At 43.1% G+C, this 139668-nt stretch overlaps 4 protein-coding genes and 1 long non-coding RNA gene across 7 annotated transcripts; 4 read left to right on the forward strand and 1 right to left on the reverse strand.

Moving 5' to 3' along the window:
- Positions 1-26894: 26894 nt before the first annotated feature.
- On the forward strand, positions 26895-76599 carry LOC124128384. The gene is made up of 12 exons (XM_048382736.1): positions 26895-27040; positions 49937-51745; positions 51981-52061; positions 52925-53451; positions 54501-54537; positions 57459-57524; positions 57875-58264; positions 62125-62255; positions 66596-66814; positions 71817-71939; positions 73357-73504; positions 74112-76599. Exons 2-12 carry the CDS (start codon positions 51517-51519, stop codon positions 74501-74503), a joined length of 2343 nt encoding a protein of 780 aa, XP_048238693.1. The 5' UTR covers positions 26895-27040; positions 49937-51516; the 3' UTR covers positions 74504-76599.
- On the forward strand, positions 63627-66073 carry LOC125372498. Of its 3 annotated transcripts, XR_007218166.1 has the most exons (5): positions 64005-64279; positions 64370-64843; positions 65062-65183; positions 65755-65812; positions 65908-66073. It is a non-coding gene; the product is annotated as an uncharacterized LOC125372498 (long non-coding RNA). The 3 variants fall into 3 exon arrangements; XR_007218167.1 differs by lacking the exons at positions 65755-65812; positions 65908-66073 and adding an exon at positions 63627-63965 and having other exon boundaries at positions 64062-64279; positions 65062-65304; XR_007218165.1 differs by lacking the exons at positions 65755-65812; positions 65908-66073 and having other exon boundaries at positions 65062-65306.
- A 25590-nt stretch (positions 76600-102189) lies between the features above and the next one.
- Positions 102190-112762, forward strand: LOC125372525 (sex-determining protein fem-1-like). Its single transcript, XM_048382853.1, has 3 exons — positions 102190-102340; positions 109858-109923; positions 112236-112762. The coding sequence occupies exons 2-3, from the start codon at positions 109899-109901 to the stop codon at positions 112691-112693; spliced, it is 483 nt and encodes a 160-aa protein (XP_048238810.1). The 5' UTR covers positions 102190-102340; positions 109858-109898; the 3' UTR covers positions 112694-112762.
- Positions 112763-130177: 17415 nt separating this feature from the next.
- LOC125372506 (ATP-dependent DNA helicase Q-like 3) lies at positions 130178-131260 on the forward strand. Its single transcript, XM_048382753.1, has 2 exons — positions 130178-130371; positions 130534-131260. Exons 1-2 carry the CDS (start codon positions 130178-130180, stop codon positions 131258-131260), a joined length of 921 nt encoding a protein of 306 aa, XP_048238710.1.
- Positions 131261-131262: 2 nt separating this feature from the next.
- Positions 131263-132764, reverse strand: LOC125372507. Its single transcript, XM_048382754.1, has one exon. It carries the CDS (start codon positions 132694-132696, stop codon positions 131263-131265), a length of 1434 nt encoding a protein of 477 aa, XP_048238711.1. The 5' UTR covers positions 132697-132764.
- Positions 132765-139668: the final 6904 nt, after the last annotated feature.

The raw sequence follows: 139668 nt of genomic DNA on the forward strand, positions 1-139668 counted from the left end.
AATGTTCCCTCTCGGGTTCGTCCTTAGGGAACACATGGGGAACACAGGGAGGAATGATCAGGAGCTGATGGGGCCTTGGCGTCCACATATCCTGTACAACCCGAACTCTGCAGAAGATGAGACGCACGTGTCACACTAAAATCATATATCTGATCTAACTGCTCATAAGGACACAGGCAATAATCTACCACACAGACACCCTTTCCTGGCACACCGGTGTAATCAATATTCTTACATGCACGACCAACAACAACACAAAAGTTCGTGTTTATCAGAAAGTCTGATACAAGATGTCCGTAATTATTTCTAGACTCATCAACAATGTTTTCTGTAGGTAAAAGGTCAACGCCTTCGAGTGACCTAATAGATCACCCATTCTTCTGCTAACATCACCATACATATACCTAATGTGACGGTCTCAGGGGTAGGCTTGGGGGAGTTAACCTCAATCCCCCCAACACTCACAGTTAATGAAATTAATTTCACCAATATCTACCAACAAGTGACTTAAGTCAATAAAAAATTATATTTATTGAATTAATAGTAATTAGATATATATTACAACGAACAATAATTATTACACTAGAATAAATTACAACTTGGCCAAACTTAAAGAAATAAACATACCCGAAATCGAAGCGTCGTACAATCTACGTCCACTCTCATGCAAAACAAATCATCAACTGAAAACAACTGTCACTGTTGATGAGTGACGTCATCAACGAACTCATTCGAAACAAGGTACAATAAATATAGCAAAGCACAAAGCAATAAAAGCCTAATTGAACTAAGTCTCTAAAGCGAATAAGTAAAACAAATATTTAGATGATAATAAATACTGAAGATACTGAATAACCTAAATTATACGAGATACGAAACTAAAAGTCAACTCATGCTGTGACGTAAAATGGCGGCTTGCTACAAACCGGGAAATGGAACACAGCAAAGAAGATACATTCTACAGAAAACTGAGCGGTAAATAAAGGTAAGAACTGAGCGATAAATGAGGTAAATACACAAGGAAAATGTACTTATCAATCAACTGAAATGTCACGGAACTGTCAAATCATAAAGAATTCGTACACAGAACGAAATTGAAGAAGACCATACCCAACGATAAATATTTACAATAACATACACAATAGTTATGAAATATATTACACCTGATGATATAATACAATTACATATTAAATAGGAAAGCTATGTTCGTGTCATTGACAAAATATGAATTTACAATTATTTATGGATTCAGATAGGCCACTTCACCTAATATCATACAAATGTTATTTTCCTGCGTGTGATAACAGATTGGTATTAATATCAACAGCGTCAATGTCTCTAGAGGAATATTCTTGTGGTAAATAACACACACACACACACAAAAACAAGTGTCATTCTGCTGATGCATTAATTTCAACAACGCGCACACAATTACTTCATACTCAATATCTACAATACCATACACAGACACATTGTATTCGTTTAAAATACTATTATCACATGCAGTATACAGTATTTCAAGAGATATATACAGTATACCACATGCGGTAATATACAATGTACCGCGAGCAGTGTGCGCTGGGCAGTAGCGCACATTTCCTCCCCCTCTCCCTCAAGCAAACCCCTCGTGGGGGAGTGACCAGGTCACAGGTCAGGCGTGCACTGGACAGCTGTTTCACTGGGGGCTAGTGAGGGATGCGGGAGGCCGGCCATACATACTCTTGGAGTTGTGGGACTGCAACTTCATGCTGTTGTCTTATAAGGCCAAGAGTAAGATCACCAAGACGACCACTGCACGTGAGGCCTGTGGGTTGTGGACGAGATACTACATAGCATAGCTGTATTACCTTATAAAGAATAGTAATGAATGTTAGAAAGAGATATATCCATCAAGACCGGCGCGAGCTGGGAGTCGAGATGTGGGAGCTGAACACGAAACAGCTCCCATGCACAATAAAACGTTGTGGACCCGCAGACGGTGTTATGTTGTATATTGAAGAAGTATCCCCTAGAACAACATACATTTTCTACGGCGGATATATTGGTGGAGCTTCGATCCTCGGTACCTCAAACCCAAAGCACCAAGATAAAGAAGGTAGTCAACACGAAGTGAATTTCTATTATTCGTCTGGGGTCCACAACATCATCTACAACATCAGCCACAACGTCGTTCACAACATCATCCACACCTTCATCCACAGCACCATCCACAACAGCAACAACGACTGCCACAACAACAGCAATAACAACAGTCAGCATTCTGGTTCATGTGGTTGTCTACTCTCAAACTATTTCATTAAGCTTGATATCGGCTCATCATTATTGTCTTCATCGTTATCCCTACTCGGAGACCTTGTCACCACCCCTCCACCGTTAGCTGGGACCGGCAATTTCTGGGAAGACCAGTAAAAGAAGAATCTGAAGGTTATTTCAGCCATCGCACCCGCCCTCTACCACTAGGAAGGTAAAAGTCAGCGAAGCGTTACACAGTCCTTGATAAATATCATCAACTACAAGATCAGTGCCTGAACCAGAGAAGTCTCAGCTTTCTTCATTCTACTGTGTGTCTGCAGTGTGTATATTGTTTGTCTGCAGTATCCTCTCTCAAGAAACATTTCTCAAGAACGTAGTGACATTTGTTTTCTGAAACGAACATTTTATTATTTATTTCTTGGAACAATTCATCTATTTCATTCATTGGAACATTTATTGGTAAGAACTATTTTTTATTCCCATTTTTATATAAAACAAAAATATATAACGCCATGAATGTACTTTGCGATCCATGGGGCATTCCATACAGCCCATTAGCATATGAAACTCACTCGCGTCACTCTTCCTCTTCAAGTTCGCCTCTTCAACACGAAGCGCCCCCACCCAAATCTACATTCTATACCAACTGCCCAAACGTCATGTCTATGTTGCACTTTCTTTTGTTGTTATGTTTATGGACTTTTGTCACAGTATTCATACACAGTTAGACACCCGCGTACTCCACTCCCGCATATACAGAATATATTAACCTGTTAATGGCTTTTATATTAATCAGAAGTTTAAGTTAATAACCTACATATTATATGTTTACGTACATCAGCTTTTTATCCTCAGACGTTTAGATACTAGATAACGGTTTAATTCTATGCAGTCTAAGTCCCTCACATGATTTTTCGGATAAGATATACAATATTTGATTTCTCTCTAGTGTGTATGGATATATGAGAACGAATGCAAGCTGATAGGAATGTTACGACTGGCCGTATGTCAGATTTCTTTGTCCTGTATATGTAGTACAGTTATTGATATTTGTATTGATTATTGTTTGTGATCTGGACATGTTCGTCCACTTCTATTATGATGTGTATTGATGACAAGAGGTTTATTGTATTTATTATGCTGTAGTTGAAATATGCTGCGTGTGAGGAGGGAAGGGAAAGAGCTAAGCAGAGTGAGGGAGAGAAAGAATAAAAGGATGTGCGTGAGCCAGAGAGATACATATATTTTAATCAAATTTCAAACAAACTCTTCGTAATGCTTCACTGATGATCTCATTAAAATACCACCAGTAATTCAAAGTCTACTGTTTATACCAAATACACAACTGTGCATTCGTCGCCACACAAACCAAAGACATAACATATCGAACACCTCAATTTACCTACAAACAAAATCGGATGATAGATGAAACATTGTCAACATATTTGTTTGTTAAGTTGTACAAATTGTGTTTACAGGTATGTTTATATGTGAAGGTTATAGTTTTATATACAATCATGAATTATTTACAACAATGCAACAAACATTTATCTGCCACCTATCATTGGATGTGAAATTTGATATACTATAAAAATTAACTTGTAGTTCGGTCATCAACTGTATATGTAATATCTATATTTATGTATGACATGCTTGGGGGTGAAAGGTGTGCGCAGTTTTGTGTCTCGTATAGGTGTCAACTGTGTACAAACAGGTACAGGAAAACCCTCAGACAAAAGAGCCATCACGCCATTGTCTGGGGACCTGGCGAGACACCGGGTGTTATATTGAAGAAATGATAATATAGTGATGGAGAGAAGGAGAGGAGTAGTAGTGTAGTGATGGGGTGAAGGAGAGGTGTCAACTGTGTATAAACAGGTACAGGACAACTCGCAGACAAAAGAGCCATCACGCCATTGTCTGGGGCCCTGGAGAGACACCAGGTGTCATGTCGCTATGCGGCAGGGTGGCTGATGGATTCCACCGTCTATCTGTCCCTTGATCACGGACAGACACACAGGCGTGTTCGATACCCATGGGAGGGGGATAGAGCAATCATCCTCTCTCCTGCAAGTCCCGGTACTAGTAGAAGGGCCAGCCATACCGGAGGGGAAATTGTAAACAAGATAAGTGCCATGGTAAATGTTGATGTTTTGTGATATAATTGTACGTAACTAACATGGATGCGCAGAAGAAAGGAGAGTGATTGCTAATGTCAAATTTTACGTTATATGCATTAATTTGAAAGCATAATGTGTATGCTGAACGTGGGTCAGTGAACGCAAGAGTGAACGACTGATGTGTGTAAAGTAAAAGATAAGGAGGAAATATGATAGTTTGTTTATACACGATGATGACTGATAGGCTAATTTGGCTTATTATCTGATCATATTATGTCATATACAGGTATTAATCTAGCCATAAGAAACATGAACATGGAACAAACAATAGATTCCCCACCGTAGTGTTGGTGGTATTTTTCTCATTACTGATGCCTACTGTTATAAACCAGCATAAGCAGATCATTGTTCGTATGTTTATATGATTGGTTGTATATCATGACTGTACATATGTATGTGAATGTGTTAGTAGATTGTATTGTACGATTATTAAGACAAAAAGTGGTCCACAGCAAAACATTGTACATCCCACCAAATCTAATTCTAAATTCATGTCCATCTATAATATTTATTGTTTATCTATAATATTTATTGTTTACCTATAATATTTATTGTTTAGCGATTAGACAACATTAAGGAAATTCCTTTTGATATATATCGATTGCCGACTGTATCTCATTCACAACCCTTATTAAGGACGTGAGGACACGTCCTTCGTCACAATCGGATCGTATATCACATGCAGTATACAGTATTTCAAGAGATATATACAGTATACCACATGCGGTAATATACAATGTACCGCGAGCAGTGTGCGCTGGGCAGTAGCGCACATTTCCTCCCCCTCTCCCTCAAGCAAACCCCTCGTGGGGGAGTGACCAGGTCACAGGTCAGGCGTGCACTGGACAGCTGTTTCACTGGGGGCTAGTGAGGGATGCGGGAGGCCGGCCATACATACTCTTGGAGTTGTGGGACTGCAACTTCATGCTGTTGTCTTATAAGGCCAAGAGTAAGATCACCAAGACGACCACTGCACGTGAGGCCTGTGGGTTGTGGACGAGATACTACATAGCATAGCTGTATTACCTTATAAAGAATAGTAATGAATGTTAGAAAGAGATATATCCATCAAGACCGGCGCGAGCTGGGAGTTATTATATATATTATATATTATATATCCGCCGTAGAAAATGTATGTTGTTCTAGGGGATACTTCTTCAATATACAACACAACTCCGTCTGCGGGTCCACAACGTTTTATTGTGCATGGAAGCTGTTTTGTGTTCAGCTCCCAGATCTCAACTGCCAGCTCGCACCGAAAATATTTCAGCCCAATCGTGACGAGAACAATTTCCCCCCCAAATGACAGTCGCAAACTGAAATATGGCATTTGATGAAATGATGTTCTACGCATTGTTGCAGGAGTATGAAGTATTAGGCTCTGTATGTTGTGAGCCTTTTGCGCCTGCCCATGTAATTGTAGTGTTGGTGAGTCAGTAGGTGTCAGTGCTCCCCACAGCTACATGTGTATGAATGGGTTGTTGTAGGACTGCCCATGTAATTGTAGTGTTGGTGAGTCAGTAGGTGTCAGTGCTCCCCACAGCTACATGTGTAGGAACGGGTTGTTGTAGGGCTGCCCATGTAATTGTTGTGTTGGTGAGTCAGTAGGTGTCAGTGCTCCCCACAGCTACATGTGTAGGACTGGGTTGTTGTAGGGCTGCTCATGTAATTGTTGTGTTGGTGAGTCAGTAGGTGTCAGTGCTCCCCACAGCTACATGTGTATGAATGGGTTGTTGTAGGACTGCCCATGTAATTGTTGTGTTGGTGAGTCAGTAGGTGTCAGTGCTCCCCACAGCTACATGTGTATGAATGGGTTGTTGTAGGACTGCCCATGTAATTGTAGTGTTGGTGAGTCAGTAGGTGTCAGTGCTCCCCACAGCTACATGTGTAGGACTGGGTTGTTGTAGGGCTGCTCATGTAATTGTTGTGTTGGTGAGTCAGTAGGTGTCAGTGCTCCCCACAGCTACATGTGTATGAATGGGTTGTTGTAGGGCTGCTCATGTAATTGTTGTGTTGGTGAGTCAGTAGGTGTCAGTGCTCCCCACAGCTACATGTGTAGGACTGGGTTGTTGTAGGGCTGCCCATGTAATTGTTGTGTTGATGAGTCAGTAGGTGTCAGTGCTCCCCACAGCTACATGTGTAGGACTGGGTTGTTGTAGGGCTGCCCATGTAATTGTTGTGTTGGTGAGTCAGTAGGTGTCAGTGCTCCCCAGAGCTACAGGTGTAGGACTGTTTTGTTGTAGGGCTGCCCATGTAATTGTTGTGTTGATGAGTCAGTAGGTGTCAGTGCTCCCCACAGCTACATGTGTAGGACTGGGTTGTTGTAGGGCTGCCCATGTAATTGTTGTGTTGGTGAGTCAGTAGGTGTCAGTGCTCCCCAGAGCTACATGTGTAGGACTGGGTTGTTGTAGGGCTGCCCATGTAATTGTTGTGTTGATGAGTCAGTAGGTGTCAGTGCTCCCCACAGCTACATGTGTAGGACTGGGTTGTTGTAGGACTGCCCATGTAATTGTTGTGTTGATGAGTCAGTAGGTGTCAGTGCTCCCCACAGCTACATGTGTAGGACTGGGTTGTTGTAGGGCTGCCCATGTAATTGTTGTGTTGATGAGTCAGTAGGTGTCAGTGCTCCCCACAGCTACATGTGTAGGAACGGGTTGTTGTAGGGCTGCCCATGTAATTGTTGTGTTGATGAGTCAGTAGGTGTCAGTGCTCCCCACAGCTACATGTGTAGGACTGGGTTGTTGTAGGGCTGCCCATGTAATTGTTGTGTTGATGAGTCAGTAGGTGTCAGTGCTCCCCACAGCTACATGTGTAGGAACGGGTTGTTGTAGGGCTGCCCATGTAATTGTTGTGTTGATGAGTCAGTAGGTGTCAGTGCTCCCCACAGCTACATGTGTAGGACTGGGTTGTTGATAGTAACATAAGTAGCACAAGGAAGTGGGGATGTACCGTCGTGAGAGTGTCAACTGTTCAACGTTCTTTCAGGAGGAACAAACAATACTCACTTTCGAAATGTGATTAGGTTATTTCATTTTACCCACCTCACGCCAACCCATTACACATCAACCCATTATACATCAACCTATTACACATCAACCCATTACACATCAACCCATTACACATCAACCTATTACACATCAAGCCAGTTCTTCTGTTGTCGATGTCATGAAGAATGGAAGAACTATTTGAGACAATGCGTTGATATGAAAACACGTGTCTGTGGGCATCGTCAAAAGGAGTGAAACAACAATAGATGTGAAACTAAACATATAATTGACATTTCTAGCCATACATGTATTAGTGCAAGGTAACTGAGTTTGTTGTCGATAATATTTCCTTGTTGAGTTAAATTGCAGGGTCGACAGTTGAATTGAAACTACAGACCGTGATATTGCGGGGAAACTGACCTTTACTGGTTTCAATAGATCGGTATACAAGGAAATATTTGCATTGTGAAATCTAGGTCGCTTATCTACAGGTTGTACAAATGCAGGCATGTCAAATGCAGGACAGACGTTAAGCAGGAAACACAAATTTGCATTTGCCTCTGAAACAGAATATCTAAGGACAATTAGTATTTGTTTTGTAACGGACGTTGTCCTAGCAATGAAATTAATATGTAAACAACAAAACGACGATGTGTCCTCAAAAGAGATCATATAATTAACAGTAACTATAATTAATTCCAATGCGAAGATACAATTAACGATTGACAATTTTGGATTATTTGAATCTGTTTGAAGGATAAATCAACACAAAGAAAGTTAAGTGTTGATAGCAACAATTCTAATTTCATATACCAGTTGATCGGTAGAGCAGGAAGTAAAGGTGCACATGTGTATTGTCCTCCGTTTGACAAAATGTCCTGTGGCTAAGAGATCGACCATTGGTATTTTTGGTTTGGGGGAGGGTGTTAGCGTGGGGGTGGGAGAGGGGATGGGTGGGTCTGGGATTTCGTTTTACAGCTACAGCGACAGAACCAGATATGTTTTTATTGAATACTATCAGCCTGATTTTTATTTGAAGAAAAACACCTTGTAACAATGTTATTTTGTGGTGGGCAATTTCCTTGTTTTAACAGTTAGGATATGGAAGGAGGGGATCCGAAAACACCCCTACTTTCCACAGGCCATGAAAACTGACAATCAAATGACGCGACAGCACTGCAATGTCACAGTATAGACACTTAGTCGTAGGAGCTTATATTTGAGGACATGCACAGTTAAGCAAAACAGTATCGGGGCCAGGCACAATTCAAGAGCACAGTGTCAGGGCCACAACTGTCACATTTCCGGAAATGAGGAAATTGACAGCAAACAATACGAATCCCTCATGTCAGTCCTATGCCATTTCCTTTGACAGTCACGTTGTATCAGCCGGCTCATTCCCAGTCAATCTACAGATTATTGTTGAACCCACACAGGTCAATGTGATGGAATACGTCCATACACTAATAACCTTGAATCACCATGAATAACTCTCACCCGGAATCACACAATTTGAAATAGTTTTAAATGCAGCTGCTACATTACAGTCATATTTCTTTAAAACACATTCCATTTCCAATTAAAATGCATTGTTTACGACAAAACATTGATGCAACAACGGTTTTGTCACAGATCTAAAACCTAGATCTTATGCGCTTCGCTATTGGGACTTGTACTTTTTCACTTGTTCTGGTGTTTCTTCCAGCTGAACGCTTGACTTGCCTTTACATGTGAATTTTTGGCTAAAACAGAGTTAGTTGTGCCATTCCGACTGCACCATTAGCATGTGTCTGTGAATCACTATCAAATAACAATGATATCAGATGTTCACGAAAAGGTGATCGTGGTTCTCGTGCCACCAATCACAAACACAAGCTAAGGCAAGTCAATTATTCATCTGAAAAACCCAGGGAAGATATGGTACAATTTTAAATAGAGAAAATGATGATGCGTAAAACATTCCCTGGCCAGATTCCATGAGTTGTTAGGGCTATGACTTACAGCGGGAATCTTTATACCGAGTACCTGCTTATGAAGAATATTCACGGAGATGTCCTCCTCGAACAGGGATACTTTCATAGCAAATGACACAAACTGTTAAAACGACCACATAAATTGCTGTCGTTGAGCATATCCTGCTCCACCTGTGGCACAAACACGTGTACAATTGAGCTGCAGCAGTTTTCCTTATACCTTTTACAACATCGTTCTATGATAAGCTGCGATAAAATGCCATGAGGTGATCAGTGTTTGTTTTGTTTAACGCCGCACTCAGCAATACTTCAACTATATGACGGCGGTCTGTACATAATCGAGTTTGGATCAGACAATCCAGTGATCAACACTATTAGCATCGATCCACGCAATTCAGATAAACCAACCAAGTCAGCGAGCCTGACCACCCGATCCCGTTGTTCGCCTCTTACGACAAGCATTGTGGCCATTTACGGCAAGCATGTGTTGCTGAAGACCTATTCTACCCCGGATCTTCACGGGTCACGTGATGAGTGAATGGAATAGCTATAGTCCCGTTTTCCGCAGAATTAAAATGTTTTGTCTACCTTAACTAAAATGTTATTATTAATTTCAGCAAAGAATGAGACGGAGGAGGAAAAAGAGACGATTTATTTCATGCAGAGCTCTCCCTTTGAAACATATGGTCATCATTATTGCCGAATACTCAAGGTCCATTATCGAACATTATTTTCGAAGTTGATATGCCAGAAATACTTGTTTATAGTAGCTTCAAATGCATTTATTTTAAGATTTAGTTGGTTAGGTCACTGCGTGGCGTTGTTTTGAGGTAAAATCCTAAAATCCGTATTTCATAGCATTTAGCAATTTAGCATTTAGCAATTTATTTTGCAATTAATATTGTACAACCACATATATTGTGTATTGTCATTGTTGTTGTTTTTGCAGTTATTTGTTTTGATTTGTAAACCTTGTTAATTTTGTAAAGCAATTGTTGTTTGTAAACCCTTTGTTGATTGTTTGTCGGATTCACACTGAATTCATTTTGATACATATTTCCGGGTTAACATATTGTTTCAATTAGGGAATCGACACATAACAGGACAGGGTCCGATCGTCGGTTTCGACTCACCTCAAGCCACCTCGGTAGATACAGGAAGTGGGAACCTGGACAGGAAGTGGGAACCTGGACAAGAAGTGGGAACCTGGACAAGAAGTGGGAACCTGGACAGGAAGTGGGAACCTGGACAAGAAGTAGGAACCTGGACAGGAAGTGGGAACCTGGACAGGAAGTGGGAACCTGAACAAGAAGTGGGAACCTGGACAGGAAGTGGGAACCTGGACAAGAAGTGGGAACCTGGACAAGAAGTGGGAACCTGGACAGGAAGTGGGAACCTGGACAGGAAGTGGGAACCTGGACAGGAAGTGGGAACCTGGACAGGAAGTGGGAACCTGGACAAGAAGTGGGAACCTAGACAGGAAGTGGGAACCTGGACAAGAAGTGGGAACCTGGACAAGAAGTGGGAGCCTGGACAAGAAGTGGGAACCTGGACAGGAAGTGGGAACCTGGACAAGAAGTGGGAACCTGGACAGGAAGTGGGAACCTGGACAGGAAGTGGGAACCTGGACAGGAAGTGGGAACCTGGACAGGAAGTGGGAACCTGGACAAGAAGTGGGAACCTGGACAGGAAGTGGGAACCTGGACAGGAAGTGGGAACCTGGACAGGAAGTGGGAACCTGGACAAGAAGTGGGAACCTGGACAAGAAGTGGGAACCTGGACAGGAAGTGGGAACCTGGACAGGAAGTGGGAACCTGGACAGGAAGTGGGAACCTGGACAAGAAGTGGGAACCTGGACAAGAAGTGGGAACCTGGACAAGAAGTGGGAACCTGGACAAGAAGTGGCTACCTGGACAAGAAGTGGGAACCTGGACAGGAAGTGGGAACCTGGACAGGAAGTGGGAACCTGGACAAGAAGTGGGAACCTGATCAAGAAGTGGGAACCTGGACAGGAAGTGGGAACCTGGACAGGAAGTGGCTACCTGGACAAGAAGTGGGAACCTGGACAGGAAGTGGGAACCTGGACAGGAAGTGGGAACCTGGACAAGAAGTGGGAACCTGGACAAGAAGTGGGAACCTGGACAGGAAGTGGGAACCTGGACAAGAAGTAGGAACCTGGACAAGAAGTGGGAACCTGGACAGGAAGTGGGAACCTGGACAAGAAGTGGGAACCTGATCAAGAAGTGGGAACCTGGACAAGAAGTGGGAACCTGGACAAGAAGTGGGAACCTGGACAAGAAGTAGGAACCTGGACAGGAAGTGGGAACCTGGACAGGAAGTGGGAACCTGGACAAGAAGTGGGAACCTGGACAGGAAGTGGGAACCTGGACAAGAAGTGGGAACCTGGACAAGAAGTGGGAACCTGGACAAGAAGTAGGAACCTGGACAGGAAGTGGGAACCTGGACAGGAAGTGGGAACCTGGACAAGAAGTGGGAACCTGGACAAGAAGTAGGAACCTGGACAAGAAGTGGGAACCTGGACAAGAAGCAGGAACCTGGACAGGAAGTGGGAACCTGGACAAGAAGTAGGAACCTGGACAGGAAGTGGGAACCTGGACAAGAAGTGGGAACCTGGACAAGAAGTAGGAACCTGGACAAGAAGTAGGAACCTGGACAAGAAGTGGGAACCTGGACAAGAAGTAGGAACCTGGACAGGAAGTGGGAACCTGGACAAGAAGTAGGAACCTGGACAAGAAGTGGGAACCTGGACAAGAAGTGGGAACCTGGACAGGAAGTGGGAACCTGGACAAGAAGTGGGAACCTGGACAAGAAGTGGGAACCTGGACAAGAAGTGTTCATCACGAACTTGAGGGAAACACGACAGTAACATGAATACAAGGAGGAGTGAGTGAATGGTATTTAGTGTCGTAGTCAGCAACATTCAGCCTCGTCACCACATCATCTTAATAATCGAGTCGAGACCAGACAAACCAGTGATTGAACGCATGGACAACAATCCATGCCGAGTCACATTGTGACCTTCTTCCCATATAGCGGCAATCTTGAATGTAAAACTGTGTTCCGATGTTGCAACCAAGCTACTCGTGTTCATTAGCATAAGTACTTTGCAAACACCGATAATGTTTTAGTATCATACACACATTATAATTATTAAGTTAAACAGAAAATACAAATCATTTTAAGTTTGCCACAAACACAACGTCCTATGTTTGGTACGTTCCTAATATGTGTGACCTTCACCTTGCCACACTCACCCACGTCACCTTGGCGGACCGTTGGGCAGCGCCACACACTCACATTTGCTGGCGTCAAGTGCTGGTCTTCCCATAGTGTTTTGTACCAGCAAGACTGTCTCAAGAGTTGATGCGTTTGTACAACGGTATCTAGGGAAATGCTTCATGCAGGATACCCAGAGGTACAGAAGTGTGACATAGCCTGACACAGCTCGACTATCATTAACCCACTAGAACTGCTCGAGACAAACAGGTATGACCAGACTTTGTAATATCAGATGTTGGACTCACACAGACGCATAGTCTGAGTGTCTCTACCAATGCAAGAATAAACGGCAGCCAATTACACATTGCACCACCTCCAACCTTTACACGGTTATTAGACACTTTTATTAATCACAGTGTTACGTGGTGAAAGTCCCGTTAAAACAACTATATGACCGCCTCCATTTCACACTTCCGTGTCGGGGTATTGGTACAGTCCACTGGTCGTTTTATTGTCAGTGATGGCAGCTGCGACCCGGTAAGTCTACTACCAAACTGAAATATACATACACATGCCGCAATTTCTTGACCTCCTGTGATTGACAATGATTGTCTTTTTATTGCATTGCCTTTAATACATAATATGTGTATGTGTACGTGTGTGTGTACGTGTATGTGTATGTTAGTGTTTGAGTGTGAGTGTGAGTGTGTACATATGTGTATGGGAGGTGTGTGCGTGTTGGTGTACATGTGTGTGTGTCTGTGTACGTGTTTGTATGTGTACATGTTCGTGTATGTGTGTGGGTTTGTGTGTGTACGTGTGTACGTGTTTCGGGAGTGTCCGTGTGTGTGTGTGTGTGTGTGTGGGGGGGGGGGGGGGGGGGAGACGCGCGTGTGTGTGTTTGTGTACGCGCGTGCGTGTGTGTGCATGTGTGTGTGTACATGTGTGTCTGGAGGGCCTTGTGTATGGGTCAGGGTATGTGGATGTACGTATCTGTGTGTGCTAGGGGAGGGGGTGTACGTGTATGTCTGGTTGTGCATGCGTTTGTGGTTCTACGTTCTGTGTGTGTGGGTATGTACCTGTGTATGTTAGGCTGTGCTTGTGTGTACGTCTGTGTGTGTGTGTGTGTGGGGGGGGGGGGGGGGGGTTATATACGTACCTGTGTGTGTTTGGCTGTACGTGTGTGTGCGCGCGCACCTGTGTGTGTGTGCACCCGTGTGTGTTTGGCTGTATGCATGGGCGTAAACCTGGGTGTGTTTGGCTGTGTGTAGGTGTGGACGAGTGTGCGTGTGGGTGTGTACGTGTGTATCTGCGTGTGTGTCTACGTGTGTGACGAGGGGTCTGTGTATGTACGTGTGTGTGTTTGGGTATATGTGTGTGTGCGTGTGTAGGTGGGTGTGTACCTGTGTTTGTTTGGGTGTACGTGTGTGTAGGTGCGTGTGTGTGTTGGAGGGGGTTGGTGGGTTTGGGTGTACGTGTGTGGGTGTGTGTGTGTGTGTGTACCTGTGTGTGTTTGAGCGTACGTGTCTGTACATGTGTGTGTACGTGTGTGTGGTTGTGGGTGTGTACGTTTGTGCGTGTACGTGTGTGTGTGTGTGTGGGCGGGGGATGTACCTGTGTGTGTTTGGTTGTATGTGTGTGTGTTGCTGTGGGTGTCTACCTGTGTGTCTGGCTGTACGTGTGTGTTTAAGTGTGTGTATGTGCCTGTGTGTGTTTGGATGTATGTGTGTGTGTGTGGGTGTGTACATGTGTGTCTGGCTGTATGTGTGTTGGTGTTGGTGTGCACCTGTGTGTGTCTGGCTGTATGTGTGTGTGGTTGTGGATGTGCACCTGTGTGTGTGTACGTGTGTTTGTTGGTTTGTTTACTACCTGTGTGTGTTTGGCTGTATGTGTGTCGGTGTGGTGGTGTACCTGTGTGTGTTTGGCTGTATTTGTGGGTGTGTGTGGTTGTACCTGTGTGTGTGTGTGTGGGGGGGGGGGTTGTTTATTACATGTGTGTGTTTGGCTTCATGTGTGTGTGAGGGTGTGTACGTGTGTGCACCTGTGGGTGTGTACCTGTGTGTGTTTGACTGTATATGTTTGGGGGGAGGGGGGGGTGTACCTGTGAGTGTTTGTGGGTATGTACGTGTGCGGGGGGGGGGGGGGGGGGGTGTTTATTACCTCTGTGTGTTTGGCTGTTTGTGTGTGTGAATGTGGGTGTGCACCTGTGTGTGTTGGCCTGTATGTGTGTGTTTATGTGTGTGTGTGAGTGTGTACGTGTGTGGGGTGTGTGGGTTTATACAGATCCCATTCACACACACTTGCGCATCTGAACACAAAATGCAAAGTTAAAAACACTTATCGATTATCGATTTAAAATTCAACATAGCAACTGTAATTGGTGACCATGGGTTATTTTAGTCATGCGTCTTTAAGGTTGTTGCATAACAAAAAGAAACCAAAGCTGAATATTTGTTGATCAAACTAGTCTGAACATGGTATATGAAAATATATGAACGATGTGGGGCCCACCAAATGAAATTGTGTCAACAACAAATGACCAAGAATGGTGCTTGTACTGGTACTGACAAGTGATATGTTTTGTTATCTTTCATACGAAGATAGTAAACATCCCCACTGAGCTCATGGATACAGACGTTTCTATGGTACCCAGCTTCCCATTTGTGAAAGTTGTCTTTTTGGTGATTCACTTTTCAAGATGGCATGCGAGCACTCGTGTGCACTTTTGAAACTGAAAGTGAAAGTAACAAGTTTTATGACGGTTGTTTGAAGAACAGTGTACTTCGGCCAATGAACTCTCATAGCAGGATGTTACCTATATTTCACTGACATCTAAACACAACTGTCGGCGCCCTCCTTCTGAGATAATGCGAATTATAGTATTATCTATATCTCGCTTGAGTTTGTCTGAAATACGAACTAGGTGTGTCGGAGTCGGAGTGCGAGACAGTCGGATTAACGGGTCTACATAGCACTGATTTATTCGGTTCCCATCATTAGTGTCGGATAAAGCCGATTTTCATTGTCGGAGTAACGAGTGTCGGATTTACATACACTGGTGGTTTCAGGAAATATGTTCACAGATCACGACAGGCGCAGGCAAGGCATAGTTCCATTGACTTCCAGGGGAAAACACAACACATTCTCTCAAAATCACTCACGAATATGTGTAAACCCTCCTCACACACTCACTTACTTATTAATTAAAGGTTCTGTATCACGAAGGTACTGTGTACTCCACACAGCCAAACACTCACCCATGAAGTAACTGCACATGTAAACTCCACGCACACACTCACTCACTCATGAAGTAACTGCACATGTAAACTCCACTCACACACTCACTCACTCGTGAAGGTTCTGTGTATGTAAACTCCACTCACACACTCACTTACCAATGAGGTAACTGCACATGTAAACTCCACTCACACACTCACTCACCCATGAAGTAACTGCACATGTAAACTCCACTCACACACTCACTCACCCATGAGGTAACTGCACATGTAAACTCCACTCACACACTCACCCATGAAGTAACTGCACATGTAAACTCCACTCACACACTCACCCACTCGTGAAGTAACTGCACATGTAAACTCCACTCACACACTCACTCACCCATGAAGTAACTGCACATGTAAACTCCACTCACACACTCACTCACTCGTGAAGTAACTGCACATGTAAACTCCACTCACACACTCACTCACTCGTGAAGTAACTGCACATGTAAACTCCACTCACTCACTCGTGAAGTAACTGCACATGTAAACTCCACTCACACAGTCACCCACTCGTGAAGTAACTGCACATGTAAACTCCACTCACACAATCACTCACCCATGAAGTAACTGCACATGTAAACTCCACTCACACACTCACTCACTCGTGAAGGTTCTGTGTGTGTTAACTCTCCTCACTCACTCACTCATTAATGAAGGTTCTGTATCACGAAGGTACTGTGTACTCCCCACAGTCAAACACTCACCCATTAAGTAACTGCACATGTTAACTCCACTCACACACTCACTCACTCGTGAAGGTTCTGTGTATGTAAACTCCACTCACACACTCACTCACCCATGAAGTAACTGCACATGTAAACTCCACTCACACACTCACTCACTCGTGAAGTAACTGCACATGTAAACTCCACTCACACACTCACTCACGCGTGAAGTAACTGCACATGTAAACTCCACTCACTCACTCGTGAAGTAACTGCACATGTAAACTCCACTCACACACTCACTCACTCATGAAGTAACTGCACATGTAAACTCCACTCACACACTCACTCACTCGTGAAGTAACTGCACATGTAAACTCCACTCACACACTCACCCACTCGTGAAGTAACTGCACATGTAAACTCCACTCACACACTCACTCACCCATGAAGTAACTGCACATGTAAACTCCACTCACACACTCACTCACTCGTGAAGTAACTGCACATGTAAACTCCACTCACACACTAACACACCCATGAAGTAACTGCACATGTAAACTCCACTCACACACTCACTCACACGTGAAGTAACTGCACATGTAAACTCCACTCACACACTCACTCACTCATGAAGTAACTGCACATGTTAACTCCACTCACACACTCACTCACTCGTGAAGGTTCTGTGTATGTAAACTCCACTCACACACTCACTCACCCATGAAGTAACTGCACATGTAAACTCCACTCACACACTCACTCACCCATGAAGTAACTGCACATGTTAACTCCACTCACACACTCACTCACTCGTGAAGGTTCTGTGTATGTAAACTCCACTCACACACTCACTCACCCATGAAGTAACTGCACATGTAAACTCCACTCACACACTCACTCACTCGTGAAGTAACTGCACATGTAAACTCCACTCACACACTCACTCACCCATGAAGTAACTGCACATGTAAACTCCACTCACACACTCACTCAATCGTGAAGGTTCTGTGTGTGTTAACTCTCCTTACTCACTCACTCATTAATGAAGGTTCTGTATCACGAAGGTACTGTGTACTCCCCACAGTCAAACATTCACCCATTAAGTAACTGCACATGTTAACTCCACTCACACACTCACTCACTCGTGAAGGTTCTGTGTATGTAAACTCCACTCACACACTCACTCACCCATGAAGTAACTGCACATGTAAACTCCACTCACACACTCACTCACTCGTGAAGTAACTGCACATGTAAACTCCACTCACACACTCACTCACCCATGAAGTAACTGCACATGTAAACTCCACTCACACACTCACTCACTCGTGAAGTAACTGCACATGTAAACTCCACTCACACACTCACTCACTCGTGAAGTAACTGCACATGTAAACTCCACTCACACACTCACTCACTCGTGAAGTAACTGCACATGTAAACTCCACTCACACACTCACTCACTCGTGAAGTAACCGCACATGTAAACTCCACTCACACACTCACTCACTCGTGAAGTAACTGCACATGTAAACTCCACTCACACACTCACTCACTCGTGAAGTAACCGCACATGTAAACTCCACTCACACACTCACTCAATCGTGAAGGTTCTGTGTGTGTTAACTCTCCTTACTCACTCACTCATTAATGAAGGTTCTGTATCACGAAGGTACTGTGTACTCCCCACAGTCAAACACTCACCCATTAAGTAACTGCACATGTTAACTCCACTCACACACTCACTCACTCGTGAAGGTTCTGTGTATGTAAACTCCACTCACACACTCACTCACTCGTGAAGGTTCTGTGTATGTAAACTCCACTCACACACTCACTCACCCATGAAGTAACTGCACATGTAAACTCCACTCACACACTCACTCACTCGTGAAGTAACTGCACATGTAAACTCCACTCACACACTCACTCACCCATGAAGTAACTGCACATGTAAACTCCACTCACACACTCACTCACTCGTGAAGTAACTGCACATGTAAACTCCACTCACACACTCACTCACTCGTGAAGTAACTGCACATGTAAACTCCACTCACACACTCACTCAATCGTGAAGTAACTGCACATGTAAACTCCACTCACACACTCACTCACCCATGAAGTAACTGCACATGTAAACTCCACTCACACACTCACACACTCGTGAAGTAACTGCACATGTAAACTCCACTCACACACTCACTCACTCGTGAAGTAACCGCACATGTAAACTCCACTCACACACTCACTCAATCGTGAAGGTTCTGTGTGTGTTAACTCTCCTTACTCACTCACTCATTAATGAAGGTTCTGTATCACGAAGGTACTGTGTACTCCCCACAGTCAAACACTCACCCATTAAGTAACTGCACATGTTAACTCCACTCACACACTCACTCACTCGTGAAGGTTCTGTGTATGTAAACTCCACTCACACACTCACTCACTCGTGAAGGTTCTGTGTATGTAAACTCCACTCACACACTCACTCACCCATGAAGTAACTGCACATGTAAACTCCACTCACACACTCACCCACTCGTGAAGTAACTGCACATGTAAACTCCACTCACACACTCACTCACCCATGAAGTAACTGCACATGTAAACTCCACTCACACACTCACTCAATCGTGACGGTTCTGTGTGTTAACTCTCCTCACTCACTCACTCATTAATGAAGGTTCTGTATCACGAAGGTTCTGTGTACTCCCCACAGTCAAACACTCACCCATTAAGTAACTGCACATGCTAACTCCACTCACACACTCACTCACTCGTGAAGGTTCTGTGTATGTAAACTCCACTCACACACTCACTCACTCGTGAAGGTTCTGTGTATGTAAACTCCACTCACACACTCACTCACTCGTGAAGGTTCTGTGTATGTAAACTCCACTCACACACTCACTCACTCGTGAAGGTTCTGTGCATGTAAACTCCACTCACACACTCACTCACTCATGAAGGTTCTGTGTATGTAAACTCCACTCACTCACTCGTGAAGGTTCTGTGTATGGTAACTCCACTCACACACTCACTCACCCATGAAGTAACTGCACATGTAAACTCCACTCACACACTCACTCACCCATGAAGTAACTGCACATGTAAACTCCACTCACACACTCACTCAATCGTGAAGGTTCTGTGTGTGTTAACTCTCCTCACTCACTCACTCATTAATGAAGGTTCTGTATCACGAAGGTACTGTGTACTCCCCACAGTCAAACACTCACCCATTAAGTAACTGCACATGTTAACTCCACTCACACACGCACTCACTCGTGAAGGTTCTGTGTATGTAAACTCCACTCACACACTCACTCACTCGTGAAGGTTCTGTGTATGTAAACTCCACTCACACACTCACTCACTCGTGAAGGTTCTGTGTATGTAAACTCCACTCACACACTCACTCACTCGTGAAGGTTCTGTGTATGTAAACTCCACTCACATATTCACTCACTCGTGAAGGTTCTGTGTATGTAAACTCCACTCACACACTCACTCACTCATGAAGGTTCTGTGTATGTAAACTCCACTCCCTCACTCGTAAAGGTTCTGTGTATGTAAACTCCATTCACACACTCACTCACTCGTGAAGGTTCTGTGTATGTAAACTCCACTCACACACTCACTCACTCGTGAAGGGACTGTGAAATTTTCCCACTAACTTATGAAGGCACTGTGTATGAAAAACTGACTGACTGAAGGACTCACGAACGAACGAACGAACGAACGAACGAAGGTTCTCGTGTAACTTGGTGTGGATACAATGTTATGACAGTAACATTACAAATATGAAAAAGTATAAGTGGTCGACTGTAAAAAGTTTATGAAAGCAATTCTGAATTTAAAAAACAGTTACCATCCCGTGTGTACTAACAATATGTACTTATTTATTTATATTAACGATTGACAATTTAGGATAGTTTAAACTTGTTTGAAGAATTCATCACAACCAATACAGAGAACGTTAAGTGTTGATAGCAGCAATTCTCATTTCAGTTGATCGGTAGAGCAGGAAGTAAAGGTGCACATGTGTATTGTCCTCCTTTTGACAAACATTCCCTGTGGGGTTTCTGGCTAACAGATAGACCATTGGTATTTTTGGTTGGGGGGGGGGGGGGGGGAGGGAGGGTGTTAGCCCGGGGTTAGGAGAGGGGATGGGTGGGTCTGGGATTTCGTTTTACAGCTACAGCGACAGAACCAGATATGTTTTTATTGAATACTATCAGCCTGATTTTTATTTGAAGAAAAACACCTTGTAACAATGTTATTTTGTGGGGGTCAATTTCCTTGTTTTAACAGTTAGGATATGGAAGGAGGGGATCCCAAAACACCCCTACTTTCCACAGGCCATGAAAACTGACAATCAAATGACGCGACAGCACTGCAAAGTCACAGTGCAGACATTTAGTCACAGGAGCTTATAAAACGTGGTGAAATCCATTTCAGAACATGCACAGTTAAGCAAAACAGTATCAGGGCCACGCACAATTCAAGAACACAGTGTCAGGGCCACAACTATCACATTTCCAAAAATGATGAAATTGACAGCAAACAATACGAATCACCCATGTCAGTCCTATGCCATTTACATTGGCAGTCACGTTGTATCAGCCGGCTCATTCCCAGTCAATCTACAGATTATTGTTGAACCACACAGGTCAATGTGATGGAATACGTCCATACACTAATAACCTTGAATCACCATGAATAACTCTCACCCGGAATCACACAATTTGAAATAGTCTTAAATGCAGCTGCTACATTACAGTCATATTTCTTTAAAACACATTCAATTTCCAATTAAAATGCATGGTTTACGACAAAACATTGATGCAACAACGGTTTTACAACAAGGATGCAACAAGAGGTTTAAGCACGAGTTAATGGACATGCTCACAAGGAAGTGGGGATTCCTAGCTTGGAGACAGCTTTTTGTATGGCTGCCATCAATATTCATGATTCGTGGAAATGGTAGTTAAGACAGAATAGCTGAGAATCTACATAATATATTCGCTCGAGTTTTTATGACGCAACAGTCTGAATAACAACGTGTGTTGGAAATACAATTCTTTTCAACGTCATACATGGCTGAAGCACAAACAGACATTCAAATCATCCCAAAACATGTATTTATGGAACAAGTGCTAGGTCAAAACAAAAGCATGTTTTTCAACTTTTCAAGAACACAACTAACTGAAAATCCATCAGTTTAAAAAATCATTGTAAAGCAAATTCCAAACAAGTAGCCTTTAAAAAAACATTGATTTTAGGTTTACTATCCATTTACGTCTTAATTCATTCACTTTGTTCTTCGATTGAGACTCTTCCCGTCTTTTTTGTTTAAATTCTATCCCATTTTGGATTTTGAAATTGGTAAAACAACCTTAATCGCTCTGAAATAATAAAATATTCAACAATCTTTTTGGCGTACTTTACTCCTTTCAACACAAACAGTAACTGAAAGTGACCTTTAATATCAATGTAAATTGTACACGAGGAAGAAAAAGAAGGAAAACAATGTACATTGATTATTGTTTGTGAATACTATTCTTATCACAAAATCTTAATCAAACGTAACATAATGTCAACTGTTGCTTCGGGGAAGTTGTTGCTGCTCTTTGTCTACCATTTGTCAATGAGGAAAGAGGAAAGTCTTACCATATTTCAGCAAACAAATATTCAGGATAATTTGGTATTTCCCTTGCCGGTGATTGCAATGATAAGAGAATGTCCTGTTGATACTCTCAGAGTGGCACAACAACTGCACGACTTTCAATTTGGAGGACAAAAACACATGCTTCTTATCAGAATGCCAAAAATAGCCACCGAAAATCATATTTCGCTCAAAATCAAATTGCTGTGTGCTATTGAGAACAACATAAATGTACAGTTTTAGTTACCTTTAACTTTGGTCATAATTGCTTACAAAAATATAATATGGTTTTCAAATTCTCCAACGATAACAAACCTGAACGTATAAATTTGGAAGACAAGTGTAGGGTAACCTTCTCTCTTTATTGGTCCACTTCACAATACACAGTATCATGAAGTCCTAAACAACCATATTACAGTTACATTTACACTTTATTTTGTGTCATGCATTCACCACATACATCTTCTGAACATTCAACAATAATATATCCTGGGATTTCTTTGGAGAACGTTTTGGTGAAAGAAATGGTTAACCATTCTGAATTTTTCCAACTGCAGATCCTATGACACTGTCGCAAAGTAAAAGGCGTGTGCTTATGTTATTGGTGTGGACAGTACCTGCCCCAGCTTTCTGACAATTAAGTCAAATGAAACGACAATTGTTGTATTATTCTGATTTACTTACCATATTTCCCTGCTACATAAACAATTAAGGTGAATCTTGTTTTCGATGACCAGTTTAGACCAATGAGCCAATGTTCGACAAGGGAGAAGAGGAGAAGAGGAGCACATCAAAATCGTTTTGCATAATCCTGATAATAGTTAACCAGCTTTCAGATGTCTTGATGAACATATATAATTTATTTGCACTTGGTTCTGCTCTTATACCACCGCTGGATGTTTTTGTAGAAATATGGCATTTATGATATGTGTATCCCTTCTCCGTCACCTCTGGTTTGTTTCAAGGCATCAATAGCGCTAATCTGACTGTGGTTGCTTCAGATAACGATGAGTTATGTGCCGATCACTTCTCGCATGATTTCACCGAAATTAATGTATTAAACATTGAATTAATATCTTAACAAAATAGATTACACGTCCAGATATACAATGAGCACGTCTTTATTACCATGACATGATATTAAAATTGTGTACTTCAGTACGGATTTGTTGACATGGTATTCCTGGAGTCACGAGCTCACTGTCTTTGCTCATTATGACAAGGATTATGCGCACCCCGCTTCACACAACTTTGTGTCATTATACGCGAGAAAATATGGTATGTATACTCAATTGATGAGAGACAGTCTCTCTAAATAAATAAAGATCTGCTGACCATCCCTGTCATTGGCTAGACAAAGAGACAACTATAAGAAACAGTAAGTTGAATGACAAGACAATGACAGCGTTTTGTCACATGGGTAGAGGTCAGGACAGGTCAGGTTTGAGGGACAATAATTATATTTTGAGGGTGGAGATGGAGGGGAGTAATAAAATATTGCCGAAAAAAAAAGTTAAATAAGGTTAGATCATGTTTATTAATTTTCAACTGAAGACTGTGAAATACTTAAAGGAAACGATTTCTGGGATTTTGTGTCGAAAATTTGTGATTGTCTTAACTTGTAAAATGCTATTAATCGTCAACTTGGGACATAACATTTGAACAAATATGACTTTTAAAGTACAAACAATTTTACAAAGATTTACAACATCATGTCTTTCGAAATGTTAAATGAACTTTGATAGAATAAGATTATATGAGTTATGCTATAACAAAACAGGGAAACGAATTTGAATTTGCCTCATACACAAACCCTCTCTGACGTATTGCACATGCATCTGGCACCTGTCCATGCGGTAACCCCTGGTACTACTTGTCGGACTTCATACAATATTGAAGAGCATGTACATCATCGGTTCACTAGAGCATATGGAAGCAGAGTGCTGCTACATAGAGGTGAGGTGAGGTGAAATTGGGTTTTTCTACGTCGCGTCCAAGATTATTGCACTTATTGCACTTATATTGCGACGTGCATGATGCCGATTTATTGTGCCAGCCCACTGCGATCATGCCACAGTTCAACGTGAATACCCAACTCAGACACAGCATACTGACTCCGAGCCGACCAGTCCTTGTTTTAGCCCCATAATGCCGAGCGTCAGACAAGGTAACATGTACAGTTTTTTAACGTCTTTTGGTATGACGCGGCCGCGGACGCTCTACCACAAGACCACGCAGGCGGTCGTTGCTACACAGAGAATTTCACCTGATATCAAACATATCAACACAAGTTGATAAAAGTGGAAAAACTATGAAGCGTGATATCAAAAGACACGAGGGGGAGATTTCATATATCATCCAACATCATTCCCCTAATTGTTCAGTTTGTAGACAGTAATAAGCAGTGTCTTAAGTGTTTTCGGGCAACTTTGAAAGATTCCTTAAAGTGTTATGCCATTAAAATGTGTTTCAGAAGTTTCACATACTCAATACATTTAACATAACTGCCAGCCATATTTGGTGACATGTTTTCTGCTTTTATTAAAACCAGTTTCTTTGAATTCAATAAAACGTGACGTCGGACAAGGAAGTGGTCCGATGCTTGTATGCAAAATCCTCCACTGAGTCATGCCATTTGTTATCAAGGTGGATAATTATTTCAAGTACTGAACACGCACTGTTTTGACCAAAATACGGCACATATCGAAGGGCATATTTAATGCGACAATTTCGTTTTAGTGTGCATATCGAAATCCCGGCTTTTCGCCGCCCCTTTGTTTACAGTGCATTAATCTACATGAGATGAGGTATTGTGTTAGATATCAAGGAAACCACATACGACCTTTTTAGGTGTAAATATGTACTTTGTACAATTATTGAAATGTTTAAATAAGTTTGACTAAATAGATCTCCTCTAAGCCATCCTGCCACTGAAGCCTTTGTTATATCCCTTTCTGATGAAGGCTTTCAAGAGATAAAGCGTTGTTTACTGTGAGTTTGGTTAGATGTGATGCAATATTTCAGAGCTGTGATAGGACACAATGGTCTGTCTGGATAATCCACAGGCGATAGTGTAATGTCTGTGCCTGATGACTAATTCTTGGCAATAAAGTCTGGCAGGGACCTGAAAAGCTTTGTGCTTCAATCTTAGGCGTGAGTGAGTGAGGAAATATCAGATGCATGACTTTCCGTCTGAATTGTCTGTTGTGTCCGAAGCCTATAGCACATTCTTAGGCTTGTGCTTCCATTACAGCTCACAGTACAATTGATAAACCTCATTTTGGGAAGTCGATTAAGAACTGGGTGAGTTCCTATAAAGAGGCCAATGCTCACATGTAGCCCCCATGGTGCCAAGTCGGAAGTTCTTCTCCTCTCCCAGATGGAACTTGCACATAGTTGATGGCTGATCAAGAGGGTCTTCGTGATCGTGCTACCGCTCCAGAAGCAGGTCTAGACACGTCAGTCTAGGTGTGACCATTCCTCTTGCACTGTGACATCGTCCATGTGAGCGCATGAAACATGTGTGTGCAGGTGATGTTCTTGAGCAGAAATATTCCTGGCATGGCATTGTGGGGTTCTGGCTCTGTTAACGTTAAAAGCATGAGCTGTTCATTAAAATCACATAAAGTAAGCTCATGAACTTGTTCAAGAAAAATTGTAGATCAGTTTATGAGCTAAGAAAATATCTAGATAAAGAGGAAGACGGCAGAGTGATCAAGTTTATTGACAGGTTCAATTGTTATGTCTTCAACTGAGTACCGGCGTAATATGCACATTGTAATGAGAGGAGGTATTTGTGGTGAAAATTATATGAATAGATCACTGAAATCAGTGATAACACCAGAAGTTTGCGAAAAGGGAAGAATGTCTTACCCCACCGATAGCACTCGACAATCACAGAACTTGCATAAAACAAGTAAATGGTTGTATATTGCCTAACATCACACACGGCATTCCAAGGCAGTCTGAAAACAGTCTGGACAAGACAATCCAGTGACACAATAGTGTGTTTACTAATAATGTTGAAACTAAAATGATATGTTCACTTTGAATAACTTCTGCAACGTACTTGTAAGTGCAAATGTTCTGCGGGTAACAAACAAAGGGAGATACTTAAGCAATATCTTTGGGGTTTATTAAAACAGTGGGTACATTTATAATGTCTCAGTCCACCATCTTAAACATCGGCCAAATTCAAAATGTCAAAGTCACGAGAGTCTTGATTCTATACGGCGTGAAAGGTCACATAATCATAAGCCCTCATTCTTACTATACATATATATATGAGCTCCTCAGCTGACTTTGCATGTTAATTGTGACTCAACACCCGAGACAACCTGAGACCAAATGGCGTGGATGTTGTGCTGACAAACCAAGATTCATAATGAGGCAGTATTTATTCAAATTTCCAACATGCGAGACAATCTGAGACCAAAGGGCATGGATGGTGTGCTGACAGACCAAGATTCATAATGAGGCAGTATTTATTCAAATCTGCAATCACGGGATGTTGTCATTGGACGCACCTGTGCACAGCCTATCACCGCGCACTAAACGAGTAGGCATAATATCGCGAGGTTGTTTTCCTACTAATAGCTAGAACGTGTGATGGAAGAGGTTTGTGGCTGTGATCAGTTCACGTTGATTGGATACCTTATGTTTCCTCAGTGTTTATAAACTGGGACGAGGAGGTGTGCCTGGCTCAGTGTACGGCGCAGGCGCAGACTACACTGACAGTGTTCTTGATCGTGAAGTATCGGTAAATCAAGGGAATTTTGGAGGTAAGTTTATGTATTAACTAGACTAGCCACATAAAGGAACTGTGCACGGAGAAAATATAGATATAAGGGCACACCGTCCATATATGAAATATAGGTTTGAACACAGCAATTATTGGAGACATTCAAGCGCTTATGCACGTGCCATGCGATATGACGTCATATGACGTCACAATGTGTCACTGCACGTGCATCCTGTGCAGCTGTTCACAGCATGTGCAACTCAAAATTCGCTGTCACTTTGGAAAGCATAATCTGTGGTCATTCAAAAATTCAAAACTTCTCAGGCGCAGTCACAAGCATATCACAAGCAAATCATGCCAAGATTGACAGTTGCACAGTCATGAAGCCATTGGAATGATCCGAGCGGGAATGAGGCAACAACAGGTGGCAACACATTTCCAATGCCATCTTAACATGATATCGGCATTGGTGAGGCGTTATCAGAACACAAATGACGTTGCCGACCACCCACGTTCAGGACGTCCCCGAGTAACGACGCCAAGACAGGACTGATGGATTCGAGTTACACATCTCCGACACAGGTTCCAAACGGCAGTAACGACGTCCCAGACAATTCCTGGACTGCGCCGTAGCAATCCCAACACTGTCAGGAATCGTTTACGTCAGTACGGGATTCGACCACGACGCCCTGCCATACGTCCCATCCTGACACACCGTCATCGAGTCAACCGTCTAAGATGGTGTCGAAATCATGTTCGCCAACCTCGAATATGGTGGAGAAATGTTGTCTTTACAGATGAATCGAGGTTCAACATTTCCCACAGTGACGGGCGCCACAGTGTCTACCGGCGTTTGGGAGAACGTTATGCACGCAACTGTATTGTGGAGAGGAATCGTTTTGGAGGTGGCTCTGTGATGATTTGGGGTGGGATAACAGCACGGGACCTAACCCCTTTGGTGGTTGTTCAGGGCAATCTCACCGGTGTTGGCTACAGAGATCAGATTCTGAGGCCTGTGGTCATTCCTTTCCTTCAACGTCATGGCCCGGGGTTGACATTTCAACAGGACAACGCTCGTCCTCACACGGCTAGGGTCGCAATGGATTTCCTTCACCATAACAATGTCATGTTACTGCCATGGGCTGCAAATTTTCCAGATCTCTCCCCAATAGAGCATTTGTGGGATGAAATGGAGCGCCGTCTGCGTCGTCTTCCACATCCTCCAGATAACGTCCGTGATTGGCACAGGATTTGAGGAGGATATGGCAGGCCATTCTCTAGGCCTTCCATGCCCATTTGGTGGACTCGATGCGTCGCCGATGCACTGCTGTGATTCACGCACAGGGTGGTCATACCCGTTATTGACTTTGTGACTTTGTCGTTTGACCCCCTACTCCATTTTGATCTTCTGACGTCATCGTAACAGATGTTGTTCAGGTCCCGTTGACATTTTCTTATGTTCCGATCATTCAGCTGCTACAGCCTCTGCATCATTTTGTTCTTGCTGTGTTGTATTTCAATCCAGAGTATATTTTCTCCGTGCAGAGTTTCTTTATGTGGCTAGTATATGTTCCTTTTATTGTTATGCAAAGGGAATAGACATTATCTTCATGAATGCATCTGACAGAGAAGCACGTACGCTCAATAACAATAAAGTAATTGAGTTACCTGTCAATATAAAAAATAATATATCATTGATATGTCCCATTATACTGGAAGTACTCGAATTTCATGTAATGACCTCTTGCTGAGTTGGAGGTTTTACTTCTTAAAAGTAAGACCCAGTAGCAGGTCTTACTTTTGAAAGTAAGACTTATTACCGGGTCTTACTTTTGTAAGTAAGACCTCTTATCGGGTCTTACTGTTTAAAGTAAAACCTTGCCCTGATTTCGAAACAAACCAAGTTTTCAGTCAAAACCGGATTTACGACAATAGCATATTAAGACCACATGAACGCTTCGGTGTGATATTTTGTACAAAGTTACAGTATAGGTTGAAATCAGACTTTAGTGTTGGAAACATGTAGAGAAATTTAGTCAGAAAAATTCTGAGTAAGAATTCTCAAGTTTGTTTCGAGAAATCGGAGCCCGTTTCAGATATCTGATTTTCTTAATCCTTCAACAACAAAAAATAAACCAATTTTTCAACAATTCTTTATTTCAGTTGAAATTAATAGTTAACGAATGCTGCTTGTCTTTGCATTTTCCACAGTTAACAGAAACTTTTGATTCTGGTTCAGAAGTTTGAGCAGTTGGTTCAGAATCAACGTTTCTCTTTCTGTCGGGGACAACGCACAACAAGACCTCTTGTACACCCGAACTGCTTCACTGCAGTGACCTGAAATTCAATTAAATAAAGTATTAAACTGAAGAGCCAAATTCAATCTATTACAACAGATTCCAATCCTCCAAAGTGAGAATGCATTTAAATAGTAGTTATACATACATGCTGCATAAATACATTATCCAAACTGTACAGTTCAGTATTTAGAGTGGTAATATAGACAGTTTCTTCAGTGCTGTGAAGTAGAATGCATTAGTTTCCTTGCCTGCTGCCTTACTGCAGTGAAAGAAATAAACATCTTGGAATATTTACAACATGACTTGATATACAACAAAAGTACTAGGATAATATATGACTGCATTCATTCCTTTTTTCGACCGACGCTGATTAGTACATATATATAAACCATTTTACAAACGATTCATTGTTTACCATTTTTCAAAAGAAATCTTACCAAAGAAGCCTGTATTCTTTTAATAAAGGCGGACATAACATCTCTCCAGGTTCCTTGAAACGAAACAAAAAGTCATCGTCACTCTCTGCGGGAGGTCTGACTTTTACACTTCCTTCGCACTGAGGTCCTTACTTTTCCAATCATGACCGAGGCCGAGTACTTTATTCTACACGTACAAATTTACCTAACATAGAAGTCAAATATGTTCAATAGAAGCACAGAGTACTGGAGTCACCTGTCAAACACCATGTGCAGAAGCCCCATTCATTATTTACCAATACAATACTAGAGCCACATTTTGCCCAATTGTTGTCTTGTTGGCTCGAGTATCCCTCACTATTAGGTTGTGGGCGTTCATCTTGTTGATCGAAAGTAGGAGGGCCAAAGGGGGTAAAATATCTAGCGTGAAGCGGCCCCTGTATTGACTATATCAGTTCAAGTCTATATTCCTATCCCTATTCCTAACCTATCCCTATCCCTATTCGTATTCTTGTCCCTGTCCCTATCCTTATCCATACCCCCATCCCCATTCCTAACCCTATCCCTATCTCTGTTTGTATTCTTGACCTGTCACTATCCTTGTCCCTATCCCTATCCCTATCCGTAACCCTAACTCGATCCCTATCGGTACTGTTTATTATGTCCCTATCCCCATTCCTGTCCCTATCCCTTTTCCTATTCCTATCACTATTCCTATCCCTATCCCTATCTCAGTCCCTATTCGTATCCCTAAAAGTAACCATATCCATATCCCTATCCATGTCTCTACCTTTATTCCCATCCCTAACCCTATCCTTGTCCCTATCTCTATCCTTGTCCCTGTCCCTATTCCTATTCCTATTCCTATTCCTAGCCCAAGCCCAAGCCCTAGCCCTAGCCCTAGCCCTAGCCAAAGCTCTTTCCCTAACCCTATCCCTATCCCTAAACCTATTAGTATCCTTGTCCGTATCCTTGTCCCTATCCCTATTCCACTCACTATCTCCATTCCTATGCCTATTCCTTATCCTATCCCTACCTCTCTTTCATCTCTGTCCCTATCCCTATTCCTATCCTCATCCGTTACCCTATCCCTATCCCTATCCCTGTTCATATCCCTGTCCATATCCATGTCTATCCCTATCCCTGTCCCTATTCCTAACCTTAGCCACACCCGTAACCCTATCCTTATCCCGGGGTTCGATCCCCAGCAGTGTCATACCAAAAGACGTTAAAAGAAGTAGTTACCCTTTCTGGCGCTCGGCATTAAGGGGCTAAAACAAGGACTGGTCCCCTCGGAGTCAGTATACCGTGTCTGAGTGGGGTTTTCATGTTAAACTGCGGCATGGCATCCTTGTCTGCTAGCACTATAAATCGGCATCAGACAGGACTAGTACAAGCAGCCACACACACATACACGTGCATTCACGTCGCTATATAAGTGCAATACTCTTGGACACGACGTTTAACCTCATTTCACCTCATCACCTGTTTCTATACCTACCCCTATTCCTATTCCATTCCCGTCCCCATCCTTAAACCTATCTCTATTCCTATCCCCATCCCCATCCCCATCCCCATCCCCATTCCTATCCTCATCCCCGTCCCTGTCACAATCCAAACCCTATTCCTATCCCCATCCCTATCCCCATCCATATCCCTATCCCTATCCCCATCCCCATCCCCATCCCTATCCTATCCTATCCCCATCCTCATTCCTATCCGCAACCCCATCCCCACTCCTATCCCAATCCCTATCCCTACCCCTACCCCTATCCCTATTCCTATCCCCATCCCAATCCCAATCCCTATCCCTATCCCCATCCCTATCCCTATCCCCAACCCTCTCCCCATCCCTCTCCCCATTCATATCCCCATCCCTATCCCTATCCCCAACCCTCTCCCCATCCCTCTCCCTATCCCTAACCCTCTCCCCATCCCTATCCCTATCCCCATCCCATCCCTATCCCCATCCCCAACCCTCTCCCCATCCCGATCCCTATCCTCATCCCTATCCCTATCCCCAACCCTCTCCCCATCCCTATCCCTATCCCCATCCCATCCCTCTCCCCATCCCAACCCTCTCCCCATCCCTATCCCTATCCCCAACCCTCTCTCCATCCCTATCCCTATCCCCATCCCATCCCTATCCCCATCCCCAACCCTCTCCCCATCCCTATCCCTATCCCCAACCCTCTCCCCATCCCTATCCCCATCCCCAACCCTCTCCCCATCCCTATCCCTATCCCCAACCCTCTCCCCATCCCTATCCCAAATCCCAAACCTCTCCCCATCCCTATCCCTATCCCCATCCCTATCCCTATCCCCAACCCTCTACCGATCCCTATCCCTATCCCGATCCCATCCCTCTCCCCATCCCCAACCCTCTCCCCATCCCTATTACTATCCCCAACCTCTAACCATCCCTATCCCTATCCCCATCCCATCCCTATCCCCATCCCCAACCCTCTCCCCATCCCTATCCCTATCCCCATCCCATCCCTATCCCCATCCCCAACCCTCTCCCCATCCCTATCCCTATCCCTATCCCCATCCCTTCCCTATCCCCATCCCCATCCCCATTCCTATCCTCATCCCCGTCCCCGTCACAATCCAATCCCTATTCCTATCCCCATCCCTATCCCTATTCCTATCCCCATCCCCATCCCTATCCCCATCCCTATCCCTATCCCTATCCCTATCCCTATCCCTATCCCTATCCCTATCCCCATCCCTATCCTATCCCCATCCTCATTCCTATCCGTATCCCCATCCCCATTCCTATCCCAATCCCTATCCCTATCCCTATCCCCATCCCAATCCCTACCCCTGTCCCCATCCCTATCCTATCCCCATCCCCATTCCTATCCCAATCCCTATCCCTATCCCTATCCCTATCCCTATCCCAATCCCAATCCCAATCCCTATCCCTATCCCCATCCCCATTCCTATCCCCATCCCTATCCCCATCCCCAACCCTCTCCCAATCCCAGTCCCTCTCCCCATCCCATTCCCATCCCTCTCCCCATCCCTATCCCAATCCCAACCCTCTCCCCATCCCGATCTCCATCCCCATTCCTATCCCCATCCCTATCCCCATCCCTATCCCTATCCCTATCCCTATCCTATCCCTATCCCTATCCCATTCCTATCCCCATCCCTATCCCCATCCCCATCCTTATCCCAATCCCTATCTCTATTCCTATCCCGATCCCCAGACCCATCCCTATCACCATCCCATCCCTATCCCCAACCCTGTCCCCAACGCTGTCCCCATCCCTATCCCTATCCCTATCCCCATCCCCATCCCTATCCCCAACCCTGTCCCCATCCCTATCCCCATCCCCATCCCCATCCCCATTCCTATCCCTATCCCCACCCCTTTCCTCATCCCTATCCCTATCCCTATCCCCATACCTCTCCCCATCCCTATCCCCATCCCCTTCCCCATTCCTATCCCTATCCCCATCCCTATCCTCATCCCTATCCCTATCCCTATCCCAATCCCCATCCCCATCCCTATCCCTATCCCTATCCCCATCCCCATCCCTATCCCTAACCCCATTCCCATCCCTAAACCCATCCCCTTCCCTATCCCTATCCCTATAATTATCCCTATCCTCGTTTCTATCCCCATCCGTCTCCCTATCCCCATCCCTATCCCCATCCCCATCCCTTTCCCTATCCCCATTCCTATCCCTATCCCCATCCCCATTCCTATCCCTATCCCCATCCCTATCCCTATCACATCCCCATCCCTATCCCTATCCCCATCCCTTTCCCTATCCCTATCCCCATCCCCATCCCTATCCCTATCCCCATCCCTATCCCTATCCCTACCCCTATCCCTATTCCTATCCCCATCCCAATCCCAATCCCATTCCCTATCCCTATCCCCATCCCTATCCCTATCCCCAACCCTCTCCCCATCCCTCCACCCATTCATATCCCCATCCCTATCCCTATCCCCAACCCTCTCCCCATCCCTCTCCCTATCCCTAACCCTCTCCCCATCCCTATCCCTATCCCCATCCCAAACCTATCCCCATCCCCAACCCTATCCCCAACCCTCTCCCCATCCCTATCCCTATCCCCATCCCATCCCTCTCCCCATCCAAACCCTCTCCCCATCCCTATCCCTATACCTACCCCTATCCCTATTCCTATCCCCATCCAAATCCCATTCCCAATCCCTATCCCTATCCCCATCCCTATCCCTATCCCCAACCCTCTGCCCATCCCTATCCCTATCCCCAACCCTCTCCCTATCCCTATCCCCATCCCCAACCCTCTCCTCATCCCTATCCCTATCCCCAACCCTCTCCCCATCCCTATCCCAATCCCCAAACCTCTCCCCATCCCTATCCCTATCCCCAACCCTCTCCCGATCCCTATCCCTATCCCCATCCCATCCCTCTCCCCATCCCCAAACCTCTCCCCATCCCTATCCTTATCCCCAACCGCTAACCATCCCTATCCCTATCCCCATCCCATCCCTATCCCCATCCCCAACCCTCTCCCCATCCCTATCCCTATCACCAACCCTCTCCCCATCCCTATCCCTTTCCCCATCCCATCCCTATCCCCATCTCCAACCCTCTCCCCATCCCTATCCCTATCCCTATCCCCATCCCCATCCCCATCCCCATCCCCATCCCCATCCCTATCCCTATCCCTATCCTCATGCCCTATCCCCATCCCTATCCTCATGCCCTATCCCCATCCCTATCCTCATGCCCTATCCCCATCCCTATCCTCATCCCTATCCTATCCCTATCCCTATCCCTATTCCTATCCCCATCCGCATCCCCATCCCCATCCCTATCCCCATCCCAATCCCCATCCCGATCCCCATCCTCATCCCCATACCTATCCCTATCCCTATCCCTATCCTCATCCCCTATCCCCATCCCTATCCTCATCCCTATCCTATCCCTATCCCTATCCCCATTCCTATCCCCATCCCCATCCCCATCCCCATCCCCACCCCTATCCCTATCCTCATCCCCTATTCCCATCCCTATCCTCATCCCTATCCCCATTCCTATCTCTATCCCTATCCCTATCCTCATCCCCTATCCCCATCCCTATCCTCATCCCTATCCTATCCCTATCCCTATCCCCATCCCCATTCCTATCCCCATCCCCATCCCCATCCCCATCCCAATCCCCATCCCTATCCCTATCCCCATCTCTATCCTCATCCCCATCCCTATCCCTATCCCTATCCCTATCCCCATCGCTATCCCTATCCCTAGCCCTATCCCCATTCCCATCCCTAACCCCATCGTCTTCCCTATCCCTATCCCCATCCCTATCCCTATCCCTATCCCTATCTTCAGCCCTATCCCCATCCCTATCCCTATCCCCATTCCCATCCCTAACCCCATCGCGTTCCCCGTCCCTATCCCTATCCCTATCCCCATTCCCCTTCCTATCCCCCTCCTCATACCCAACGGCAATCCCCATCCATTTTTTCCTATCCCCCATCACTTTCCCTTTCCTTATCCCTATCCCTATCCCTATCCCTATCCCTATCCTATCCCCATCCCTATCCTCATCCCTATCCTATCCCTATCCTCATCCCCATTCCTATCCCCATCCCCATCCCCATCCCCATCACCATCCCCATCCCCATCCCCATCCTCATGCCCTATCCCCATCCCTATCCTCATCCCTATCCTATCCCTATCCCTATCCCCATTCCTATCCCCATCCCCATCCTCATCCCTATCCTATCCCTATCCCTATCCCTATTCCTATGCCCATCCCCATCCCCATCCCCATCCCTATCCCCATCCCAATCCCCATCCCGATCCCCATCCTCATCCCCATACCTATCCCTATCCCTATCCCTATCCTCATCCCCTATCCCCATCCCTATCCTCATCCCTATCCTATCCCCATCCCTATCCTCATCCCTATCCCTATCCCCATTCCTATCCCCATCCCCATCACCATCCCCATCCCCATCCCCATCCCCATCCCCACCCCTATCCCCATCCCCATCCCCATCCCCATCCCTATTCCTATCCCTATCCCTATCCCTATCCCCATCCCTATCCCCATCCCTATCCCCATCCCTATCCCTATCCCATTCCCATCCCAAACCCCATCCCTATCCCTATCCCTATCCCTATCCCCATCCCTATCCTCATCCCTATCACCATCCCTATCCCAATTTCTATCCCTATCCCTATCCCTGTCCCTGACCCCATCCCCTTCCCTATCCCTATACCTATCCCTTTCACCATCCCTATCCCCATTTCTATCCCCGTCCCTATCCCTATCCCTATCCCCATTCCCCTTCCTATCCCCGTCCCTATCCCTATCCCTATCCCCATTCCCCTTCCTATCCCCCTCCTCATACCCAACGGCAATCCCCATCCATTTTTTCCTATCCCCCATCACTTTCCCTTTCCTTATCCCTATCCCTATCCCTATCTTATCCCCATCCCTATCTTCATCCCTATCCTATTCCTATCCTCATCCCCATTCCCATCCCCATCCCCATCCCCATGCCCTATCCCCATCCCTATCCTCATCCCTATCCTATCCTTATCCCTATCCCCATTCCTATCCCCATCCCCATCCTCATCCCTATCCTATCCCTATCCCTATCCCTATTCCTATCCCCATCCCCATCCCCATCCCCATCCCTATCCCGATCCCAATCCCCATCCTCATCCCCATACCTATCCCTATCCCCATCCCTATCCTCATCCCTATCCTATCCCTATCCCCATTCCTATCCCCATCCCCATCCCCATCCCCATCCCCATACCTATCCCTATCCCTATCCCTATCCCCATCCCCATTCCCATCCCCATCCCCATCCCCATCCCCATCCCTATCCCTATCCCCATTCCTATCCCCATCCCCATCACCATCCCCATCCCCATCCCCATCCCCATCCCCATCCCCATCCCTATCCCTATCCTCATCCCCTATCCCCATCCCTATCCCTATCCCCATCCCTATCCTCATCCCCATCCCCATCCCCATCCCTATCCCTATCCCTATCCCTATCCTCATCCCCTATCCCCATCCCTATCCTCATCCCTATCCTATCCCTATCCACATTCCTATCCCCATCCCCATCCCCATCCCCATCCCCATACCTATCCCTATCCCTATCCCCATCCCCATCCCCATTCCCATCCCCATCCCCATCCCCATCCCTATCCCTATCCCCATTCCTATCCCCATCCCCATCACCATCACCATCCCCATCCCCATCCCCATCCCTATCCCTATCCTCATCCCCTATCCCCATCCCTATCCCTATCCCCATCCCTATCCTCATCCCCATCCCCGTCCCCATCCCTATCCCTATCCCTATCCCTATCCCTATCCTCATCCCCTATCCCCATCCCTATCCCTATCCCCATCCCTATCCTCATCCCCATCCCCATCCCCATCCCTATCCCTATCCCCATCCCTATCCTCATCCCCATCCCCATCCCCATCCCCATCCCTATCCCTATCCCTATCCCCATCCCTATCCTCATCCCTATCCTATCCCTATCCCTATCCTCATCCCCATCCCCATCCCCATCCCCACCCCTTTCCCTATCCCCATCCCCATCCCCATCCCTATCCCTATCCCTATCCCCATCCCTATCCTCATCCCTATCCCCATCCCCATCCCCATCCCTATCCCTATCCCTATCCCCATCCCTATCCTCATCCCTATCCCCATTCCTATCCCCATCCCCATCCCCATCCCCATCCCCATCCCTAACCCCATCCCCTTCCCTATCCCTATCCCTATCACCATCCCTATCACCATCCCTATCACTATCACTATCCTCACCCCCATACCCATCCCTATCCCTATCCCCATTCCCCATTCCCCATTCCCCTTCCTATCCCCCTGCTCATACCCAACGCCATCCCCATCCAATTTTTCCTATCCCCCATCCCCATCCCTATCCCCATCCCCATCTCTGTCCCTATCCCCATCCTCATTCCTATCTCGAACCCTCTCCCCATCCCTATCCCCATCCCTATCCCCGTCCTCATTCCTATCCCCCATCCCCATCCCCATCCCTATCCCCATCCCCATCTCTGTCCCTATCCCCATCCTCATTCCTATCTCGAACCCTGTCCCCATCCCTATCCCCATCCCTATCCCCATCCCTATCCCAATCCATACCCATATCCCCATCCCTATCCCGTATTCCTAGCCCCCTCCTCATCCCAATCCCCATCCCCATCCCGATCCCCATCCCTATCCCTATCCCTATCCCCATCCCCATCCCATCCACCTCCTCATCCCCATTCCCATCCCCATCCCCATCCCCATCCCAATCCCCATCCCTATCCCTATCCCCATTCCTATCCCCATCCCCATCACCATCCCCATCCCCATCCCCATCCCCATCCCTATCCCTATCCTCATCCCCTATCCCCATCCCTATCCCTATCCCCATCCCTATCCTCATCCCCATCCCCATCCCCATCCCTATCCCTATCCCTATCCCTATCCTCATCCCCTATCCCCATCCCTATCCCTATCCCCATCCCTATCCTCATCCCCATCCCCATCCCCATCCCTATCCCTATCCCTATCCTCATCCCTATCCCCATCCCCATCCCCATCCCTATCCCTATCCTCATCCCCATCCCCATCCCCATCCCCACCCCTTTCCCTATCCCCATCCCCATCCCCATCCCTATCCCTATCCCTATCCCCATCCCTATCCTCATCCCTATCCCCATCCCCATCCCCATCCCTATCCCTATCCCTATCCCCATCCCTATCCTCATTCCTATCCCCATTCCTATCCCCATCCCCATCCCCATCCCCATCCCTAACCCCATCCCCTTCCCTATCCCTATCCCTATCACCATCCCTATCACCATCCCTATCACTATCACTATCCTCACCCCCATACCCATCCCTCTCCCTATCCCCATTCCCCATTCCCCTTCCTATCCCCCTGCTCATACCCAACGCCATCCCCATCCAATTTTTCCTATCCCCCATCCCCATCCCTATCCCCATCCCCATCTCTGTCCCTATCCCCATCCTCATTCCTATCTCGAACCCTCTCCCCATCCCTATCCCCATCCCTATCCCCGTCCTCATTCCTATCCCCCATCCCCATCCCCATCCCTATCCCCATCCCCATCTCTGTCCCTATCCCCATCCTCATTCCTATCTCGAACCCTGTCCCCATCCCTATCCCCATCCCTATCCCCATCCCTATCCCAATCCATACCCATATCCCCATCCCTATCCCGTATTCCTAGCCCCCTCCTCATCCCAATCCCCATCCCCATCCCGATCCCCATCCCTATCCCTATCCCTATCCCTATCCCCATCCCCATCCCATCCACCTCCTCATCCCCATCCCCATCCCCATCCCTATCCCTATCCCCATCCCATCCACCTCCTCATCATCTTCCCCATCCCCCTCCTCATCCGCATCCCTATCCCCATCCCTATCCCCATCCCTATCCCAGTCCATACCCATATCCCCATCCCCATCCGTATTCCTAGCCCCCTCCTCATCCCAATCCCCATCCCCATCCCTATCCCCATCCCCATCTCTGTCCCTATCCCCATCCTCATTCCTATCTCGAACCCTGTCCCCATCCCTATCCCCATCCCTATCCCTATCCCCATCCTCATTCCTATCCCCATCCGCATCCCTATCCCCATCCCTATCCCAATCCATACCCATATCCCCATCCCTATCCCGTATTCCTAGCCCCCTCCTCATCCCCATCCCCATCCCCATCCCCATCCCTATCCCTATCCCCATCCCAATCCCATCGACCTCCTCATCCCCATCCCCATCCCCATCCCCATCCCCATCCCTATCCCTATCCCTATCCCCATCCCATCCACCTCCTCATCCCCATCCCCATCCCCATCCCCCTCCTCATCCCCATCCCCATCCCAATCCCAATCCCAATCCCAACTCCCTATCCCTATCCCTATCCCCATCCCATCCACCTCCTCATCCCCATCCCCATCCCCATCCCTATCCCCATCCCTATCCTCATCCCTATCCCCATCCCCATCCCCATCCCCATCCCCATCCCTATCCCCATCCCTATCCTCATCCCTATCCCCATTCCTATCCCCATCCCCATCCCCATCCCCATCCCCATCCCTAACCCCATCCCCTTCCCTATCCCTATCACCATCCCTATCACTATCACTATCCTCACCCCCATACCCATCCCTATCCCTATCCCCATTCCCCATTCCCCATTCCCCTTCCTATCCCCCTGCTCATACCCAACGCCATCCCCATCCAATTTTTCCTATCCCCCATCCCCATCCCTATCCCCATCCCCATCTCTGTCCCTATCCCCATCCTTATTCCTATCTCGAACCCTCTCCCCATCCCTATCCCCATCCCTATCCCCGTCCTCATTCCTATCCCCCATCCCCATCCCCATCCCTATCCCCATCCCCATCTCTGTCCCTATCCCCATCCTCATTCCTATCTCGAACCCTGTCCCCATCCCTATCCCCATCCCTATCCCCATCCTCATTCCTATCCCCATCCGCATCCCTATCCCCATCCCTATCCCAGTCCATACCCATATCCCCATCCCCATCCGTATTCCTAGCCCCCTCCTCATCCCCATCCCCATCCCCATCCCTATCCCCATCCCCATCTCTGTCCCTATCCCCATCCTCATTCCTATCTCGAACCCTGTCCCCATCCCTATCCCCATCCCTATCCCCATCCCCATCCGCATCCCTATCCCCATCCCTATCCCAATCCATACCCATATCCCCATCCCTATCCCGTATTCCTAGCCCCCTCCTCATCCCCATCCCCATCCCCATCCCATCCCCATCCCTATCCCCATCCCTATCCTCATCCCTATCCCCATCCCCATCCCTATCCCTATCCCCATCCCTATCCTCATCCCTATCCCCATTCCTATCCCCATCCCCATCCCCATCCCCATCCCTAACCCCATCCCCTTCCCTATCCCTATCCCTATCACCATCCCTATCACTATCACTATCCTCACCCCCATACCCATCCCTATCCCTATCCCCATTCCCCATTCCCCATTCCCCTTCCTATCCCCCTGCTCATACCCAACGCCATCCCCATCCAATTTTTCCTATCCCCCATCCCCATCCCCATCTCTGTCCCTATCCCCATCCTCATTCCTATCTCGAACCCTCTCCCCATCCCTATCCCCATCCCTATCCCCGTCCTCATTCCTATCCCCCATCCCCATCCCCATCCCCATCCCCATCCCTATCCCCATCCCCATCTCTGTCCCTATCCCCATCCTCATTCCTATCTCGAACCCTGTCCCCATCCCTATCCCCATCCCTATCCCCATCCTCATTCCTATCCCCATCCGCATCCCTATCCCCATCCCTATCCCAATCCATACCCATATCCCCATCCCTATCCCGTATTCCTAGCCCCCTCCTCATCCCAATCCCCATCCCCATCCCCATCCCTATCCCTATCCCCATCCCCATCCCATCCACCTCCTCATCCCCATCCCCATCCCCATCCCTATCCCTATCCCCATCCCATCCACATCCTCATCCCCATCCCCATCCCCATCCCCCTCCCCATCCCCATCCCCATCCCAATCCCAATCCCAATCCCAACTCCCTATCCCTATCCCTATCTTCATCCCATCCACCTCCTCATCCCCATCCCCATCCCCATCCCAATCCCAACTCCCAACTCCCTATCCCTATCCCTATCCCATCCCAATCCCAATCCCTATCCCTATCCCTATCCCCATCCCATCCACCTCCTCATCCCCCTCCTCATCCCCATCCCCATCACCATCCCTATCCCCCTCCTCATCCCCATCCCCATCCCCATCCCTATCCGCATCCCTATCCCCCTCCTCATCCCCATCCCCATCCCTATCCCTATCCTCATCCCCATCCCCATCCCCCTCCTCATCCCCATCCCCATCCCCCTCCTCATCAGCATCCCTATCCCCATCCCTATCCCAGTCCATACCCATATCCCCATCCCCATCCGTATTCCTAGCCCCCTCCTCATCCCCATCCCCATCCCCATCCCTATCCCCATCCCCATCTCTGTCCCTATCCCCATCCTCATTCCTATCTCGAACCCTGTCCCCATCCCTATCCCCATCCCTATCCCCATCCTCATTCCTATCCCCATCCGCATCCCTATCCCCATCCCTATCCCAATCCATACCCATATCCCCATCCCTATCCCGTATTCCTAGCCCCCTCCTCATCCCCATCCCCATCCCCATCCCCATCCCTATCCCTATCCCCATCCCCATCCCATCCACCTCCTCATCCCCATCCCCATCCCCATCCCCATCCCTATCCCTATCCCTATCCCCATCCCATCCACCTCCTCATCCCCATCCCCATCCCCCTCCTCATCCCCATCCCCATCCCAATCCCAATCCCAATCCCAACTCCCTATCCCTATCCCTATCCCCATCCCATCCACCTCCTCATCCCCATCCCCATCCCAATCCCAACTCCCAACTCCCTATCCCTATCCCTATCCCCATCCCATCCACCTCCTCATCCCCCTCCTCATCCCCATCCCCATCCCCATCCCTATCCGCATCCCTATCCCCCTCCTCATCCCCATCCCCATCCCTATCCCCATTCCTATCCCCATCCCCATCACCATCCCCATCCCCATCCCCATCCCCATCCCTATCCCTATCCTCATCCCTATCCCCATCCCATCCACCTCCTCATCCCCCTCCTCATCCCCATCCCCATCCCCATCCCTATCCGCATCCCTATCCCCCTCCTCATCCCCATCCCCATCCCTATCCCCATTCCTATCCCCATCCCCATCACCATCCCCATCCCCATCCCCATCCCCATCCCTATCCCTATCCTCATCCCCTATCCCCATCCCTATCCCTATCCCCATCCCTATCCTCATCCCCATCCCCGTCCCCATCCCTATCCCTATCCCCATCCCCGTCCCCATCCCTATCCCTATCCCTATCCCTATCCCTATCCTCATCCCCTATCCCCATCCCTATCCCTATCCCCATCCCTATCCTCATCCCCATCCCCATCCCCATCCCTATCCCTATCCCCATCCCTATCCTCATCCCCATCCCCATCCCCATCCCCATCCCTATCCCTATCCCTATCCCCATCCCTATCCTCATCCCTATCCTATCCCTATCCCTATCCTCATCCCCATCCCCATCCCCATCCCCACCCCTTTCCCTATCCCCATCCCCATCCCCATCCCTATCCCTATCCCTATCCCCATCCCTATCCTCATCCCTATCCCCATCCCCATCCCCATCCCTATCCCTATCCCTATCCCCATCCCTATCCTCATCCCTATCCCCATTCCTATCCCCATCCCCATCCCCATCCCCATCCCCATCCCCATCCCCATCCCTAACCCCATCCCCTTCCCTATCCCTATCCCTATCACCATCCCTATCACCATCCCTATCACTATCACTATCCTCACCCCCATACCCATCCCTATCCCTATCCCCATTCCCCATTCCCCATTCCCCTTCCTATCCCCCTGCTCATACCCAACGCCATCCCCATCCAATTTTTCCTATCCCCCATCCCCATCCCTATCCCCATCCCCATCTCTGTCCCTATCCCCATCCTCATTCCTATCTCGAACCCTCTCCCCATCCCTATCCCCATCCCTATCCCCGTCCTCATTCCTATCCCCCATCCCCATCCCCATCCCTATCCCCATCCCCATCTCTGTCCCTATCCCCATCCTCATTCCTATCTCGAACCCTGTCCCCATCCCTATCCCCATCCCTATCCCCATCCCTATCCCAATCCATACCCATATCCCCATCCCTATCCCGTATTCCTAGCCCCCTCCTCATCCCAATCCCCATCCCCATCCCGATCCCCATCCCTATCCCTATCCCTATCCCCATCCCCATCCCATCCACCTCCTCATCCCCATTCCCATCCCCATCCCCATCCCCATCCCAATCCCCATCCCTATCCCTATCCCCATTCCTATCCCCATCCCCATCACCATCCCCATCCCCATCCCCATCCCCATCCCTATCCCTATCCTCATCCCCTATCCCCATCCCTATCCCTATCCCCATCCCTATCCTCATCCCCATCCCCATCCCCATCCCTATCCCTATCCCTATCCCTATCCTCATCCCCTATCCCCATCCCTATCCCTATCCCCATCCCTATCCTCATCCCCATCCCCATCCCCATCCCTATCCCTATCCCTATCCTCATCCCTATCCCCATCCCCATCCCCATCCCTATCCCTATCCTCATCCCCATCCCCATCCCCATCCCCACCCCTTTCCCTATCCCCATCCCCATCCCCATCCCTATCCCTATCCCTATCCCCATCCCTATCCTCATCCCTATCCCCATCCCCATCCCCATCCCTATCCCTATCCCTATCCCCATCCCTATCCTCATTCCTATCCCCATTCCTATCCCCATCCCCATCCCCATCCCCATCCCTAACCCCATCCCCTTCCCTATCCCTATCCCTATCACCATCCCTATCACCATCCCTATCACTATCACTATCCTCACCCCCATACCCATCCCTCTCCCTATCCCCATTCCCCATTCCCCTTCCTATCCCCCTGCTCATACCCAACGCCATCCCCATCCAATTTTTCCTATCCCCCATCCCCATCCCTATCCCCATCCCCATCTCTGTCCCTATCCCCATCCTCATTCCTATCTCGAACCCTCTCCCCATCCCTATCCCCATCCCTATCCCCGTCCTCATTCCTATCCCCCATCCCCATCCCCATCCCTATCCCCATCCCCATCTCTGTCCCTATCCCCATCCTCATTCCTATCTCGAACCCTGTCCCCATCCCTATCCCCATCCCTATCCCCATCCCTATCCCAATCCATACCCATATCCCCATCCCTATCCCGTATTCCTAGCCCCCTCCTCATCCCAATCCCCATCCCCATCCCGATCCCCATCCCTATCCCTATCCCTATCCCTATCCCCATCCCCATCCCATCCACCTCCTCATCCCCATCCCCATCCCCATCCCTATCCCTATCCCCATCCCATCCACCTCCTCATCATCTTCCCCATCCCCCTCCTCATCCGCATCCCTATCCCCATCCCTATCCCCATCCCTATCCCAGTCCATACCCATATCCCCATCCCCATCCGTATTCCTAGCCCCCTCCTCATCCCAATCCCCATCCCCATCCCTATCCCCATCCCCATCTCTGTCCCTATCCCCATCCTCATTCCTATCTCGAACCCTGTCCCCATCCCTATCCCCATCCCTATCCCTATCCCCATCCTCATTCCTATCCCCATCCGCATCCCTATCCCCATCCCTATCCCAATCCATACCCATATCCCCATCCCTATCCCGTATTCCTAGCCCCCTCCTCATCCCCATCCCCATCCCCATCCCTATCCCTATCCCCATCCCAATCCCATCGACCTCCTCATCCCCATCCCCATCCCCATCCCCATCCCCATCCCTATCCCTATCCCTATCCCCATCCCATCCACCTCCTCATCCCCATCCCCATCCCCATCCCCCTCCTCATCCCCATCCCCATCCCAATCCCAATCCCAATCCCAACTCCCTATCCCTATCCCTATCCCCATCCCATCCACCTCCTCATCCCCATCCCCATCCCCATCCCTATCCCCATCCCTATCCTCATCCCTATCCCCATCCCCATCCCCATCCCCATCCCCATCCCTATCCCCATCCCTATCCTCATCCCTATCCCCATTCCTATCCCCATCCCCATCCCCATCCCCATCCCCATCCCTAACCCCATCCCCTTCCCTATCCCTATCACCATCCCTATCACTATCACTATCCTCACCCCCATACCCATCCCTATCCCTATCCCCATTCCCCATTCCCCATTCCCCTTCCTATCCCCCTGCTCATACCCAACGCCATCCCCATCCAATTTTTCCTATCCCCCATCCCCATCCCTATCCCCATCCCCATCTCTGTCCCTATCCCCATCCTTATTCCTATCTCGAACCCTCTCCCCATCCCTATCCCCATCCCTATCCCCGTCCTCATTCCTATCCCCCATCCCCATGCCCATCCCTATCCCCATCCCCATCTCTGTCCCTATCCCCATCCTCATTCCTATCTCGAACCCTGTCCCCATCCCTATCCCCATCCCTATCCCCATCCTCATTCCTATCCCCATCCGCATCCCTATCCCCATCCCTATCCCAGTCCATACCCATATCCCCATCCCCATCCGTATTCCTAGCCCCCTCCTCATCCCCATCCCCATCCCCATCCCTATCCCCATCCCCATCTCTGTCCCTATCCCCATCCTCATTCCTATCTCGAACCCTGTCCCCATCCCTATCCCCATCCCTATCCCCATCCCCATCCGCATCCCTATCCCCATCCCTATCCCAATCCATACCCATATCCCCATCCCTATCCCGTATTCCTAGCCCCCTCCTCATCCCCATCCCCATCCCCATCCCATCCCCATCCCTATCCCCATCCCTATCCTCATCCCTATCCCCATCCCCATCCCTATCCCTATCCCCATCCCTATCCTCATCCCTATCCCCATTCCTATCCCCATCCCCATCCCCATCCCCATCCCTAACCCCATCCCCTTCCCTATCCCTATCCCTATCACCATCCCTATCACTATCACTATCCTCACCCCCATACCCATCCCTATCCCTATCCCCATTCCCCATTCCCCATTCCCCTTCCTATCCCCCTGCTCATACCCAACGCCATCCCCATCCAATTTTTCCTATCCCCCATCCCCATCCCCATCTCTGTCCCTATCCCCATCCTCATTCCTATCTCGAACCCTCTCCCCATCCCTATCCCCATCCCTATCCCCGTCCTCATTCCTATCCCCCATCCCCATCCCCATCCCCATCCCCATCCCTATCCCCATCCCCATCTCTGTCCCTATCCCCATCCTCATTCCTATCTCGAACCCTGTCCCCATCCCTATCCCCATCCCTATCCCCATCCTCATTCCTATCCCCATCCGCATCCCTATCCCCATCCCTATCCCAATCCATACCCATATCCCCATCCCTATCCCGTATTCCTAGCCCCCTCCTCATCCCAATCCCCATCCCCATCCCCATCCCTATCCCTATCCCCATCCCCATCCCATCCACCTCCTCATCCCCATCCCCATCCCCATCCCTATCCCTATCCCCATCCCATCCACATCCTCATCCCCATCCCCATCCCCATCCCCCTCCCCATCCCCATCCCCATCCCAATCCCAATCCCAATCCCAACTCCCTATCCCTATCCCTATCTTCATCCCATCCACCTCCTCATCCCCATCCCCATCCCCATCCCAATCCCAACTCCCAACTCCCTATCCCTATCCCTATCCCATCCCAATCCCAATCCCTATCCCTATCCCTATCCCCATCCCATCCACCTCCTCATCCCCCTCCTCATCCCCATCCCCATCACCATCCCTATCCCCCTCCTCATCCCCATCCCCATCCCCATCCCTATCCGCATCCCTATCCCCCTCCTCATCCCCATCCCCATCCCTATCCCTATCCTCATCCCCATCCCCATCCCCCTCCTCATCCCCATCCCCATCCCCCTCCTCATCAGCATCCCTATCCCCATCCCTATCCCAGTCCATACCCATATCCCCATCCCCATCCGTATTCCTAGCCCCCTCCTCATCCCCATCCCCATCCCCATCCCTATCCCCATCCCCATCTCTGTCCCTATCCCCATCCTCATTCCTATCTCGAACCCTGTCCCCATCCCTATCCCCATCCCTATCCCCATCCTCATTCCTATCCCCATCCGCATCCCTATCCCCATCCCTATCCCAATCCATACCCATATCCCCATCCCTATCCCGTATTCCTAGCCCCCTCCTCATCCCCATCCCCATCCCCATCCCCATCCCTATCCCTATCCCCATCCCCATCCCATCCACCTCCTCATCCCCATCCCCATCCCCATCCCCATCCCTATCCCTATCCCTATCCCCATCCCATCCACCTCCTCATCCCCATCCCCATCCCCCTCCTCATCCCCATCCCCATCCCAATCCCAATCCCAATCCCAACTCCCTATCCCTATCCCTATCCCCATCCCATCCACCTCCTCATCCCCATCCCCATCCCAATCCCAACTCCCAACTCCCTATCCCTATCCCTATCCCCATCCCATCCACCTCCTCATCCCCCTCCTCATCCCCATCCCCATCCCCATCCCTATCCGCATCCCTATCCCCCTCCTCATCCCCATCCCCATCCCTATCCCTATCCTCATCCCCATCCCCATCCCCCTCCTCATCCCCATCCCCATCCCCCTCCTCATCCGCATCCCTATCCCCATCCCTATCCCAGTCCATACCCATATCCCCATCCCCATCCCGTATTCCTAGCCCCCTCCTCATCCCCATCCCCATCCCCATCCCTATCCCTATCCCCATCCCCATCCCATCCACCTGCTCATCCCCATCCCCATCCCCATCCCCATCCCCATCCAATCCACCTCCTCATCCCCATCCCCATCCCCATCCCCATCCCTATCCGCATCCCTATCCCCCTCCTCATCCCCATCCCCATCCCCATCCACATCCCTATCCGCATCCCTATCCCCCTCCTCGCCCCCAACCCCATTCCCATCCAAATTCCTATCCCCATCCCCATTCATATCCCCCTCCTCATCCCCATCCCTATCCACATCCACATCCACATCCACATCCACATCCACATTCACATCCCAATCCCAATCCCAATCCCCATCACCATCCCAATCCAAATCCAAATCCAAATCCAAATCCAAATCGCGATCACCATCCCCATTCCTATCCCTATTCCCATCCTTGTCCCTATTGTACTGGTTTGTTGAGCTGTCCATGCAATTGCCGTGTTGGTGAATCAGGTGTCACTATTGCCTACAGTTTAAAGGATCGGTTTGTTGATAGGTTGTCAGTAATTCTATCATTCGAACGTTGCCACATGAATCGATGTCACCATCTTCAACTATTTGCCACAATGCACTGGATTGTGTCTTTGTGTCTTTGTGTCTCTATGTCAAAACAGTGAATACAACCGAAATCAATCAGCATGAAATAACAAAACTATTGCTCAATGAAAACATCTACAGCTACATGTGTAGACCGGGTTGTTGTAGGACTGCCCATGTAATTGTTGTGTTGGTGAGTCAGTAGGTGTCAGTGCTCCCCAGAGCTACAGGTGTAGGGCTGGGTTGTTGTAGGGCTGCCCATGTAATTGTTGTGTTGGTGAGTCAGTAGGTGTCAGTGCTCCCCAGAGCTACATGTGTAGGACTGGGTTGTTGTAGGACTGCTCATGTAATTGTTGTGTTGTAGAGTCAGTAGGTGTCAGTGCTCCCCACAGCTACATGTGTAGGACTGGGTTGTTGTAGGACTGCCCATGTAATTGTTGTGTTGTTGAGTCAGTAGGTGTCAGTGCTCCCCACAGCTACATGTGTAGGACAGGGTTGTTGTAGGACTGCCCATGTAATTGTTGTGTTGTTGAGTCAGTAGGTGTCAGTGCTCCCCACAGCTACATGTGTATGAATGGGTTGTTGTAGGACTGCCCATGTAATTGTTGTGTTGGTGAGTCAGTAGGTGCCAGTGCTCCCCACAGCTACATTTGTAGGCCCTGGTTGTTGTAGGGCTGCCATGACATTATGGGATAACTTTAGTTACTGGTTTCAATATTTCCATTGTGAAATCTAGGTCCCTTATCTACAGGCCGTACACGTGCAGGCCTGGAGCAGGAAGTATAAATGTGATTATAAACAGATTATCTTAGTACAGAATTTTTATTTTTTTTGAAACGGACGTTGCCATAGCAATTAAATAAATATGTGAACAACAGATTTTGTTTTGAGATTAGATTTTTCAACTACAGCGACACAACCAGATATATGCTTATTTAATACCATCATTCTGATTTTCATGTAAGATTTTAGGGGACAAAATATCTTTTTATATATAAAATAATAGTGTGTGTGTGCGTGCGTGCGTGCGTGTGTGCGTGTGCGTGTGCATCTTACACGTTTTTCCAGGTTTATCATGTGTTGATAGGGACTCAAACAACTATAGGTTTCAATTATTGAAAATATATCTTTAACTTATAAAATAGCAATAGAAGCAATTGGCATCTGGGTTCATACAGGGAAGGACAAGTTCAATAACAACCCAAATGGGTCAATACTTATCTGAACCATCATCACGGCGGTTGTCTCAGTGTACGTTTCTGGTTTCAGGGCATTGGTCCATATAATTATAATTCAAGAATATTGTGTAAGACGAGTGAATCAAGCCAGAAAAATCAGTTAAAACCTGAGTGACACAAGACTGCACTGCTTTGAGCGTGAGAAATGTGACAATCCAACACAACGAAACTATTGTGGGGTACACCAACTTGTTAACAGACATGCAACGCTGTTTGGGATATCACAAGATTATTGAGAAACATGCAAGGTTGCCCTTCGTGTAATACTGTTCAAACAATATACCGGCAACAAAACACCAAGATACTGTTAATGCACACAGAGCGGGAACTGTATCACGAGATCTACCATTTATGACACAAGCGTGCATTGATCTTTGCATGACTGGTGTGATCCAAACACACCTGTTGTGAACATTACAGACTATTGTCTGTACCAGATTATTACCGGACATGCACGAATGTTGTGAATACTACATGAGTGTTGAGAAACATGCCCAGTTGCGATGTATGCGATAAGGTTAACACTTTTTACAGGAAACAAAGTGCTGAACACGAACTACTTTCAATCCACACAGAGCGGGCAATATATTTAAAGAAGTCAAAAAAAAGGAATAAGACACGTGACGAACTTCTTAAGAGACTGTCAGCGTTACGCAACAGTGGTGGTGGTGTTTTGTTGATTCATGTAAACGGAACAAGAGCTGGGGACAGATGTCTGAAGTATTTTGATGAGTTTGTCGGCAGAATAGTGACCCACTTGCTAGAACCCGGAGAAGTCTATGCCAACACCTACAGACGTCAGTGGTTACAGGACATCTTGGAGGATTGTCCAGACAGTGCTGCATTTATTCATATACGCGTCGCAGCTGTGACAGGTGTAGCTACTGTAGATTTCAATACAAAGCTTGGCAAGGATTATGAGAATGTAATTCCCACAACACAACAACTACTCACTGTACGATCACATATTCTCAAAGCTACTGACCCTGTACTTAGAAATCTACCACCTGACAATCAACAGTTACATGAAGATATTCACATTCAGTTAAAAGGCTTTCCACCACAACATACCCTAACTGAAGCAATACAAAAAGATGCAACCGACTTTGTGGAGTACCTGTGGAATAAGCTTAAATTAAAGGATAGCATAACTTCTATGTCAAAGATTCCTGAAGGTGGATCCTTCTATTTTGGAATAGGTGAGAAGAGTACAGCTAAGACCGACACATATGAAACAATTATTCCAGATGTACATGGATTTGAGTTAAAAGTGGGTGAGGGAGAGTTAAAGAAAACACTCAAGTCAAAGCTACGTGACTGTGTACTATGGGGTCGAAGTGAGAACACTTTCACTGCTGTCCCTTCTGATCTGATTGCTATTGCATTTCACACAAATCCACCTCATCCTCAGAGATGTGTCCTAGAGGTGGCTGTGAAGTGTGTTGAAGGTGTTGTGTTCTGTGACAGCCATGGACCTAGAACATACGTGATGAAAAACGGACAAATTGACAGAATGGAAACAGGTATGTGGTTAGAAAGAATAATGTAAACCCATACAATTATTAGATGCTTACTCTGTTTTGAAATCACTTGAAGCAGTTTGTTCCCAACATGTCCGGAGAGAACAGCGAGTCCAAGGCTTCTTCTGGTGACATTCATCATTCAGAGGGTACACCAGGGGATAATCATGAAGTCCAGATGGCTTACGATGAAGTAACTGATGACGGCAGCTCTCTTGGATCGAGCCCATACCAGTCTGATGAAGAAATCATCAAGAGCCTGTTTGCCCAAGAAAATGACTCCACGTCAAGTTCTGATGACCAGGAACCACTTCATGCAGGTATCACAAAACAAAGCTTATCAGTACAGAACCTGAAGGGCGTGTAACTGGCATTACAGGTCGATGCTTTGTTAAATGGTAGTTTGCAGGCCTCACATATTTTGCACAGATATACGATGTCACGATTGTTTGCATCAATTCATTCATTGAACTTTCACAGGTTTATACATATTAAAAACATATAACAAACCTTATTATCAATGCATTTACACATTTTTCTGTTTTTCCAAATCAGATTTTCCCTCGGGGGGAATTAGCAAAGGCGAACGAAACCTAATACTTGATCAGACAGACCTCAAGAGGGCAACAGATCCTGGTCAGTTGTTTAGAGAATACCTTACGAGTTAAGGGGAATAATTATTATGGAGTATATATCCCTACTGAATGTAACAAATCCCGAGACTTGACATGACCTAATTTGAATGCAAATGAACATATAACAATCATGACATTTTAGTAGGAGAAGGTAAAATCCTTTACAATCATCGTCTAATGTGACGTTTGTTGAAATGTATTGACGGGTGAAACAATCTGTTACCCTGTGTTTATGTTCTGCCGATGTCTAGATCCAAGACTCAGTTGTTTATAAACATTCATTAGGTTTTCGTTTCATGGTCGTGATCGGGTGTCTGGTTGTACATTTGTAGAATCAAGTTCTGTCCAAAAAGTTCAATCACTTCTCTCCCACTTAATAATAATAATTGAAATTCCAGCGTTCTGATTTCCATTCAGTTTATTGCTATTGAATTACAAATATAAACTAATCTAGTCAATGTTTCACACACGTTCTATTTTCTAAGGCAATCACATTAAACTAACTGCTATCCAAATAGTACATACATATTTGACCATATAGTTTTTGTCCATCAAAGTTTGTATATAAGGCATTCCTTGTTGTTTGTGTGTTTAGATTACTGTTAATTTGCACACCAATGTCTGAGGGATTCATGGTTCTACAAAATAACATATACAGATTCATACTGCTTTTTGTTTTGAAAGACCTTTTTTTATAATTCATTAGAAGATCATGTGTCGATTGACTAAGATAGATGTGTAGTACATTAATATTGATCGACTTTTACTTTCAACAACCCATCTACCTAGTGTGACGTAAAGCATAAACTCACTCACTCACCCCATCCACTCAGTAAAACGTTAATGATAGTTTTATTCTTTCAGGTCACAGAATATTTCCCCAGTCTGCTAAGAAGTATTTGGAGCTTAGTTTGCAGAACCCCGGTGGCAAAGTAGATGTGATTTCAAGAGAAATCCAGAATGTTCTACACCAACATGTTGGTTGGGCCTACGTTGCACATCAGATGGCTCATACTGACAAGTTTGAATGTCGCAAACTACCTACCATATCCATCTGTGACGTGGCTATCATTAGAGCCACACAACCACTACACATCCTGACATTTGTAGAGGACGGAGGCAAACAGGAGCATGCAGTGGAGTACAATGCCCAGCTGACGAGAAGCACCATGGGTTTCATCAAGGAGGAGACAGGTGTGTCACTTGATGTCGTATATGGAGTTGTACCTGCGTCCACGTGGAAGGATGAGAAGATGTTTAAGGAGAAGCTAGAGCGTATAGAAACTGTAGCCAGACGGAAGGCCTTACCTGGATACCTCCACATGGATACCGAGAGATACACAGCCATAACCAACGCACTAGTTGACCTTTATAGTGAACCAGGGTTGAAGGTAAATTATCTCGTACAACACTAATTAAGTCTTTATCATACAAATATCCAAAGTAATGCATCTGTCCCATCTATTGGTACCTAATGTCCTTTCTTAAACATTATTATAACGACTGTCACATCCAGTTTTTTTACGTTTGCCATTACCATCCAAGATCCAAAGTGTTCATCCTGAAGCTTTATTCTCGTATTGTAAAACTTGGGGAAACACTTTCATGTACATCGCACCAAGAAAAGAACTCAAAATCTTGCACCAGGCACAAACCAAGCTGCCTTTGACTTTCAAAACAAAACTAACCCTGCCACGGCGGATTATCATTCATGCCACTAAATGCAAATTGTATTTTTGCAGTAACAATTTTAAATTTGAGGGGTGTTTGCATTACATGCAGAATGATAGCAGCCTATCATCAACTTTTGCTGACTGCACTGAAACTTAGTGACATGTCACACCCGTCTAGAGCAATTTAGATTTTGGAAATCGCATGGCAGATGGCGTCCCCAATATCTAGTGTTATAAAATATATCTTCTAGTGTTGTTTAAAAGCGACACACAAGACAGCATATGTAAACGTAGGTAAGGTTGTATCCATCGATCCCGTTTCTGGCATTTATAAACATACATTGACATTGGTTACATTCTGTACAGTAATTCGGGTCACAAAGGCATTACAAAAGCATATGTTGGTTTTGACATAATTAATTGTGAAGGAAGGTATAGATTCACTGAAATAAATCAACAGTTGTCAGTCAGCAGACATTTTGAAACAGCGACATATACAGTTACATTTTAATGGAGAGGTCAAAAAAGGGTAAAAAAAAACTATGAATGTATTTTAACTTGATGAGACAACAGAGAGCTTGAAACGTGTCACTTTTTCATAGCAGACAATGGCATACATATATTTTGCAATTCAGCAGCATAACAATTTCTCAAAGGCCATCATCTGTGTTTCCATTATTCAGATTGACCAACTAACATTCAACCTATACATTTCACTCAATATCATGGGCAGCTGTTTCGTCTATTAATAATTGTTTTCTATTCAGGTTGAACTACAGCCTCAAGAGGACCCCCCAAACCCAGGTGACAAACAGTTTTATAATTCACACAGTAATAAGACAATGCACACCTAATCGTCAGAGACAATCACAATGTCCAGTCATATAATATCATATGTTTTTGTCGACTGTTTTTTTATTGAAGAGGACATCAAACCGTTTAAGCTTGGCTTTGTCTCCTCATATCACACGGCCTACATTGATACGGGAACCAGAATACCTGTTTTCAAAGCGAATTTGTCACTCTTTTCTGTCAAATTTCCACAGTAAATTAAGTTTCATCAAATTAAATTAACATAAAAGTACATTGTTTTTGGCCTCACATACAAGATGATCAAGTTAACTTCATTCCATTTGGAGTACAGGGGTAGGTTTCGAATGTATGATTGTTTTTCTTCTTTACTTTTTCTCTGACACACAGCAAACATGTGGTTTCTAAATAATGATTGAAGTTGTCAACAACATGGATAAGTAGCTTTCTTTAAGATGGTAGTAGGAGAGGAGGCGGCCATACGAAGCGCTCGTAGAATATTAAAATATCATAATTAAAAGAAGCGCAGGTAAAATCCTTCATGTTCATTTTTTTCTTTTAAAAAAAGAAAGAAGTGTTGGTGCTGGTGGTAGTGGAGGGAGGAGGGAGGAGGTGGTGGAGGGAGGGAGGGGGGAGGGAGTAGGAGGGAGGTTGGGGAGGAGGAAGGAGGAGGAGGAGGTGGGAAGTACATGTAGCATGTCCCATGCGTTAGTCACTTTGTTCAGATGATCTATCTTCTTCATCCTCCACCTCTTCCTCCTCCTCAGACTGGTGACGTCGTTGGCGCTTTGAAGGGTGCTTTCTTGAGGGGCTTCTGTCACGTTTTCTTTTCCCTAGACGTGGTGTGATGCATGGAGTTGTGCGATGCATTCTTTTAGAGCACGGGCGTGGATATGCATGGTTTCTATGAGATGAAGCACTTGTGTCACTTGTGTCACTTGTGTCACTTGTGTCGACATGGACGGCGTAGCTGAAGTTTTCTTTCGACTGGGTTCTGGGCAATCTGCAGCGAAATGACCCACTGCTCGGCAGTTGTAACATGGGCCCTGGCGAGTCTTCTGCTTATCTTGACTGCTGATCTTCGGACAGACATAGTGGCGGGTGACCTTGAGTGTGGCACTCGGTACATGTCACTTCAGGGCAGGTAACTGTGACTGTCGGTCTGACACTTCATACAGTTGTATAGAGACACAGTTGTATACATGGTTGATTTCATAGAATGCAGTGTGTGTGTGAGTTCGCTGACTAATGATGAAAATTGGGATTTGGAGCTGGTTTCAGTTGCGCACCCTTTGCCACTGTGCAAACGGAGCCGCTGGGATTTGGAACAAATTCTTCCATGGCAATGCAACAAGTGCAAAGGTTGCCTGCCAGTCTATGCGCATGGCACAAGGGCACGTGATGGCACATTTCAGTTATCTACTGTAACATTGTCCTGAAGGACACCTACGTGCGGCGACTATGCCACAACAGTCAGTGTCCTGTCAGGAGACAGGTGTCAGACCATCCGTGCCTTTGTAGCACAGTCCCTTTGTGGGAGAGGAAGTAATCTACTTCTTCTCTGAAACGGCCCTTTTCAGGGCCACCCATCTCTCCCGAAAGAACGCGTGCATCCATTGCTTTGACTACCCTCCAAAAGTCACCTGACTACCCTTTAAAAAAAGAAAGAAATGGACATTAAGGATTTAACGTGCGCTTCTTTTAATTTTGATATTTTGATATTTTACGAGCGCTTCTTATGGCCGCCTCCTCCCCGGAACCTGATGTGGCGTCCTCTTGGAGGTGCGCACGCCTCCCGGAAACGGAAATGTCGCCATCTTGGATGCGCGCGCCACCGGAAACGGAAGTGCCGCCATCTTCGATGCGTATGTATGAAGTTACATGATTTGTAACATTATAATTATTGCTCATTTTACACCTGAATACAAACCGAAACCTTCTTTGCGTGACCATCTTCATGTTCATATATCATCTAGTTAAAACTACTACTTACTAATTATCTTAATCATAAAAACAATTACAAAGTATATGCATTACAAATATAATCAAATGCAGGCTGATCACACGCTCTCTCAAAATAATAGTTACAGTTATTCTCTTTGGATTCCCACCAAATAATATCCTAGGGTCACTGTTGCCTTACCCTTACAAAGGTTATCTGATGGCAATGAGTTCGAATCCCGGATTCGCCCCGATTATGATCTTATGAGGATACGTTTGTGCTAGTTTGCATAATACATGTTGTATAAGTATCAGACCAGATCCTCTCCCAGTTTCCACCTATCTTCTTCATATGAGGATATTGCATCACATACAATGTTTCGCATTACACGTTATGTTTATCATCTTCTAACCATAGACGTCAGCCCATAACGTTGTGACAACATAAATTGGAGTCCACAGAGTGACATCATATGTACTTATTATCATAAAATTGTGGTTAGTGAGTGAGTATGATTTGACACCGCTTTTAGCAACATTCCGGCAATATAACGGAGGAGGACACCAGAAATGGGCTTCACACATTGTACCCATGTCTGTCTGTCTGTCCATCTATCTTCAATTCATGAAATGTCGTTGAAAACGAGACATTCGCTCTGAATTTCACAGGTCGTTTACTGTCGATTTTCACTTGGCCTCCGTTGTATTTGAAAAGAACAGAACACAATATCACTGAATCAAGTTGTGTATCCTGCTATTTGTTCTGCTATTATTTGTTTGAGTCAGAGCAGAAGGAGAGAAGCATGTTCGTAATGAATAGAAAACAACATGAAAGGCAAACCTCATCAGAGATGTGCAAGCATATTAGCAGGGAGACAAAACTATAATGGCTTTAGGACATTGACTATATCAGAATTTAGATTCCACATGATTTTGTTTTGTCCATGGTGTAGGTATCATACTTTCTCCTCCAGTGTCGGGTGAAGCTGAACCAGGAGTCTCACAGACTGATACGATGCAGCAGGGAGAAGACCTAGAAGGTAAGACTGAAGATTGTGGAAAAGAGTTACAATATTGTAAACCTTTTTCACTTGCAGTAATACTGAATGTGACAGGTGCATTTAGAGTGAGTGCAGCAGGCAGAATAACGTTGCTACACGAGTGTGGTAACCAGAATAACGTCAGCGTTCATTTATTGTCATGTCAAGGATTATTTCATCATAATAATAAGTTAAAACAACGACGTCAAAGACAAACACATTTAGTAGCTACACAACCAAACCCAATCGTTTCAGGGTAACCTTATTTCTGTTATAAGTATGTCATTATATTATATCGGAAACTTACAGACGATGGCTGTATGTGTTCAAAGTGCATTTTTCTGTTACAGCGGCTCGAAGAGACACAAGTCGTGACCAATTCATAAATGCCTGCCGTTTCGGAGACCTGGAAACAGTCAGGGCCGCAATGGGTGGGCTGGATGTGAACGGCGCCGGATCGAACGGGGTTACACCATTAAGAGCGTCAATAGAGAATAGGCGGTTCACTGTCATGGAGTTCCTTGTGGAGAAAGAAGCCAATCCGACACTGGTGGACGGTGAAGGTCGAAATATTCTTCACTTGGCCAGCATTAGAGGAGATAAGCAGAAGGTGGAGTTTATCCTCTCACTGAAGAAGATGGACATCAACGCCAAGGACAACGAAAGCATGACAGCGGCCGACTTGGCGAGACACTGGAAAAATGAAGAGGTGGTGGGAATCCTGTCGTCCCATATGTCAAGTCAGTAATAACCTGAATAACATCAGCGTTCATTTATTGTCATGTCAAATATTAGTTAATCATAATAATAAGACAAAAACCTTTAGTAGCTACACAACCAAAACTATTCTTTTCAAGGTAATCTCATTTCTGTTATAAATATGTCATTATCTTACTTTAGACTTTAACACATGAGATTCTGTACCACAAAATACTTCTGAACACATACACAATACTACTCGCGAGCACATGATACAGTACTGAATACATCATAGTGTTGTTACTAGTACTGAACTGGCAAGACCATCTAAATAATAAACTCATCTATGATTAGTTCTATGACCCCTAACACCCTGTAATTATAAATTGACTGCAGTTGTTATATTTACATAAAACTGTACCAGTAAATGGCTTTCCTCGACTGAATTCCATGTCTGACAACTAACAAAAATCACTGATGAGTTAACCCCCTTTACATGATAAAATGCATACAGATACTCAAAATATTTTATCAAACGTCACCTTGAAATATTTATCTGGATCACAGAAATACTAAAAACACTCTCATACACAAGATGCATAACCCTGTGCTTGTTTGAACACAAACTTAAAGAACATCTTTAACTGACAACTGATTGTTAAGAGACAAGCCAGAATTATCTCCCCTTAATTGGAATGCAACTGTTATTCCTGTGCAAAGATAATTATTTCTTAACCTCATAATTATTATATAACAATACTGTAACCCTTATACATGTATTTACAAAGAGACTACTGCACAAACATATTTGTCAACATTGGACAAATGAATACTTTCATGTGCATAACACGTCGGAAAACTTTCGTATTTACTTCATAATGCAAAACGCACTAATCTACAAGAATATCCTGAACAAACCATTTGTACAATAGTTAGGCACAAATTGTAGGGATTCTACAATCAGTAGTAGCTATTGATCAAGTGTTAACCTTTCGTTAACTAACACTGAACGGGACGTCGAGTTTGTTTCCTTCCCCTGTGACCGACTTCCAAGGGACGTTACTCGCTACATAGACCCACACCGCGTTCCGCTAAAACACCTACGTAGCCTGCTAATACCCCCATTCCAGTAGGCGGCGATGCACAGTGATCTACGCGATCTGAAGGAGCGCCATACATCGCCATATAATGAGGCGATATAGGGGTACTTGTGATCCCATTACGATCAGATAGCGATCCAATAGCGATCCAATAGGATCTATGTGATCCGATAGCGACTTGATGGCGCATGATCGCCACCCAACCACCCCAAAATGTGGCGATCTTGCACGATCAGTTCCCGCTCCATTCGCGATCCGATGTGATCAGGTTGCGCTCCAATGGCGCTCTTTTGGCGATCCGATGGCGATCATTGTGATCTATGGCGTTCTTCTCTGATCCGATAGCGATCGAGTGGAATCTATGAAGATCCGTTAGAGCTCAAGTAGCGCTCTAGGCGATCCGATTGCGACCTGATCGCCGCAAAGGGCCCGATCCTATCAAAACCTGTGGCGTTCAGCCGCGCTCTTCGGTTATGTGCTTGGCAGAAGACGGGTATCACCATGAACCATAGAGATGCTGCCATATTACAAGTGATTTACAATCTCGTGAACCATGCCATCGTGAACCAGCAGATTGCTATTCTGGCCCAGCAGCCTCGAAGAAGAAAGAGAAGGAAGGTTTTTTGGGTGAGACACTGGAGCGCCATTCGTGAACCAAACAGTGAAGCACAATCAGAGCGCCATCGGAGCCCAGTCGGAATGCCAATGCATCTCCAAGGAGCGCCATCAGATCGCCATGGAGCGCCGAAGATCGGTAGGCCAGCTTTTGTGGCGATCGGCGGCGCTCTATGGTGATCCGATAGCGCTCCGATTGCGACCTTGGCAATCAAGTAGCGCTCCGATGGCGATCTAGGCGATCAAGTAGCGCTCCGATGACGATCTAGGTGATCAATTAGCAATCTGATGGCGCTCTGGGCGGAGCGCCACGGATCTTTGTGCAGGGGAGTTAACCGGCGGCGACCTTGGCGATCATGGAGATCAGTTAGCAATCTGTTAGCGATCCGTTGACGCTTTTGGCGACCTTGGCGCTCTATATGGCGCTCTCACGGAGAACTATTTCTCCTCCATCTCATGTCTAAACTAGCATAATATAACAACATTTCGATATAATAACATTGATCTGCGACTGACAACTTTGGCGGAAACGAACAGACGTTTTGACGATGATGGCTTGCTGACTTCTAAAACTTAAATTCCAAATTTACTGTGTGTTGATACATACATAAAAACATACAACATGGTCTATATGATTTGTGGAACAATGGGAATATGTTTTCTATGCATTGATTCATCACCTAAAGCAAACGAATCCAATAGATAACATTAACAACTGTTTTTACATTCCTATTTTATTACAGTATGTCTGCGCATGCGTTAAACGCACATGGCAGTCGGGTACTGTTTACCCAAAACAAATTATGCAATCATAGGCTTCTGATGAATAAACATTTCCTTACAATCTGATAATAATCTGACGTCATGTTTATAACAAATATTTTCTAAGAAAATAATACAAATCAACTTCAATCTAAATTCTTCTAATAACTGATAGTCTACCATGACAGTTATACTACTATCATAAGACGACTTACATGCTTTTACAATATATCTTCGTGATGTTTTGTTCAAAAGGAACCAAACAATTTCAACAAATATATCGATATTTAAACTGTATAAGTTAATGTATAAAACAAAACATTAGATATTATGACATGGTACTCACCTGATTGTGTAACTGTAATTTGGCTAATGTTGCACCATCACTGATGGAGCACAGCCTTATCATTAAATGTAATGAATTACCTAAACATTGACACAATTTTTGTTAACGTCATAGCTGGTTATCTGTCTTTGATGACGTCGGAGAAAAACGACTCTGGTATTTTGATTAATATATATCCCACCTAATTTTCGTTCATGATTTGGATCTCTCGATGTGTAAAATGGAATTTGACGCTTTTTCGAGATAACATAAAATGACTGCTTTTACCATTTAAATAATGTCTCGACCAGATAAACAATTAGATAGTGGGTATATCAATTGGACAAGACAAGCACATGTTTGGCCTCAGTACGTAATGAAATTCCCAAAAGAATATTTCAAAACAAACAAGTATTTTCAATATTGGACATGTATTTGACTACACAATGTAATCATCCTTACTATCTATACACACATATACTACTAAAATCTAAAACATTTTTGGCACAAACGTTCATAATATTTGGACAAAACATGAATATTATATTTTTTCTTCTTCATGGGCTGAATAAAATCAGGATTAAACTGACAACGTATTGTAAACATAACTTTTGTTAAACGCTTTAAAAGTAGACACTGGAGTAACATATCCATCTCATCCGCCACAGAATCGGGGCAGTTGCAACAGGTTCGTCCTACCACCGGTATCTTGAAGTACCGTCCCGTTACTATATGGGGATGGGGGGTGGTGCTGTTCCACATATAACTTAGTCCTTTTACTTATTTTACGAACAGTAGCCATCAGTAATCACTAAGAAAGCATTCACATCAGTTAATTAACACTGTCATGGTTAAGTGACCACACCATATTGACAGGCCGGGTAATTTCTTTTGTCGAAGGTTAGCAACAACATATTTTTCATGCTCGGGCTGACACCATCTCAACTGTGATCTCAGTTGAAAACTGTAATTCGAAAGACGAATGGTGCTGTACTTCTCAGTACGCCTCATGATAACCCCTGCTCTTTCTAAGTAAACTAAGAACTCCCTTACTTCTCTGATTACTGTTTGAGAACTAACACAAATCATCCAAATACAGTTACAGGATACTACTCATCTCCGCTGCCGCCACAGGGACGCAACCCACGGCAAACTGGTTACCTGGTCTGTAACGACCAGCAATGGGATGCTGGGGATACATTCGACCCCGGGTCCCCACAGGGTTGCAAGGTAAGACATGTCATACTATGATATAAATCTTTGTTAGAGACCAGATCGTTTTGACTGGGCGCCGCCATTTTGTTTGAAGCAAATGCAAATGCAAGTGATATGAGGGGTGGAATCTGATTTATCAGTAGGAGGGACATAGAAGGGACATAACTCATTTTTTGTTCAAGACTTCATGATTATTGATGTGTAGGGAATCCATTCATGCATTAACATCATTAAATAACTTGTTACTCAGATGCATAAAGTTTAAAATACTAGAATATGAAACACTACCACACTATTAAATAATGATGATAATAACATTAAGCACTAATACTTTTGCAAATGTTGTTGTATCCGGATTCAGTCGTGTTGATCTTGTAGGGAACAAACTGCATCTCTATGTCAGAAAAAAGCACACCTTCGTGAAGTGTAGTTCTGTTTATATTGATGATATATTATACCTATATTGTTTTCTTTTGTACAAATGTATCTACGCTGTTGCATCTTCATCGCAGCGAAATACTGAGCCAAATCGTAACAATTATTTCCTGACCATGCCAGTAATGCTGCACACTGGCATATTTACATGTAAGCACATGTGTCAGAAATCAATTGCCAGATAGTGAGGAGAGTTTACATGCAGATACAACATGTACATGCGTGTAGTTGTGTATACAGTGAACCTGTCTGGTAAACTCTCCTGTACACCGTGAATCTATGAGGTAGACACCCCTGTATATAGTGAACATGTCCGGTACACTCTCCTGTGTATAGTGAACCTATCGGGTAAACTCTCCTGTTAATGGTGAACCTCTAAGGTAGATACTCCTGTTAATGGTGAACCTCTAAGGCAGATACTCCTTTTAATGGTGAAAGGTAGATACTCCTATTAATGGTGAACCTCTAAGGTAGATACTCCTGTTAATGGTGAACCTCTAAGGTAGATACTCCTGTTAATGGTGAACCTCTAAGGTAGATACTCCTGTTAATGGTGAACCTCTAAGGTAGATACTCCTGTTAATGGTGAACCTCTAAGGCAGATACTCCTGTTAATGGTGAACCTCTAAGGTAGATACTCCTTTTAATGGTGAACCTCTAAGGTAGATACTCCTGTTAATGGTGAACCTCTAAGGTAGATACTCCTGTTAATGGTGAACCTCTAAGGTAGATACTCCTTTTAATGGTGAACCTCTAAGGTAGATACTCCTGTTAATGGTGAACCTCTAAGGTAGATACACCTTTTAATGGTGAACCTCTAAGGTAGATACTCCTGTTAATGGTGAACCTCTAAGGTAGATACTCCTGTTAATGGTGAACCTCTAAGGTAGATACTCCTGTTAATGGTGAAAGGTATACACTCCTGTTAATGGTGAACCTCTAAGATAGATACTCCTGTTAATGGTGAACCTCTAAGGTAGATACTCCTGTTAATGGTGAACCTCTAAGGTAGATACTCCTTTTAATGGTGAACCTCTAAGGTAGATACTCCTGTTAATGGTGAACCTCTAAGGTAGATACTCCTGTTAATGGTGAACCTCTAAGGTAGATACTCCTTTTAATGGTGAACCTCTAAGGTAGATACTCCTGTTAATGGTGAACCTCTAAGGTAGATACTCCTGTTAATGGTGAACCTCTAAGGTAGATACTCCTGTTAATGGTGAACCTCTAAGGTAGATACTCCTGTTAATGGTGAACCTCTAAGGTAGATACTCCTGTTAATGGTGAAAGGTATACACTCCTGTTAATGGTGAACCTCTAAGATAGATACTCCTGTTAATGGTTAACCTCTAAGGTAGATACTCCTGTTAATGGTTAACCTCTAAGGTAGATACTCCTGTTAATGGTGAACCTCTAAGGTAGATACTCCTGTTAATGGTGAAAGGTAGATACTCCTGTTAATGGTGAACCTCTAAGGTAGATACTCCTGTTAATGGTGAACCTCTAAGGTAGATACTCCTGTTAATGGTGAACCTCTAAGGTAGATACTCCTGTTAATGGTGAACCTCTAAGGTAGATACTCCTGTTAATGGTGAACCTCTAAGGTAGATACTCCTTTTAATGGTGAAAGGTAGATACTCCTATTAATGGTGAACCTCTAAGGAAGATACTCCTGTTAATGGTGAACCTCTAAGGTAGATACTCCTGTTAATGGTGAACCTCTAAGGTAGATAGTCCTGTTAATGGTGAACCTCTAAGGTAGATACTCCTGTTAATGGTGAACCTCTAAGGTAGATACTCCTGTTAATGGTGAACCTCTAAGGTAGATACTCCTGTTAATGGTGAACCTCTAAGGTAGATAGTCCTGTTAATGGTGAACCTCTAAGGTAGATACTCCTGTTAATGGTGAACCTCTAAGGTAGATACTCCTGTTAATGGTGAACCTCTAAGGTAGATACTCCTGTTAATGGTGAACCTCTAAGGTAAATACTCCTGTTAATGGTGAACCTCTAAGGTAGATACTCCTTTTAATGGTGAACCTCTAAGGTAGATACTCCTGGTAATGGTGAACCTCTAAGGTAGATACTCCTGTTAATGGTGAACCTCTAAGGTAGATACTCCTGTTAATGGTGAACCTCTAAGGTAGATACTCCTGTTAATGGTGAAAGGTATATACTCCTGTTAATGGTGAACCTCTAAGATAGATACTCCTGTTAATGGTGAACCTCTAAGGTAGATACTCCTGTTAATGGTGAACTTCTAAGGTAGATACTCCTGTTAATGGTGAACCTCGAAGGTAGATACTCCTGTTAATGGTGAACCTCTAAGGTAGATACTCCTTTTAATGGTGAAAGGAAGATACTCCTATTAATGGTGAACCTCTAAGGTAGATACTCCTGTTAATGGTGAACCTCTAAGGTAGATACTCCTGTTAATGGTTAACCTCTAAGGTAGATACTCCTGTTAATGGTGAACCTCTAAGGTAGATACTCCTGTTAATGGTGAAAGGTAGATACTCCTGTTAATGGTGAACCTCTAAGGTAGATACTCCTGTTAATGGTGAACCTCTAAGGTAGATACTCCTGTTAATGGTGAACTTCTAAGGTAGATACTCCTGTTAATGGTGAACCTCGAAGGTAGATACTCCTGTTAATGGTGAACCTCTAAGGTAGATACTCCTTTTAATGGTGAAAGGAAGATACTCCTGTTAATGGTGAACCTCTAAGGTAGATACTCCTGTTAATGGTGAACCTCTAAGGTAGATAGTCCTGTTAATGGTGAACCTCTAAGGTAGATACTCCTGTTAATGGTGAACCTCTAAGGTAGATACTCCTGTTAATGGTGAACCTCTAAGGTAGATACTCCTGTTAATGGTGAACCTCTAAGGTAGATACTCCTGTTAATGGTGAACCTCTAAGGTAGATACTCCTGTTAATGGTGAACCTCTAAGGTAGATACTCCTGTTAATGGTGAACCTCTAAGGTAGATACTCCTTTTAATGGTGAACCTCTAAGGTAGATACTAATTGTTAATGGTGAACCTCTAAGGTAGATACTCCTTTTAATGGTGAACATCTAAGGTAGATACTCCTGTTAATGGTGAACCTCTAAGGTAGATACTCCTGTTAATGGTGAAAGGTATATACTCCTGTTAATGGTGAACCTCTAAGATGATACTCCTGTTAATGGTTAACCTCTAAGGTAGATACTCCTGTTAATGGTTAACCTCTAAGGTAGATACTCCTGTTAATGGTGAACCTCTAAGGTAGATACTCCTGTTAATGGTGAAAGGTAGATACTCCTGTTAATGGTGAACCTCTAAGGTAGATACTCCTGTTAATGGTGAACCTCTAAGGTAGATACTCATGTTAATGGTGAACCTCTAAGGTAGATACTTCTGTTAATGGTGAACCTCTAAGGTAGATACTCCTGTTAATGGTGAACCTCTAAGGTTGATAGTCCTGTTAATGGTGAACCTCTAAGATAGATACTCCTGTTAATGGTGAACCTCTAAGGTAGATACTCCTGTTAATGGTGAACCTCTAAGATAGATAGTCCTGTTAATGGTGAACCTCTAAGATAGATACTCCTGTTAATGGTGAACCTCTAAGGTAGATACTCCTGTGAAAAGTGAGCCTCTAAGGTAGATACTCGTGTTAATGGTGAACCTCTAAGGTAGATACTCCTTTGTATTTTGAACATGTTAGGTACACTCTCACACATTTTTTCTGTTCTTTAGTTCATGTGGTTTTGGAAGGTAAAGGCATTCGAGAGTCAAGGGAATGAACGATATGATTACACTCTAGTTAACATCTACTGACTCGACAACCTAGCCAACCTAGCTATACATCTTGGTTTGGGCTAAAGAACTCTCTGGGTAACTAATACATGTTCAACTTTTGCATGTTATTTTGCTTTCAGTTACACACTATGCAGGAGGCTGAACGTCTCCGCAAGAAATTTCTTGAACACAAGTATGACAAGGAAGGGAAGCTGATATGTGCGAAGATCTTTATATTTGGCCCTGGTGGTGCTGGAATGTCATCCTTCTGTAATGGCCTGAGATCAGCACTGAAGGGTTCTGACACACCTTCCAACTACTACACAGTTAGAAATCTCGACTGTTCACTTACTGGCACTGTATGTACTTTCCCTGGCACAAATCTGGAAAAATCCGAAATTCTCCTGACTGTTAACTTAATGATTACCCTTTTGTTAATGTCATCAACACATATTCGTACTACGAAACCTATATTGTGCTGTTCACATAGCTCTCATGTCTTTATTAACAGTATATTAAACTCCATCATCCAATCCTTGGTTGATATGCTAGTAGTACATGGACAAAGTAATTGTCTTAAACGACAAACAACAAGAAATCCAGCGCTAGTGCCATATGGGCTGGAAAAGGAAAACAAACGATTCCTCTTGGGGGCAAAGGTCATTTAATAATGACAAATGTTTAATCGAAACATAAAACCTCCGGGTGGGAGGGTGGGTAACAAACAGACTGAGAAAAAATCACCAAATTCCTGCACAACGTGTAGTTTGCAAGTTACGTTTGGCGCCTGTGACGTGTCCCTTGCAACAATAAAAAAACAAATACCGCTTACAGCATAATCAGCAACTGACAGTCTGGATTGTCTCCCCTTGACTGTTAAATAAATGGACAGTAAATCAGATGCCATGGCATTGCCGTTTAAATTAAAATAAACTAGGGTTTATTTCTCACTTAAACTCCATCATCCAATCCTTGGTTGATATGCTAGTAGTACACGGACAAAGTAATTGTCTCAAACGACAAACAACAAGAAATCCAGCGCTAGTGCCATATGGGCTGGAAAAGGAAAACAAACGATTCCTCTTGGGGGCAAAGGTCATTTAATAATGACAAATGTTTAATCGAAACATAAAACCTCCAAAACCCCCAAGAGGAATAACCTGGTAAAAGTTCTGTGGTTTGACTTAATACACTATCCCTGCACTGAGAGATTGAGCAAGTTTCTCATGCATTGCATCATACACTGTAACATAGCGCTCATATGCATTGGAGCGCCAATCACCACGTAGCTTTATAAGCAAGGGTGGAATGCCAATGTCAAATGCATAGGAACATCCGCCTCTGCGGAAAGAGTGACCGCTGTATGCACCAGAATCATAACCACATTTGTCCAGATAATATTTCAATGTTTTAACAAAACTTTTGTAAGTTAAACTCTTGAGGACTCCACTTCTGTCCACATATGAAAACAAAGGTGCATTTGAATGTTGAAGTTCTTCACTATATTGTGAAAGCAAATGTTCAAGTGTTTTAACAGGACAAAGCACAGAGTCGGGTACCCTAGCCAGCGGTAACTTTAACACTCGCTGACCAAACTGTATAGTTTTTGTGTGTCTGACAGTAATCATGGCACTATCTTTGTCAGGGGAAATCTTGGCATCGTGCAGACTCAAGTAGGTCTGCTTTCTTGAACCACTGCCTCTAGTTTCAGGGAGCATGGTAGATTTCCTCAAGAAACAGAAAAACGCAATGATGCAGGCTGCCCAAAAGGCTACCAGGAATGGTTCTGACATGTCCATATGACTGTGCATCCGCCTTAGTATATCTGGTGTTATAGGAAGTTTTTGTTTCGTTGGTGTACCTTTTAGTCTTAATATACCTTTGTGCAGGGCCTTTTGTTCCCATGTCTCCAAGGGGTTTGGTAACCCCACCTCAAGATGAAGCAGGCGAATGATATTCATATATCCTGGAATACTAGTTGCTGAAAGGGATCTTGTTAGGAACACTCTGTACAGCAGTACTGTCATGCGGTCGGCTGGAACTGGTGTCCTACTAAAGTACAGACAGAATCTCAGATATGCAGTTTTCATTGAGGAATATGTGCGCTTAGTAGTTTCGGCATATGTTGCCCGTCGAAACTGCTGCATCTCGCTATATAGGTGTCGCCACTGTTGAGCCACTTGCCCTGTAGATAGGACAAAGTTAGGTTGGATATGTGTGAGGAGGATGGCACTAGAATATACTTCCTGTAACAATTTTTACAACACAACCAATAGAATGGAATAAACTGTATTGATTTATAAAGAAATGTAACATTGTGCAACCTGCTCAGAGAGTCAGCTGCAAGGTTATCCTTGCCTGGGATATATCTGGCTGAAAATTTAAAGTTATACACAGCAGAAAAACCAGAATATCTTGCGCAGCCAATGCATGGCTAATCGGTCACGACTAGTACCTTTGTTAAGGGTATGCATAGTATAAGTATTGTCTGTGTAGACAATGATATGTTTGTCTGTCCAGGTTACACACCAGCGTTTGACTGCTAAATACACAGTGAACAACTCTTTGACATTGATGTGTAAATGTTCAACAAATGGGAAGTCTGTATGCCAATTATAATAGACCAAGTCAGAGCCAAAACATGCTGCGCCACCATCACTGCAGGCATCCGTGGAGAACTTTGCTGCGGGCACCGGTTCATTTTCAATAAATTTCACAGTACCATTAAAACATTCACAAAATTCATGCCACCACTTGATATCAGCCTTTGCGCATACATTCAGCCTGGTATGGTGATTGGGTTTTTTAAGGGTATTACATAAGTCAATTAATCTGCGCATAAATGTGCGCCCTCCATGAACTACCTGTGCTGCCCAATTCAATTTACCTACAATTTCCTTGACGCTTTGTTGCTTTCTTTTTCGTCACCCACTTCCCTAATATGTGCTTCAAGTCAAGCAATTTATCCGCAGGTAAGGATAAGGTACAGGTAGTAGAGTCAATCTCTATCTCTAGGAAAGTCAGTTTCTGAGTAGGTTCAACCGTTTTGCTTTCATTTATAGCAAAACCTAGATTGGTCAATAATCTTCTCAATGTCCTGATGGTTTTCCAACACTCAGAGTTTGTTTTTGCAATGCATAGAAAATCATCAAGGTATACAACTACCACAATTCTCTGCGCCTTAACATTCTACGAACAGATGACGACAAACGGCTAAATATCTCAGGGCTCTTGGAAGCTCCAAATGGGAGCTTTGTGTCAATCATGTAGACTGGAAGTCTTGAGTTTTTGAACTGCCACAGCAGGCCGGTAGCTTCATAGCAGTCAGGATGTAACGGCACCACACGGTAAGCATTTTTCAGATCCTGTTTTGCCATGTATCCACCCCTCGGCAGAAGTTTGACTGCTTCGTCAATGGTTTGATATTTAAAAGATTGTGTCGTTGCATAAGTATTGAGGCTGAGATCACATGGTCTAGAGCAATCATGAATTAAGGTACCTTCCCAGTGCCTTTTGGTATTGCTCCCAAGCTACTAACAAGCTTTGGTTTTTTGTCTACAATAACATAATTGCCTCGGCTGATTTCCTCTGAAATTTGGTCTTCAACAATTGTTCGTACAGACTCATCTGTGGCAGACTTGTAGTTTTTACAAAGAACATCACTAATTGTTACATTTTTATCAATAATCCAGAAACCATTTTTGATCCCATCAATCAAAAACTCACAATCACTGTCCTCTTCTAATTCCCTTTCCCACACGTCAGTACAGTTCCCTATTGGGCTGGAGACTTTATTGTTTATAGGTACGAAACCGTGGTGGGATATCCTGGTGTTCAAACTGGGGATGCCTTTGCTTGCAGCCTGGTACTAAACATGTGTGTGCATACTTGCAGTTTGGGAACTTACAACCCGAGGGGTGCTGGTAATTAATGCAAATGGATCTGCCTGACTCATCTGTTGGACGATTGTCACTCTGAGAGCTGGAATGGGCATTCTGAAATGAGTTTGCTTTTCGGGGTTGGAATGTTCTGGAACGATATTTCACTCCAGCCGCACTGGGTCTGTGCTTGTCTCAATCTGTGTGCGTTGTCAAGAAGCATAACTGAAGGGATAGTATATGTTTGACAGAGATCCCCAATTTGAGCTGTGTATTCCAGATAGTCCTTCATTTCATCAATACCTGCTTTCCTGTGGTCGATCAATTTTGACAAAATGCGGACATTGGCTGAAACCCACTGTGACAATGGCACATGTTCTGGAAGGGGTTTCCCCCTGGATGACCTTAGATACAGCTGTGCTGACCCATCACCTACTATAGGCGTCTCTTCGCTGGTCATTGATGACCTGGGCTTAGATACAAAGTCAGGAATTAGAAGTGGTTTCTCACCTCGTCCCTGTAGTGAGGCATTTCCGGGTTGTCCCATGTCTAACGACGTGGTGTGGTCTAGAAAGTCTTTGAGGTGTACATCCGACAAGCTGTTTACAAGGTCACTCAACTGTTTGTCACCCGCAAGCGTTTTTGTTGTGACAGGCGACGGCAGCGACTGTACTGGTTGCGGCGATTTCAACTGTTTTATTGCTTGAATTAGGATGTTCCGCTGACCTACCGACAATCTTAGTTCAGTAATGTCATCTAGTGACATCAAGCACAACGCAACTGGACTATCAATGTCTTCGTCATTCAAAATTTGTGCGGTCTTACTGTTCAGATGGCTGTCACTGCACCATTGTCGAAAGTCGAACTGACTTGGCTGTTCGTTTCCTTCGCCTTTTTTACTCACAGACATTCTTCTTTGAGTGAATTTAAACAAACAGACTGAGAAAAATCACCAAATTTCTGCACAACGTGTAGTTTGCAAGTTACGTTTGGCGCCTGTGACGTGTCCCTTGCAACAATAAAAAAACAAATACCGCTTACAGCATAATCAGCAACTGACAGTCTGCATTGTCTCCCCTTGACTGTTAAATAAATGGACAGTAAATCAGATGCCATGGCATTGCCGTTTAAATTAAAATAAACTAGGGTTTATTTCTCATGAAACATGTTACATCACTAGGAAGTATTTACAAAAATAATAACATATACCTGCATTTTACGTTCCTGATAAGAATTCTGTGAATTCGAACCCATACACAGCATAAATGATGTTTATCTTGCCACCATACCAAAAGTGTTACTGTATCATAAATGTTTTTCTTTTGTCAACTGATTGCAAAGATATCATAATCTGATTCATTTTATAACGAAGTGTTGCACGCTCGTAGTTTTCACAAGAAATGTATATTGCATGTGTGAAAGGTATCCCAATCATAACCTCATAGTCATGTTTAATTCTACACCAAAAACCTTCATTTGACAGTTCCAGGCTACACAATATGGAGATCACTCGATTATTGACATGCCAGGAATTTTTGGATCGAGTGCTTTCAAAATGGAGGATATTGAAGCTATTGCATCCGGCATGGTTGGCCATGAAGCCCAGGTAAGCACTGCACAGTACATTCATCGTAATGGGTAAGTTGTAGACAAATAGGTATGTAAACACTTTTATACAATCATTATTCAAAATCTTCTGAGATTCATATACTCTTCCAAAAAAGAAACGATACATGAATAAATTTGATGACACCGGACCCGATCGTTTTTGTATTGTAGTAGTTGGATTTTATTTCTGAAGTAATCATTAAATCTCATTAAATTTTCGAGTAAAGATGCAGATTGCCTGAAACATAATGTGGTGACGTCGCGACGGAGCAATTCGCCAAAACGCAGCTGCATTGCCTTAAACGTGCAGCATGCAATTTTCTGAACTGTCGTGACAATTCCTCTGTCAGCAAGGTTTAAAAGGCCAGGACAATGACTTCTGACAAACACATCAGAAAATCAGAAAACGAGCCGTTAAAACGCCACATCTATCAAAAGCACAACGCAACAACGCCATCGGCCGACTGCAAGCGGGTGAAACACAACAGCATGTGGCGCAGGTGATGGGTGTGACCAGACTGACCATCTCTAACTTGTGGAGACGTTAACACCACCCGCAAGGTTCGCGACAGGCCAAGGTCAGGACGACCTCACGTTACAAAGCCTGGACAAGATTGCAACATCCGGGTACGACAGCTGCGGGACCGTTTCATCACGGCGACGTCGTCTATCGGATCAGACTGTTCGAAATCGTCTGTCATCAGCCTGTATTCTAGCCAGGAGACCCGTGCGGCGTAACATCCTGACGCCGCATCACCTCCGTGAACGTCTGCATTGGTGTCGTCAGAGAGTCACATGGCCTCAAGCATGACCGAGACGTGTTCTGTTCACCGATGAGTCCCGTTTTCTGCTGAGCCATGCTGCTAGACGTGCTGTTTGTGTACTGACGTCGTAACGAACGTTACGCTGAAAACTGCGTTCAGCAAGTGGATCATTTTGGACGCGGAAACGTCATGGTGTGGGGAGGCATTCATCACGGAGGCCGGACAGCACTTGTGAGAGTGGATGGTGCTCTGAATGGTCTACGCAACCGAAATTGGTCCCGTATTGAACATCGATGGGACGTGCTGGATCGTCGTGTCCGTCAACGTCAACCACCGCCACAGACACTTCCGGAACTATGGTTGCGCTAGAGGAGGAGTGACAGAACATCCCCCGGGCGTTTATGATCGCATCTATTGGCAGTCACAGCCATGAGGTGATAGCACCTCGAGGAGGCCATAATCATTTCTGACTTTCCACCTACCCCGGACGTCTTTCAACCTGTTTATGTTCAGTGCATATTGTACAGCGATAATCTACCTATACATTACACTATTTATAATATTTATGAAATCTAAACTCAAAAAGTAAAACCAGTTCAATCCTGATGTATAGGTTTGTTTAAGAGCATATATACATTTCTTTGTTTCAAGATAACTAAAACTCTGGATGTGAAAGGCGGCCTATCTCAACAAAAGGCACGAAGGGATGTGTCATGTGCTGTGCCGGTTCTCAATCATGGCATCACTCTGGTAGATGAATTGAAGCGTCAGATAGATACCATCATAGGGGGATACGGCGGTAAGTTTAAACCTATGAAAATGTCCCATGTGAATTCGTACGTCGCAGTAAAGGGTTTCAATATTTTCCTTTGTGAAACCGTGTTACCTCACTCAAGTTAGCTGACTTTTATCGGTCGTTTTTTCTCGTTGTATAGCATGCTGATCCTGCTGCAAACCAAACAAAATACCTAATTGAATGTTTCTAACAAATGATATGGAAGGTCAATATGATTGAGAGAGATCAAGACTTAACGCGGTCACTGGAGGTTACTTGATCACTTGCACATGTCTCAAACATGTTGTATATTTGGTTTAATTAATTTTGTTAAATACTGGCTCAATATATCAACACCTGTCATATGTAATGCTTGGCTCAAAAGGGGATCAATTATCCGTTCAGGTTATATAATTCTGAAATGACTTGTTTCGTTCATAAAGTATTCAAGGAATAGCGTAGAAAGGAGGCTTCAGATTGGCGAATGTAAGCGGTCAAGGTCATTCCTTTTGAAAATATGTATCCATACATGATCGGTCGGATGAGACAGGATGTTTTCTGAAGGTCATTAAATCATACTATAGAGAATTGTATAATTCCGCTTGTGCTGATTAAATGTATCGTGTTTCAGCCCTGTCCTACCACCTGGTGCTGACTCACCTGGATGAGTGTGACCCGCAGTTCGAGGACCAAGATAATCTCCCCAACCTGTACACTTCCCCTCTAGTACAGAAAGCAGTGAAGAACATGTCAGAACAAACTGGCATTCCAGGGTCGAACATCAGTTACGTCAAGAATTATGTGACAGAAACAGAAACAGACACCAACACGAAGCTGCTTCACCTGAGAGCTCTTGACGGAATCCTCACCTCTACAGCTGACCAAGTGGAGAAGATGATTGATAACAAACTTCAAAAGAAAAAGCTTGCGTTAACCGACTGGGCCATCCCAATTTTAATATGCGCTGTTGGGATACTTTTGTCCACTGCTCTGCTACGAAAATATGAAAGGCATGTGTTTTGACATTAGTGCAGCTGGCCAAGAAGGGACAGTGATTTCAGACGTCAGTAGAACATGTATTGAGACGGATCAGTCGTACAAGTCTTTATATCCGCTGCCGTGACATGTTTGTGCCCTGTGATATGTACATACGAACCCTGCGAATGTAAAACCATGCTCGTCTATAAATATGTAGGCACAATTATCCTCAGTACAATATTAATTAGTGTTCTTCGCGATGAGACTCAAAACTTGTCCTCAAGATGTCTTAAAAATTTGATTAAATAATGAATATATAAATAACACTATTGAGTTTTTCAGTCTCGTAAAACAAAAAGCTACATATGTAGTTGTGAATAAAAAGCTGAGTGCTACACACTCCTTACACACGCGATGGGTGCTCAGGGTACAAGTCCTGAAGTACATTTAAATGTTCGAATATGTAAATCGTCAAATAGTTTGAAAAATATTCCAGAACTGTCTACCATTCTGTAAACATAGCATTTGTAAGTTGTGATTCTTCGCATATTCATCAGAGCATGTTTTGGACCGAGAGAAAATAATTCGACCAGTAGTGTGTATTCCAGAATTATGGAGACTACTGAGCACTAATAGGCTGCTTCTGTACATCTATATATGACGTTATCATAGAACGGCAGGAAAATGTGATGTCTTAGAGATTGGCGTCGTAGAACTGAACCTTCCACGTTTCATTTATTGTTCTATTAAATGCTTATATTTTAACATGCTATGCTATTAACATATTTTCTCTTGATATGCTATTACCGCTTATTCCTTCCAGCCAAACTACTCAAAACAGTACAATAAGCGAAAGCCATTATGTTCACAGAAAAACGGTTCGCCCTTAATTTCGTTATAGTATAACAGAGATAAACTGTTCTGGCATGGAGTGTGAGACGAACTGATCATTATAATTAGTTTTCAACTAACAGATATATAACGATTTAGTCCGAATTCCTCCCTTTATTGAATATTTGTTTCATTGTCATCATATAAACATATTTTGTGTCATGTGCTGGAATATAGCTTGTTTGTTTTTCCACCTTTAAATTTGTTCAGACACCAAAAATAGAAATTACGCTATGAAACATCTGTTATCATAAAATTGTTCTTGAAAGTTGAAGATCAAACTGACTTTTCACACGGAGCACACCACTTTACACTGTCAACCGTTTCAAAGCACATTGGATTTACATTTTTCTAACCTGGGTTGATATAAAAAATGATCGTGACTTTGTTGAGACATGGCTGTTTACCTATTGCAAAGTCTTTGCTGCCGAGACCGCCTCCGTGGTCTAGTGTTAGAGCGTTGCCAGCCGCGTCATACAAACGCCAAACCCAAAGACGTTTAAAGGTTCTAATTGTTGTTTCCCTGCCTGGCGCTTGGCATTAAGGGGCTAAAACAAGGACCGGTCGGCTCGGAGTCAGGACACTGTGTCTGAGTGGGGTATTCATGTTAAACTGCGGCATGGTATCTCAGTGTGCTAGCACTATAAATCGGCATCAGTCAGGACTAGAACAAGCAGCCACACACATGTATTTGCATGCACGTCGCTATTAGTGCATCAATCTTGGACGCGACGTTAAGCCCGATTCCACCTGACCACTTCTTTGCGTCTGACCACCGTCGTTTCCCGATTTAATTGCACTGACACAAGTGACAGGGTGGGGATCAAGATCAGCAGCGTATAGAAGCCGTGTTACTCCTATCTTGAGTATTGGTAATGTAGTTGAGTGTATAGTGATTGTATTTAATATTTAATGCTTGTGCTTCCGAGATAATGTCCTCGCGGTATGCAACACTTCATATACAAAAGCTATATACATTGTATTGTCAGTTTACTTAATTACATACACTGCCTACTGTTAAGGTGGCAATGACAAACTTTCTTACATTTACCAAAATGAAAAAAAGAAATTTTAAATGGTATCTTTTATTCAATAGTGATCAATGCTTATTAGAGATACGTTTGAAATGCATGTTATACCCGAAACACAATGATATTTTCTTGACATAATGGGTACCACTGGATGTATTGTCGCTGTTTGTTTATGTTTGCCTTGAATAGTTTTAGTGATAATAAATTTTATTAGCTCAGTGCATGATCTTTGTCGTACCTTCACCGATACGTGGTTTGCAGGGGAGTTCCTTTCCCAGATCCAAATGTTATAATTTGGTATAAGACAAATTGGGGAATTGCATCGGAAATCACTTTGGTCACTGGTAACTCCACATCAAACTTACAGGAGTCGGGAACCGTGAGGGCGACGGGCAAGTGACTAGCAGCGCAAAGTCGCCGGCGCACAATATCACAATCTTCCCTGGCTGTTGTCACACGATGTTGCCTTGGGCATGGTCGATCTCGGGTACGTCCCGTCTGCTAAAATCGCTGGTTCAGTCCTGTGATGGTAGAGTCGTGACACCCAAACCTTGCTGCTATGTTTCTTGTAGTCATGCCAACTTCAATCATGACAATGTCAGGTTCCCGTTCCTCAAGTGTCAATCTCGGCATTGGTCCTCGGTGCTCAGGAAGGTGGAAGATACAGTGAACATAATGTAAACACAATATTCACAGAAACACGGACAGCAACAGCTTGTAAAGTAGTGTTGAGTGGAACAGAGCTATTGATTATGCCCTGCTTCACCAGGATAGAGGAACTACCTGTAGCTTAATCACCAAGAGGGGGAAAAGAATAAGTAGAGAGTGCTCTGGCTAGTTGTAGGAGCTATTACCATACTTAACTCAATTATTTACCTAAGTTGAAATACACAACATTTACATACTGCTACATTTGATCGTTCATAGATAAAGTACAGTGCAACGAAATGTTTTATTTGACAGCTTTATGTAAACTGTGAGCGAACAAAATCTTATATCCGAGTGAGTGAGTGAGTATGGTTTTACGCCGCTTTTAGCAATATTCCAGCAATATCACGGGGGAGGTGGTGGGGGGTGGGGGGTGCCAGAAATGGGCTTCACACATCGTACCCATGTCGGGAATCGAACCTGGGTCTTCGGCGTGACGAGCGAACGCTTAAACCACTAGGCTACCCGACCTCCCCTCTTATATCCGAACATCATCAGGACAGATATCTTAGAATTGCACGATTATGTTTACGAAAACGTACTCTTTTCATGTGGCGAAAATAAAGTTAACAAGTGAAAACACGAGTGAGGGGGCTACACGTACACATACCTAAAGGGGGCATAACTCCGCAATGTTTACCTGTAAGCCATTGTAACTCAGAACCCGTCTTGTCCGTGGTGAGATCTGCTGTGGCTCAGGACAATACACTCTTGTATAATGTTGTTTATGTGTATCTACAAAGTTCCAACACAGCTATCAATTTTGATAACCACACCGGTTCCTTTTCTGGGGCATTGAATGATTGCCATCCAAAATTATTCAGATATTGTGATAATAAAGAAGAATGACCTATAAAAATCCTGAAAGTGTCCTATGGCCCGTTGAAACCAAATACTTTCAGATTTTATCCCAATGTATAAGTAACGTTGAAATCGGTACCAAAAAAATACAATATATTACCACTATATGCGTTCATTTCAAAGAACAGAAGGTTGGGCTTTATCACAACAACAGCTCCACAACCCCACAACTCACCCCCACCCACCTAGGCACACCCACCAAGGCACACCCACCTAGGCACACCCACCAAGGCACACCCATCAAGGCACACCCACCAAGGCACACCCACCTAGGAACTCCCACCCAAGGCACACCCACCAAGGCACACCCACCAAGGCACACCCACCAAGGCACACCCACCTAGGCACACCCACCAAGGCACACCCACCAAGGCACACCCACCAAGGCACACACACCAAGGCACACCCACCAAGGCACACCCACAAAGGCACACCCACCAAGGCACACCCACCAAGGCACACCCACTATGGCACACCCACCAAGGCACACCCACCAAGGCACACCCATCAAGGCACTCCCACCAAGGCACACCCACCTAGGCACACCCACCTAGGCACACCCACCTAGGCACACCCACCAAGGCACACCCACCAAGGCACACCCACCAAGGCACACCCACCAAGGCACACCCACCTAGGCACAACCACTAAGGCACACCCACCAAGGCACACCCACCTAGGCACACCCCACCTAGGCACACCCACCAAGGCACACCCACCAAGGCACACCCACCTAGGCACAACCACCAAGGCACCCCCACCAAGGCACACCCACCTAGGCACACCCAACAAGGCACACCCACCAAGGCACTCCCACCAAGGCACACCCACCAAGGCACACCCACCCAAGGCAAACCCACCAATGCACACCCAGCAAGGCACACCCACCAAGGCACACCCATCAAGGCACACCCACCTAGGCACACCCACCAAGGCACACCCACCAAGGCACACCCACCAAGGCACACCCACCTAGGCACAACCACCAAGGCACACCCACCAAGGCACACCCACCTAGGCACACCCACCTAGGCACTCCCACCAAGGCACACCCACCAAGGCACACCCACCAAGGCACACCCACCAAGGCACACCCACCTAGGCACACCCACTAAGGCACACCCACCTAGGCACTCCCACCAAGGCACACCCACCAAGGCACACCCACCATGGCACACCCACTAAGGCACACCCACCAAGGCACACCCATCAAGGCACACCCACCAAGGCACACCCATCAAGGCACTCCCACCAAGGCACACCCACTATGGCACACCCACCAAGGCACACCCACCAAGGCACACACACCAAGGCACACCCACCAAGGCACACCCACCAAGGCACACCCACCAAGGCACACCCACCAAGGCACACCCACCAAGACACACCCACTATGGCACACCCACCAAGGCACACACACCAAGGCACACACACCAAGGCACACCCATCAAGGCACTCCAACCAAGGCACACCCACCAAGGCACACCCACCTAGGCACACCCACCTAGGCACACCCACCTAGGCACACCCACCTAGGCACACCCACCAAGGCACACCCACCAAGGCACACCCACCAAGGCACACCCACCAAGGCACACCCACCTAGGCACAACCACCAAGGCACACCCACCAAGGCACACCCACCTAGGCACACCCAACAAGGCACACCCACCTAGGCACTCCCACCAAAGCACACCCACCAAGGCACACCCACCAAGGCACACCCACCAAGGCAAACCCACCAATCCACACCCAGCAAGGCACACCCACCAAGGCACACCCATCAAGGCACACCCACCTAGGCACACCCACCAAGGCACACCCACCAAGGCACACCCACCAAGGCACACCCACCAAGGCACACCCACCAAGGCACACCCACCTAGGCACAACCACCAAGGCACACCCACCAAGGCACACCCACCTAGGCACACCCACCAAGGCACACCCACCTAGGCACTCCCACCAAGGCACACCCACCAAGGCACACCCACCAAGGCACACCCACCAAGGCACACCCACCTAGGCACACCCACTAAGGCACACCCACCTAGGCACTCCTACCAAGGCACACCCACCAAGGCACACCCACCATGGCACACCCACTAAGGCACACCCACCAAGGCACACCCATCAAGGCACACCCACCAAGGCACACCCATCAAGGCACTTCCACCAAGGCACACCCACTATGACACACCCACCAAGGCACACACACCAAGGCACACACACCAAGGCACACCCACCAAGGCACACACACCAAGGCACACCCATCAAGGCACACACACCAAGGCACACACACCAAGGCACACCCACCAAGGCACACCCACCTAGGCACACCCACCAAGGCACACCCACACCAACAGACCATGACCCGGCTCCACCCATGAATCTCAAATGGTCTGGCCCTATTTCGAAACGCCCACCTGATGCAATTTTAGCTGTCATTGTTGCGCCAATTAAACGTAAAAATCCAAATGTAAAAACAAATAGTTATACATACACACATGAGTTATACATTAATAAGAATATAACGTGACGAATTATCTTCAATTATACATCTACTATTAATTTAAGAAACGAAGTGCCTGTTTTATTTGACCTTTCTATATAAATTTGCCCTAATAAATATTTCACATTCTCCAAAGGAAATATGTATATGTTGCAGTGTGTTCAAAATGCGTCATATAGGAAGAATAACACGATGAATGCCAATTTCTATCTTCAAACAAATAGCTGATTATTAAGGTTTCATAGATTCTATTGCATTTTAGATAATATCAGTTATAGTACTACATACATTTACATGTACCCATTTTGCAGGTGATCATTTTTTTAATGGGTGAAAACATATTGAAGATATATTCAAATTATAATTCGAGATTGAAAAAGTAAACTATTTCATAAAAATTAATGCGTTGTGTACTAATTCACCCGCGCCTAAATAACAAATATGTACAACGATGTTGATGTTGACGTATACTAATATGACATCACTACCGGTAACCTCCTGTCATAACATAGAGAATTCACTGATAGCATTACGCGGAATGTTTTACCGTGATGCAAGGTTCGCATATATACATCAATGAGTCATCAGTAAGTTAAGTAATCAGAATAAATCTGAAATCAACAGGTTTTATTTGTTTTTAGGTTTCCATTCTCGCCTTGATACTACGTGGAAAGGCAGACCAATACTGTCATCAGTGTGCGTGATTTGGCGTCAATCATGGCGTCACGTGGAACGATTCTGTTGACTTTTCCAAGTATTTAGACTCTAATTATTAATTCCTCAATTCTTGCAACGATTATCGACCCATGCATATACGTAATAATCTGAGCTAATGTACACAACAAATTGACGACTGAAGCTCTCGGAATAGTCGAAAATGTTAAGTAAAACTAGCAGTTTGCTTTGTTTATATACATTATCAAACGAGAAGGCCCACTGGTAGGTTTCAGAGCACAGGGTTTGGTTTCACACTTTAATATTTCGGTTAAAATAGTTGTAAATGGCATCACATGATAAATACTTTGCCACAGAATCCAAAACTGTGACGTGTATTTGTGTGTATGGTGTGTATGGTGTATTTGAAGTTTTAGAAACGTATTATGGACCTAATCTCATCTTGGTCTACAGTACAGTGTACAGTCACATAGCCTGTCGTTTCAAATAACACTATGAACAGTTTAACCAGGAGAATTAAACGGATGCAAATGTCAAACTATATAATTTGCTACAGTGTTATTCTACATACCTACTTTTCAAAGGTCCCTTTTTGTGTGGTGACACTTAGGATACCGAAAAGCAGAAGTTACCGACGTAAATCGGAGTAGCCATTTTTGTTCACAAATTGACGTATACATATCACGTGATTTCGATACGCGTTTTGATTGACTGCGTACGTACAACTTACACATGAAAATAGAGCATGTCCTATTCCGTACAACTCACGTCCAACAAGTTGCATACGTCAAACGTTGGTCCGACTTGTGTGTTCAAACGATGCAATTGGTTGCATAAAACAAATTGCATAAAACTAGTTGTACCGTGTAAATGCCCCTATAGCAGTCCGCTTTCTCCCAGAGACGGGCTGCTCACCAATCTAGTCTATTGCTGCGTGAAGTCATTTGCGTCACGTTTCTTGTCTGTGACGTCATCCTGTATTATGTTCTGTTACGTCCTATATATTATGTTTGGACGTTACCATTGAAACTCAGTGACCTCCGTTTTAACCTTTTCTTCTCTGTTCTATTTATTAATAAAGTCACAAATTTGGTTTCTTAAACATTAATGTCTTTGTGCATCACAATTAATGATACTCAAACACAAAACAGGGTCGAATAACGATTTTCTGTACCCGAATTTTCATGTGAAATATGTGAGGCGGGAGTTGGAAAATCCAAAATGGCTGTTACTGACAGTACAGGGTCTCATATTAGGTCAGTAACAACCATCTTGGATTTTACTGACAGTATACGGGCTCATGTGGGGTCAGTAGTTCTCTCTGATTGGTCAGTCACACTTTGAGGCATAACAAGTACATATATATAACTATGGCTACACAAATATATCTCACAAAGTTTGGAACAGTTTCCCGCATACATACAGGCTACACACATATATCTCACAAAGGTGGGAATAGTGTCCCGCACACATACAGGCTACACACATATATCTCACAAAGGTGGGAACAGTGTCCCGCATACATACAGGCTAAACACATATATATATCACAAAGGTGGGAATAGTGTCCCGCATACATACAGGCTACACACATATATCTCACAAAGGTGGGAACAGTGTCCCGCATACATACAGGCTACACACATATATATCACAAAGGTGGGAATAGTGTCCCGCATACATACAGGCTACACACATATATATCACAAAGGTGGGAACAGTGTCCCGCATACATACAGGCTACACACATATATCTCACAAAGGTGGGAACAGTGTCCCGCACACATACAGGCTACACACATATATCTCACAAAGGTGGGAATAGTGTCCCGCATACATACGGGCTACACACATATATCTCATAAAGGTGGGAACAGTGTCCCGCATACATACAGGCTACACACATATATCTCACAAAGGTGGGAACAGTGTCCCGCACACATACAGGCTACACACATATATCTCACAAAGGTGGGAATAGTGTCCCGCACACATACAGGCTAAACACATATATATCACAAAGGTGGGAACAGTGTCCCGCATACATACAGGCTAAACATATATATCTCACAAAAGTGGGAACAGTGTCCCGCATACATACAGGCTACAAACATATATAACTCACAAAGGTGGGAACAGTGTCCCGCATACATACAGGCTACACAAATATATCTCACAAAGGTGGGAATAGTGTCCCGCACACATACAGGCTACACACATATATCTCACAAAGGTGGGAACAGTGTCCCGCATACATACAGGCTAAACACATATATATATCACAAAGGTGGGAATAGTGTCCCGCATACATACAGGCTACACACATATATCTCACAAAGGTGGGAACAGTGTCCCGCATACATACAGGCTACACACATATATATCACAAAGGTGGGAATAGTGTCCCGCATACATACAGGCTACACACATATATATCACAAAGGTGGGAACAGTGTCCCGCATACATACAGGCTACACACATATATCTCACAAAGGTGGGAACAGTGTCCCGCACACATACAGGCTACACACATATATCTCACAAAGGTGGGAATAGTGTCCCGCATACATACGGGCTACACACATATATCTCATAAAGGTGGGAACAGTGTCCCGCATACATACAGGCTACACACATATATCTCACAAAGGTGGGAACAGTGTCCCGCACACATACAGGCTACACACATATATCTCACAAAGGTGGGAATAGTGTCCCGCACACATACAGGCTAAACACATATATATCACAAAGGTGGGAACAGTGTCCCGCATACATACAGGCTAAACATATATATCTCACAAAGGTGGGAACAGTGTCCCGCATACATACAGGCTACAAACATATATAACTCACAAAGGTGGGAACAGTGTCCCGCATACATACGGGCTACACACATATATATCACAAAGGTGGGAACAATGTCCCGCATACATACAGGCTACACACATGTATCTCACAAAGGTGGGAACAGTGTCCCGCATACATACAGGCTACACAAATATATCTCACAAAGGTGGGAACAGTGTCCCGCACACAAACAGGCCACACACATATATCTCACAAAGGTGGGAATAGTGTCCCGCACACATACAGGCTACAAACATATATATCACAAAGGTGGGAACAGTGTCCCGCACACATACAGGCTACACGCATATATCTCACAAAGGTGGGAACAGTGTCCCGCACACAAACAGGCTACACACATATATCTCACAAAGGTGGGAACAGTGTCCCGCACACATACAGGCTACAAACATATATATCACAAAGGTGGGAACAGTGTCCCGCACACATACAGGCTACACACATATATCTCACAAAGGTGGGAACAGTGTCCCGCACACATACAGGCTAGACATATATATCTCACAAAGGTGGGAACAGTGTCCCGCACACAAACAGGCTACACGCATATATCTCACAAAGGTGGGAATAGTGTCCACACACATACAGGCTACACACATATATCTCACAAAGGTGGGAACAGTGTCCCGCATACATACAGGCTACACACATATATCTCACAAAGGTGGTAACAGTGTCCCGCACACATACGGGCTACACACATATATCTCACAAAGGTGGGAACAGTGTCCCGCACACAAACAGGCTACACACATATATCTCACAAAGGTGGGAACAGTGTCCCGCATACATACAGGCTACACGCATATATCTCACAAAGGTGGGAACAGTGTCCTGCACACATACAGGCTACACATATATAACTCACAAAGGTGGGAACAGTGTCCCGCACACAAACAGGCTACACACATATATCTCACAAAGGTGGGAACAGTGTCCCGCATACATACAGGCTACACACATATATCTCACAAAGGTGGGAACAGTGCCCCGCATACATACAGGCTACACACATACATCTCACAAAATCGGGAACAGTGTCCCGCATACAAACAGGCTACACACATATATCTTACAAAGGTGGGAACAGTGTCCCGCATACATACGGGCTACGCACATATATCTCACAAAGGTGGGAACAGTGTCCCGCACACATACAGGCTACACACATATATCTCACAAAGTCGGGAACAGTGTCCCGCACACAAACAGGCTACACGCATATATCACAAAGGTGGGAACAGTGTCCCGCATACATACAGGCTAAAAACATATATATCACAAAGGTGGGAACAGTGTCCCGCACACATACAGGCTACACACATATATAACTCACAAAGGTGGGAACAGTGTCCCGCATACATACAGCCTACACACATATATCTCACAAAGGTAGGAACAGTGTCCTCCCGCATACATACTGGCTACACAGATATATCTCACAAAGGCTACCCAAATATATCTCACAAAGTTTGGAACTGTTTACCACATACATACAGGCTAAAAACATATATCTCACAAAGGCTACACACATATATCTCACAAAGGCTAAACACATATATCTCACAAAGGCTACACACATATATCTCACAAAGTTTGGAACAGTTTACCGCAGACATACAGGCTAAACACATATATCTCACAAAGGCTACACACATATATCTCACAAAGGCTACACACATATATCTCACAAAGGCTACACACATATATCTCACAAAGGCTACACACATATATCTCACAAAGTTTGGAACAGTTTACCGCAGACATACAGGCTAAACACATATATCTCACAAAGGCTACACACATATATCTCACAAAGGCTACACACATATATCTCACAAAGGCTACACACATATATCTCACAAAGGTGGGAACAGTGTCCTGCTTTAAATGACGCAGTGAATGGTGATTTAATAATGTGTGAAAAATGGCGACATTTACGATGTACCCAATTTTCAGAGGTCATTTGGATTTGCCTAAAATGACAGTGGATTATATAACAGAAAAGGAACTTTCCCACAGTACTTGTTGTCGGTTTGTTATTAACACCGCATTTAGCAATATTCCAGCTTATGACGGCGGCCTGTAAATAATCTGGACCAGACAATCCAGTGATTAATTTCATGAGCATCGATCCACGCAATTGGGATCGATGACATGCATCAACCAAGTCAGCGAGCCTGACCACCCGATCCCGTTAGTCGCCTTTTACGACAAGCATAGTCACCTTTTACGGCAAGCATGGGTTGATGAAGACCTATACCTACCCCGGAATCTTCACGGTTTTTTCCACAGTACTAAAAACTGTAAAATGTATCTGTGTGCGTGATTTATGTTGAATGTAAGTCGACCTTAAAGTGAGGGTTGAAGAGGAGGGACACATATATATACACCTCTAGCATGCAGAGGGTTAACCCTCATGGTGCCTGGACGTCAGTCAGCCTGCAAACCGCTCAGTGCTGCACTGTGCTGCGGTCGCGGTTACAAAAACGTATACATTGTATCAAAAGTGTTGCAACGTCGTTATTTCTTCACACAGTGTAACCAAATTGTATAACATGCAACTCGAGTTGATTGTCTTTCCAACAGTATCTAAAGTCACCAAATCCAAAAGATCTATGCACTGCCCAGCCATCGATAAAAGTACTGGTATCATAAGTTTCCTACTTTTCCACATTAATCGTAATATGGACGCACCCGAATATGGCAAGCAAAGTCAAGTAAGCGCCCTTGTTTGAAATTTAAATGACCAATAATTCATATCATTGGCAAGTATATGTCCTAACAGTGATAGACATATGATATTTATGTTGAAGTACACATTCACTTAGAATTTTCCGTGAGTTATATTTACCGATAAAAAATCCCGATGAAATTGTGCGTGTTTTTGACGTCAAAACAAAATTGACGGAAGTGGTCGTGATTAATTCATACGCATACTGTTTCAAAGATTATGTCACAAAACGAATGACAGTTTGGAATGTATATCTTGAAGAAATCCCGGTTACGTCCATGTATGTTTCAGTGACCGTGCTCTTTTATTAGTTATAAAAACAACTTCGGGGTAACTGACATCGTACATTTTCAAAGGACAAAATGTGAATGATCGCTAAACAGCCCTAACAATACTCAAATTGACATCGCTCAATATCGGGCATCATTATTATTTCTTCATAATTAACAAGATTATGCTAACGTTACACCACCCAAGAGTAAGTACATGTAGATTCAATCAAAATTGTTGAAACGTTTTCATGGGCAGCAAATCTATTCAACAAACCTATTTTCGATCACTCGCAACTCGGGCGCCATATGTCATTGTTTCACTATGGCCACCAGAAAACACACATCCTCGTATCAACTCGTATTTCGCACTTGGCTGCCTAACTTAGACCTTTGCTCAAAATATACTTGTATGGCCAGTCCATGAAATACCACTTTTTCTTTCATTTATTCATTTGATTTATAAATACGACTTTAGAAGTGTATTTACACCTAGCCAGGTATGTACATGTACATTTAAGGACATATGTGATAGTTTATTTCCACTAGTTTCCAATTCCATCCCATTCTACTAAAGGAAAAGTTTGAAATAGATAATGATCGTAGGTCAAGGAAAGTAATGGAATTATTTGTCATAAAAGGAAAAATATATTCTTGGTATTGAACTTCGAAAATTTAACCAGCAAAATCTTTAATAAAAATGGTTTATTTGGTCTTTCCTTTTTCCCCCTTAATTTTGGCCTAGCTAAACTACAGCTTGGAGGGAAGATACACAAATTAAAATGGGGGAAAAAAACCCCACAAGAATGCATTGATTTTGCTCTTAGACAAACATTTATTTTAAAAAAAATATCTATTTCATACTTAGGATACAAAACAAAGTAGAATCTAATTACTACTATGTCACTGGTCGAAGTATTTGGTAAAGTATATAATGCAAAGTGAAAAAAAGACATAAATATAACTATAAAAAACATCAAAACCAAATCACATTTACACTGAAAACTTGTTGTCTTTCAGAAATTAATTATCTATATATTGTGAGTAGATCTAATTACTTTTACTGTTTATGTTATAAATTGAACCATTCGAGATTCCAATAGATGAAGCTAAAATGTTAAAAATCTAGGTTGTTTAATATTGGATCCATTTTGACAGCACTGTACTCAACTAAATGCACATTATATTTTTGGAATATCAAGCATTCAAACAGATATGAAAAGCACATATCAACATACCAAAATTAGAAAACTGCGCCAAATATTCTAACACTGTTCGACAAATGATATGCGGTCTCATTCACTCGGTCGCCGTAGACATTTTCCAATCGTGATGTACTAGATATGCTTTCTAGTTCAGTCAAAGAGAATATTGTTATTTGGAAAATGAAACCACGTGTATCCATTATACTACCACAACATTAGATCAGCTGTTTCATGTGACGTCATCCACGTCACAACACGCGAGGTCAAATCACGCGCACCTGTCCAGACGACAAATTTAGAACGGCGGGAAATCACCGACCGTCTATTAGCCTATTTGAATAAAATTGCAGATTGTAACGAAATAAAATTAATGTTACTCATTGCTGACACTTCCGATGACATATCAAATAAGAGTTGAAAACTTGCAATAGATTATCATACGTTAATCGAGAGTACAGTGTACATAAATAATTTGTAAATCTAATGTTAATTTTTGATCTAATATCCATGGCAGAATGTTTGAAAACGAGCTATAATATATTCCATTTTCTGAAGAGAATAGTAATGTGTATTTGATGATATATATGCATACACAATTGGTTGTCAATTATCTTCTACAAACACAGCATGTACCATGTACATTAGACTCATGGAAAATACTATTTCAGCAAACCAATCAGCGCCATTATCACAGTTTCAATGAAAGGAAAAACAAATCGAAATCGAACTTTACAACACATCGTATCCATAATCGGTTAACCCAAATGCAAAAAGGTATTGCTGGAATCATTGTAGAAGTTATGTTGATGTTTTCAGTAGTTGCATTATGTTTGTATCGCGTGTACCATCGACAGAAACGGGGGCCGAGCTACCACATGTGGAACCGACCTTGACACAATTTGTTTACAATATAGCGTCGACTCACGTTAGATGTCGTGGCCACACTTTTAAAATCTCCATTTGCGACAAAATGTGAAACAGTTAGGGCAAGTCACTCACACGGTCAGCTAGTTTGAGCAATCACACATGACTCTTAGTCATTTCATATGAAAAAAGTAGCAGTTATTTGTCTGAACGGGCGAGTATGTAGGACAACCGGTAAACAAGAAATCGCGGCACTGCTATGATGCGAACGTGTACTGTTCATCACTTCGGGCTTGGCCATTCAATGTTTAGGTTTTGATCATGAACCTCCTGCCCATAAATATACACTATACCAACTTAATATTTACGATTATAGCTATCTTTCCGTATCTTTGATTTGAATATTTTCTGTAAATCAGCATCATAAACAAAAAGACAATCTGCACTGTCGGTTGGTATGTAGCGCCGTGCTAAATCGCCATGACACACAGTCGATAAACATATGCAATACTTGAACAAAAAACTTCCGTGGCTGACTAAACGTTAGTACTCTTACGCCAATAACTGTACAGTGGGGACAAGTAAATCTTTCTGACCAGTCCGATCAGATTTCTTTTTCAAATTGGCTGTCTGATATAATAAAAGTTACCAGTATGTGACATGGGTGCATAATATAAAAAATTGCCTTCATTCGCATGAAGTTCAACATCGCAGAAAAAGATCGAGAAGCGCGGTAACCACATTACTAATCTCGCCATATTCCGCAATCCGTAGCACTGCATAAAATATGAGTTACACAATATTAACGTTGAGATGATTAGGGTGATGATGGTTATAAATTCATTCAATGAACGTCATGAATGTAATGGAAATATACACTGTCGTTTTCTCATGTGTACCGACCATTCCGCCATTACCGATAGTCGATAAAAATATACAAAACGTGTAAATAAACTTGTTCATAAAGGAGTGAACAGAATTGTATTTACATGAATAAGTATACAGTTGCGAAAAATATGTCTTTCTGACCATTCAGGTCATATTTTTTTCTTATGAACAAGGATTTTGTCTGAAAATATTTACGTGTATGTGACATGGGTGCATAATCAAAATTCGCCGTCATTCGTTTGGTGTTAAAACATGGCAGAAAAAGGCCGAGAAGAGCGGTAGCAACTTTACCAATCTCGCCATATTTCGCAAAGAAAAGTTCATCTGAGAAATCTGGTCAGTCGTAATTCACTATGAAGGCATTCCCAAAGACATAAACATGACTACGTTTGGGATTTAGCGGGCACATTTCAAGATTCTTGTGGGAGCACGGGTGGCCCAGTCGTCTAAGGCGCCGCGATTCGCTGTGCAGAGTCGCGTCCCTTGGGCATGCTAGAAACCTATGATTGTGGGTTCGAATGCCGGTTCGCCCGAATATGCTTCTAGGTTTGTCAGCACCATACCCGTGCATACATACAGACTCATGTTCAAGCCATAAAACAACAGTCCCCATTCTTATTTTACAAGAGGCCGACTTCACTTTTGGTCACTAACAGCACACACATTTTATTGCATTATAACATTCCTCCTTCCGCTTCGTTTGCCCAAACTCGTCGATTTCACAACAATATCCTGTTGGTCACAGTGTAGCAGAATTTAAATTTATGTACTCACCCTTTGACGCTATGTTGCCTCACGATACGGAACTCACATTTTGGGTAAAGGCATAATTTAATCTACCCCTTGACACGAAATGCATTGTTGACTTGACACAATGTTCAAAGGTGTGAAATGAGAGTACTATTTTACCTCGTGATGTTTGCAGACATACACATCGTATCGATTTACCTCGTGAGGTTTGGGGACATACACATAGTATCCATTTCTCTCGTGATGTTTGGGGACATACACATAGTATCGATTTACCTCGTGATGTTTGGGGACATACACATAGTATCGATTTACCTCGTGATGTTTGGGGACATACACATAATATCGAAGGTTGAGTCACGTTATCAGCTGAGAAGGACAGAGGGAAGATCACGAGTGTACAGATGACATTACAAACACAAGCTGCCATTAGACCTTTGTGAGGTCATCTATTCTTGTCGAATGCAATCATGTTTTTTTGTATGTGTGTCTTATGCACTCATTCATTATCTCAGTCTAATATTCAGGTAGCATTTATTTTTTTGAAGAGCATAATTGATATTTCTGATTCTCTTCCTAAAATCAGTCTTGAGTGATTACGCTAACAACAAGATAAAACATGTAAATACAAAAGACAAAACCATTGCCATACTTCAAAGAAATCTAAGTTTAAGAGTCCATTCTATGCTTCCAACAATATTGTAAACATATGTTTAAAATGTTTTGTGTCGACTTCCAAATTGAAACAATACGTTTACCTAGAAATATATATGCAATGTAAATTTCCGCGTGAAACCAACCAACAGCACAAAATGGTATACAATTAAAATTTTTATTATATAAATAACTAGGTCTACAAATCAATAATGATTACTGCTCAGCAATTACAAAGGCAGTACACAGTATAGTGGCAGAGTAAGACATAATAGCAGTGGTAAGAATATCTACCTAGCAGCAACTTTGACCAAGCATTAGAAATAAGGATTAGGCTTTATTTCAAGGGTGAGATAATGTTTCTCACACATCAACTGGTCAGATGTCATGTGCGATGAGAGAGACACACTCTTGCCCCTTTATACAGACTAAATAAGGTACGTTAATTGTGATCATGTTACCAGTATAGTTATTGAGTTTTCCAACGTAAACTACCTGCTAAAATTATATATGTAAGATTGTGATTTATTTCCAATAAATGTAGGCATGTCTTCATCTAATCAGCAATACACCTTACAAGTTATGAAGAGCCCTTGCTTCTGAGTGGATTAGGGATGCTGTTGATGTTCTCGATGAAATGTAAGCTAAAAACCTACAAATAGTTGTCCGCTGACACGCTCAATGTTAACATAATTTTTACATCTTTTTTTTATAAATTGTCAATTAATCATAGAAGCTACAATGAATTCATTTATTTGATTTCCATTCATGTTTGTTATTCCTAAGATAAACAATATATTGGTTAATGGTGTGGAAGATGCGTGTGCAAGAGGTTGAAAGACAAATTACCCTTGTTTCATATAATTAATCAATATGTGATGACTTTCATCTATTGTTATACATGTTTGCTACATTGATTTTCACATCTACTAAAGGAGACATATGGAGAAACGTTTCCTGCTCATTCGGCTTTTTATGACACATTTCATTTGTTTCCACACTTTGTAAAAGCAGCTTGTTGATACCCCAAGAATCATCTGATCTAAAATGTGTTAAGCAGGAGTAAAAAAAATAGAAAACTCTTCTGTCTTGAGACATTTTGGTTTTAGTTTTGCTGAATATACAATCAACTATTTTAACTAAATCCTATGCCCCCTTAAACATATCAAGGTATTTTATGTTTACGTTATTCATTAGCTAATATCAAATGTATGTTATTGTCCTTCACAAATCATAACTATTCTGTTACTAGTATTGACTTTACTTTGTCAAACGTTAACTACCGGCTGGTACAGCTAATGTTATATCTTACATTGGGATATCTTTCTCACAATCCTATATGTCCAAAACTTCATACAGATGACCCGAAACCTAGTCAGAAGTAATCCCTTTGAAATCAATAGACATGACAGTTGATTTACAGATACTTAGGTTTCATTTGTCAAGCTAATTGTAGAACGGGTTCTGTTGGCATTATTCTGGCTACGTAACGTCGTCGTTTAAGTCGTTTAAATTTTTGTCTGTCAACCTATCTCTCAACAAAATAATCAAGAAGTAATAATTATATATTTGTAGGTACAAGCACTCCACTATAGTGTGAAAATAGTCCCGTATTACTCACCATTTTACAACACTTACTTTCTATTACAAATCTGAGGATGTGTACACCACAACAGATTCTAAAGAAAGAAACGTAATTGTCAACGTAATGTTATAGATTATTTAACAAGTTTTGTTAAATATAAATTCATAATCCTAAACTCAATATAATTTACTGTACAAAGGTACCAGAAGACACTGATGCTAAAAGTCACACATTATATTCTATCCTCAAATGCTTATCAAACATTCAAAAATATACCTTATTGTGCACATATGTTAGGACTATCTGCCTCACTTTGAATCATGTGACTTGATGACACCATGCTTTGAATGTAGCCTAGTTGTCTAACAGAGCACAGCAACTTTGGCATGTCCACTTAGATTAAGTTCGCTTCGGTTTATTGTGATATCACCTGTTCTGACGTTACATACAAATTCATCCAGCAGGCATGGATTCTGCTAACTTTGAACCATGTATATTGTGAAATCATCATTGTGAGTCTTGGCAAACCCAGGTGAATGAGGAAAGGTAGAATACACAATCATTGTGTGGCTGTGGCTGTGGCTGTGGCTGTGGCTGTGGCTGTAAAAGAGTCAAAGTACTTGATCGCTTGTGAAAATGATAACTTAAAGAAACTATATGAAAGTGGTAAACTTTGAAATATATTTTCATCAGAAATGGAAAGAAAAAATATCATTTTAAATCAGGTGTTATGTGATCAATATATACAAACTATAGACTGTGTTGTGACACCAGTAAAAATACACTCGTTTATGTGAAAATGTCATGCAAACGTCTCGACCCTGAGGGGTCTGCTTTGACTTAGGCTGTCTAACTGTCAAGGCGGTAATGCACGAACTGTTTGTCGTTCAATGAGTTATACACGTTCCAACACGCATCGTCAAACTCTTAACAAGCTGTCTATGAGGTTTGGTTAGAAATTCATGTGTAGATTCATAATGTACATTATAATGTTTATATTTACGTCAAAATTTGAATGATAACAGTACATTTAGTAACATATCGAACTCCAAATTGAAAAAATAAGTTAACACAGAAATCAACACTCAAAATATTTCAGTGTGAAATCAGCACACAAGAAAATATATGTAAAAAGTAAACATCGTATTAGAAAAATAAACAGAATTACAAATTACTTCAAATTAACTACAGTTGCATGACACAATCGAGTGGCTTTACACAAATAAATGGTAATATACAATACAGTCAGTAAAACTATATTCACTAAGCAGCAACAGTGGCCAAGCTTCCAAAATTGGCCTAGGCCCGATATCCAGGGTGAAAACATGGTCTTCACACAACTGCTAGCTTGGTGTAATTTGAGATGACAGAGACATGCCCTTGCACACTTGTCAACATATATTTGAGACAGGTCCATACCATAGCTCATGTGTGTACATTATTGGTCTTTCCATTGTAATGGTGCCACACACCATCATCAAAGACTTTTAACATTGTGAATGAGGACGAGCCTTCTTTATGGAGGATGCCAAACTGCAAAACACATCAAACATGATGTCTGGTCTACTCTGTCTACCAACCCAAAGTATCTGTCCCACTTTTGATCAATAAACATTTATTTCGGCTACTGTCAGTTTAGGAATCACACTGAGATGCTCTTTCTTTATCAAGAGGGATGAGATTGAGATTGTCAACATAATTTTCTTGTTTTATCAAAATTGCATTCAGCTGACTGGCAAGTTCAATGCCCACATGAGGGAAGTTATCACTTTGTTCCCGTCCCACATTGAATGCTATTTTCCCCCTTTTTGTCAAACTTGAATTTTCCCAGAGTTGTAGATTAATACAGTATTCCGTCAAAAACATATTTCGGATTGCATGAAATGACACAATACACTCTTTAAGGATTTAAAGAGTTGGAAACAAACATTGTCATATTTCGAACCAAAACGGTTGCAACACACAATCATACTCAAACATAGCATGTATCAGCAGAGAGCTAAGAATAAAATGCTGAGAATAAAAGTAACCATTTTTTGTTAAAGTTATTTTTGTCATCCTTTCTTATAGCAATAAATGTCTTGATCGAAAAAAAGTTCTTTAGTTTAAAACTATATCTAATTTTGGGGTTAGAACTAAACCAAATAAGATATTTTGTCAATTTATTTTTTTCTTAAAGATAATTGTTAAGCGAAAGTTCAAGACCATGTACATTGTTTAGTTTCATGACATTCCCAAAAGACATGGCTTATGTCCTCATTGACAGCATTACAAAAGCTACAAACTCTTTGTCAACAAGATTCATTTTTAATAGTTCCTTCTTTGTTTAGATAATTCCATGTAGAAGAAGTTGTGATCAAGCCATAATGGTTGGGACAGCATTTCTTCTATATTATCAACATTTATAATATTTTTCTATAAAGTTGTTCCAAGCTTTCAAGACATCTATCCAGTATTCCTTTTTACATGAGATTGCTCGTCAACATCAGCATCCAAAGAGAGTATTCCTTTAATTGGGATATTACAAGGGTTAATATATGTTGGTTTTGTTTACAATATACTAGTAATCTGAGTGAAGAGAGTTTTTGTGCGTCAATAAAGGCTCTTATGTTAATCAGGGGTAATCCAGCTTCCTCATATTTTCCTGTCAAAGTGTTCCTTTTGATTTGTCTTTTTAATTATTCCGGATAAAATTGTGAAATATCTTGTCAAGTGATAAGACAAAGTCCTCAGGAGGGGTTGGTGGTGTCGAAAATATCTGAAAGTTTTAACAAAGCTTAAGTTTTTATGACTATTACTTTTCCTATTAGCGTTAGATTTCTTTTTCTCAAATTTGCAAGCAATCTATTTATTTCATCTAGCTTTCTTTATGTATTGATTACCAAGAGTTAACGTAAGTCTGGATTAAACATAAGTCCCAATACTTCACATTCATTATTGTGTCATTTTATTTGTAAATCTTAACATAATCGATCATTGCTCCCCGCTCTTGAGCCTATCCATATTGCTTTAGACTTGTCTACATTAATTTGTGTTCCAGATATTTTGTAGAATTTATTAAGTGTTTCTATAGCTGCATATATGCTTTCACCTTTATCAATTAAAACTAATTCACTATCACCAGCATAGTGGCCAAGTTTGTATTCTTTGTCATTGACTGTAATCCCTTCAATTTTATTATTATTTCTAATCATACATCGTAGGATTTCTCTACAAGGACGACAGATGCCCATTTGGTATTATGCTTGGTGTAGCATCGTAAGTTAGTATATTTCTCCACCTTATCATTTCTGGTCCTAATCCATGTTTTTGTAAAACTTTATTTAAATGTTTTTTGATAACGTACCAAACGCCTATTCAAAATAGATCAGCAGACGTAATCCTGGTTTTATTTCATCTTTTTGTTTCAATCATAATATTAATTCTATTTCAAGTGACTGACATTGCCATAGGATCATTTAATGACTTTTGACTTATCTAAAACCAAGGGACCTAATTCACAATGGATTGTTTTGAGACGGATGGTGCTACAAAAAATGCAACTCTCCACGTTTATACAGTTCGCTTTAAATTATTAAAGTTTAGTGTTTAAATGGATTGGTTTGTTTTGATTCAATTATCTGTCAATATACGGATTGAAGTTGTGTTTGGTGACGTTCAACAGCTTTGCGCATCACGGAATTTGCTCACGTCACCCGATGAACATCAACAATTAGCAGGTCTTTGAAAGGCATTTAGAAGTAATACACGTAAGGAAGAGGTATATATGGACGTCAACTTCTCTATTATGAAGAACACAACGTTTCGAGGTATATGCTTACTCCTTCATCAGGTGATATGTTTGCAAATATCAGGTGATGAAGGAGTAAGCATTCTCTCCGAAACGTTGTGTTCCTCATAAAAAAAGAAGTTGACATCCATATATTCTCTTCCTTATTAACAAATACAACTCCAATTCTTAAATAATTCTGTTTTGTGTCATGTGTTAAACATTTCGTATTCACTAAGCTGGGTTAAACCATAACTCACTTAGATTGTTTACTGACGCTTAAATTTGTACAGAGACAAAACGTGGAAATCACTCTGTGAAACATCTATCACCATCCTGACTTCTCACCCGGATCGCTAACTGACCACATTACACAAAACCAATTGAGAGCACATTTGATAAATCTTTCTTAAACCTGTTTCCTGGGTCGTTGTAAAAGTAAATAATCAGGACAAGCATTGCGACAGTTTTGTTACCCAATGACAGAGCATCTGGCAGTCTGTGGAAATATTTCTCGATTTAATGAAACTGGTATGGCAACAGTAACAGTCTGGTGATTGAAACTAACTGTGTATATAAGTGGTATCAGTCAGGTATTAAATATGGTAAGTGCATTTTGTATTACTGTATCAAGATTTGTGTTAAATGCATGTGCTTCTGTGATAATTATCTCGTGCTATGCAACACAATACTGATTAAATTTTATGGTCGATTTTCATAATCTCCTTAAGTCGTACCTGCTTTGGCTATCTATAAGTACAGGAATCAATGTGTATCTGAAAACTGACTCGATAGTAGTTTGTGTTCCTTGGTTGAAACGCCCATACGTTTAGCTTGACCATCGCTTTGTTGTCTGAACAGGGAATTCGGTATCTCTTATATGATACTCCCCAAAGATGACATCACACTGGTTAAAAGGTAAACTATTGGTGAAAAATATATGACCGGATCAGTGAAAATCAGTGATGAAACCAAGAGTTGGCGAAAAGGTCAATCACGACCTGGTCCATTGGTCGCAGCCGTCACTCACACAATTGGCATACACATGAAAGTGCTTGTCTGTTGCCTGGCGCAGCGGTCCTATCAAATACACTATTCGCAGCGTCAGGAATTATACTGTAGACCAAAACATGTGGTGTGTTAAATGCGGATAATCATGTTACATTTTGTTAATTATAAATCCATAAATTATTCATATTAATGAATCTACATATGAATTTCAAATCAAACCTGACATATATCTCGTTCAGCGTTTGACACCCTGTACAACTCATTGAATGACAGACACACAGTCTTTGTAATACGGCGCTAGCACTTTAGCTGTTTACACTCCAGTAAAGATTGTCTCCATTGTCACTGTGGATCACGTGATCACCTTCAACACAGTCGCTCACAAAACACACACTGTACTGCGTTCTAGAATTCTCGTTCAAAGTCGTTTTCCAGGAAACAAGACACGTGATCCCATTGTACTATACTGCCGAACTATGGGATATGTGTTCCTGCTTGAGCTTGAAAACAAATCATTGCTCACGTACCCGTGGACACAGTTAGGCAGTTGCTGGACGTGTTTGTTTCTACCAGTTGAAACGATCACCTGTACATGCTGTGTTTTTGCCACAGTGCAAAATTGTCTGTTGATTTCCTGAACACACAGGATGTTCATCTTCTATGCACTTCGGTTCTGATTCCCTTAGCGACACATGTAATAAAATTGTTTGAAATATCTGGAAACAATTGAACTTAGCGCCAAGGCTTTTCCCAGCCACAGGAGATGGGGATGTTTCATATGGTGTTATGCATGAATGATCATAATTTAACATTATATATAAATTGGTAACGAGTGAGTGAGTATGGTTTTACGCCGCTTTTAGCAATATTCCAGCAATATCACGGCGGGGGACACCAGAAATGGGCTTCACACATTGTACCCATGTCGGGAATCGAACACGGGTCTTCGGCGTGACGATTGAACGCTTTAACCACTGGGCTACCCGACCACCCCTTAAATTTGGTAACGAAACAAGCAGGGCTTGGCAGGCATACTTGACGTTTTAGCATGTACAATTCATAGAACTCAATGAACCATATTACCTTGGCTGAAATGAAATAGTGATAGATGTGCTCTAGCGTACAAGCTGAGCCCTCTACACCGGTGACTGTCAAATGAGATCGCAATATGTAAACCTGGCGTGGTCTAAATCGTTGCGTGTTGCTAGTATGAGAGTGGATATAGTAAAGTGACTCAACGCCCTCCAATTTCAATAGAAATCACTGCTAAAATCAGAGTCGATTGTATGATTCCGACTACATCACGAGCATGTGTTTATGAATCACTATCAAATAGTGATGACACCAGGTGTTCGCGAGAAGGTGAGGGTAGCCTCTCTTCTTCATGTTCAGGCCAGATCAAGTATGGGTTATTAAGTATGAATCAACTGTGCCCACGTTGGGCGATTAAGGAGATTTTACCAGTAATATCCTTCACCAGGCCGAGAGAGTACAAAATCTTAACTCGTATACAAATATTGTTTAAAACAGTGAGGAGGTTTTTAGGAGGTGAGGTGAGGTGAATAAGGGTTTAATTATGCGTGCAAGATTATTGAACTTATATAGCGACGTGCATGCACGTGTGTGTGAGACTGCTTGTACTAGTTCTGACTGATGCCAGTTTTCAAGTGCTGGTCCACTGGAATAACTTGCCTCAGTTTAACAGGAATACCCCACTCAGACACAGGGCCGACCAGTCCTTGTTTTATCCCCTTAATGTCGAGCGCCAGGCAGGGTAACAACATACCATCTTTTAGCGTCTTTTAGTGTGACGCTGCCGGGGATACCGACTTTCCGCTCTCTTGGCAGACGCTCTATCCACTAGACCACGGAGGCGGTCTGATTTTAGGAGATAATTATAAGCTACCATTTGTATGTGAATCTGACTGTCCACTCCTCAGCAGGGAATGTTACATCAGTGGCAGTAGGAGATTTCCCTACTCTTAGGCAGCTCTGGTTGTATAAATTCCAGGGAATGCAAACGAATCCACTCTAAGGAGGAAAATCCCACTAGTACCTGGATACTTGAGTGAGTAAAGAAAACAAGTGTCATGTGAAACAGACAACAAACCTAGGCGTGGTTACCAAAAACGAAATTACAAGGATGGTCACAATAACATAGCTGTCCAGCACGGGTCAGTCTACAACAACTTCAGTCACATACACCTAATTTTTTTTTAAGGTTGCTGGTTGAATATGTTAGTTGCCTTGTTTTGACCCAGTGTTTATAATGACCAAGAGCTAAGTGGTGCATGAAAACAATCAGTACACTAATGAAACAGCAAGGAATGTAGACGATGACAATTAGTCAATCTTCTTCTGGACAGGCAAAATACTGGTCAACTTTGAAATACACAGAGTTGCTATATGACCACTCATTTAAGGAAGATAAGATAACCTATGATGTATCGCTGTCGAAGAGCAAGTGGTGCAAGTGTGGGGTCATTATACGGCCAGTGGATTATCAGCAACCGAGATAGGTGTCACTGGATTTAAATGTCCCCTTGCAGCAAGAATAAGAACTTGCTCAAGTCCTCAGCGAGGTAAACTATTGGCTGTCAGGTCAAAGGGCAAAACCCTGCTACCCCTTAAACACAGTAAACCCCAACAAAATCAGTAGCCAATCAACGGAGAGTAGGATCAATACGATCCAAGTTTAATCAGGGAAAGAGGCGAGAAGAACTGCAACAATCAGAGTGTAACGGAACAAATATGTCCGGGAGAAGGCAGCTGTTTAAAATCACATGGTCAGTTACAGCCAGATCCAAACACAAGATCCGCATGATTTCACTGTTTCTGTGTTTCGCTTTCTTCTTAAAAGTGATGTAATATTTCAGAGCTCTGATTCGACACATTGGTCTGTCTGGATAAACCACAGACGATAGTGTAGCTGATGACTAATTCTTGGCAACAAAGTCTGCCAGGGACTTGAAAATTATTGTGCCTCAGTCTTGTGCGTGAGCGAGCGAGGAAATATCAGACGCGTGACTTTTCTTCTGAATTGTCTGTCGTTTCCGAAGCCTGCAGCACATGTCATAGGCTTGTAGGGTAGGTCCATTACGGTTCACAGTACAATTGATATATCTCATTTTAGGAAGTCGCTTAAGAACTAGACTAGTACCTATAAAGTGGCCCTGTTGTTGACGTATAGAGGCCAATGCTCAAAAGAAGACCTCAATGGTGCCATGTCGGAAGTTCTTCTCCTCTCCCAGATGGAACTTGCACATAGTTGATGGCTGATCAAGAGGGTCTTCATGATCGTGCTACCGCTTCAGAAGCAGGTCTAGACACGGCAGTCTAGGTGTGACCATTCCACTTGGACTGTGACATTGTCCATGTGAGCGCATGAACCATGTGTATGCAGGTGATGTTCGTGAGCAGAAATATTCCTGGCATGGCATTGTGGGGTTCTGGCTCTGTGAAATTTTAAATCATGAACTGTTCATTAAAGGCTCATAAAGTAAGTTCATGAACTTGTTCAAGAATACTTGTAGATCAATTCATGAGCTAAGGAAAAACATCTAGATCAAGAGGAAGACGGCAGAGTGGTAAAATGTGTGACAGCCAACCAGCTCAATCAGCTGGGTTGTAGGCTTCTACGTAGGTGATACAATTAGGTCTGATATATGGTGAAACAATTCAGTTGTTATGTCTTCAACTGAGTACCGGCGTCATATGCACATTGTAATGAGAGGAGGTATTAGTGGTGAAAATTATATGAATAGATCACTGAAATCAGTGATAACACAAGAAGTTTGCGAAAAGGGAAGAATGTATTGCCCCACCGGTAGCACCCGACAATCACAGAACTTGCACAAAACAAGTAAATGTTTGTATATTGCCTAACGTCACACACAACATACCACGGCAGTCTGAAAACAGGCTGGACCAGACAATCCAGTGACACGGTAGCACGTTTTCTAATAATGTTGAAACTAAAATGATATGTTCACTTTGAATAACTTCTGCAGCGTACTTGTAAGTGCAACTGTTCTGTTAGTAACAAACAAAGGGAGAGAGTTAAGCAATATTTTCGGGGTTTTTAAAACAGTGGTTGGAGTTATAATGTCTCAGACCACTAGCTTAAACATCGGCCAAATTCAAAATGTCAAAGTCACGAGAGTCTTGATTCCATAGGGCGTGAAAGGTAACATAATCATAAGCCCTCATTCTCACTATATATATGAGCAACCTGTCTTAGCCAAGCTCCTCAAATGACTTTGCATGTTAATTGTGACTCAACACGCGAGACAACCTGACACCAAAGGGCATGGATGTTGTGCTGACAAACCAAGATCCATAATGAGGCAGTATTTATTCAAATCTGCAATCACGCGATGTTGTCTCCGGACGCACCTGTGCACAGCCTGTACTAGACGAGTAGGCAATATATCACGAGGTGCTTTTCCAACCAATAGCTAGAGCGTGTGATGTTTCCTCAGTGTGTATACACTGGGACGAGGAGGTGTGCCTGGCTCAGTGTACGGCGCAGGACGTTGGAGGACAGACTACACTGACAGTGTTCTTGATCGTGACACATCGGTGAAACAAAGGAATTTAACCTGTAAGTATATTTTCGGCTACTAAATATGTTTCTTTTATTTTTAATGCAAATGGAATACACACTATCTTTATGAATACACCTGATAGAGACGTCAATAACAATAAAGTAATTGAGTCAAATGTCGAACACCTTGCACAGAAGCCCCATTCATTGTATTGTTGGCTTATGTATCCCTCACTATTAGGTTGTGGGCGTTCGTCTTGTTGATAGAGATGTAGGGGGGTCATTAGGTGTTAAAATATCAGTTCAACATAGATATTTTGTTTATATCAGGCCCATTATACTTAGGGATGTATCGTAAGCATAACGACAACATGGCGGTGAACTGATTAGGCACAACCCTGTCACAGAAAGACGTTAGATGAGCCTTCATCTATTTTTCATTGGTCAAAGGCTTTATGCATAATGACTGCAGCTTTTAGGTATACGCGTAGCAAGTGTGTAAGGTCTTCGGGCGCACATAACATACAACACAGAGGTACGAACACAAGACGTTTACTTGACCAGGACAATAACGAGACTGGCTACAATCGAAATCGGATCACGCGTCATAGTCTATGATTCCATGTGCAGCCACACAGTACTGTTAGGGACCGTTGCGTTCGGGCGAAGCTGTCCAGTTCCGGGAACAACCTCACAAACCATACTTGTTAGACACGCCGTGATATAACTCGAATACTGTTAGAAGCGGCGTTAAAACCCAACTCACTCTATCTTCGTTTCATTATCCATAAAATATTTTTGAAAACGAGACATTCGCTCTGAATTTCACAGGTTGTATTCTGTGGATTTTCGCTTGGTCTACAGTAAATTCCAAAAGAACAGAATTCAATTTTACTAAAGTGAGTGAGTTATTATTTAACGACACATGGGCAATATTTCACCCATATCGTGACGAGAAGTTACATTTATGATACAATTATGATACATATATTTAGACTAAATAAAATAACTAGAATATCTAGAATTTCACCGACTTGATTTAAAACTAGTTGAGAATATTAAAAAGCAGTAAGCAATGAACACCACAATATAAAAATGGGCTAGAGATCGTGAGCCACTGAAGGGTGATCACCATACTGGGGACCATGGGGACCTACAGTACTTTTGCTTCCTGCATGGACCCCGGCAGGATTCATATCATCCCTTCAGTCACTGGCGACAGTGTACCAGTTAAGCCTTAGATTAAAATAACGAAAATACTACGTTTAAAAGCCTGGTATGCAGAAAAATACCTCGAATGATGTGGGACTTACATACCCTCTTAGGGTGATAATATTGTACGCTACTTCAACCCCCACTAGAGGGTACAGCCACTAACAATCTAAGTTATTAAAATGCACTACCAATTTTTAAAACAATACAGTAAGTACATCAACAGTTTTGAACAAGTTCTATTTCTTTTAAAAAACATAATATTAAACGAGAATTAACATCATTAAAAAGGTCCTTAATTGTTTTAACATTGAAATATTTATCCCTTGTGATGGAAAAATCAACACAGTCAAGCAGGACATGCTTGACCGTTATTCTTTCATCACAAGGGATACAAAACGGAGGATCCTCACCTTTTAACAAATATTCATGTGTATATCTTGAATGGCCAATACGGCATCGTCGCATAATGACCTCTTCAAATCTGAACTGACAGCCCGAGTAGGTGTAACCGATATGTGGTTTAAATTCATGTAATTTATTGATACCTACTTGGGTGTCCCACTTCTTTTGCATCAGGTTACGGATGTAAGATCTAATTGCAGGTTTAAAATCAGTGTAGGGGATCAGAAGTGGTGTCACAGATTTGTTGAGTGCTGCCTTTGCAGCAGCATCAGCTATTGTGTTACCAATGATACCAACATGGTTTGGTAACCAACAAAAGACGATGTCATATTGGCCAGTAGCAAGATAATTAATTAATTCAAGAATTTGGATGTGGATGTTTCGAGGACATTTTGTTAATCGTCTGAAAGGGTATCAGAAAAGATAATGAATTATTTATGTTTAGATTGATGACTGATATATTTTAGTGCTGTAAAAATGGCATGTGCTTCTGCTGTAAATATGGAACTGTTATTGTGTAATCGTAAAGATATTGTTCTGGATCCAATGACAGTGGCACTAGCAACAGCACCACCATCCTCGGATCCATCGGTAAATAGATTTATAAGTGTCGTAAGAGTTTCTTAGTTGATGGTATTCTTGTTGATAAGTTAATTGGTTAGTATCTGATTTCTTTAGTTTCGTTAATGTAAGGTCTATCTCTGGCTTAACCATCTGCCAAGGAGGAGATGAGAAAAGTTGAGTAGGAGCTATATCTTGGAGTTTAATATTTGAAGCTGATATTGCAGATTTTATTCTAATTCCGAGTGGTGGAGTGAGTGTTGATTTAATATTATAAAGATCTTATTAGAGAGGATTGAATATGCATTCAAAAGCTGGATTTGACTGATTTGAATATAATTTAGTGATGTATTGTAGAGATAATTTTAAACGGCGTTGTTTAAGAGAAGGCTCATCTGCTTCTATATATAGAGTGTGAATGGGAGACGTTCTAAAGGCTCCAAGGCACAGCCTCAGGCCCCGATAATGTATAGTATCTAGTTTTTGTAAATTACTTTTGCAGGCTCACCCATAGACGATGGAGCCATAATTAAGTTTTGAACGGATTAGTGACCTGTACAAGTGTAAGAGTGTTGTTTGATCCCCTCCCCACTTTGAATTAGAAACAACTTTTAATAGATCGAGTGCCTTAAGGCATTTAGCTTTAAGGTATTTAATATGTGGAAGGAAAGTTAAGTGGTTATCAAAAATAAATCCCAAGAACTTGGCCTCCTTAACAACTTTGATAGGGGTGCCATTCAGAAATAGTTCAGGGTCCTTCTGCGGTTTATATTTTCGGCAGAAATGTATGCAATTAGTTTTTGATTTGAAAATTTAAACCCGTTTTCTAGACACCACTTGTGAATTTTATTTAGACATAATTGTAATTGCTTTTCTATTGTGTGCATATTTTTACCACGACAAGATATATTAAAATCATCCACAAAAAGTGATCCATCAACTGAATCATTTACAGCTTTTGAAAAACTGTTGATTTTTATACTGAACAAAGTGACACACAAAATACTGCCTTGCGGGACACCCTGCTCCTGATTATAATGATCAGACAAGGTTGTACCCACTCGGACTTGAAATTGCCTGTCTGTTAAAATCTGTGATATAAAATGAGGCAGACGGCCTCTTAATCCAAAATCATGAAGATCTTTTAAAATACCATGTTTCCATGTTGTATCATAAGCTTTTTCTAAATCGAAAATGATCAATACAGCATGTTGTCTATTTACAATGGAATTCTTGATAAACGATTCTAAACGCACTAAAGGATCGATAGTACTTCTGTTTTTCCGGAAACCACATTGTATATTGGTAAGAAGATCATTTGTTTCCAAGTACCACACTAATCGACTATTTGCCATGCGTTCCATAGTTTTACAAACACCGTTAGTTAGAGATATAGGTCGGTAATTTGATGAATCAGAATTATCCAGCCCAGGTTTGGGCATTGGGGTAACAATGGCATTATGCCATGAAGGTGGAAACGTCCCTGATGTCCAAATATCATCGAATATAGTCAACATAGTTTCAGGGCATGATTCGGGCAAGTGTTTCAGTAGCTGATAATGAATATTATCAGCGTCTGCTGCTGTATCATGAGCTTGCCCTAAGGCAGTATATAGCTTATGTAGTGAAAATACTTCCTTGTAATCTTCACCATTATCCGATGTAAAATTTACTTGTTTCTTTTCCTGTTGGAGCTGATATTTTTTTAATTAGGGAACGTAATTGGATGAAGACGAATATTGAGATAAAGTTTTCCCAAGTCTATTGGCAATAGCAGTTTTATCACTTAGTAAAGTATCGCTATCCTTCAGATGGTTAACTGTAGAATGTGATCCCTTGCCTTTGATCTTTTTAATCATGTTCCATACCTTGGACATAGGTGTACGAGTGTTTATTTTGGAGACATAGTTCCCCTATGATTGACGTTTATTTTGCTTAAATAGACGTCTTACCTTAGCATTTGAAATTTTAATAGTGTTGAAATTATGGACAGTAGGATGTTTACGGAAGTATTTCTCCGCCTTCTTACAACATTTCCTAGTTTGTTTGCAAGTGTCATCAAACCATGGTTTACGAACACGTGGGTTGACAGAGGACTTAGGAATTGATTCATCATCAATTTTATTCAGTTGATCTGAGAAGAACTGAATCGGGTCAGTAACATTCTGAAAAAGACGTAGGTTGTAATTTATCTTTGCATAAAGATTGAAAAAAGGACAATCAGCCTTAAAAAAATTCCATCCAGGTGAAGGTGGATCATCGGTGGGATTAATGGGTTTAAGTGCGGTGGGGAAGTGGTCACTTCCACAGAGGTCATCGTGGACTGACCAGGAGACTTCGTTTAACAAAACTGAATCCGTCAGAGACAGATCTAGTGATGAATATGTGCCAGTAGCATGGTGTAAATACGTGTCGGAGTCATCATTAAAGATGCATAGATCATTATCGGAAACAAAATCCTCGATCACTTTTCCTTTTTGATTAATGATTGCACTTCCATAAAGGATTATGCCCATTTAGACCACCCATGATGACACAGGGATTTGGGAGTTGGTCGTATAGTTTTTGTAGATCATTTTGCTGAAGATTTGAAGAAGGTTGAATGTGTAAGGAGCAAAGTGTGAAGGCAATATGCAGTGTAAGTCTAACTGCAACTGCTTGCAGATTTGTGTCAAGCGGAACAGGGCTGTGCACAACGCCAAGCCGCACCAAAATAGTAGCTCCTCCAGTAGCTTTATCTGTAGTTTTGAGGTACGTCTCTTGTAAAGAAATTGCTGATGGACTTAAATCTGTTGTTAATAATTGCAGTTAAATTTAAATAAATAAATAATTGCGTTAAGATTGTGCCTAAGTCCTCTGCAATTCCATTGAAAAATATTTGAATGGGTCATGGCAGTTCTATAGGAGATCGCTCACGTGAAAGTGAAGAAGAGTCACCACTCATGGAAGATGGAGTAACATCCATCTCGAGAGGATCAAAGTAATTGTGAACATCTACAGATGTTTCAGTGAGAGAATGGATCTTAGTAGTAATTTTCTTGTTTTGTTTCTTCTTTTGTTTTTTGGGCATTTCAGTCGATGGTTTGATAGTTGCTGGTAATTCAGGAGTTGGTTTAGGTGGGGCCATAGTCTGAGTCACAACCTGAGATGGTGGAGAGATGCCGCATGATTGATTATCTGAATCATTTGTCTGACTCTCTGATGTTGTAACAGGCACAGGGTGTTCAGAGTGTGCCTATGTCAAGTCAGTTTGACATTCTATTGATCTTGTGGTAGAGTGAGTGAGTGAGTGAGTTAAAGTTTAACGTCACATCAGCAATATTTCAGCCATACAGTGACGAAACAAAATTTGACATCAACAATATATTTTAAACTGTATAAAATTCCGCCGACGAAGGGCAGTATAATAACTAGAACATCACAGATTTACATAAAACTAGTTAGAGAACATGTAAAAATATATTATCATTTTGCAACACAATTTAAAAACAGGCTATAGATCGCCAACGACTGAAGGTAGATCACCACGCTAGAGTCCATCTTGTGGTAGAAGGTCGAGAGACAGCAGCAGCATAAGTTTGGACTGATGGAGGTGACCGGTTGGAAATGACTCTTTTTGCTTCCTGAAAAGAAATGTTGTTTTGACATTTGACTGTCAAGATATCTTGTTCATGTTGCCAAAGAGGACATGATTTTGAAGATGCAACATGTTTACCCTTACAATTCACGCATTTGGGGTCAGCTGTACAATCTGAGGCGTCATGATTTGCACCACAACGGTGACAAACTTTCGGCTGATCGCATGATTTGGAACGGTGTCCAAACTTCTGACACTTGTAACATCAGAGTGGATTGGGGACATACACCTCCACTCCGATGTTAAAATAGCCTGCCTTTATAGATTGCGGTATGGTCGACAGAAATAAAGTTAACAAATATGTATTTGTTGGGACAATGTTATCTCCATCCTTTCTTGTGAAACGTTTCACTGAAGTGACATGTTGATCGTTGAGTTCATCAAGAATTTCCTCTTCTGTCATTTCTGCCAGACAACGGGCTCTGTCGCGGATGATGCCTCGACTTGAGTTTAACGTTCTGTGTGCAGAGACAGCAACTTCAGTGTTTGCAAATGTAGTACATTTAAAAAGATTGATAGCTTGCTGTCTCTGTGCACACTCTACCAAACGAGAACCGCTCCGGAGCCGTGAAACATTCTTGACTTCACAACAAATACCTGCAATGGCTTAAGATATAGCAAAAGGATTAATTTTCAATGGTAGTTGATTTCGTGATTCAACTACAATAAAACGTGCCCATGAAATTGGAAGTTTGTGAAATTGAAACATCATCATCAGATGATAAAATCTCAGCTTCGAGACGTCTCTTCTTTTAATTGTGGTTTAAACCAGAATGATTGTGAGCCATGATGAAAGTAATTTATTCAGCACCCCTGCTCCCCACCCACCATGGAGCTATGTTTTATTGCACCGGATCTCCAACATGCAAACATCAGGGATACAGAGGTGGTATACTCCAGTAAAAACAACATGAATAGCTGTATTTGTCTATCAAATAAAAAGCCAGGCTGGTCCGGCCCATGACAAGAAATTGAAGACATACAGAACTCAGAGGTCGAAAGTACCAGTTTGGCCAATGAGCCACCGCCTTCTGGTGTAAGACTCTAGGAAATGTATTCAATCCAAAATTGAGAATTCACACAAGTTATGCACGGCCAAGACCAAAATATACATTAAAATACAACACAAGTGTGCATATACAATATTACACACAGGGCCTGGCATGACCAGCCGATTGATAAGACGAGGCCCATCTTACCACCCGTCTAGGCGAAGTAAGGGTCAAAATAGTGTGTTGGGCAAGGAACACAGTTCCTGGAACCAGTGCCCTCAACTACCAGACTCCCGTCCTCCGCCAACACTGGGACGCAACCCACGGCAAACGGGCTGCCCACTTTGGTCGCCTCTTACGACCAGCAATAGGGTGGTGTGGAAATATTCTGCCCCGGTTCCACAAGGGGGAAGAGCTATTAGCGCTACCCAGCACTCACCACGAGGAGGTTGCTCTTCACGAGTGCCATTTTACTAAATGAAAGCTACTAATAGTGTATTCTACAAAAGTTAGTGTATGATATATATTTTTAGTTTTACTCAATGTCAAAGTTAGAGCTGAAGGAGAGGAACATGTTCTTCCTGCACACAGGGTGTTAATGGATAATATGAAATGGACAATATGAAAGGCCAACTTCATCACACAATTTCCAAGAATATTAGCAGGGAGACAAACTATAATATCTTTAGGACATTGACTATATTAGAATGAAGATTCCACATGTTGTTGTTTTGTCCATATTGTCAGTATCAGACTTTCTCCTCCAGTGTCGGGTGAAGCTGAACCAGGAGTCTCACAGACTGATACGATGCATCAGGGAGAAGACCACGCAGGTAAGACTGAACATTGTGGAAAAGAGTTATTCTGCCTGCTGCTCTCACGAGTGGAACAGGTCTCTCTCTAGATACACCTGTCACGTTCAGTATTACTGCAAGTGAAACACGTACCCTGTACCCAACAGAATCTGACTTTTGTTTATTGTAAGACCCATGACGGATGAAGTTCTTTAGGAAACTATCATGTAATTTTGTATAGAAATGTGTACATGACACGTAGGGGGACAAACCGTGGAAGGCACAGCGCAAGCAGGCATGCACTGCACGTCTGTGGTAGGGGAAATCACAGAGCGTTAGAGGGGCCGTCTCATGATAATTTCAGTCGCAATCTGACTCGTTCATGCCATAGATCTTGTCGTCGGAACTGCTGGTGCCTGAACCGACTGCCACTATTATAGGTTGGACTGTTGCTGGCCGTAGTCCATCTCGTGACCAATAACTAGGCTCTATCTCGTCAACGACTGTGGCCACACAACGCCTCCATGTTTTTACTGTTACCCGACCAAGGGATTCTTTTACGAGTTGTTCAACGTCTCGTAATTTGAACGTTGTGTTCGATCGTCCAACGTCACCCTTGACGATGCCCCATACCAACTCGATTGGATTCAGGTCGCAGTGATAAGGTGGCAGTCGTAAGACAGCGTGACCCTGACCATCGATGTAACTGTCAACTTTATACACGGGATCAGGTTTCAAAGTTTTGATGATTTCATACAGCTGTGGTTTCGTCGCTCGAGAAGAAAAGGTAATGTTCCTCCATTGCAGCCAAGTAACCATGTCTCCTTTACAGTTATTAGAGGTTGGAGTCTTGCTTTCTGGATCCTGCACACTATGATACGGTGCATTGTCCATGACAATGAGAGACTTGGTAGGCAAAGCAGGGACTAATTTATCTTTCACCCACTCCAGAAATACATTGCCGTTCATTTCTGTGTGGTAGTCCCTGTTGTCTTGGGCCTTGGCTCTAAAGACGAGGTCACAGTCTGGGAGAAAACCCTGACTAGCAGAACCAGCATGGAGAACTATGAGTCTTTCACCCTTTCCCATTGGTAACTTTCTACCAGACTCCTTACAGTCACCACTGGGTACCCACTGACTGCTGGCTGTGTGTGACGCATTTACCCATGTCTCATCTAAGAAGACGGGCTCATATCCTTCTTCACGTTTCTGCTTGATTGTACGCAGGTAATGATTTCGGAGAAGAACAATGTCAGACCGTTCACACAACACAGCCCTATTTTCTCCAGTTATCTTTTTGTATTCGAAACCAAATGTATGCAACAGCTGCCATAGTTTGTTACACGTAAATCATGGTCAGTTTCAAGGTGTTTCTTCAAAATTCTTACGGATAGGTACTTATTTTCTGGGTGCAGTTTAACAATTGCACGTCTGACTTGATCCCTCTGAAAACTGTCTAATTTATCAACCTTGCGTTGTTTTAACATGTTCCCTACCTTCTTGGCCTGACTATTTGTATCTCGTCGACTAACAACATTTTTCAGTTTCTGAGGGGACATACCAAGAGCTTTTGAAGCTCGTTTCAAGAATTTATTAATTGCATAAAAAAGGCTTTGCTCTTTCTTCTTCACTTCTAAAGAAATCATACACATTCAACATCAACTGTTTAACATCTGCTGAGTAGCGCATCTTGTCATTGAATGAACAGGGTCACTGTGTAGCACGTGCAGACTGTGCTTGCGCTGTTCCTTCCATGGTTTGTCCCCCTACGTGTCATGTCCCCATTTCTATACAAAATTACATGATAGTTTCTTAAAGAACTTCATCCGTCATGGGTCTTACAATAAACAAAAGTCAGATTATGTTTGGTACAGGGTATTCATGGTCAAGTACCGTATTGATGTTTCATACACTTTTCTGGATTTCGAGTTATTTTGCAATTCATCGTTCTCATTTGGAGTCAAACAGACTGTAAACGTGTTTCACTTGCAGTAATACTGGACGTGACAGGTGTATCTAGAGAGAGACCTGTTCCTCTCGGGAGAGCAGCAGGCAGAATAACGTTGCTACACGAGTGTAGTAATCAGAGCAACGTCAGCGTTCATTTGCTGTGTCATAGATTATATCAATATGCTAAGTTATAACAAAGACGTCAAAGACGAAAACATTCCGTTGCTTTGCAACCTAAACTGTTCGTTTCAGGGTAATCTTATTTCTGTTATAAGTATCATATATATCATTGTATTTTATCTGAAACTTACGTCACAACTGAACCTATATTTTGAACGTAGCTCATGCTTTGTACTGATAGACGGTGACAGCATTGTACAGAGTGTAAGTTTCTGTTGCAGCGCCCCAGGGAGCCGCACGTCCAGTCACCATACCTGACAATTTCCAATCTTTTGTTGCGGCCTGTCGCTGGGGTCACCTAGCTATAATCAGGTCCGCCGTGAATGCTAGTGTGGTGGACGTGAACCGCCATGGACTGAACGGGACGACACCGCTTATAGAGGCAGCAGGGAGTGGACACTTAGAAGTCATGAAGTTCCTTATGGATAAAGGAGCCGATCCGAGACAGGTGGAAGGTACAGGTCGAAACATTCTTCACGTGGCCAGCATGAGAGGAGATGTGCAGATGTTGACCTATATCCTTGAAAATGCCACAACAATCCACATCGAAACCACAACCGACGAGGGGATGACAGCACTCGACTGGGCGCAGTACTGGGAGAGAGAGGAAGTGAAGACCCTCCTGTTGAACCGTGGCGCTCTACCAAGCTCTGTTAAATCGTTTTCAGAATTATTATAAGGATTAATTAATTAACGTCCTGCGAGACCTTTTAGGACTCATAATAAAATAAAACTTGGTAAAATTGTTTTTAGACATATTGTTGTTCTTGTCGCTTTGCACATGAGTGAGTGAGTGAGTGAGTGAGTGAGTGAGTGAGTGGGTGAGTTGGGTTTTACGCCGTGTTTAACAGTATTACAGTTATATCGCGGCGTGTCAGCGTGTCGGAAAGCCCGAATTGATGCAGGTCTCAGACAGTTACCACTTCCTTGAAACCCACGAGCACGGCTATGGTGCTGACAAACCTAGAAACATAATCATGTTTTCACATCAGGTAAGCAGATGATAATTCAATGTGGTAATGGTACTGCATGAAACATTACATCCTAGTTTATTCTAGTCTGTTATTTGTCTAACAAAAAGATGCTCAACTCAACAGACGTCGTGTGACAGACATCAAACTGTTTGTTTACATCTCGATGCAACAAGATTTGACCAGCTGATATGGCGCCAAATGTACAATGACGGCAAATCTGAGAGTTGATGATGGCATAACTGTACTGTCATCCAGCTGCATACCCGCTGGAGTGAGACATCATATTGTTTACATAAGAACTTACAGCCAGTTAAATGATCACTTTGCCAATGTGCAATGTAGTAAAGGGATCAAGTGAATGTACGCGTTTTTTCTACTAACACGTTTCTAGTTACACAGTTTAAATGATGACGAATAATGAGGGACCCAACTAAGTTATTTGTCATTGTTTACGCACAATTTCATAAGATCTGAAAGGTGGAGGTTGTGCGAGAATTGCGCTCACGCGGCACAGGATCTACCTCCTTCTATGAAATGACACGAAGATGTAGAATATTCCATTTTCTGTCTTATGGTGTCCATGTAACTGAAAAGATTTAATCGATATGACAACAAAACACAGCTAAGTGTTGTTGGAGATATTGTTCTGTGTTGAAAAAAAGCAAATTTATCCGCTTTTTATCGTACACCTATAAAAGTACTGTGTGACGGTTTTTTTATTTAGCAGCTTTACGTGAACAGTGAGCGAACAAAATACTGAAAGACAGACAAATATATATCACATGGATTCGTATCCAAAAAACACAACAGAGCGGTAACAAGGACAATATATTTTGTTGTGTTTCGTTCACGAGAAACCGAACTATTCCAACACAAATATGGATATTGAACTGAATAAATTTATGTATAAAACAAAACCTAAGAAATGATGGAATGGTACTTCATAAAACCGTGAAGTAAAAACAAAATGTATGGCCCCAGCTAACATATGAGTTAGTACTTAGGTTCTCGTGTTCACCTGATTGTGTAACTGTAATTTGGCTAATGTTGCACCATCACTAATGGAGCACAGCCTTATCATTAAATGTAATGAATTACTTAAACATTGACACCATTGTTGTTGACGTCACAGCTGGTTATCTGTCTCTGATGACGTCGGAGAAAGACGACTTTGGTGTTTGTATTAATATATGTCCCAGTAATCTTCGTTCATGTTATTGATCTCTTGATGTGTAAAACGGTATTTGACGCTTTTTCGAGACAACAAAAAATGACTGCTTTTACTATGTAAATAATGCCTTGACCAGTTAAACAATTAGATAGTGTTACCGGGTATATTAATTGGACACGACAAGCACCTGTTCGGCCTCAGTGCGTAATGAAATTCCCTAAAGAATATTTCAAAACAAACAAAAATATTTTCAATATTGGACATGTATTTGTTCATTAGTATTATATGTGATTATTTCCCTTCATCTCGTCTCAGAATTATACACTGAAAGATGCGAAGAAGCACCTTTGGCAAAGAAGCTTTGACCAAGGGGGTACATGGTATGGTTTATATTGCTCATACTTTTTACAGTTCTTTGAAAAAAAAAGAAAACCTTTTAATGTCCTGTGATCACAATAATTGTAAAAGGTTGGACACATTGATTATAAACTAGTGTCCAAAAGAAACGATACCACCTGTTTGCAACGAAATAAAAGAAAAACTAAACAATGCAGAAGTTTAGGATTGGTTTTATGCTTTTGAGAAATCCTTTCACAACATCTGTACAAAAATTTCAATTCAATAAAATCTGTACAACCAATATGACAAGCCTTTAAAGATGGGTGGGGTCGAAAAATTCGTTAGAGCACTGATCACAGAAACAACGGGAAATGTCACACCACACGTCTCAAAGTCAAGTCAGTAGCGGGTATGTCCACCGTGAGCATCAATACATGCCAGAACACGCCTACGGACTGATGACGTCAAACGTCTGATGACGTGAGTGATGCGTTGCCATTCCTCGAGGAGACATCGTTCCAAGTCCTGGACGTTTACTGGAGGCACACGGCGACGTCGGATTTGCCGATCGAGGTTGTCCCATAAGTGCTCGATGGGATTCATGTCCGGTGAACATGCGTGCCATGGCAAAACCTGTACGTTGGCGTTGGCAAGGAAGTTCTGTGTCAATCTTGCTGTGTGTGGCCTTGCATTGTCATGTTGGAAAAGGAGTCCACGAGGCTGTTGCTGAATAAAGGGCACCACGACAGGCCGTAGGATGTCATCAAGATACCGCTGTGCATTCAGGTTTCCACGAATTACGACAAGCATCGTTTTGACGTCACCACATATGCCACCCCAAACCATTAACCCTCCACCTCCAAACGGCCGGACCTGTTGGATACAGTTAGGCGCCAAACGTTCACCAAATCGTCGGTACACAAGCTGCCGTCCATCGTTTCTGAAGATGAGGAATCTGCTCTCATCAGAGAACATAACACGTGCCTAGTCCCGCCGTTGCCAACGTCGAACTCGCCTGGCCCAGATCAGTCTGTTGTTCCGGTGTCGAGGCTTCAGGAGCGGTCCGCGGTAGGGATGACGTGGCCAGATACCATACTGCCGTAGTCTCCTGTAGACGGTCTGTCGACTGATCCTGTGTCCCAGTGATGTAGCCGCCGTGGACGTCGCTGTTACGGTGCGGTTCCTCAGGTGTAATACCCGGATGTAACGATCTTCACGGGGCGTGGTTACTCGTGGTCTTCCACTCCTGGGCCTGTCTGACGTCTGACCTGTCTGACGTAACCGCTGCATCAACCTGGTGATAGCGATGCGTGCGCAGCCCAACCTTCTGGCGACGTCGAGGTGTAACGCTCCTTGTTGGACCATTCCAACGGGTCTCTCTCCCTCGATGGCTGTCAAACGTGGCATATATTGTGTTCTTTTTGTTGCTGTGATATTAACGTGTCTGATCAGCCGTTTTATACAGTTTTTATGCACGTGCAGAACATGCTAGAGAGGGAAATGTCACTTTCAAGAAATTTACGTTTTTTCCCGGAAGTGATCACGTGTTCCCGGTATTTTTTATCGACTATGCTGTGTTTGGGATGTGCAATACGAATTGGCATGTTTTCATACTAGGGCTGTTGTAGGGCTGCCCATGTAATTGTTGTGTTGGTGAGTCAGTAGGTGTCAGTGCTCCCCACAGCTACATGTGTAGGACTGGGTTGTTGTAGGGCTGCGCATGTAATTGTTGTGTTGGTGAGTCAGTAGGTGTCAGTGCTCCCCACAGGTACATATGTAGGACTGGGTTGTTGTAGGGCTGCCCATGTAATTGTTGTGTTGGTGAGTCAGTAGGTGTCAGTGCTCCCCACAGCTACATGCGTAGGACTGGGTTGTTGTAGGGCTGCCCATGTAATTGTTGTGTTGGTGAGTCTGTAGGTGTCAGTGCTCCCCACAGCTACATATGCAGAACTGGGTTGTTTTAGGGCTGCCCATGTAATTGTTGTGTTGGTGAGTCAGTAGGTGTCAGTGCTCCCCACAGCTACATGTGTAGGACTGGGTTGTTGTAGGGCTGCCCATGTAATTGTTGTGTTGTTGTGTCAGTAGTTGTCAGTGCACCCCACAGCTACATGTGTAGGACTGGGTTGTTTTAGGGCTGCCCATGTAATTGTTGTGTTGTTGTGTCAGTAGGTGTCAGTGCTCCCCACAGCTACATGTGTAGGACTGGGTTGTTGTAGGGCTGCCCATGTAATTGTTGTGTTGGTGAGTCAGTAGGTGTCAGTGCTCCCCACAGCTACATATGTAGGACTGGGTTATTGTAGGGCTGCCCATGTAATTGTTGTGTTGGTGAGTCAGTAGGTGTCAGTGCTCCCCACAGCTACATATGTAGGACTGGGTTATTGTAGGGCTGCCCATGTAATTGTTGTGTTGGTGAGTCAGTAGGTGTCAGTGCTCCCCACAGCTAGATGTGTAGGACTGGGTTGTTGTAGGGCTGCCCATGTAATTGTTGCGTTGGTGAGTCAGTAGGTGTCAGTGCTCCCCACAGCTACATGTGTAGGACTGGGTTGTTGTAGGGCTGCCCATGATATTGTTTTGTTGGTGAGTCAGTAGGTGTCAGTGCTCCCCACAGCTACATGTGTAGGACTGGGTTGTTGTAGGGCTGCCAATGTAATTGTTGTGTTGGTGAGTCAGTAGGTGTCAGTGCTCCCAACAGCTACATGTGTAGGACTGGGTTGTTGTAGGGCTGCCCATGTAATTGTTGTGTTGGTGAGTCAGTAGGTGTCAGTGCTCCCCACAGCTAGATGTGTAGGACTGGGTTGTTGTAGGGCTGCCCATGTAATTGTTGTGTTGGTGAGTCAGTAGGTGTCAGTGCTCCCCACAGCTACATGTGTAGGACTGGGTTGTTGTAGGGCTGCCAATGTAATTGTTGTGTTGTTGTGTCAGTAGGTATCAGTGCTCCCCACAGCTACATGTGTAGGACTGGGTTGTTGTAGGGCTGCCCATGATATTGTTTTTTTGGTGAGTCAGTAGGTGTCAGTGCTCCCCACAGCTACATGTGTAGGACTGGGTTGTTGTAGGGCTGCCCATGTAATTGTTGTGTTGGTGAGTCAGTAGGTGTCAGTGCTCCCCACAGCTACATGTGTAGGACTGGGTTGTTATAGTGCTGCCCATGTAATTGTTGTGTTGGTGAGTCAGTAGGTGTCAGTGCTCCCCACAGCTACATATGTAGCACTGGGTTGTTTTAGGGCTGCCCATGTAATTGTTGTGTTGTTGAGTCAGTAGGTGTCAGTGCTCCCCAAAGCTACATGTGTAGGACTGGGTTGTTGTAGGGCTGCCCATGTAATTGTTGTGTTGGTGAGTCAGTAGGTGTCAGTGCTCCCCACAGCTACATATGTAGCACTGGGTTGTTTTAGGGCTGCCCATGTAATTGTTGTGTTGTTGAGTCAGTAGGTGTCAGTGCTCCCCACAGCTACATGTGTAGGACTGGGTTGTTGTAGGGCTGCCCATGTAATTGTTGTGTTTGTAAGTCAGTAGGTGTCAGTGCTCCCCACAGCTACATGTGTAGGACTGGGTTGTGGTAGGGCTGCCCATGTAATTGTTGTGTTGTTGTGTCAGTAGGTGTCAGTGCTCCCCACAGCTACATGTGTAGGACTGGGTTGTTGTAGGGCTGCCCATGTAATTGTTGTGTTGGTGAGTCAGTAGGTGTCAGTGCTCCCCACAGCTACATGTATAGGACTGGGTTGTTGTAGGGCTGCCCATGTAATTGTTGTGTTGTTGTGTCAGTAGGTGTCAGTGCTCCCCACAGCTACATGTGTAGGACTGGGTTGTTGTAGGGCTGCCCATGTAATTGTTGTGTTGGTGAGTCAGTAGGTGTCAGTGCTCCCCACAGCTACATATGTAGGACTGGGTTGTTGTAGGGCTGCCCATGTAATTGTTGTGTTGGTGAGTCAGTAGGTGTCAGTGCACCCCACAGCTACATGTGTAGGACTGGGTTGTTGTAGGGCTGCCCATGTAATTGTTGTGTTGGTGAGTCAGTAGGTGTCAGTGCTCCCCACATCTACATATGTAGCACTGGGTTGTTTTAGGGCTGCCCATGTAATTGTTGTGTTGGTGAGTCAGTAGGTGTCAGTGCTCCCCACAGCTACATGTGTAGGACTGGGTTGTTGTAGGGCTGCCCATGTAATTGTTGTGTTGGTGAGTCAGTAGGTGTCAGTGCTCCCCACAGCAACATGTGTAGGACTGGGTTGTTGTAGGGCTGCCCATGTAATTGTTGTGTTGGTGAGTCAGTAGGTGTCAGTGCTCCCCACAGCTACATATGTAGGACTGGGTTGTTTTAGGGCTGCCCATGTAACTGTTGTGTTGGTGAGTCAGTAGGTGCCAGTGCTCCCCACAGCTACATATGTAGGACTGGGTTGTTGTAGGGCTGCCCATGTAATTGTTGTGTTGGTTAGTCAGTAGGTGTCAGTGCTCCCCATAGCTAGATGTGTAGGACTGGGTTGTTGTAGGGCTGCCCATGTAATTGTTGTGTTGGTGAGTCAGTAGGTGTCAGTGCTCCCCACAGCTACATGTGTAGGACTGGGTTGTTGTAGGGCTGCCCATGTAATTGTTGTGTTGTTGTGTCAGTAGGTATCAGTGCTCCCCACAGCTACATGTGTAGGACTGGGTTGTTGTAGGGCTGCCCATGTAATTGTTGTGTTGTTGTGTCAGTAGGTATCAGTGCTCCCCACAGCTACATGTGTAGGACTGGGTTGTTGTAGGGCTGCCCATGATATTGTTTTTTTGGTGAGTCAGTAGGTGTCAGTGCTCCCCAAAGCTACATGTGTAGGACTGGGTTGTTGTAGGGCTGCCCATGTAATTGTTGTGTTGGTGAGTCAGTAGGTGTCAGTCCTCCCCACATCTACATATGTAGCACTGGGTTGTTTTAGGGCTGCCCATGTAATTGTTGTGTTGGTGAGTCAGTAGGTGTCAGTGCTCCCCACAGCTACATGTGTAGGACTGGGTTGTTGTAGGGCTGCCCATGTAATTGTTGTGTTGGTGAGTCAGTAGGTGTCAGTGCTCCCCACAGCTACATGTGTAGGACTGGGTTGTGGTAGGGCTGCCCATGTAATTGTTGTGTTGTTGTGTCAGTAGGTGTCAGTGCACCCCACAGCTACATGTGTAGGACTGGGTTGTTGTAGGGCTGCCCATGTAATTGTTGTGTTGTTGTGTCAGTAGGTGTCAGTGCTCCCCATAGCTACTTGTATGGGACTCGGTTGTTGTAGGGCTGCCCATGTAATTGTTGTGTTGGTGAGTCAGTAGGTGTCAGTGCTCCCCACAGCTACATGTGTAGGACTGGGTTGTTGTAGGGCTTCCCGTGTAAATGCATTTCTTTTAAGATTTAGTTGGTTAGGTCACTGCGCGGCGTTGTTTTGAGGTGAGGACATCACCGTTTATGTTGGCAGCAATAACATATAGTCTTATAACACAAGTTTATTTTCAAACGAACATAAAGACTATATTTCGTCAACGTGGTGATCTTCGACTTGCCTGTAATTATAATTGCACGTAAACCCGAGTTAAGTAAACTACGGTTATAACGAAGTCAAAGGGACCTCTAATTTGCAAAGTTCGCAATAACCGTAGTTCGTTTTTAGCATATATACAGCATATTTACGTCAAATGGCTGGGACTAAAATGTAAGTTCGTTATATCGGTCAGTTCGTTATAAGCGTGTTCGTTGTAAACGTAGTTTACTGTACTTCATTTCCGATTAACGCTAAACAATACATGAAAACGATGACCATACATTATCATAGCTCTGCCATGTATGTTCACAGTGTCTTGGAGATTATTGTACTTATTTTATTTAACATATAAAGGGGAGGCTTTGATGAAATAGTAACGTCCTGGCATAAATACAATTGAGAAATACTTGTTTGGAATTCTTTAAACACCTAACAAAGGATGGGCAATGCAGATGTACTGACAAATTATATCATTGCAAAATACAGGCCTGTTAACTTTACAATAAAACGTCAAATTATATTAAAATAATAGACTCATGTTCACAAAATAATGAATGTACATTGCTGAACAGTTATACAAAGCTAATACCATTACACTATCATTGTATTGCCATGTACACTAACAGTATGCACTCACTAACGTTTGCACGGTGAGGACAAACTAGCTCATTAATAATAATTCGAAAATCTATAAGAACACAAAGTGATAAAAGGATACTAGATTCCATAATTTTGATTATTTCCCATTCACCTCTCAAGGTCTGCGTTTAAATCTAAACATGACTCACAACAGAGCCAAGACTTCAGAAATAATTGATTGTAAGCCATCTACAGTTTTAACTTAGCACATACTACAACGTGAATTATTACCACGTAAACGGGTGTCATGAAAAGAAAGCTTTCCTAAAATCCGTATGTCATAGCATTTAGCAATTTATATTGCAATTAATATTGTACAACCACATATAGTGTGTATTGCCATTAATATTGTACAACCACATATATTGTGTATTGCTATTAATATTGTACTACCACATATATTGTGTATTGCCATTAATATTGTACTACCACATATATTGTGTATTGCCATTAATATTGTACAACCACATATAGTGTGTATTGCCATTAATATTGTACAACCACATATATTGTGTATTGCCATTAATATTGTACAACCACATATAGTGTGTATTGCCATTAATATTGTACAACCACATATATTGTGTATTGTCATTGTTGTTGTTTTTGCAGTTATTTGTTTTGATTTGTAAACCTTGTTAATTTTGTAATACAATTGATGATTGTATATCCTTTGTTGATTGTTTGTTGGATTCACACTAAATCCGATTGTCGGTTTCCACTCACCTCAAGCCACCTCAGTACATACAGAATGTGGGAACCTGGACAAGAAGTGGGAACCTGGACAAGAAGTGGGAACCTGGACAAGAAGTGGGAACCTGGACAAGAAGTGGGAACCTGGACAAGAAGTGTTAATCACGAACTTGAGGGAAACACGACAGTAACATGAATACAACGAGGAGTGAGTGAATGGTATTTAGTGCCGTAGTCAGCAATATTCAGCCTCGTCACCACATCATCTTAATAATCGAGTCGAGACCAGACAAATCAGTGATTGAACGCATGGACAACAATCCATGCCGAATCACATTGTGACCTTCGTCCCATATAGCGGCAATCTTGAATGTAAAACAGTGCAACAAAGCTACTCGTGTTCATTTGCATAAGTACTTTGCAAACACCGATAATAAAGTTTTAGTATCATACACACATTATAATTATTTCAGTGGGCAGAAAATACAAATCATTTTAAGTTTGCCACAAACACAACGTCCTATGTTTGGTACGATCCTAATATGCGTGACCTTCACCTTGCCACACTCGCCAACGTCACCTTGGCGGACCGTTTGGCAACGCCACACACTCACATTTACTGGCGTCAAGTGCTGGTCTTCCCATAGTTTTTTGTACCAACAAGACTGTCTCAAGAGTTGATGCGTTTGTACAACGGTATCTAGGATACCCAGAGGTACAGAAGAGTGACATAGCCTGTCACCGCTCGACTATCATTAACCCACTAAGACTGCGCGAGACAAAACGGTATTACCAAGACTTCGTAATATCAGATGTTGGACTCACACAGACGCAAGGTTAAACTGCAGCCAATTAAACATTGCACCACCTCCAACCTTTACACGTTTATTAGACACTTTTATTAATCACAGTGTTACGTGACGATAGTCCCGTTAAAACAGTTACTGTGTGTTTGTGCACTCTGCAACATACAAGATATATCACAGATCCCATTCACACAGCTGTGCTGTTATTTTCACAATTGTATTGTTGCTTCATTTGCACATCTGTTCACAAAGGACAGGGTGCAAAACTCTTATGATATTTACTAATTTACCCATTATCGATTTAAAATACAACATAACAACTTTAATTGGTGCCCATGGGAAATTTTGGTCATGCATATTTAACGTTGTTGCATAACAGCAAGAAAAGCTGAATATTTGTGAATCAAACTAAACTAGTGTCCAAAAGAAACGACACCACCTGTTTGCAACGACATAAAAGAAAAACTAAACAATGCAGAAGTTTAGGATTGGTGTTATGCTTTTGAGAAATCCTTTCACAACATCTGTACAAAAAATTCATTTCAATAAAATCTGTACAACCAATATGACAAGCCTTTAAAGATGGGTGGGGTCGAAAAATGAACATTTCGTTAGAGCACTGATCACAGAAACAACGGGAAATGTCACACCACACGTCTCAAAGTCAAGTCAGTAGCGGGTATGTCCACCGTGAGCATCAATACATGCCAGAACACGCCTACGGACTGATGACGTCAAACGTCTGATGACGTTGTGAGTGATGCGTTGCCATTCCTCGAGGAGACATCGTTCCAAGTCCTGGACGTTGACTGGAGGCACACGGCGACGTCGGATTTGCCGATCGAGGTGGTCCCAATAGTGCTCGATGGGATTCATGTCCGGTGAACATGCGTGCCATGGCAAAACCTGTACGTTGGCGTTGGCAAGGAAGTTCTGTGTCAATCTTGCTGTGTGTGGCCTTGCATTGTCATGTTGGAAAAGGAGTCCACGAGGCTGTTGCTGAATAAAGGGCACCACAACAGGCCGTAGGATGTCATCAAGATAACGCTGTGCATTCAGGTTTCCACGAATTACGACAAGCATCGTTTTGACGTCACCACATATGCCACCCCAAACCATTAACCCTCCACCTCCAAACGGCCGGACCTGTTGGATACAGTTAGGCGCCAAACGTTCACCAAATCGTCGGTATACAAGCTGCCGTCCATCGTTTCTGAAGATGAGGAATCTGCTCTCATCGGAGAACATAACACGTGCCCAGTCCCGCCGTTGCCACCGTCGAACTCACCTGGCCCAGATCAGTCTGTTGTTCCGGTGTCGAGGCGTCAGGAGCGGTCCGCGGTAGGGATGACGTGGCCGGATACCATACTGCCGTAGTCTCCTGTAGACGGTCTGTCGACTGATCCTGTGTCCCAGTGATGTAGCCGCCGTGGACGTCGCTGTTACGGTGCGGTTCCTCAGGTGTAATACCCGGATGTAACGATCTTCACGGGGCGTGGTTACTCGTGGTCTTCCACTCCTGGGCCTGTCTGACATCTGACCTGTTTGACGTAACCGCTGCATAAACCTGGTGATAGTGATGCGTGCGCAGCCCAACCTTCTGGCGACGTCGAGGTGTGACCCTCCTTGTTGGACCATTCCAACGGCTCTCTCTCTCTCGATGGCTGTCACACGTGGCATATATTGTGTTCTTTTTGTTGCTGTGATATCAACGTGTCTGATCAGCCGTTTTATACAGTTTTTCTGCTCGTGCAGAACATGCTAGAGAGGGAAATGTCACTTTCACGAAATTTACGTTTTTTCCCGGAAGTGATCACGTGTTCCCGGTATTTTTTATCGACTATGCTGTGTTTGGGATGTGCAATACGAATTGGCATGTTTTCATACTAGACAATTCACTTAGTAAAAAACAATTTTGAAAACAAGTTGGTATCGTTTCTTTTGGACACTAGTTTAGTATCACCATGGTATATGAAAATATATGAACGATGTTGTGCCCACCAAATGAAACTGTGTCAAAAACAAATGAACAAGACTGGTGCTTGTACTCCGACTGACAAGTGATATGGGTAACAAGAGTGGTAAATCGCCAAAACGGATGATAGTTAAATTCTTATATCCAGAAGACAAAGTATGGGCGCTTGGTCTCCTTGAAAAACTTAAGTCAAGGAAATTTGGCATATCCTGTGACTTGACGAAACGCCAGCGGGAGAAGCTGCAGGAGCTGAATTGAAGGACGCCAACAAATTCGGCAACTTCAAGTATGGCAAGCTATTCGTTACAGACCGACGTCCCCCTCGTGACGACAGCAACCAGGGAAACGTGGGCTCTGATAATACAGGTAGCAGCATCGACATTGGCGACGACAGAGTGGGTAATCAGGGACGTTCTCTCCGTTCACGAGGCAACAAGGGTAAAAAAACATAGGGGTGCGATGACAGCTCAAGCAACAACCGTGTTATTGATCTCAACTTACTATTTTGGAATGTCAACGGATTGCTATCTAAACTCAATGACAATGAATTCCTTAATTACATAGGTACATTTACAATTATAGGATTGTGTGAAACCTGGCTTAAAGCTTACGACTTTTCAAAGGAGTTCCCTGAATATGTTTACTTTAAAATTGATGCTTGTCAAATCTTCAAACAAGGTAGGCTATCCGGTGGTATTACATTGTTAATAAAAAACACATTTTCAAAATCCATTTTATGGTCAAAAATATGTGACAACTGTGTTTTCATTTTGCTAAAGAAATCAGTAATAATAATGCTAAGGACACTCTTCTAGGTTGTGTATACATCAATCCAGAGAATTCAAATTGGTATGTCAATAAAGCCAACAAGTGCGGCGTATCTATACTCCAGGATGCGTTAATAGATGTACTACAACAAGTGGGGGACGTCTCTATCCTCCTCGGGTGCGACTTCAACGCCCGCACTGGAACAGACTTTGATTTTGTTGAGGACGATATAATGAGAGCTACGCATATTGACAAGTGTCATTTTCTCTGTGAGGGTATTTGCGCAGAGCGATTTTCATCCGATAAGACTGTGAACAAATTTGGGCGAACTTTGCTTTGCTTGTGCTTCTCTAAACTAGTCTGTACTTAATGGTCGTTGTGGATCTGAAGCCAGTGTGGGAGATTTTACGTTTGTGTCACCTACAGTCGCAAGCGTTATTGACTATGTTATCACAACAAGTGACTTGTTTACATTGTGTAAGAATGTTAACATCGGATCTCGGATCGAGTCTCCGCACGCGCCAATCGATTGTACCTTTCAGTCACGTGATACTGAAATTGACAATACTATGTCGGGTGAGAATGTGAAGCCGGAAGTTTGTATTAAGTACACTTGGCGTGATAACTTTGGTGATCGGTTAAGAGAAAATGTCTCATGTGATGAAATTAGGCATTTGTTTGATGATTGTATTACGTTAGCATTAACAGACATAAATGCAGCAATTTATACATTTACGGACGCTTTGTCGAAGGCAGCAGATTTTACAAAGCGTATGATTGTTCAGCGTCATGGACGCGACAGGCCGTGGTTTGATAAAGAATGTGATTATCACAAAAGAGAAGTCTTCCGACTACTAGATGTTTTTAATAGGATAAAGGATAACGTTTCGTTACAAACCTATTCACTGCAGCGTAAAACATATAAGGATATCATAAGGTGTAAGAAAAGAGCTTTAAATGATTTGATTCGTGACAGACTTTCATCCAATATCAATAACTGCAAAACATTTTGGGAAATGTTAAGAGTGTACACTGGTGTTGAAGAAAGGGAATCGTCTATCCCCATTAGTGACTGGTTTTCGCATTTTAAAAACATATTCCAAGATATGCATACCGTTTTCTCTCATGATACTAAAGAAGATGGTGTAGATTAGTCTTTTGATGATGTCACATGTTCTATCCTTGACAGCCTTAAAACTGAAGACGAGGTGTTGCAAGCTATCAATCAATTAAAAACTGTAGGTCGCCAGGAAATGATTCTCTTATTTCTTTATTTTTCAAAGCATTAAGTGATTTAATAGTACCATACCTAACAACGTTGTTTAACATATTATTTGAAAATGGTTCGTTTCCCGAGTCGTGGGGTACTGGTGTTATCATACCTCTGCATAAGAAGGGCGATTACTCAAACCCCAATAACTACCGTGGTGTCTCCTTGCTCAGCACTTTTTGTAAACTTTATGTATCTGTACTTAATTCAAGACTTACGTTCTGGTCGGTTCGTATGATAAAATTTGTGACTCTCAAGCTGGTTTTAGGAAAGGTTATAGTACTATTGATAATATATTTATTCTGCAGTCTGTAATCCGGCATTATCTGTCTAAGAAGCGTAGTAAATTATATGTTCTTTTTGTTGACTTTAAAAAGGCTTTCGATTTTGTAAATAGTGAGTGAGTGAGTGAGTTAGGTTTAGGCTTAACAGTATTCAAGTCATATCGCGGCGCGTCAGCTTAATGTTGGAGGAAAGCTCGAATTGATGTAGGTCTCGGACGTTTAGCAGTTCGGTGAAACCCACGAGCACGGGTATGGTTCTGACAAACCTAGAAACATAATCGGGCGAACCGGGATTCGAACCCACAATCATAGGTTTCTGGCGTGCCCAAGGGACGAAACTCTGCACAGCGAATCGCGGCGCCTTAGACGACTGGACCACCCGTGCCCCCATTTTGTAAATAGATCTAAACTATGGCTAGTTCTTAAATCCAGAGGTGTGTCCCCAAAAATGTTAAATGCATTAGAATCCATCTATTCCTGTGTTAAAAGCTGTGTTAAGATCAGAAATTGTTTTACAGAATGTTTTGATTGCCCTCTAGGCTGCGTAATGAGTCCATTTTTATTTTCTATTTTTATAAACGACTTAGCTTTGTATATAGAATCAACATGCACTCCAGGTGTACAGCTACACCCTGACACTGTGCAGATTTTTCTATTGTTGTTTGCTGATAATGTGTCATTTATTGCTGATACTGTGTGTGGCCTTCAAAAACGCATTAAAGCTCTGGAAAGTTTTTGTTGTAACTATCATCTAACAGTCAGCTTAGATAAAACTAAGGTAGTGGTATTCAAAAATGGGGGTATTTTATCAAAATATGAAAAGTGGTATTACAAGGGTAAAAAACTTCAGTGTGTAAGTTCTTATAAATATCTCGGTACCATTATTTCAAAAATTCTCTCCTGGTCTTTGCATGTTAATAGTGCTGCTTTTCAAGCTAAAAAGGTCCTATTTGGTGTCATTATATCTCTAAAAAGTTTCAACCTCTTCCTTATGACTTGTTTTTCAAAATGTTTGATTCTAAAATAGTTCCTATTCTTTTATACGGTGCCGAGATTTTGGGTGTAGATACTTACAAAGAATTAGAGCAAATCCAGGTACTAGTATGTAAACGCTTTCTTGGGGTTAAACAATCTTCATCAAATCATGTGGTTAGGGGGGAATGCTAGTCTGTCTTACAGACCCTGATACATTTATATCAACTACAGCCCATGCAAGTCTATAATGTTTGGCAAGTCTAGATTACTGCAGTACCAGGGTCTGTACAAATCTGCTGAATTCACAAGCGAGCACAGAGCTTGTAATTATCAGTAAATCTCTAGCTGTCATTAGTGTTTAGTATTAGCATGTGGCGAGCCTCACCCCCCTCCACTCCCCACACTGAGACAAGACCTCCCGCTCTGGCCCTGCCAACTCACTCTGGCCAGACAACATGTGGGATTATATTGGAGACTTAGTGACATATATAAAATCTAGTTTCTTTATTTCTTTCATTGTCACCCTGGTTCGGAAAGACGAGGATTTCTAAAGGTTTCTAAAGGTTTTTCACTGCTGTGTAAGAATTGCTTTTTTTCTATTCTGCTTGTAAGAATGAATAGGAACATAGATGAGCTTATTGCTTCATCACTGATGAAAGCAAATATACAGAGAATACGTCCAAATCAAAAGACAGTCATTGAAAGGTACTTAGATGGCAAAGATGTGTTGTTTTGCTCTCCAACCGGGAGTGGAAAATCATTGACTTTTGAACTTTCTCCCTATTTATACAAGGCAGTAGAAAACACAAGCCATGCTACTGTCATTGTTGTGTCACCCTTGATTGCTCTTATGAAGAAGCAAACGGAGAAATGTGTGTCAATAGGACTCAAAGCTGTGTATCTGAATGATGTCGCACAGGAGGCAACACCGACAAATGATGACAGTCTGGTATCAACCATTGAGAAATTGACGGTCGATGACATAAGGGATGGAGAAGCAGACATAATATTCACCAGTCCAGAATCTATTCTTGGACATCATCGGAACATAGTTACTGAATTGGATAAAGAAAAACATCTGAAGGCAGTTTTCATACATGAAGCACATTGTATTTCCAAATTGTAAGTATACAAGATTGCCTCTCTCTCAACATGTATACATACCAATATGTATGTATCTATCTATTTATCTGTGTATCTATGTATATATATATATATATATATATATATATATATATATATATATATATATATATATATATCTCTATTACAAAATTATTTCATTTCATGTACTATACCAATGAACTGCACAAATGTTTGCTAATACAAAATGGCAAAGTAAACTATATTTGCTCAGTGGAAGTGTTTCATCATCATCATCACATTGGAGATTTAACGTGCGCTTTCCGACTCAAGCGTATTTCGCACAGGGGGTTGCACTTACACTAGTGGGGAAAAAAGCGTAATGAATAAATAAAGAAGTGCAACACACAAAAATATAACCTTTACAGTGCTAATCTAATAAAGCTGATGGGGCTGGGGGTTTGGCTGGGTGGGAGTGGGTGGTAAAAGAAAGTGAAGTGTTTGTTTGCAGCTGGTATAAATAAGGACACTTAGGCTTGACAGGGATATGTAGTGACACCTTACTGTTTATTACAATGTTTGCTTTTCCTGTATACAAATGCAGGACAAAAGGCTTAGGAGGGGGCTTAGCGGAGATACTGCATCAACATGATGTCATCATATTAGCTAATTGAAATGTTTAATTAATCCAGTGATCGGAACGGGTCGTAAACAAAACCACCACCTCCCCCCGCCCCACACACCCACACACCCACACACCCACACCCCAGTAAGTATGAATGGGCCCCCAAGGCATCCATCTGGAATTTGTATTTTCTTTGGATACTTGGCTAAATAAAACAACAAATTATTCAAAACAACTCATAATATTTCACTGCTCAAGACAAAATGTTTTTTACCCTTTTTCAAAGCAAACCTATATAATATTACCTTTTCCAGTATGATAACCTACTTCTAATAAAAGGTAGTAACATTGCTAGTTTACTGCAAATATTTAATTAAATTTGTGTTTTGGGGAGCTGACATATAGCTATTTCCAAATTTACGCGAGTTTATTAGTATTAATATAACAAATTGTCAGCCATGGGATAAATTTGAAAATTAGCAAGAAGTCGGGTTTGGGTGGGAGGAATCTGAATGAGACTATTACATGTGTATTTGATAAATCCATTGTCTTAACACTAGTAGTACAAACGAAACTCCTGCTAGACATTACATAGTAGCTGTAGTTACATGTGAACAGATGTTGTTTTCATAACTGAAATGCCTGCTCTTTTGTTTACACAAAAATTAACCAGTTTCGAACAAAATAATAGCCTATGCTTAACCTTTAAATCTATACCAGGTAAACTTATTATTAATACAAGTGTGTAATTCTAAGCATTATAAGATGTGAAGATTGTCAACCAGGAAGTGTATTGTCTCGGAACATATGTGTACCATACATTTATCTACTTGTAATGCTCTGGACAATATAAAATGTCTTCCCATCATCATCCTTAGCTTAGCACTTTAACAGACACTTAGTAACACCACATGAGCACGCAAAAACTCTCATACCTGCAATGGAGTAACAGTCCACATGACACAAGGACACTTTCAAGAATTAATTAACATTTCAACTAACTACACAACAACTCTGAAATTATAATTCCGAGCTAGTTCATAGGTCATAGTAATTGTGAAACACTAATAACATCAAAATGTTTTCAATGAGTATACACGGTTATAGGTTTGTCACATGTCTTTTCAGTGGAATGTCCAGTGACAAGAACACGGCTCCATTTCGACCAGCTTATGGGCAGCTTGGAGAGCTAAGATCATTAACAACTGTTCCAGTCATTGCGCTTACTGCCACTGCATGTACAAAAACTCGGGAAATAATCAAAGAAAAACTGTGAATGCAGAAGTGTGAAGAAGTTATTGTAAGTCCAAATAAATGTAATATCAAATACTGGATGTATGAGACAAAACACAGCCTAACTGAAGACTTTGCATGGCTTGCAGATCTACTTCTGAAACAGGGTCAGAACACTCCAAGAATGATCATTTTCTTCAGAAGCACACGGCAGATAGGCGATCTATATCAATATCTGATGTATTCTCTTCGTCAGAAGGCTTATGTCGACTTTAAGCCTGAGGGACCAAATGATGACCGGAATAGACTGTTTGACATGTTTCATTCTAAAACAGATGATGAAGTTAAAGAAAGTATCTGCTCCTCATTCATGGACCCGCAGGGTACAAAGCGTGTTGTTTTAGTGTCTACATCCTTCAGCATGGGCCTCGATGTTCAAGGTGTAGACCATGTCATTCACTATGGACCAGCTTATGATGTTGAAGATTATCTACAAGAAACTGGAAGAGGTGGAAGAGATCCCAATACGCAAGCACATGCCATATTGATGAAATATAAGAGGTGTTTGTCCGGGAGAAATGCAGTCAAGCCTTGCATGAGACAGTATTGCAAAGGAACTTCATGTCGCCGTGTGGAACTTCTACAGCATTTTGAAAGTTCCCCATCAAAAGTGAGTCCACCCCATGACTGGTGTGATGTATGTGCTCTGACATGCAAATGCCAGTGTAACTGCGTGGAAACATGTGATTGTGGCCAAACTTGTAACCAAATCTCATCATTGGTCATGGACAAGATACGCTCCCCTCTGTATTCATCAAGTGATTCAAGTGACACTGCATCTGATGATGACGTATCCAGTGACAGCGAGGTTGATGAGAATACCAGGAGAAAACCTATTGTCTTGACGTACAGTTCAGAGAGTGACTGAATTCATACATAGTGTTTACTGCTGAACTTTTTCAAACTGCCTGATATCCAAGTTTGGATGTCTTCCATGTTAAGGGATGCTAACGGGTCTTTTAGGTTTGGAAAGCTATCATGAACTCTGCTGTCATCAATATCAAAAACGTTTCCAATACTGTGTAGTTGTTCAGCCAGTAGTTGAATGTCATCTGCCATATCAGTTTTCTTGTGCTTCCCAGAGCATTGCCTCACACTAGACACATTATCAAACTTCTTGCATATGCCATCAGTTGCAAGTGCACTCCTGCTAACTCTCAGAATAGTTTTCTCTGTGTATTTCCCCCTATATGTATGCACATCCTCTTTAAATACTTTGTTGCAATGTTCAAGGTCAAGATCATTGGGATGGTTTGTGTCAATTTTTCCCTGGTGGTTGACTGTCCTGTTCCACACAAATCTCTCCGCCTGTCTCTCCGACAGAAGACATTGTGCTTGAGCAGTAGTCTCGAGCAGGGCAAATGCATATTTGGGGCACTTTCCACCTTTGTAATATAAGCAAAAGAATTTTGCTAATCGTAGCAATCTCTCGCCATCCCCAAATCTGATGGCATCATTGTGGTTGAGCCTCAGCAATCCTAAGGTCAGGCACAGTTTTGTGTAGTCATACACACTGGATTTGTATGATGTTTTGACGGGAGGGCTTATACCTGACTGTTGATTAAACTGTGGATCAGGATGACCATGTATACGAGCTTCATGTTTTCTAAGCGACATGGGCCTTCGATATTCTTTGTCGCAGTATCTGCATTTGATGTCATTTGACTGAATGCCATAATCAGGAAGATTTTGCACATGAGGGACGGCATGATTCTCAACAAACTGGTGGGCATGTTCCATGATGTATTCCTTCATTGCGTCATGGTCCCCAACTGGACCTGCATAATCTGGCTTTGGTTTAGAATGTAAATTTTCCATTTTGAAGTGATGAAGTCCACCAGCAATGATGTAGGCAGTTGTGACTTTATCCATGAACTCAGAAGAGGCATAGAAGTTGTCATGGGGATCGGATGGCACATTCCTTGAATTCATTTTGTTTCTTGCTGCGTACAGTGTTCCAATTGAATTGGATGAGGAGGTGTCATAGAGAAGGCTCCAAATTAATTTGAGAAATTCTGCCTGATTATGAAACTCTTCTATTTTGGGGACTAGTCCTTTCAGTTGTTTTGATGGTGTTCTGCAATTAGATTTACAATTCTTAGCCTGTTTGTGCCTCTCATATGTCAGATAATCCCCTCCACTCAGAACCTTCTGAGGTTCTTGTGCACAGTTTTCTTCCTCGCTATGGCCAGGAACGAATTTGTGGATGAACTCACAGATATCGGTCATTTGATCATTATATTGCTCATTCTTCTCCAGGACGCCGAGATTGATTCTCTCAGTTTTCTGGCGCATTTCCTTCATGTATTTATGAGGAATGCATGGTGGCAAAACTGGTTCAAAAACGCGAAAACTGGGAATGAACTCAATCCACTTCTTTGCAACAATTCGTTGATCAGGATTGACTGTTCTTCTTGGCTAGGCAGTAAAGTGGAAAATTGAATTTCTTCTTCATCCTGTTGGGGGCTTGAATCATCCAAAGTGTTCCCATCAACTCTGTTCTTGTAAGCACATATTTGGAACATGTGCTGACTTTTGTTCTGGTGTTTTGATGACATAAATCGTACTCTTGTGTAGAAGTCAACATTGTCCCCAACAAAATAATAGCCTGGGTGCATCCTTTTTCTGTGTGCATCAAGTGTTTTTTCCTCCTGGTCAAGGTGAAATAGTGCATTTGGAGAAGCCCCATTCGCTGCCACAAATTCTTGTGCTTCTGAAACATTTTTCAGGTAAACACTTTCGGTAAGAGCATCAGCTTCACACTGAGTTTTCCACTCATTAATGGCCACATCCCATTCTCTGGATAGATGTTCTATATCAGTTATTGCTGTGGAATAACTTGTGCTGTCATTTGTTACACACAGCCTGTTAAATGCAGACTTTTTAGCTCCACCTTTCAGAAGGATGATGCTGTTTAAGTGTTGTAGGCCATTCAGCTCTCGGTTGTAAACAGATAAAAGTTTGGAACCAGCTGAAACTATTGCAGGAAGAAGAGAATTTTCATTCTTCGTCTTATTTCTGTGCAAAGAAGGATTTGATGCAAATACTTGTAGAAGTGTCCAATATGTTGGTGCTTTTGTTTTCCATTCATTTGCAATAGTTTCCCATGATAGGTTCTGCAGACAAGATGCAGTCGTAGTCCTTAGAATTGAAGCTTCTTTTTTGGAACATATTTTAGCTATCTCTCCCTGAATTACACCACAAACACCTCTTATGATATAAGGCTTCAATACTTCTGTACCCAGTATCAAAGTTGATAGATTCTTGAAGTCTGGAGCTGTAGTGGCAAGAGCCAAACTAGACAGAGGATGAAGTACAGTCCTGTTGCAACCATCAGAAGTAGTAATCGTTACCTGAAAGGTAATGTTCAAGATATAGGGGATCTATGAAACATGTACATACTTTTTGTTGGTTTTGGTTTTATAATCAAACAACATGTAATAGCCCAACTACATGTCTGCAGTATTATATAGTTGCATTTAAATAGTTGTGTTTATTATATATATTGTTTTGTAGAATTCATTCCTGTATTCAGTGGTTTTATTGTTCTTAATAAAATTATCTCTCAGTAGTTGAACTTTGTTATGTTGAATGTAGCATTATCTCGAACCAATTCCCTGGTCCCGACTGCCTCACTATAAAAATACATAAAATTCGCCCGCTTTTCTCGAATTCGATTATACCATTTAAAAACATCACAAACCCTAATGAGATGATGTATACATAATCACACCCATTGATTGTTAAGATCCCAAAATCTATTCTTTTGAATTATCCTCTTATAAATAATGTTAAATGTTAGAGCCCCCAAGCAAACTTTTTCTTGTATATTCTTACGGAAACGAAACAAAAAAGTGGGGCGTATGGAGAATTGTCTGGACAATGACAATTATACCCGTGAATAAGACCAATAATATGACATCGGTATATGAAAATTCATGACCTGTAAATATGATATAGGAGGGATGTTTGTGAACTTTGTTGTTGTGTACATATTCATAACAATATTACTGTAACGAAATGAACATATGACTACACCTAGTTAATGTTTGTGATCGACAAGTTTGATAATAAATTGATAATCTACTTACTCTGACAGCATTTGTATCCCTGCTGCATGTAAAAGCAGACGCAGAGCTTGTATCTTCGGAGGTTTCAGATCTTATTTCCTGGAATAATGACTTTCTCCGGAAATCCCTTGATTCAGAAACATCTTCAGATCTTAGTCTTTTTGTAACTTCAGTTCAATGGGATTGGTACAAAGAAATTACAGTCTTTTCAAATGATGTCACAAGTCGGCTTAAAGTATTGTCCACTCGAGTTACCTCAGCTAGACATTTTCTGCACACAGTATGTGTAGAACATTCCCGATGTACTGACACTTTTAAAACTTTTTCAATCAGAAGACATGGCTCTGTCTTAGTACTTCCAATAAAAAGTTTTCTCCTGTTTGATGGCACATCAATGAAACTGCCACATATAGTGCAAACAGAACCTTTAGATTTTGGAGAAATATTAAGTAACTTTGAAACTTTCGTTGGAGTTTTCGAGAGGTCAAGTTGTTTAGCCATGGGAATCACACTAAATGCTGCCCCTAAGCTGGTACCCAAGCTCGCTCTCAAAATAGATTTCTGGACATTTGATACTTACTGCCATCTAAACTGACCCCCCCCCAGCTTCCAGTGGGAGGGGTGTGTGTTTGGGGAGATGTGGTAGGGGCAATAAAATTTCCTGTCACACACACTTTCAATGGCATGCCAGTGATGGGTGACAGGAACCTTTACACGTGTCGTAAAATTCCAAGAAATTATAGCACTGCAGATTTGTTTAGTCTCTGAACAACTGTTTTTTCTGTATGATATGTTCATTTCAGAGACTATATGTTAGTCTAGGGGGAATGCGGAAGGTATCCTATGTACATATGTGCTTATAAGCATGTAGTTACTTATTAGTACATAATTTTACATTTGCCTGAAAATAGATTAGTTAAGAAATGTTATAGATTATTATTACTTGATGTTAATAATGGTAAGATCAACTGGGTCTCTAAAATAAAACACATTCTCTGTTCGTTTGGTTTTGGCTACATATGGGAGATGCAATTTAGTAATAATAGTAGAAGCTTTATCTTGGAATTTGTAAACCATTTAAAAGCCTCGTCTGAGCAAGATTGGCATGCAGCTGTTTCATCTAGCACTAAATCCCAAAGTTACTCTCTTTACAAAATTTCATTTGGCTCAGAAAGCTATATCAAGGTAGTAAATGTTTCAAAATTCAGTGCTGCACTTGCTTAGTTGAGATGCTCCTCCAATCGGCTGCGAATTGAGACCGGTCGATATATTAAGGAAATTAGATAACAGAGACTGTGTTTGATTTGTAACCAGAATTTAATTGAGGACGAATATCATTTTGTGCTTATATGCAATGCTTATAGTGATTTAAGAGCAGAATACATTCCTCCTAAATATTTTACAACCCCTTCTAAAAATAAATTTAATGCTCTTATGTCATCCACTAACTTTAAAATCATACGAAATCTAGCAGTTTACGTTTACAAAGCTTCTCGACTTCGGTCATTACATACCGTCTAAATATATATTTGTATATATGCATGCGTATGTGTATGAATGTGTATGGTTCGATTCCATGTGTTTGGCTTGTCTATTGTAATTCAGTTGGCAGTACCATATCCGTATTCGTGGTTTTCAGGAAAGTGCTTAGATTCAAAGTTATGCATCACTGTTGGACAGCCTTCCACATTCAGCAGACGTTCCGTGATATAATTGAAATACATTCATTGCAGTGTCAACAAAACTTAATTATTGCTACATGACCACAACCAGTCGGTATAGAGACAAGGTGTGATTCAGTCTCCTTTGGTGGTATGCATTTTCTGTCTCTGAAAGAAGCACTCAATTACGTTTTTATTCACAGGGTGAAGCATTAAACAATTTTACTTGAACGTAACTTGTAAAAGTAACAGTACAAAATGAATAATGAACTTATACTGCGACCATTTTTCTGATTTTCTGACAGATGGATTATAAGTGGATATAGTGTATGGTAGAAATAAAGATCTATAACTCAATCGATATATGTTACATAGCTCTGTGAGGAAACCATGTTATTCCATTTGAAAGTGTTTCAGCCTAGTGTTTCATCTCCAACGTCCTGTTTCCATGTCGCAGGTTCACAACATCTGTCAGTTATGAGTGAGTTGGGTTTAACGCCGCTTTTAACAGTATTCCCGTTATATCGCGGCGTGTCAGCTTAATATGGGAGGAAAGCCCGAAGTGATGCAGGTCTTAGTCGTTTACCACTTCGGTGAAACCCACGAGCACGGGTATGGTTCTGACAAACCTAGAAACATAATCGAGGCGAACCTGGATTCGAACCCACAATCATAGGTTTCTGGCGTGCCCAAGGGACGCAACTCTGCACAGCGAATCGCGGCGCCTTAAGCGACTGGGCCACCCGTGCCCCCGACAACCTCCGTGTTAGGCATGGAGGGGTGTGAATAGTAATGCATTGACTATCGGCTGAATGAGTACACGCTGAATAGCGTCAAAGGATTTTATGAGGTGTAGCGAACAAAAGCTATGTCACCATGACCCACCACAGGACGTCACAGGAGGCTAAGCAAGTTCCCGTGACTGATTTATGTGTTTGTGTTCCTCACTCCAAGCTGCTGTGTTTGACATATACTGCATGTAATACCTATTAATTATTGCACAGACTAAATTCTACTTACCTTTTCTCTTTTGAGGATAGCAAGACTGTTAAAGTAAGGAGGCAACTAACATTTCAGAAGCCTAAGACAGTTAAAGTTAGATGCCAGTACGATGCTGCCAATTTGCAGCATGCATTTGATGCCACTCGCGATGGAATGTCAGTATATAGTGCATCTCGTTTGTGTACAGTTCCGGAGTTGTATACAACTCCTCGAGACAGAACAAGAGGTCATGTTCCTGTCCATGCCAAGCCCGGTGAAGAGACGCTTTTGTCTGACAAAGAGGAGCAACAGTTAGTCACTCACATAAAGTACATGTCCAGGATAGGATATGGCTATACAAAGCTCAATGTGTAATACCTGGCAGCCGATTTTGCAGTGACATGTGGCAGAAAAACTAAGATTGATACACCTCTCAGTGACAACTGGTTTTATGGGTTTCTAAGGCGATGGCCCGAGGTAAAAGTTATGCGACTATGGTAAAAATAACTGAGACAAAACATAACCACAATCTCGCGTGCAGAGTCCATTCTATGATTTCGACTTTGTCATTTATGTATTTAAAGCACTTTAAGCACTTTAAAATAGTGGGGTTCGCGAAAGGGTTGTGTATCTTTCCCAACCGGTCAATGTCAAAATTTAAAGATCAAATTAGCTCTAAGATCTATATTTATAGAACGAAGCTCCAATGTGTATAAGGGTTAGAATGCAACAAGGAAAATCATGATTTATTCGAGTACAAGCAGAGATGTCACCTGACTGTATGGTGACGTCACGTCATGTTATGATAAGGGAACAGTTATAACCGTGTTTAAATGTCCAACTGAAAACGAGCGATCGTGATAATGCTATCTGGCTACTCATATCAGTACGCACTGTTCAGTGGACAAAGAATGTCATGACCGTTTTGAATTATTCCTAGAAATAAGGAGGCAAACATGGAAAGGTATTGGAAACTGAGGAAAACTGAGTATAAATGTTATCAGGTGTGGATAACTAGGACTTGCTGTGTTGGACACTAGCATAAACTGCGTACCACCTTTTTGTGGAGGAAATGTCATGACTTGTGTTCATGTGGTAGCTGTTTCATCTATACAGGATATATCAACCTGAATGGTGTGTTGGCATAAGAGCCGTAGTACTAAATTCACCAGATTTGTCCTGGTTTTGCATTTTCCTCATTACACTTGTGTTCTGGAATACATAACTCAATGATATGCAAAACCTGAACAGTGTTTCATGTGTGAATTAATTGTATTGGGAAAAGCACATGAAGCATACTTTTTCAGAGTAATTCATCAATCATAGTCCGCATATTCTTTTATTACACAATAGGTACACAATTTGTGTGAGATGGGCTGGATTATGAGACAATTGACATAAATGTTTGTTTGTTTTAACGCTACACTCGGCAATATTCGGGTACATGACGGCGGTCTGCAAATAATCCAATCTGAAGCAGACAATCCATTGATTGACATCATGAGCATTGGTCGCCGTAATCGTGATGAGACCTCAAACCTGATTATTGCTTCTTTAGATTACCATGTCCTGTATATTGTTCTGTTTATTTTCATTTGTCATATTGACAGCTGTTTCAATTCTTTCCTCAATACGCCTACTACGCCAACGACTAATATGAAATGTGACATGTGCAAATCTATTATCATATTAAATTGACCAGACAACAATGTGTAATTGAACACTGGGGATTGGGTGGCAACATTGTCAGCCTGGCTGATGGTCGTCATGTCGCGACGACCTGGAGCATTACGTTGGCTGTCAACCAACTGACACAGACGTAGTTGAGTGAACTAATAACATCTGTGTAGAAACGAATCACAGTGAAATCTATCCGTCATAGTTAAGGATTTTCATGAATTTTCTCTCATCAGACTGATATGGTGAGTGATGTCGTAATACTTAAATAATATACACCAGTACATACGTGTAGTATTAGCAAAGGGTGTTCATAAAGTAGGTCACAGCATTAAACACGATGAGTAACTGCAGAAGGTAGTCTGAACGTTCCTCATCTTTATATCACACTTTCCGTTCGTGTATATTGTACTATATTTTAAAGAAAACTGAAGTGTCAACAAAACCAATCTTCCGTAGATTGCGAAATATTTCCATTAAAGCTCGTTTACCCCTTGATGCTAGATCTGAAACACACTGGTTCATCTTTGATGTATATGAAAATAAATACCCAAGATATCTATAGGAGTTGGCGGTTGATAAACGTTTGCCTTTATAGAACCATTACTCATGAACAGATAGCCGCCCTCCTCGTCTAAATACAACAACACTCGTTTTATCTAAATTTACCGTTAATCCCTTTGAATCTGCAAACTTTTCAAGGTTAATAAGTTGGTTCTGTAAACCAGTTACTGTGTCAGAGACAAGAATAACATCATCGGCAAACAATAATGAGAATATTTCAAACAAATCATGAAATAATTGTACGTCGTGTTTCCCATGTGATGAAACATCATTTGACAGTTCATTGATGAAAACGGAAAATAATAGAGGGCTTAATATACAGC

This window comes from Haliotis rufescens, unplaced genomic scaffold (genome assembly GCF_023055435.1).
Source record: "Haliotis rufescens isolate VD_foot unplaced genomic scaffold, xgHalRufe1.0.p SCAF_41, whole genome shotgun sequence".
NCBI classification, from domain to species: domain Eukaryota; kingdom Metazoa; phylum Mollusca; class Gastropoda; order Lepetellida; family Haliotidae; genus Haliotis; species Haliotis rufescens.

Bases quoted from the DNA above. Each gene is read 5' to 3' on its own strand.
- LOC125372507 (XM_048382754.1), bottom strand. From the start codon at position 132,696: ATGAAGGAAATGCGCCAGAAAACTGAGAGAATCAATCTCGGCGTCCTG.
- LOC124128384 (XM_048382736.1), top strand. From the start codon at position 51,517: ATGTCCGGAGAGAACAGCGAGTCCAAGGCTTCTTCTGGTGACATTCAT. The intron at 51,746-51,980 runs GTATCACAAAAC...TTTCCAAATCAG, and splicing joins CCAGGAACCACTTCATGCAG to ATTTTCCCTCGGGGGGAATT. The intron at 52,062-52,924 runs GTCAGTTGTTTA...TTATTCTTTCAG, and splicing joins CAAGAGGGCAACAGATCCTG to GTCACAGAATATTTCCCCAG.
- LOC125372506 (XM_048382753.1), top strand. From the start codon at position 130,178: ATGTTTTCAATGAGTATACACGGTTATAGGTTTGTCACATGTCTTTTC. The intron at 130,372-130,533 runs GTGAATGCAGAA...CATTTTCTTCAG, and splicing joins GAAATAATCAAAGAAAAACT to AAGCACACGGCAGATAGGCG.
- LOC125372525 (XM_048382853.1), top strand. From the start codon at position 109,899: ATGCATCAGGGAGAAGACCACGCAG. The intron at 109,924-112,235 runs GTAAGACTGAAC...TTTCTGTTGCAG, and splicing joins TCAGGGAGAAGACCACGCAG to CGCCCCAGGGAGCCGCACGT.